Here is a 112,035-nt window from a genome sequence, read left to right as displayed (position 1 = left end):
TGGCTGACGCTACGCGACCCGCCACCTCCGTGCGTTTTCCAACAGCGCGAGCGTCTCTTCGACTCTGTGAAAACGTTGGTTAACAGTTGGCAAGGAGAAGAGGCGAAAATAAAATGCGAACCGGCGCGAGAGAGGAGGAGTGATCGATCGAGAAGGTGGAGCGAATAGGTGAGGCCGGAGGAAGAATCTATATAAAATACCGGAGGACACGGGTATAACAAGATGTTAAGCAGTCGGTCGCGGCGTTTTCGGGAGGTTCGGCTGCGAGGCGGGCGGGCTGTAAAAAAATTGGGACACACGGTCGTCGTCGACGCGAAGACGAAAGAAGAGAAGAAGAGAAGAGGAAGGTGGGTGCGGGTCCGTAGGAAGGGAGCCAGGAGGCACGGACCAGTTGATGGGGAGAAGCTTTTAGCCCGGCTAGATGGTGCCGAGATAACGGCGCGGCCAAGTGCAGAGTGCGCCGTTGCTCTGCCACTCGTTCCATAGTTGTGTGCACTTCCACACGTACAGGCGCACGCGCGCGCTCGCCTTCCTCCGCTATATTGCTCCGTTTTCAGCGCGGTTCGACACCGCGTCTGTTATAATTTTGACAATAACGCGCCCGAGTCTGCGTTATGCCTGGGACGCGACCGATTTCACTTTTGGCGGTAAATCGCCAAACCAGTCGCTGCGAACGTTCACGACCATCGATCCGCTCGATTAGAAGCCGTGCGTGTTATAGTGCCGGCTAGCGACGAACATAAATTTTTGGGAAGAACAGACGGAGAAATATCGACTGATATCGTAATATCTTCTTAACGCAATTCTTACGCTTGTATACAGTTATCCATACGTATTTCAAAGGGTATTTAACCACTTGCGCTACCAATAAACTCGCGGTTGCGCGTGCCGTCCGCTACAACATAACACGCTTCACCGCGTCTGCGAGTGCAATCTACTAAGCATTTTATTTATTAATAATCTATATAAGCTATATAGTGCAAATAGCATTTTATTTATTAATAATCTATTCTGAAATATTTCCAAGACTTCGATGACTCGAAGTCACACTGTGTGACACAGTGCACTCTGGAACTGTAGCACGACAAACGAACGATCCGACTGTTAGCCGACGTGCAGCGCGCGTCATTTTTATTTCTGCGACAAATGCCTATCGACGTGATATGCACGTCGCTGGCGATTTTGCAACAAAAGCATCCGGACGTACGTGGCACGTCTTTCTAACTCGCATACCTCTTACAGGGTATTTAAAGCGAGAAATTTTTACCTGAACTACCGTTACGACGATTTAAGCACCTATTTAAGCTTCTTACGTACCTTACCGTTCCAAGCCATTCATTTACGACTGTCCCTGCACTAATTACCAAGTACGTTGATGGAATAGATCGACCAGATATTGTATAACGAGTTCGAGCATTCCAGTTACTCTTTGTCTTGTATCTTTAAAATCATACGCTTTAACGATGTAGTAATCCTCGAAAGACATTCCCATGGAGACTATATAGAGTTTTTAACCGAGGTTAAAGCACAGTACTGGTGTAGAATTTATTATTTTAATGGACGCTAATCGAATGTCGGAATAACACCGAACGAATTTTAGAAACTACCGTAGGGCACGAAGGCAATATTTTTATTAAAATCTTGATAACAGGATCTCTTTTTGAAAAAAAAGGAAGAATGGGAAAGAAGGACAGAACTGCGCGTATTTAATTAAATTAAAAAGTTGTATTTATGGATCTAATATTACCAGGATATTCTAAGCCAGGATATTCGTTTCGGTCAGGTTATTTAATTCCGATTCCGAGGAAAATCGTGTCGATTGCGCTAAGAAACGATCAATAGAAACTAAGTTCAATTTATTTAACTGTCGTTAAAAAACATTTCAGTGATTCGATTAACCGGCACTAGACGTAGAATAAAGATAAATCAAGCGATTATAGTTGTTATCTGATATTTAAATCCAATAATTCTGATTATCAGCGTTTCCGACGTTATTCTTAACTACGAAATTAAGACACCGGCGAAAGCTTCATTACGGACAAATCTAGTCGATTCCATTAGCGGATATTAGCGATTGAATCTAACGGTAAATAATCAAAAACTGCGTATAAACTGACGGAAAATTTCGAACCAGGATGAATTCGGATTCTCCGATTACCACATTTTCGAACATCAAACGCTTCGATGAAACTACCACGATCGTATCAGCTACGTTAGTACGTAGAACGTAAATAAACGATACTGTGTGCCTTCCCGCGCCTTCCTAAAAATTCAAATTTCAAGCGTATGACGCTATCGAAGACAATGGCGATTCCTACGAACGTGTTAAACGTCGAACAGTTATTTAGTTATCGGATATACTTTCATACAATTAAATGTCGGTCTATCGTCGGAATAATCGAATCGGTCAATATCGAAGTTAGATTCGTCGTCATTTAGAAAATGGCTGCACATGTCACAAAGAACGCCGAGACTAATTATTTCGTAGTATCGACCCGACTTGAAGAACAGCCATTTCGATATAACGTGCAGAGTTGCATTGGCGATGGCACCGAAGTACACAATGGTCAAATGAAAGGAAGAAAAATGTTATTTGATATTTCCATCTGCGAGAGGATTGTTACGGTGTTTCCTTTCGTACGAAATTATTTTTACTCGAAAAGTTTCGTCCGTATTTTCATAGTGTCAGAAATTAACCTGCAGGTTACGTTTGTATCTTGAACCATTGCAAACCTCCAATTCTAAGACAAAGGCGACCACCCTTTTGTACATCGTTGTACCTTTGTATCAAGTTATAATAAACGGAGCTGTTTAATTACGATCCTAAGTCCTTCTAGCTCATCCCTATAATCGTCTTCGTTACGGCAACGACGTTCCTTCGATTTAACAGAATTGTTCGTTACATTGATACGACCATCGAAATTCCCAAAATCCATCGTATTGGCCACATTTTATTGCCAGAGGTATATCTTCGAGATTTACAACCATAGAGGACACGATCGACCGAAACCCTGAAAAAATCATCCGATTGACTGCGAGCTTGCAATTGTTCAAAGCGATGAGGATTGTGGCCAAACCATTGAAAGCGGAAGAAGACCCCCAGGGCAATAAGCGGCGATGCCTGCTACCACCACGGTAAATGTTTAAGTGCGCGTCGTTGCGCCTGGCGCCACGCTTTATGACGCGTATCCTGTTCTCGTGTTCGAGGCTCAGGTAGGTAGCCGGCGATCTTTTCCACACTGTGTGGCCAGGAAGTACCTTAAGCGCGCTGAACGTCAATCGTAAACGAGGCTACAAATTCTTCACTGTGTCGCTTTTTGCCGTGACCACGTGGGAACGAAAAGAGCTCCTTTGGGTTGACAATGAGCGCGGAGACGTCGTTGGCTCGATGATTCGGCCGGGACGACGAGCGACCAGCTACGATCGCAGGATTACAGTTTTCGCGATGGTCGTGGAAATGTTAGCTGTTAGAAATTGCATTGGATCTCGCGCAATCGCTCAACCGGCAGTACGCGCAACGAACGTTTGAAACTTCCAAAGAGGCATTCGCGCGATGACGATACGCTGGATCCTGACGCTCGTTTATAAGACAAATTTGCCTGCGAGTCGTAAGATTAATTTCGGTCGTTCTTTCGCCTACAACGATCCATAAGTCGGATGTACAGTCACGTAGGGAGGTTTACGAAGGAAAGGAGAAGGTTTTATCGGAATGGTAGGAAAATACTAGAAATATTATAAATCGTTGCAGCGTTGTTTGTTCAGCGGTAATAACAACCCTTCGTATCATCGACCGAAGCAAAACTGCTACGTTAAGGAATTCGCGTTTGAAAATTGGCAACTATCGAGATCACCTGAAAATAGCATTAATATCGCGAATGTTTCGTTATTGTAAACAAATATTTGCGATTCTCTCATATGGGAGAAGGCCTCGAACGATCAAACGAACGATCAAATATAGCAAATGAACACGGACAACTGTGAACGACGGAGAAGATAAATATCATGTTTCGATAATTATTAAATTTGTCCAACGATTAATGCTATTTGTCGCGACATTATTAACACCGCAAACTTCGGTGTTTGAACGAACCATGGAAAGGCCGTTGCCCGTTGATCGTAATCGTCGTATCGGTCCTTCCTTCTCCAAGATCCGTACAGCGATTACTCGAGTACGGTACATCTCCAAATCAAAACATTGCGGACACGGTTCGGGCCATTTTCGAATTTACAGCGCTACCTGACCTTACCTCGTTAGTAGTTTATCGGTAATTTTTCCACGGTACGCAACCCTCCTGCTCTTTGCTCTTTCTCGTGGCTGGCCGATCCTGTAGAATCCGACAGGAAAGATTTCCACGTTTGACACTCGATAATTCGCAAAAGGGCAGAGGCAAGCGTAACGTTAACGTAGCGAGTCAATAGATTCGGATTACCGGCGAAACGTGAAATTTCGAGGTTCGTCGAATCGCGAAACTTGGCCGATCAAGAGGAAAGTGAATTTTAACACGCACAGAGTCTCTTCGTACCGTTAATTTCAGATACGGTTTTTATCGTACACGAGTCGAGCCAAAGTATTTCTATATTTACATCGTGCCATCGACGGATAGAAGGACGAATGCACGCGTCAATCTTTAACGCGAGAGTAAACTGACGTTTAATTCTATGCGACGAAGAACCCATGAATTATTAATTGCGAGCAAAGAGAGTTCATTCGTCAAATTCAACGTTCCTCTTCGCGATCCATTTCCCTCTGGTTTGATACGCGCGCAGTTATGTCACGTAATTAATTGCATTGTAAAAATTATTATTCCACCGTGATTCAATCGCGATTTTATCAGCGAATTAAGCACACGTATTATAAATCCCATTTTCCATTGTTTTCGCCTCCGGTTAATTAAAAATTTAATAAACGTTACGTAAGAAGAAAATGGTATTGATCAACGCGATACGGAACGGAATATTAAAATTAAACGCGATTCATACGACTTTATCATAGGACGGAAAAGTATTTTCCTTTCGGAGATATTCCCTTCGATTAATAATCGTTACGATATTAAAGCGTTTCTGCCCCGTGGGCATTTCACGCATACCAACGAACAGAGACGAATGTTTCTTTCAACGCGACGAAAAGTCCAAAGGAAAGAAAACTCTGTTCTAAACTTCGAGTCAGCCTTTCGCCGTAACGTCACGCACTGTCGATTTCACGTGGATGTAACGCGACTAACTCAAAATTACAACCGCGTTACGTCCGAGAAAGTTGACGATATTTGGCTATCGACGCGCGAACATTCCGGGGTCCGCGTAATCCGCTGAAATCCATCGTTGACCGAATTAACAAGCGGAGCGGCCGAAATGATAGGACAGAACTGTTGGCGGCGGAGAACGGAGCAGCGGCGAGGGTGAGAAAAAAAAAAAGAAAAAGACGTCTGGGTATGGGGCCTTAGGGGCGGGAGGGCGGGAGGGCGGCGAGGGAAGGCAAGGCACAAAACCTACCACGGCTAAGGATTAAGGCTTTCTTCCGCGCTGAGGCGCCCGGAGCAACCGATTGACCTCCATATTCTCGGCTGCCTGAACCAGGAGCAGTTCTGAGCCGCTTAAGTAGGTAGGATTTGCTTTCCTGCAGCGACGAGTGCCTAGCTGAGCTGAGCTCTTTTACGCGAGCACAAGGCGCCACCTCGTGTTTTTTCCTGTTTTCTTGAGCGCGTAACCGCCGACGAGCCTGCTCGTTGCTAAACTTTGATTTATCCACTCGCGTTACCGCGTGCTCGCGGCAAGTTAAAAAATGGCACGATCGGAGTCGCGTCAACCGCAAGCGAAATTTCGTTGGAAAAAGGCGCGATCGCGCGTGACACGATCTCTCGATCGATGGATGGTTCGATGCGACGAGTAACGGCGAGGAAGGAAACGCTTGGAAATTAAAAGTCGCTTTATACGTGGCAAAGTTTCGATAAAGTCTGATTTTCGATTCTTCGAATATGCAGGTTTCCATTGATTTATGTCTCGAGAATGGTCGATCACGCCCATACGCTGTTACGCGTTTTCGAGATAATTTATTCATCGATCTACGTGTTTATGACTTTCGTAGGTTTATATTCGAACGGTTTATGCAAAGTTTATCTCTTGGCGGAATTGTAAAATACACGTAAAACACGGGGAATACATATTTATATTTTGTTCGCGATGATTTCGATATTTTTATATTGCCGGTATGGAAGTTGGCGTGTCAATAAATTGAAAAAGGAGAAAACCGATGAAAGATTCGACCAAATGCATCGAATTGCCCGCGTAATCGAATGAAGCATGAGCCCCAGAAGTTTAATTATTCGAACCGGCTGCCAATAAATTTCGTCAAATCGCGTCGTAATTTTACAGTCATGCGAGAAAATCGTGAAACTCGACGTTTATATATTATACATTCTCGTTCTTTATCTACAGGTCGGCCGTTCTAAAATGATCGAAAGCATGGAATCGCATTTTTTACGCGTAAAATCTAGAGACAAAAATATGTTAATTCGAACGTTTCCAAGGACTCTCGGAATTCGCATATTGATCATCTCGATACGTCTCTACGTCGAAGTAAAAATCCTCCCAACCTCTCTCGGATTCTGTACTTGCGTGTTACGAACCGCGTACGACCAATAAACACCGGGTAATTGTACAAAAATTGGCATCCAAGTTTTGCAATTATGCAGATGTAGATGTACAATTTTGCAGGACCGTGAAACGTAGGAGAGGACAAGGCGAGCGAAAGAGAAAGAGCAATCGAGAATCGAAGCGTTCGACGACTTATCAAGGCCCGCGACAAGCTGACATTTTTAACCCAAAGAATCGAACTTTCTTATTCTCGATCCAATGAGACTTTTACCGAGCTGCTCGTTACGTTTCTCTTGTTGAAACTGCGCCAAACGCGATATAATTTGGAGTACATTTGCTCGCTCGATGAAGGATAATTAACTACGATATCGGTAAGGAAATATAATTCCAGTTATATCGTGTTCGATCTCGTTTTAATCGGAAGGATCCTGTAAACGCTTTGGTAGAAATGTAATTTAACGAGAAAAGTAAAATATAAAGATTACTAATAAATTTCGCTTTTGATTTAGTACATTTTCTTTGTACCTTAATCGTTGTCTCATTTTTCTTTCCTTCTCCTTCTCCTTTCTGCGCGATTGTCCAGTGTTTTCCGATCGATCATCTCCACGCGTATTTGCATAGAAATTCCGCATATATTACGGACGAATAATATACAAATCGTTGGATCTGCGTACTAAAGGGGGACCGACGAGTGGACTGTCGAAAAATCGACATGGCAAAATGTTAGGCGCGTCCACGCGTATGATATCGCCTATGTATATATTTCATCGTAACAGTCGCCGCTTTTGGCGAGACTTTACTTGAAATCGACGATGCATCACGCACAGATCGCCTGGTTGAAAGTGATTCAAAGTGGAGATCGAACGTCATTCAGGCAAGCGTACCTTGACTCGGTAGATTTTCGAAGCAACAGCTTCGAGAACAACGATATAAATAAAATTACGCGGCAAGAATTTTTTAGAAACTCGGACGAGCGTTTGAAATATTTTCAAGCTTCCCCTGGGAATGTTCTTCCGAGGCTCGGTATGAAAATTAACTGCGCGCGACGTATCGCGATCTCGTTAGTTCGCGTCTAACTTTCAGAGAGTTCATCGCGATCTACGTAGTAGACGAGCGTACTCGTCTAACGCGTCCACGCGATCGACTGGCGTTGCAGGGAAATTTTCATCCGGCGTCCGTTCGAGCCGAGTTTCGTCTCGTTGGAACTTCTTCTCCGGCGCGAAACTTTCGCCGATGAAGCAACCCCGAGCGAAGAAGCGGCGCACAACAAGCTCGTCGGATTTTTCAACGCGGCGAAAATTACTGGATCGAAAGGGAGCTGGTGAAATGGCTGCTCCTCGAACGTTTCCAAGTTTATACGTACGAGGGACTGGTGAATTATTACGCAGGGTTCACATGGCTTCGACACTCGAAGCAGTTCGAAAGGGAACGACGAACAGAAGGGAAAGGAGAGAGAGAGAGAGAGAGAGACCGAAGCACAGAGCAAAGGGAGCATCTGCCCGGGATGCATTCGGCGCTGATAGCTTTGTCGGCTTCTCGCTCGTACACGCTCGTACGCGCTGAGCCGCTTAAGAGGCCTCCTCTTCGTCCTCTTCCTTCTTCGCCGGCGTTGCTACACGCCTCACAAAGCAGCATTGTATGTATATGGCTGAGTGGAATACGTATAAGTAGTTATAAATATACAGGGTGTAGGTGAACGAGTGGCCGCGAGTTTGAGAGGGAAGGGTGGGTTTTACGCGCTGAAATAATGCCAGCGGTATGGATAGGTTGTTTACGAGATGGATATTAATTATTGGCGGTGTCTGGAGGTAAATCGTGGACAGAGGGAGCAGCGACGCACGAAAGGGGGTTGTTTAGGTTTTTTAAAGGCGGTAGCGAGGGAAGCGGTCGAGGTTCGTTGCCTCGTGGCGGATTTGCTTTAGATAGCGAAGCTCGTGACGATGGAGAAACCAATGACGGAAAATTCGCACGGTAGCTTCGATACGTGTTTTAACCTAATTCGAATCTTATTCGAATCGATCGTTGAATTCCTTCTCGAACGAAAGTTTGCTGTCGGAGACGCGGTAAATCGTCGAGTCCATAGAAACTTGCTCCGCGTTCACGGTTAATCCGCGATCACTCCTCGTGGTTATTACTCGCGGTTTTCTACTCGAAACGATTTTCCAGCAAATTAAAGTTTTTACCGAATCGACGATACTCGAACGAAAAGACAGCCCTTCCGAGAGTCTTTTTGTTAATCCGTCACAGAGTATGCACGCTTTGTCCCTCGTAGAGTTTCTGGCAATTTTTTATCCTAAATAATATATCATTTGGTGGTATCTACGCGAGCAGAACAGCGAAATATCAGAACGTGTTCTACAGTTTCGTGAAATATACAGATAATGAGAATCGCGTTCGCGAATGGAAAATACGTATTTAGGCTGCGCCGTACTACGATGAATTCTCGTTCACGACACCGTGACAAAATCAGAGGAAAACGTAAATGAAAGGAGAAGGGAGAAAAGTGGGAGGTTCTCGACAATGGACAGACTAAACGTACCGAGATCCGTTCACGCCTCGGCGTACGGATTAGCCTGATGCACGTGATCGGTGAACCGCAGAAGATCGTCCTTTTTTCGAAGGGCAAATCACGCTTGGCCACTTCGAGGCTGCTCTTTTCTTTTTTTTTTTTTTTTTTTTTGCGTAACCGTCTTTCGAGCAGCTCTTGCGGTGGAATTTTTGTTCGAACGACGTGAACATCCGCGTCTAATATCTGCACAGTCGGATACGTATCTCCTAACGCAGAGCTTTCTTTTCTTGTTGGTATTGCAGCCATGCGAGGAAATTTAACTAGAAGTATGAAAAAATAAGGGAAGATGTATAATTCGTGCGTCACGCGTGTAAGGAAAGAGGAAGAAGAGGAAAAAGGTTGAAGAAGATTTGGACGTTTTCGAACGCGTCGACGTGGCGTCTCGTTCTGCTCGATGCATGGGAAATTATAACAATATAGACAAATTATAAAAATAACGTCACTTGGTTTCGATAGTTATCGATAGTAATATTTATCAGTTTTAAAATCAGGCGGTAAATCAATTTTCAACGGTAAGATAAAACATCAGCAGACAGCGATAAGAAAACGTGAACCGCGCGAATAGCAAATGGATACGAACTCGATAATTGAATTAATCATCGATCCGTGGTAGCGCGCGTCTTACCACAGAACGCGAATTTAAAGACTATACGATCGTCATCATAATTAATTAATTGCCGCGTTACATTCTGAACAATTATCGAAGCGCGTATAATTCAATTACGATTTTTAATGTAATTTTTGATTAATATCACGCTACGTGTACAAGGTGAGTTTCCTGACACGACGACTTAGGATCAGCCGTAAGTTATTCGAAAGTTGTAGGCAAAAATATTTCAAACAAAAGTTGCATGGTATCTAGGGACACATTTTCACTTCCTTGTTTCTTTAGCGAGATATTAGGGTCACCTTTGGTCTTTTAAATGTCCAACATTTTTTCTCAAATTCGGATAAATCGTCAAATTTTGCGTAAAAGAGCGTTACACAAAGTGGGACGTTAAAGTCGATGTCGAGGAAGATGCTACACGTTTTTAAGGCGTCACAGCATTACGATCTCCGGTAACAGTGAAAAATACGATACGACGAATGCTTATGGCCTTCCTAGTCGATTTCCGATTAGATAGGTCTGCGAAGCATGTAGTTGTAATAATTTACCCCTTACATACTATAAGTGTTAATGAGAAAATGATTGATACCAAAGCGTAAGACACGACGCGTTTATAAGTAGATACGCTATTATCGATTTATTTTCCTATTTTCCAGTGATTCAGCGTGTGTCGTTGGATCGTCTGGCTCGCGCAATAGAAAGCGAAACATCGTCCAAAGATACAACGTTCATTTTTCTCACTTGTCCATTTCAACTAACGAAAGAAATCGCGATTTCCACCGGTTTCGAATCTACCTGCTCTAGTTCAGGATATTTTCGCGAAAAAGCGCGTCGGTCCGCTCGCAGCATCCGGTCGGTTTGTTTTCGAATTCTCTTTATTTCGAATGTGTCGGTAAATCGATCGACCGATTAATCGCCGTGGAATCGGTTTAAACGATCAGCGAAATTCTGCAAATTGTAGCTTCGCGTGCAGTATATAGTTCTCGGAAACGTATTTCGATGTAGAAGATATCGTTAGAAAAATTAGTATTTAGTCTCAGAGCGAAGACAAGGCTGAGACAGGAGGCAGAGTAAGAATAGAAAGCTTGGGAAGCTACGATTCGCTCGCATTGCAAAGCATTTCATCGAGACGATGACAGGCAGGTAGGTTGAGAATGGAAGAGAATTTCACTCTGCGCGGCTGTAGAACATTCGACGTTGTTAATGACGCATCCTCTTTAATAACTCGGTCTATACGTAAACGATTGCACGTGATTAAGGCAAATCGAGTATCTGAAACGTCGTGGCACAAGCCGCGTGTACGAGTTCTATGACGTTCCAGAATCGAGCAAAGTGATCGTGCGTCTTAGGCATTCGAATAAAGGCAATATCACCTTGCGATATCTAATAAAAAATATAAAAATATGAAAATTAGGCGATATTTAACGAACAAGTACAACGCGAAGCGAAAGGTGTTCAACGTTTCGATAGAAGAGAACTACGTTCGTCGAATATTTCGTAGGACGAAGAAGCTCGAAGCGACGCGCACCGATCACCAAATTCGACAGCGTACGATCGAACGAAACACGAGCGACAAGGAAGACGGATGGAAAGCCGGGGCGTTCGAATAGCTCGGGGAAACAAAGGATTGAAAGCGCGCGGCGAATCGATAAAGCGGTAAGATATTCGCAATCGCGCGGCAAAGAAAACAAGAAAAAGAAAGAAACTCGTTTAAAAGCAAAAAGCTACGAAACCTTCGTCGGTACCGAGATCTTTCCGCGGGAAAGAGCGAGCGGTGCAAACGTCAAAGGAAAATTCAACGAGAAAAAGAAAAAAGAAAAACAGAAAACGAGCAGGCAGACGTATAAAAAAGGTAGCGAACGTAGACAGCGGTGGAAACTCGGCGATGATAACGGGTCTCGCGGACCCGTGGAAAGAACAACGAGTCTAGGATCGTAAAGTGAAAGAAAAAATCGCGAGATGGACGTACGCGGCAGAAACTGACGAAGTAAACGATGTTGCGCGAACAGCGGCGTAGCATCTTTTGGTGGCCGTTTGAGCGAGTATCGCGTAGAGAAGCGGGGAAGAAGCGAGTCGGGGAAGCGATCGGTCGGTCGCGAAGCTGGAGGACCGGCAGGCACGGCACGGCGCGGCGGCGGTGACGGTGGCGGCGGCGGTGGTGGCGGCGGTATCGGTGGCGGTGGTGGTCGACGTAGGAGAGCCAAGAGCGAGAGGACGGGAGAAAGAGGCGAGATAAAAGAAGAGGAGAGGGTAGGTACGAATCGATTAGGTCTGTCGGCCATTTTGTTGGCGGCTCGAGCCGGCCAAGTGTCCCACAGCTGCCCCCAGGAGGCGTGGAAGCGACAGAGTCGACTCCACCGGGAGAACGAATAGCTCGACGGCGGCGTGGAATCGAGGCTCGAATTCTCGCCAGCGGATAGGACGTGGATGAGCGGGTCGAGTGGTGGGACTGAAATCGGAGTGGGGTCGAAAAGGTCGACCTCGAAGGTGGGGGCATCGGCTGGTTAGGTTGGGTTCTATAGGAACCTAACCGGCAGTCAGTGCCTCCTAGGGCCCCGCGCCGTCAGTTTCGTTGGTGTTGCGTCGTGTAACGTGTCCTCTCTTTCTCTCTTTTTTCTCTCTCTCCTCCTTTTTCTTCCTCGAGCCCTCTCCCTCTCTCCTTTCCATCCCCTTTCCCTCGTGCGTATATACTTTTTATTTTTCTTTTTTTTTTTTGCTCGTCGTCACGATCAACGCCGTCATTGTCGGCCGCGAGTGATAAGGAAATAATAATTGCACGCACGTGCCACTTTCCACGTTTCTCGTCTCTGACGGATGCCGCGCATTCGGCACTTTCTGCCGGACCACGCTCGTCATTCTCATTAATGGGATAGCACAGCCGGTGTTCCGCTCCGGAAGACTTCTCCACGAGATCGACTAAACGGCACTTGGGATTCGGTCGAGCCGCAGGTCGACGAAGAACGATTCTTTACCGTGGCACGAGATCGACGGAGTGAAGAGTCTCGGGGTACCTGAACCGGTGATCTGCGTAGCGATATCGGTTGAGAAAGTTTCGCAGAGACAGAATGTTTACGTGACAGAATGTTTATGTGACTGAAGGACGTTCGAAGGATCGAAGATCGCAATAATCGTTAGACGATACCGCAAACGTCCAAGAAATTTATTGAGAGAAATAATTTGTGCCGATAACATCTGTGCTTCTTCGGTAGTAGCAATCGTTTTCGAGAAAATCGCGGACAAATATCGACCAGGGTAAGATGCAAAGGACGTCGTCGTTCGCCCGGAAGATCGCAAAATGGCGTGGGCTCCGGTGAGCTATCGCTGCGAATGCGAATCTTCTCGCTGAAACCGTACAAACGCGATTCGATTCGTTCGTTCCCGGGGACGAGTGGCTGTGAAAACGAAATTCCAGTGGCTGTAACGGAATTCGCGCGATAACCAACGTACGAGACACAGCGGGTAACGTGAAATTTCACGAATTCCACGAGCTACGGTTGTTCTGCGGCGAATAGTCGATAGCCGGTGGAAATTCTCGAGAATGAAATTACGAATATTTGTCGCGACTGACACGTGCAATTGCCAACCGGACGACGCTGCTGGATCGGTGAAAGCGGGCCAGAAGCGAAGGAAACTGAACTAAATCTTGTCACAACGCAGCCGATTCGTCCGAATACCTTGAACTCGAGCGCAGACTGGAAATATTCGTTCTTGAACGAATTCGTGTGTCATGCAACCAGCTAGTCGAATGTCGTAACTTTGTAAAAAAAAAAAAGAAAGAAGTGGTTTCCGGTTCGTTTCGTGAGTCAACGATTCCCTTGGTGGACGAACTTGATCGGGAAGGGAAAGAGAGTCGGTTCGAACGTCGAGGTCGAGACTTTAGTCAAATTCTGTATAGAAAAGTAAGTACGGCCGACGGTCGTACTTGGCACGAAGGCCTCAAGATTGCTCGAAAATCGTCGAGAGAGGTGCGCAGGGCAGGAAGAGCGATGGAAATCGGGGGTGCAGCGATGCAGAGGATGGCCGCTGCCGGAGGGCCCGGGCCTCTCAGCCTTCAGGGCCCTCCAAGGTCAGTGAAAATCTCACCCGTTAACATACAGGACGAGCCCGGTGACCTCACTTCTCAGAGTACGTATACCATCAAACGTATTTTTACGATTTGCTCGGGTTACGCCATACGTTCTTGCGATTTATTTACAATTGGTAGAAAAATGGAACAGCTTTGAAAATCCCATCTGTTCGATGTATTTAAATATCGTTGGTCAATGCGTGATGCGATATCACTGTAAATTTGTTATACAGATACATTTACACACAGGTTGCGCAATTTTTTACCTCAACAAGCTGTTTGAATGTTTTTACCTTTTATTTGCTCTTCGCTTCGCTTCGTCTTCGCGTGGTCGACTAATTAGGGGGAAAAAAGGAAAAGAAAAAGAAAAAGAAAAATCTAGGTAGTTTGAATAGTTCGTTGAAACGGGAGTTCTGAAATTATCCTTCGATCTACGTTAATATTTTAACCTTCGTCTTATTTTGAAAATCTGTAACAGCAAAATAACCGAGTCACGCTACAAAAATAAAGCGGCCAAACGATATTTTAGCACAACCAATGAAATTCAAAGACACGTTGGAACGATAACAAGGTGCATCAAACGCTAAATCGATCCTGATTTCTCTAATATTTACATAGATACGTAGCTTCGTTGAAACGACTAAAATGCATAGTAATAATCGTATCGTTGAAGTAACAGCTACGCGGTAATCAGAAACGTTCGCAACCATCGTCTGAAACTTTTTATAATAAATCCCTCGATGCTCGACGTTTCGAACATTTCGGATAAAATGTAACGGTAAACAAATAGTACAGACATATTATTCGTTTTTCCGGGCATTACGACGTGAAAATAATGCGTCGCATAACTGGAATTTGGTAACGAAGATCGGGTCAAAGATTTTCCCTTTGCATTCTCCTTGTACTTTTGCAAAATTCCAATAAAATGGAATTTACAAATTATTCGCGTGCAATGCTTACGACGAGCAAATTTGATAGAACTAGATCGTCACGATACGAACCTATTACCTGTCTTGCTTACGTTCTGGCTGCGAGTTTTCCATTCGAGAAAAGAAGAAACTTCGTATCGCCCTTTGATCGCGCTTAACGAATTATCAACGCGATACTGTTAAATTATTTCGCGAAATAACATTTCCCTGTCGCCGTTCCATGGCGTACATCGTCGTGGAAACGTTGCGATTCGTCCGGCAAAATAGCGACGGTTCGCTTTGCTAATAGCGTACATAGAAATTGTCAAAAAAGATGCGTACGGCTGAATCGAACGAAATACAACGCAACCGGCCGTCGCGTGGCGCGTCGCTCGAAACTTCGCTCTGCGACGAATTTCCTTCGATGCTCGTTCGGCGTCGATTAACTTTGTCCCGTGCTCGTCGATTCCGACGCGTTTCCTAGTTTCACGAGTATCGGTGCTTTCGAAAATTGAAAAGACGTTTGGAACATCGATTTTGCGTCTGGATAATCAGCGCGATAGTACGTTGGCTCGTTCACGTTGTCAATCGCTCGCAATGCCAACCCTCGAGTCTGATCGTTCACGGAAGAATTGTCAGCGATTTTGGAGGAGTATCGACGCGAGGAATGTTTCGGTATTCGGCAAGGAAACAGCGAAGGCTGGACTTGTCGGTGGTTGAACTTTAAATAGCAACGTCAGTGGTCGCCTTGCTAGCTACGGATTCGATGCCCTTTGCGATTAGCCGAAGTGTTGAAGCGGTCACCGCTTCTAGGGAAACTCTACGTCCGGTCTTTCTATTTTCCTCGAGCTCTGAAGCCATCGACAGCGTATAAACGATAGACTGGGACGAAGGCGAACCATAGACAGTAGACGTGTGACGATGGCTTCGGGGCTTTCAGTTATAGGGTAACACTGCTAGCGCGTGGATCGGCACCAGCTCAAATTATATTGCTACTTGTACTTACGCTTCTGTGTTAAAGTATATTTTCTACTTTACAATTTATCCGCGCGTTCCTCTGTTCATACATCTGATAACCTCGACAGGAAAAGTGCTGGAAACGAAGGTTTGCGCAAATACGAAAGAACGGGCGATGGTCTCGTCAGAAATTCCAAACGTTTCAAATCGTTGGAACGAGGGCGAGATATAGGACGCGAAAGTCGGAAGACCGTAAATTGCGTTGATCGCGGACGAATACGAAAAGAGGCGAAGAGAAATCGTGGCGAAGCGATCGGGATAGAAAGCGATCGAAAACCTGGAAGAATTATTTCGATTAAAATGCGTTTTATCGACGGTGATTGTCGTTGTACGAGGCGAAACGACGCGACGATCCGTTTATCCATGTATAGATAATATGGCGATATCGAATGAAACCGGGATCCATCAATTAGAATATTTTCCGGAAATTTTGATGCGAGTCGAGGCCAGGCATCGTTCAATCCGATTACCGGTTTCCCATGTTGCTATGTATAAAATATGCACCGACGCAAATTTGCTTGGCCCGGTGTTTTCTACGATTTCGCGTGGCTGTCATGTCCGCGTAATAGCCTTACGTGTTTGACAAAAACAATTTAGCGAAACGCGCGAAATAAAATGGGGATCCTGCTGAATAATTCGTATTTGCAAATTTTCAGCTTCGTGACATGTACGAAATTGAAACCGTGGATATTTCGTGCGTTGTAATTTTTAATAACGAAAAGTGGTACGGTAACGGGGGTTGTGAAATTTTATCGTTCCACCATTTGTAACTTAACGCGACAGCATGCGAATAACGGTTGAAAATAATGGCAGATTCGTTGCTCGGCCGAATATTTTTGCACGAACGTTACAAAGAGTTCCGATCGCTAATTTTGCTCACAATGGAACCTCTATTATGCGCACGTTTTAGCCATCCAACGATTGCCCTGCTTCGAGATTTTACTACTCGAGCGCGGTTTCTTCTCCGACATACCAACGATTATACTACACTTGCCGTTGAAAAATTCAGCCGCTGTGTCAACCGTGATCTTCGCGTCTAAAGCTTTCACAATGGTTCGTTGTTTTCTTATGGCCTTAAGATTTTCGCTCTTAGAAACGCTGTTAGTTCTCGAAGAATTCGGACAAAGTTTAAAAAAATTTGCGAACGCGTTGTTTCCCCGTGTTGCCCGGTAACGATACAAACGCGATAAAGTTTCTGTTAGAATAATATCCGAAAGAAATCTACATTGGAGAGATATCTCGTTAAAAAACGGAAGACACGCGTTACCGTACAGCGACGTAAAATCGTAGCGGTGACAGGAAAGATGAAAGAAGAAAAAAAGGAAAAAGAAAAAAGAAAATCAGATTCACGTTTAAACGATTCGGTTTAAGATGTGAAGGAGTTCATCGACGAAACTCGACCCCGTACGTACATCCTCCGATCAGATAATTCGCTAACACGATCTCATAGCCGCAGAATATTCAGTAGCAAACAACGATTCCACGATAACTTACTACCGTTTCGACGTTACGTCGTGTTACGCCAGCTTGTTTAACATGTATTTTCCGTGTTTCACCAAGGATTATAGATCTCGTACATCGATCGTAATTACCCTGGCGGAACGTTACATCCAGACGTTTATCTCGCGTAATGGCAGCGCTGTTGCATCGTTTATGAATAAGTCGATGGACGCTAATAAGTGCAACTTTTACTCCAATTTATCCAAGTGGAATAAACGCGCGTTTCCAACAAGATAGACGCTCCAAGACGTACGATATTTTCTTTCACGGGCACTTTTTTCCATTTTTTGGAGAAAAATAAATTCGACAACGCGAGAGACGCGAGTACGCGTCGGTGAACGATGCGCGAGGCGTGTCGCAAATTTTTCTTAACGGTGGACGCGTTCCAGCGGTCAGTTTTTCGAACATCTGTCCTCCTTAGTTTCGGTCTGAACGGCGAAAGATAAGAAACGTCGGATAATGCGAGATTGGCGCGCGCGATGCGGTGGAAAAGATGGGCGAAGAAACGTGGCTTTAAAGTAGAGGTAAAGGAGATCGGTTCGAGCGTTTGATTTCGAATAACTATTTAGAGCAGCCCGAAAGACCGCGGTCTTATTGTTAGTTCGAATTCCTTGAATTCACTTCATTTGTTTCTACTTAACTGCCGAATAGCCGGCCGCCGAATCGGTCCGCACGGGTGCAATCAGAAATAAACTCAAGCGAATCCGGTCTGTCACCTCGACCGATTTCGCTAGAGACGCGATTTTCAAAATGCTGGATTTTCCAGCTGCTCTAATCGCGCTTCGTCCGTTATAAATCTTTAAAGGAATTTTCTGGCCGCCAAAATTATAGACCAGCGGCTGTTAAAATTCCCAGTTTCTACGCTGGGAAGCGCTTGAAACGCGTATCGTGGAATGCCGAAGGAGAAGCGGCTGTCTGATTTAGACGTAACCTCTGGTGCGCTGCGAATAGTCGAAAAAGACGGTTGAACACACCGGTTGCGATGATTGCAAAGTGGTTATTATTAGGATGTATAAAGTAGCTGAATACTTATTTCCTGTTATTCTACTTTTCTTTATCGCTTGCAAGTAACAAATCGCTGGGAATTTTCGTTTCTTCGGCATTCTGCGGTACTACGAACAAGTAACGAACGACGTTTATAAGATATTCGTGGCATTTGGCAGGCGTGAACGAATATTAACTTTAAAACATATTTAAACAATATATTACAAGCGTACAAATTTATTGAATAAATACAAATCTCAAATCCGTGAACTTCCACTACTGTACAAACAAAGCACACATCAATAACGAAGAGTATATTTGATTTCCAGGATATTCATTTTCACCTAGCAACGATTAATACGACTACTTTTCGTACTACGATCGTCCCTTTCGTTAAATCGCCTGTGTCTCGTTGACAAAGCTCGTAAAGAAGTCTGAAAATTGTCCCATCGAATAGATGCCTAGCGTAACGCCAAGAGAAAGAAATCGACGATCAATTGTCACCGTACAGAACGCAACTTGCGTCAATTTTAATTAGCGGTTAATACATTTGCATGATTAGACCCTGAAAGTTACGCGGTATCAGCATTCCATGCATCGAAAACGACCACGACATTAATGCTGCGATTTCTCTCTCAATCTCTCTCTCTTCCTTTCTCTATCTCTCTACCATTCACCGACACGTATAACTTTACCTGACGTCGACTTTAAATATTTAAATATCCGTCTTTCTCTTCTACCTTTCTTGCTCTCTCTCTCTCTCTCTCCCTCTCTCTCTCGTTCTGTCGAGTTTCCATCCGATACCAAACACATAATACGTAGATTGATAAACGAAGGAATGACGAGAAATTTTATTTTTATAAGGTACATTGATCGTGAAGTAAAAGATTCGGTAAGGTATGCGTGCCGTAGTGAATGGCTCGAGTAATGCATATTCTAGAATCTAGAATGACAAGTATCATGTTGTACATTATCTGGTGTGAATAACACATCGATATATGTACAGCGCATAGTATCAATACTGAATAGCGCATACTACGCAATAATGTGTTATTATATATAGCATAGTGTATAAATAGTATATCTATTATCTTGCGTTCGATGCGAACATCATGCTATATTCTAATAGGTATTTCATAGATTTGCTATGTACTTTGCATTGTAAATAGCATACTATCGGTCAATATCGAATCTATGTGATGTAATATTACGTAGCTCGTAACATAAATAATGTACCGTCGTGGCATATTCCGTGTGAACGATGTACTATGTGCTATCAATTGGCATCAACGAACGATATATTGGCAATAACGATATATTACATATAATAGTACGCACCTATTTCCTATTATTCTACGTATATCACGATGATTATATACTATGTACATTTTTAGTTCATTTCTCATTATTATTTATTGTTTATCGTTTAGATACGCTAACGACGTAATTGTTATGAATATAAAAATTCGAAAAATACATATTCAATGGCGCGAGATTTGCAAGTCATAGTGGAAGAAAAATTATTTTAGTCGTTTCATTTTTGTTCACCGTAGAGAGATTTTTTTGCGCTAATCTGAAACGAGATTTAATTATCTTCGTTCATTGAATCGCCAATATTCGGAATGTCTATATATATATATATATATATATATATATATATATATATATAAAAGAAAGAACGTAGCTATACGGAAAAAGCGTAAAATTGTCGTTCCTTTGCATCGTTTCCTTTGTTCGAAACAGTCTTTCGTATAATTTACATCAACTGACGTTGCGACAAATTACCAATGACACAGCCTTCGCGTGACATTGTTAAAATAATCTTATACCTACTTATAACTTTGAAACAAACGTCACACACGTAAAATGTGAGGTTTTTCGAATAAATTTCCTACCTATATAGAATTTGGATATTTCCCAGTCGAAACATATTTCAGTTTCTTTCGCCTTTTCCAAGAAAGGTGATTCGACTATGCTTATATCTAGGCTGATGTAATTAGCTATAGTTAAGATTATTTCATGTTGTCGGTACAATTATACGCGCAACGTGTATAAACTGGAACTTTCGAAAAGAAAACTACAACGGAAAACATTATGATAGAATAGCATGGTTGGGAGAAACCGAGTTTTGAATTAACTACGAATAATTAACGGTATAAATACATAACGATTTCTAATTATAATACTAAACTAGTTTATATCGACGATAAGTACAGCAATACTGTAAACAAGCGTATCTATAAAGATTGAAATAGAGTCACGTGGGCCCGCTGCATGATACAATAACGATTACCACATAGTCGTTGCTATAAATATAAACTGATAATCAAAAAATGATCGTTTCCGTATTGTTACGCGCGTCGTCCAATGTATTTCGTCGAAATGTAAAGCCGCGATCCGAAGAAAGCGCGGCTCCACGCGTATCGTCTTAATCGAATAGTCGTGGAATGACAGAAAGGGTTTCTCGTCGTGTAACCTTCGAACGATATGATAGCGCTGCGACAGTCTTACGACGGAACTATATAATTCTGAATATAATTCTCTAAGACTACTTTTAAGACTACGTTATTTTTACGAGAGTGAATATAAACAGGCGACATTGGATGCGCGAAATTGACATTGCGTTTAAATTTGTCCACGCAAGAAGAAGTTCTCGTCTTCTAAATAAAGAAATCGCGGCCACCGCAGGCTGATGCTCGTTGTCGGACAAACCATTCCGAGTAATTCTCAGGAATCGCTTAAAAGACAATCGCGTATAAATCGTAGAAACGATGAAATCCGCGTGAAACGACGGATACTCCGATGGAAATGTTCATAGACGACCGCATGATTTACCGACGAAGGGCACCGTGCGTGTCACGGAGCGCGGCCGGTGCTTAGAAAAGGATAGACGAAGGTTTAGGAGGAAATCATCAGCCGATTAGAGTGCAGATGTTCTCGTACGGAGATTATAAGCCGTTTCCACCCTCTGCAACGTTCTGGCCCAGGGTCCTTGGTCGTACGGGGCCGGTCCAAAGGGAGGAATAGAAATAGCTGGATGGGGTGAGCTTGATTGAATTATCATGAGTGTTTGCGGAACGGCGGCCTGCAATTGAATTAGGCCCGGCTCTTTTTTCTATCGGCGTACGTAGACATCTATCAGTGTCTCTCTAGGAGCCCTTTTGCTTTTAATGTTAATCAATGCCTTCGCCTCGTTTCACCGGAACGACCGACGTCCCTCTGGCTCGCCGCTGTTCTCTAAATAGCGAACGACGCATCGACGAGTCGTACTTGCCACCCTTTGTCACTCTCTTTCTCGATACATATTTTATCCCACTTTTCTCTATTTTATCTTCTCGTATCTTTTTATACTTTAACTCTACGCTTCGTTTACACTTGTTAGCCACACTGTATACATATAGCTATCTGCGATACAGGGTGGGGCGATAATCGTAGTACAAGCGGACAAGGGGGTGATCATACGCGAACAAACAAATTGCAAATGTAGCTTTTCGCCTGACTCTTCGTGTCCGAGGAGATCGAGTCTGGAAATTTGTCAAGTATACTTCGAATCGTTAAATACTAGAGCCGAGTAAACGATCCACAGGAGGTTCTAAAGGAAAATAAGGTAAAGAACGCGAAATAAAATTTGTCCGTTTAAGGCTTCGTTCTCGTCTAATTGCCAGCTGGTCGTGTTTCACGTTTTTCGCTGATCTCCGAACGTGGTTCCAATCCCCGTCGATTATTTCCTCTTGTTCAGCCCGGAATTGGGCAAATTCAAGTACACTCGTCAAATCTTCAAGGTCGATTTTCTCAAAAACAAAGCGTCAAACGAACGAAATGTTGTGCCAAGCCGTTTCCTTATTTTTTTCACGCAGAGTCACCGCCTGGCCGATCGTAGTACGATCACCGCCCCGCTCTGTACAAAGTAACTCGTTTCGTCGTTCTCAACCTGCGAGTTTGTTAAACTCTGACGAATAAGCGCGTAGCTACGAAATCGCTGCGGATAAAAATGTTTCTTGGCCTGTTCGAAATTCTTGCTCTGAAAATCGTTGATCAGATCGACGTTCGTTTTACGACAGAAGGTACCTTCGTTTTATCGCACGTTGCGCGTAAAGTCCGTGAGAACAAATTACACAACATTAGTTTGCTCGAAACTATCGATAAAAAAAAAATTGTTAAGAAAGTGAGAAGTCGTTGTGAAAAGGAAATAAAAGACGCGTGTGACGGCGATCGTGACTCCCAGTGATACGTTGGAACATGTCTAACGTACGTTTGGCACGATGCCTTCTGTTAGAAGAGTCGATCGTGACGAGAAAGGAGAAAGGTGGATTTCGAAATGGAAAACGCTAATTCTCTGTTAAATAATTCTGCAAAATCTAAATACAACGAAGTTACGAGTACCGCGAAATAAAAGCAAGACGAGTAGAAATATTATCGTACGCTATGCTATTTTAACTTCTCCTTCGTTCGATGTTAGAAACGCTTACATCGAACCTGTTCAAATTTTCTACTTCGTTGACGCGATGATAAACCTTCGGGATAATCGAGTCTTTTTTCGACGTCATCGCGTCTATATCGAATTAAACCGTCTGCCAGAGCGATGAAATCTGGCGAACAACGCGATAATCTGTGTTCGTCGTGCGATTTCGAAATCCATTATTTTTCGTGGAAATCGGATTTCCTTCGTGCTAATTCGAGAAATCGGTTGCTCGGAGAAACGAAACAGAGATCTTTTTTCGCTCTGTGTACACATCAATTTCTATTATCTCGATACCGTAATTCTTTGTCAATGGAAAATGTACAATATCGATGGGAATAAAGAAATCAGGCAGAGTGTAACGAGAAAATAAAGAATATTTTTAATTCGTTCAAAATTCAGAAATACTCGCGCATCAGCGAGTAACGTTCGTTTTAATGAGATACATCAGCGTGTACGTATAAAATAGTTGATTTGCTTCGATGATCTAAGAATAATCTCCGAACGATTGATTAAGAACACTTACGATAAGATTTGAAGTAGAAAGAAACTGGCACCGTTTTACTGACAAATCTAAAACGAAATATAAGGGTATCGTATTATCTTTATATACACGTTCGATTTAACATTTAATTTGCTAGTACCGTCGTTGGCTGTAGCAGTTCTTTAGCGATAATTATATTCCTTTCGCGTTGTATTTTCCTGTCGCGTAAAATAGAAAATTCGTCTAATTAAAATCCCCCCCCTGCCGTTCGTAAATTAACAAATATTCGTTAGGAACAGAATATCGAGCAAAATAGTACGTCGTACGATACTTCCAAAGTTCAATCAATTACGTCAAATCGAGCGATGATTGGACATAAATGAGAAACCAGCCGAAACTTTGACTCTACCCAAAGTACGTACTTGTCTCTTAGAAAAAAAAAAAAAAAAAGAGAAAAAGAAAAAACAGAGAATTAATCGTGACGTCTGATCGGAGTCGAGGATGAGATTCTTGTCACTTATCGGACAGTCGGTCAATTCGTCAACCTGATAACAGCGATGTTATCGAGCGTCCGATACTGGAAATACTTTTTCCTTGGAAGCGGTGCGTCTTTGATCTGCCGAAAGCACCGATTTCTCCACGGCATTCGTAATACGCGAAGGATGTCTCCGATTATCGATAACTCTGTGTACAAAACGATTAGACATTACAAATCGAGAAATGTCGTTTTTTTCCATATCGGAGATTATGTGAACGAGCCAGCGATTTCATCGTTCTGTTATTCCGATAATCCCGGAATATACACACTTCCGTCAATAACCATATAATTTGGAAATATTAGGAAACATTAAGAAGGGTAAACGGTGCTCGTATGTGCAGCTTTTCGATTCTATCAAATTAATCGTCAGCGATAATCGTTCGTGAACGATCGCGTCAACTTCTTCTCTCGTCTCGATACGTCTCGTCTCGCGTACAACTTATACTTCATAGGTTTTTGCTCGATCTTTTCGAAACACGTGGCGCAACGTCGAATGACGATCTTTCCCAGCGAGAAGAAGCGAGAGGAAGAAGAAGCAAACGTGGCAGATCTTGCCGCTCGTTCTTCCCGGGTTTTTAGTAGAATCTCGGAAATTGTTCACTCGAAATTTCATCGAGTCGACTGCGAACGAAGGGAAGAAAAGCGAGCGTAAGTCATAGCCTCGTGTCTACGTGTGGTGTACGGGAAAGGGAAAGGAAATGAAACGGAAGGACGATGGTCCGTGCTCGTTAAAAGCAACTAATGACAGGACGAAATCGATTGCGTGTCGTAAACCCGGAGCCTGGCGCCGGCGTTCGGGCCCGGAAAGCTCGGTTTACAATGGCCGCAAAGAAGGTCGCGGCTGGCGGGAGTCTCGTCAGGCCTTCTGGACATCGTTCTCTCAAAAACAGGCAAATGGCCCGCCGATGACCATAAGCTGTAAAACCGTGTCGGGATACCGGTCGATGAGCCATCGTCAAGGTCTGCGCCTTGTCAGGATAGCTAATTTCGTAGGGAGAATTAGGAAGCCGACCCTTATACTCGTGGATACTACTGTGTAATCACGCGGAACGAGACGCGACCAACATTCGGCCACGAATGTCATTTGGTATCGCTGCCGAGCATGTAGCTCGGTAATTTGTTGGGTGCTTTCGACCGATCGAACAAGATGCCGGCTTCGGCAAATTTTCGCCCGCCCTCCCTCCGGCCTTTGAATAAATTTCTTCGCGCGTCTTTTCGCTATCTTCCTTCATCGAGCGACGAATGCTTCGCTTCGCCGGTTTGTACGTTTGCACGAAAACCGTCTCCTCTCTCCGAGGCTGCATTTTTTCACGAGACGGAACAAGTCTCGAAGTTGCTCCGAGCGGCCACAGAATGCAAATCATAACGGCAACTTTAAGAATATTCGAAAGGATATGTAGGTAAGTGGTACGTAGATGTCGTACGTAAGTAGGCGCGTACGTTAGTTTGGTAGTAGGTTTCCAAACATAGAGCGAGCATTCGGTTTACATACGGCTAACGTTTGATCCACGCTAGCGAACAATTTGATTTTTCAACGTTAAATCTAATCTTCTAATGGATTTGGACGCGGCGGGAAGATATTTATATTACCTTGGAAACTGAACTGTTCGTTGGTATTTTGATCTTCGCTACTTTCTTCCTCGAGTCTCGTTACCTTCGATGAATTATAACCGAAAGAACCTTTCGAACAGTCGTAATTTTCTTACTGCAAAAGTACGTAACCAAGCCGCGTTTAAAATCATCGTGATTTCGCCTGCTTGATTTTATGCGCCATAAAATACTTCGGAACTCGGATCATTAAAATATCATAATTTTATGAGGGATTACTATATCGTATTGGAATAAGATACATCTGTAGATACGCGCGACTCGTGATCGTTTCAGGAACAGAACGTAAGAACCTCCTTAATATCGGTGTTCAATAAAAATTACTTTATCAGTTTCTTTTGTTAATTTCTGTGGCCTATCTGCGGCTGCAAGTTATCCTACTCGTAAAAATTTGAAGGATACCCTTGGAGTCGATGTTTGCGCGATCAGTCGCATCGATTATGTTAACGTATCGCAAGATTTCGTTAAATTTTTGCCAAAAATTCGTAGGATCGGACAGATTGATGCCTGAATTTTTATTCCCGTCGACTCGAACCTTTCAAATAAAAACCATAAGAGAACTTTCCTGGATAGAAGTCGATTTTTCTAAAATAGTCCTATCGTTGCAAGATCGATGGAAGGAAACGAAAGGTGGAAAAATTGCCGCTCCTTCGTTCCGTTGGCTAACAAGTCAGGTGTACTATTATGCACTGTTAAAGTGCCGGCATAGGAGGAAGTGGAGGGGATAAAGTGCAGTCGGAACATGAAACGATTAGGATCGGTTCTCGAAAGGGTAGGAATCACGTCGGCGTCGGTCCACCCACGTCGCGCTTATAAATATTGACAAGAAAATTTGTACCGGTGTGTTTATTTCCCTTGTTCTTATTTTATGCGACGAGCGGCGAATAAAACGAGAGAAATACAATTCGAGAATTTCGCCTTTAACGTAATGTATTCCGCTGCAAATTGACTTGTTCAGAAATGTTCGACTCGATGTTCCGAATCACTCGGTAATTTATTTTCGGTACGTATATTACGCGCGGTAATTTCCTACATACGGGAAACGAGATTGTTAAAAAAAAAAAAAAAGACGGATTACCAAATTACGTGTATTCTAAGGATCTTGATACTCCGAGGCAAAACAACAACATGATTTAAATTATCCTCTACTCGTGCGCCGCTACATATCGATAAATGATCGACTGTCGGAAATCGTTTATCCGGGACAGAATCTAACTCTGGCGTACGAAAAATTTACGTGGCAGTTTTTCAAACTTTCACGCTTCGCCGTGCTTCCTCGTCTTGTCCCATTCGCCGAACGCACCAACGTAAAAAATTCACGCGTTTGCAGCGAAATCGCAGCGCAGCAACCATCGACGACAGCGCTCGTCACGCGATTCCACGAAATTTCCGTGGCGAAAGATAACGCAGGACGAATCGCATTAGTGGCTGCAGAAGGATCACGGAGAGGTAAAACTCGCGTCCCTCGGGGAGGATCCGTCGCGTAAATCGCAGAGTCGCAGCCGCAATGGCGTAAGGCCAGGCCAGGCGAACATTAACCGCGCGGTGTCTCGAACAAATCGAAGTACAGCCTCGAACTCAGATAACAGGGAATAATTTGGCAAGTCGACGCGTCAAAGTATAAATACGGGTTTTTCGTGCGGCCTTTCCGCGAGCAGGCGAGCGAACGAGCGAGCGAGCGAGCAGCCAGGCCAGATGGGAGCCGATTCGAGGAACCGAGTCACAGTCACACGAATTAGAACCTGCTCTCGGCCGACACCGGGGCGCCGGGTGGATGCAAAGGAATGCCAGTCGGACTGATAAAAGCCACCAACAACACCTACATAAATTTCGGTCCCGGGGATATCTAAGGACGACCTTTCGTTCATTTAAGCATACATCCTAAATTTAGTGGCGGCTACGGTGTGCCGTATTGGCCTCCTCGGATATGGGAGGCGCCTGGTTTGCGTGCAACAGCTCGTTGCTCCGTCGCGACGCCGCGTCCACGTTCCTTCGTGGACGTTATCGTTATCCCGACGCTGGCCAGCTTATTATTCCAGCGAATTGTTTCGAGTAAAGGTGACTCGCGGACACGGGAACACGCGATCACAGTTCCACGTTCGTTTTAAGCGATCTCGGACTACGTTTTTCGCGGCGAGGACTACGAGCGTCGATGACTTTTCTAAAAACCATCTTATCTTCCACTTTTCCATTGCGAAATGCGGTTTGCGGAATACGTTGACGCGTACGTTCGATCGCGATACGTAGGTGTATAACGAGACAGTTCAACGCCGACAAGGTGCAGGATGATTTTACGCCACTTCGATTAACCGTTCAATTATTCGCCCGTTATGCGTCGCTGGATACACCCGCTCAGTTTTCCAATCGCTTTTTATTACCAAAATCGGAACGTACCCTTCCTCCCGTTAATATTTCTCGTTAGTATTCGATCGGGATACGTTTGCCAGAATATACGATGAAACGTTGATCGATGGGAAGAGCGTCTCGCGATGCTCGAATCGGAAAACGGCATATTTAACGGTAAATCAAAAGAAGGTATTATCGTGGATGAAACTAGCTGTACAAGATAATCGAAGACACGATGCGTCTGAGAATCCGGTCTTATCGTTACTCCGGATAGTCGGTTTAAAAATGATATTGGACGAACGCATTTTACGCGCGCACGAGCACGATCACGAGCATATACGGTATCCGGAGCCGAGGCTGAAGGTATCCGGAGTCCGGACTCGCGACTTGTAAGGTGCATTCCCGATCCTGCTACGAAACCGGCCAGGCCGCACAAAAAAAGGGAAATAATTAGCGGAGGTGTTAATGAAATACCAAACGAACGCCGTGGGACACCGGGTCGGCGCCTCTGAACTGCCAACCAGACATCCTCGACACAGTCCACGGCGCCGCGCCGTTTTCTTTTCCTCGTCCTTCTGTAAAGCTGCAACCGCTACTCTCTAACGTATCTGCTTGTTCCTGGGCCCCCTCCCCGTCCTTCCTCCGCGTTTCCATCTTGCCCCGATGTACTTCTCATCCGACACTCTCAACCCTTCACGAATTTTTCGACTTTCGACGAGGAATGCCTTGTCCACCCGCTCGGAGATCTTCTTGTTACTTGGACGGAATCTCCAAACTGATTATCATAGATCTGTTTTCGAACCGATGCGGTGCTCCGCTCCGAGCACCGAACGTGTCGCTGTGTCGCGCTCACGGATATTTAAATAGCAACGTCGGTACATCTCGAATAAGAGGATACCGGCTGTTCGTATTGTGAAACTGAAAGTGACGACCCGACTTTAGAAAAGGGCATCCGTATTTCCAGTACTGGAAGCTGTCCGACCGTATTATGTAAATACGTACTTTAGTTATGATCATTACGCTATTGATATACTACGTGTATTTAGTTATCGTCGATGTTAGCTCTGTCTTCGATGTTGCGCGTGATTTAAGCGTGTCCTAAAAAAAAAAGTACCTTGTAAAATAAAAGAAGGTACCTTGTTCTTCCTCTGTAATACGGCCTTGGCCCTTTCGCGTGATAATCTACTTTCGTCGCACGGATGGTTCTTACGATTTTACACCGAATAGAACAGTCGACTGGTTCGTAATTTGTAACTCGTGGCTTGTGTTAAAATTTGCCCGTGTTAATGTTAATTTAATTCTTCGCTGTTCGTTCGAACCGTCGAGAGGAATTTCTCGAAAGGTCGTCGCAATGCTGGAACCGCGATAACGAATTTTGAGAAATTCGACGTTTAACGTACGTCGATTACCATAAAATTACGTAGTTGCCCGGAACGTATACATCAATGATACGTTACTTCCAAAATACACGATTCCCTGCAAGAGCTAACAAGCCGATTAAAATTAATGTATATGTATAGAATTGCGAAAAAGACGATGCCAGAGCCATGTGTCAAATGCACTATTCACCGGTTTAAATCAACCGCAAATGTATTCGTTTACCGAATTAAGTAGATAAATTAAGTAGATAAGCTGAATTATTCAAAGTTTTCTGCTTGTTACCGGGTTTATTCTAAACTTTCTACCAGTTTAAGGTAGGTATATCCAAAAGAATAGAAATTTCGTCTACTCTGGCACTTGTTCTTCAAAGACAATCGCCGATCGGAATAAGCAACTGCGCGACATTTTTCGCAAGTAAAAATTCGTTAAAACGATCGAAAGGTTATACCGGTCGGAATGAATGCAATATTCCGTGACAAATTCTATATATAAATTTGAAAGAAATTTGCAAGTTGAAACTGTGATAAATCGCTGTAATAACGAAACATATGTCGCGTTGCACGTATGAAATAAATCAAAATCTTCGTACGTTGTCGTGCGTTTCCTTTCGTTGCCGCGCTTGTTTAGGAAATAACGAAATCAATTTCCATTCTTTTCTGAAGATCAATTATTTCCAAACGATCTGTCCTCTCTTCCAAACAAAAGTACGCGCGTGTCCGTTATTCGAACAACGTCCCACGCTCGAGAAATTACATCGAACTTTATTGAGAAAGCATCGTGAATAGGGTGCATTATGACATTCGATGATCGGATTTCGAGTAGATACACCCAACGAAACATTTCTAGTCGTATTCTTTTTCTTTTGTTCTTTCACACCGAAACGCTGCCCCTAAGATACTTTGCCCTCTTCTTTCTTTTCCTTTTTCCCCCTCTATCTTTGCTGGCGTCACTCTTGTGTCCGGTCCTCTTATTCTATTTATGTGCCTTCTTATTTTCGTACCCCTCTTCACCGTCTTATCTACCTGTTCTAAATTCAGGATTTTTTATGCGGCTCCCATCGTCCTACCGTCAAGGGGTTATCCATCGTTCTACACGCGTACGCGGTTCTCGGAAGTACAGATTCTATAAAACAGAATGCGCCTGGATCGTGACTGGTTCGGACGTGCGTCGAAACCGTCGTTGTAAAGTTAAAATAACGAAACCGTGGACACGCAGATGCGCTGATTTATCATCGGTGCGAAGATGTCTCGAAAACTTAAAATAGATGATAGAAAGCGAGGGTTTATCGACTTTCACTAATGAAATATCGCTGTAGCGGCGGTGCTAGTCGGCAATAAAACTTGGTTAACACGTTAATGTGTCCATTAGACGAGTAGGAGAATCGGCTCGTAAGAAAGCTGATAAATAATTAAATAGAACGATTCAATTTCGTCGATGACTTTGACTATTTGCGCTTTGAACTTTCAACTTTCTACGTGATATACGTATGACTTATAAAAAGCTAAGGAACGACGGTTACTTTTAAACGGAGGGCATGTTATCGTTGAAATAATTGCAATAGTAAGATGAACGAGGTAAACAGAAATATACGAGGTAGCTGTGCGCGACCTTAAAGCTGACGATGATTCGCCACCCACATTCTACCAGTAGCAAGCTACTCTAAAATCCCAGCTTCTCTCGTCTTTGTCCTTTTTTTTCCCTTCTCCATCCTATCCCGCTTATCGTTATTATTTTTCTTTCGTCTCGCAGAACCCATTTTGCCGCCAATCAATCCGCTTTGATTTATAATACCTACATTGTGGTTTCGTAACGCCGCAGGAAGATACGCTTTCGAATACGGATAATTTAAAAATAATTTAGAAACGTAAAAATGTAATATCCTGTCTGGAGGTATAGGCGACTGTGTTAAAATAGATGTAAATGTGTAGAAAATCACGGAATGAGAGAGAAGAGGGAGAGAGAGAGAGAGAGAGAGAGAGAGAGAGAGAAATTATTATATCCTATAAACATGTCACCACGATTTGCAACCGATACGCATTATGCGTGTTATGACATTTGTAGCACAGTTCGATTTCTCTCGAGTCGACATCTAAATAAGAAATCGAGGGGAAGAATATTTTACGGCCAGACTCGACCCGGGTCTGCTACATTTGATTAAGCATTCGTTATCATCGCGTACGTTATAAACTTGTTCGAAATACGACATTGGCTTGCCCATAGACGAGTTTCGGTGCTGCGCTTTGCAGCACTTAATTGACAAGCTCTTTATTTACTTTCTTAACGAGTTGGTCGATAAGACTTGGAAAACACGCCAAAAGTTTCCGTCTTACTGGTTAAGTTTGCTGAAACATCGCAGAGATCGTCCGATTTGAATTTAAAGTCTTACCACAAGCCCGGTAGTGCGTGTATTGAGCGATACGCGCCGCGTGTTTTGTCGTTAAAGCTCGGATGACACGACGTTTCGTCGCTTTCGATTATCGATTTTGCTATCATCCGCCACGACACCGAGCGATCGCGCGTAATTAGCCGATTTCGTTGTACGTATTTCGAATTCTTCGCGATATCAACGACGAACAAACGCGAAGCAAAACGATCTTCGATACGGCCAGATCGTTCATTGATCATTAACTTCACGGTAACGAGCGTTTCTACGATCTTCGAATAAACTCGGGGCCAAGTCGCTCTGCAGGCAGCTGAGAATCACGAACGGCGTTCTATTATTTTCGTTACTAGACATTTTTGCTATCGGGCCTTTGCGTGCACGTACGTGAAACGTCTATCCGAGACTTTATCGTACCATTTACAAATTCTAATAAAGCTGATCGACATGCAGCGAAACAATTACGTATCGACGAGGAAAAATACAAAAAATCAGTGAAAAGAAAATTCGCCGCATCTGTCACTCGCGTGGAACATTAACGTAACGAGTAAATACCAGATATTATAGTAAATTCGTCATCGCAAGAAGCATCGTAAATCCGAACGTTCCATATTTATAAGAGACAGAGTGAAGGAGAGAGAGAGGGAGAGAGAGAGAGAGAGAGAGAGAAACATGTCGTCGTAGCGTTCGGTGCATCGGTGTATCGGTGCACGGCCAGTTCTCGAAGATACGAGCTGCTTGTCGTCTCTGGAAGCTAATGGGACGCCGCCGACACTCTCTTCTCTTTCGAATCTCTTTGATCCTGACCGAACTTGCCCTTGCCTCTACCTCCGCGACTCCTGTCCTCTTCCCGCTTCCCCTCGCCCCTGCTTGTTCCAGACTCCGCGTCCTGACCTTATCCGCAGCCTCCTCGGGATCTTCATGGTGGTCGCGAGTCTCATGCGTGTATACGCCGTTGTAAAGCCAAGATCCGGTAGAAATGATCGATTTTTGCCGAGTCTGGGAGTCAGCTCGTTTGTCAAATTACTTTGTACTTGGTGTGATTATCGCGACTCGCGAACCAGAAAGATAATTATACCTTTCGCGTGGCGCTGTTGCGTTGGATTTTCCCAACTTAACGAGGCTTAATGCGCCTTTTCGATTTGTTGCCAGATACGTTCGCTTGAATTTCGGGATGTGCCGAGATTAAAGTTAATTAAAAATTGATGGGAATAGATTGCAAGACGTGTTCGAGAAGACGCGCGATAAATCTTCGAATCAACGTAGAACGTAGGACGAAAGTAACGTCCGAAAGATTCCTGTCCAATTAACAGAACGCGCTGAACGTTGCTTAAAAAAATATATGTACATATTTAGTTGGCGTAATAACGGGAATGACATAGCTGGCATAAGAGTTTCGCATAGTACCGTATATTTACGTATATATTTTCACGGCCGGATTGCTCCTTTTCTCTCTCTCTCTCTCTCTCTCTCTTAAATCCTTATCCACGCACACGGTCGAAACGTTTCAGGGTGGCCGTAAATCTCAACCCTTTACCGCGTGCATTTACATCTGGCTGTACGCGCGTGGATAGAGCAAAAAGAGAGAAAGCTCATCTGTAAGCTTATCCGCGCTATCGTGTACGGTACGGATGTTCTTCTTATTTTCCAACCGGTTGGGAAACGTTCGCAGGGGCCCCGTGTTTTTACCGGTTTCGGAGTAAAATTTCGTCAAGTCGGAAGCCAAGTAAGACGCCTCGTTCTCGTCGTAAAACTCGCGGTATCGCCATCGTTCGCCATATTTTTTCTTCCTCTTTCTTAATCGTATACACGATTTTAACGATGATCGTTGTTGCTCCGCTCCATCTTCTTCCTCTTCCTCCGCTTCAAAACCACGTTCGAATACGTTGTTTTATTGAACAAGCAAGTTCGATGGGATTTCTGACCTTTCGCTTCTTTTTATAGAAACGGGAAACATGTACAACCGACGAAAACAGATTTTCGCAACAAGTTTCGACTTCGATATATATATATATATATCTATGTATAAAGAAGCGTATTTCTATCGCTCTACTTTTATACTCTGTTTTTTCTTTTCTTTTTCCCTTTTTTTTACTTTATATTCAAATACAGAGATACACGCGGAAAGCATCGAAGCGACTCCACCTAAATAAAATTTCGAATAAGTTCGTAAACGACAACTATATCTATATCGGGAATCGCATCTATTTACGCTTTTCTATTACTGTTTTGCATTTTCATCGGCCACTTAACATCTGCCACAAGCGCGCCAACAAACTGCTACGCGCGTAAACTTACGTTATAAGCGTCTAGTTATAGAAAGTACTTAGAGAGAAAGAAGAAGTAGCGTTTGCCGAAGCTTCGTACGAGCATTAAGGGCGCCGTTTATCAATTCGATAGGTCTCAGTTACTATTTCAACCTGCTATTGGGAGAAAGAGGTCATATCGTAGACCGCGAGTACGCTTTTTATCGTGTACACCGGTGCATGATAGATAGCACATTGTAGTTGCACTTATCAAACGATAACGTAAATTACAGCCTACGGTTAAGTTCATGTGGCACGGTGTTGACAAAAGCGAGCAGATTCATATAAACTTGTCGTCGCTTCTTCCATAAAAATAATGTTATTTGACTTGCAACGGTGAAACAGGGACCTATGCCTACGCTTGTACGTTTGCGGATATCTTCTAGTATAAATAAATTTCTATATCCTACGTACGACGTACTATCGTCTATGCTGCATCTAGTCGTACCGTATCAGACGACTATAACGTACAGAATATCGAAAATGAAACGGTATAGGAATCTGATAATATTCTAGAACACTGGAATATTATTATTCTTCGATTCAAAGGCGATATCGTGCGTCCTAGTCGTCGAGTCCGTCGTACCAAGTTTCAAGAAGAGATTTCATAATCGTCACGTTGTACAAGTAACCTTCTGGACTAAGCCTTTTTTCTAAGACCGTTTATGTATCGATTGTACGTACGATTGCATTTTGAAATCCATACGAAACGCGACTGTAATCGTATCTAATAAATTCTACGTATATCATCGTCTATGCGCGTGATAATTTTTCTTGTTCGTCTATAAGCTAAGCGCGAATTAATTAGCAGTTAATTTATCGCGACGATTATTATTCAGTCGTACTCCTCGTAAATACGCCTCTACATAATATTCGTTGTCATTCTTAATATTTACGGCTCCTTTGACAGTTCTTTGAAATGTTCTAGCATAATTCAGACATCGTATTGCAAGATAAAATATAGAACAGTGTATCATCGTGCACAGTACCGTGCAAAAGTTTCTAGATCGTGCGTCAAATGGAAACGTTTTGTTTTTACGAACGAATATAAACGGATTTATTGTTACGTTAATTAATCGTTAATTCTTCTCGATCGCCATTGTACGTTTATTTAGTTGACGTTATAAGATACCTAATATAGACAGTTATGATCGTCGTACAGTATCGCAGACGCGTTAATAGTTTGGCAACTCTTGGCTCGATATTTCTTACTTGACTGTAACTGTAATTTGTGTATACCGTTATTTTTAGTCGATTGCATAGCCTTGTTTCCTCTATCTACGACAAAGTAATAATTTCTTTTTCTTGTTCTTTTCCCCACTCGTGTTACGCATCGCACGTAACGTACAACATTTTCGTTCGCAATCCTCCAACGACTTAATAATTTCCAGAATAAAATATCGAGCGTGGATGATGAAAGCTCGTCGCAAAATACCTTCGTTACGATATTACGATCATCGTTGCGATCAAATCATCCAATTTCTATACACTACATATCGAAGAATTACTTACTCGCAGAAAAACCACCCCCGGTTTGGCAAACCGCGCAAGGATAAAAAATCAGGAAATAGAAAATCGGCGTGCAAGAAAATTGATAGTCGTTGATTAATCGAAACGTAAATGAAACGCGAGCGTCTCAAGAACGCAGAAACAGATAAGCGAATAAAAAAAGCGCGGCGTGGTGCGTCGCGTGGAAGAACAATATTGCGACAGGCGTCTGATTTCGGAGCGAGCGGAAAGCGTTGACGCGGAATGATGCATCGAAATTTATTATCGAAGCTGGATTCCACGATAATCGCGCGCCTCGTCTCTCGCGTTGAGTGCAAGAGACGAGACGCGACGAGACACGACGCGACGCGACGCGACGCAACACAGCGCAACACAATGAGAATAAGAAACGCGTTTCGCGTTTAGGTTAGGCTTCGCGGTTGAAAGGAAAGAAGCTGCGCGCCGACTCGATGGTTTCAGCCACGGAGATCTGGGCGGAGTTTCGAGCTACCGAGCTGAAAGTGCACCGCCCAGCTTCGTCCCCTGTTCGTCCTTCTGTGTTCACCATTCCCCTCTACGGTGATTCCCACCCTTGGCAGGATTTCTTTCGCGGTTCGCGTTCCTAGCGCGCAAACGCACCCCGGCACATAGCCACGAACTTCAGATAGATGCGCGCCACCAGTGGACCAGCCACCGTTGCACCGCGTCTACTTACGCCCGGTCCGTTCTTTTCCATCCTTTTCCCCTTTTCGTCCTCCCTCCTTGTCCATCATCGTCACTGGCATCCTTTTTCGATCCAACTCCATTCGTTCGAATCGCATAGCCAAATCTATACAAAGACAAAGAGAGAGGGAGAGAGAGAGAGAGCTTTTACGATGTTCGGATGTATCAACGTCGAAGGACGCGTTTCGCTGAATATTCGTAGACGAGGAGGAAGTGGATGTAAAAATTTCGTCAGTAGTAGAAGGTTAACGAAGGACGTATTTTCGATGTCAATTACGTACGAACGATTTCAATAATCTCAGAACGAAAGAAACGATATGAACGACGTTTAACGATCTCGGGTCTCCTTCCCACGAAGGATTTATTTTTATCGTGCCACCCGTTGTACAAGCGACTCGCGAGGGTAAATCAGATCTCTGGCAAACAATGGCCTTCTCTTCGTATTCTTTTGTTCCCGTCTGCGCGTTAAAACTTATCAATAGGCTTTCGGTGAAATCTCGACTTGCCCGCTTTTTGCACGCGTCTCACTCGCCGAAACAAAAGACGATGACTGTAATTTTCGCCGCACAAGTGTCTGCATTGGCGGCTGAAACGACGCCACGCCAGCCTACGTGTTTTCTGTGCCGCGACAATGCAACGAAAGTAGAGGAAGCCACTTGTCCGTGGACTCCTCGTTCGAAAGCACGCCTATTCAACGATGCAAGTTCGTTTACGAAATCGTTTCTATATCTCTACGATCGACAAGATTTCAACGTATTCGCGTGAGCTGTGCTTGCAAATACGCGATACGAACGATCCAATGCCAAGCACTTTTCTACTCAAACAGAAATACCCTTCGCGGCTTGAAGTAAGATCGATAATAATCTCCGATGATTCGACACCTTGAGAAACCTATTTTAATCGCGATAATTTTCCCATAGGATCCTGTACTATTTTCTCGCGAAATAAAGGAAAATGTACGAGTCCTGTTCCTTCGTAAGCAAGACGCGGCTAATAAGTCTCGGAAAGAATAAACGGTAGCTGTTACACTTAATAGACAGTGTGATCCGATTATCCTGTGATTGACTATTCGAAATTCCTTCGTGTTTTGACGACTTAACGTCGTTATTAGCAACGATCTTGTCGCTGATGTTTACATACCCGATAGACAACCTGTTATTATCGAGTTGGTGAACAAACGAAACGAGCATTAATTATCCGTTCAATCGACGTATAATCGTGCCTGATAGACAACAAGATTGCTGCTACCCGAGATCGATCGTATTCTTTTACCATTGCATTTAATATTTCGCAAGGAAACGAACGTGCTACTTGGACGAATACGATGTGACTGTCAGTGCTCGTGCGTTCGAAGCTTCGGTAAAGGATCCTATGTACCTTATTTGGTTTGAAATCTAATTCGATGATCGAAAATGGGAATAAGGTCAAGCGGAGAGTAATTTCGCTGCAAAATTAATTCCACGTTAAATGAGACCGTTCTCAGTATTTTACAACGTTACGTAATTATATACGCTGTTGAGTAAATATTTAATTACCGTTGAATTATTTGGCGAGAATAATTCCATTTAAACGCGCAAGAGGATTCATCCCGCACTTGTTCTCTCGAGTATTTGTAAAAATTAATCAACCAGTTGGAATATCGTTTTCTCAATTATGAAATGTTAATCGTACGCCGTCGTACGTCTTTCGATACACGCGTGGTAGTTGCCTAATTGCATACTGCAGGGAAGCTATGTGTTTGTAACGGAAGTAATTTGTTTTGCAGAGAGCACAAGTTCGCATTGCGTGGGATGCGGCGGTCGAATTCACGACCAATGGATCCTGCGAGTTGCACCAAATCTGGAATGGCACGCCGCCTGTTTAAAATGCGCGGAGTGCCAGCAATTTTTGGACGAGCACTGCACTTGCTTCGTACGAGATGGGAAAACTTATTGTAAACGCGATTATGTCAGGTAAGACGTTGCCTCGACTACGTCGTTGGTTATATCTTTGACACGCCGTTTTCGTTCTTTTCATTTTCCGCTCATCTTCCCGTAATCATCGACAAATATTACCTGTTTTTCCATACGATAAACGTTCTAACCGCCAGTGTTATTTGCTCTTATAACTCTAAGCTCTTCGGAGAATTTCGCATAATTGGACAGCGGAACAAAATTTTTACGATTAGGAGTGCGTTATTTTCGACTAAAACGAGATAGAGGAACTTGGAAACCGATGGCATTCTCTCGCGCCGTACTCGCCCGTGGCCATTCGCTCTTTCCGATGCGCGTTCGCGAACACCGAGATCGGGGAGAAATAAAAATAGAAAAAAAAAACGATGCAACAGGACGAGCGAAAAGAAGAAGAAGAAGAAGAAAAAAAAAAGAAAGAAAAGAGGAAAGTAAGAACTGACAAAACGTTTTTCTCCGGAGTATTTTTATCTAACATACACGAAGTAGAAACTACGGTCTGCATGCGAGGAAATGCATCCGTAACAAAAAGCGTGGTTCACACGTGGTTGCCTCGAATTTACGCAATTCAACGTAGTATTTCGTTTCACGACGAAACTCTCGATCCCAAGTTACGCTAAAAACGTATACAATGAAATTTCTGCCTTCAACGTAAGAGCCTAACGTACAGTACCTAAATGCGTCCTTGTTCCATTCGTCGCGTGACGTTCGTCGATCGTTCGAATTTCGGTTCACCCCGTTTTTTCTTTTTCTTTTTTTTTTTTTTAAGTTCGTTTCGCTGAACGATACTTTTGCAACTCTTTGATTTATTTATTATAGCGGAAAGTTAAACGTATCGAAGTTGCGAAACTCGGGAAAGTGGAAGAAGGCGCGGAGCGAGGGATGTAACTCAAAGTGAGAACGCGTTCGAATCGATTCGACGATGCTGGAAATCGGATGATACGACGTGCCGTTCTCAATGCAATTCGAAACGAATGGCGAGAAGAAAGACAGAAGTTTTTAAAACTCGCAGCATTGATCGACAGGAATTCCCCCCGCGAAGACGCGAACACGTAGCAAATATTTTTCTGGCACGGGGACAGGCGGTTTATTTGCATTGATCCATCGAACGTCGAAAAGCGTCCGAAACGAAGAAGAAGACTGGCATATCCGGTCGACGCGGATTTGCCAGGGCTGAGCGACACCGATGACGCCTGTTTGTTGTTTCTGTCGCCTCGTACGAAAAGTCGAAACAACCGTGGGGTAAAACGTTTCCTTCTGGGTGTTCTTCGACGCAGACGTCCTTGAGTAAATTTGGTTGTCGACGGATGGAAAGTAACGCGGCTTAAAATTACACGTTAAAAAAGTTTTGCCGTGATTCTGTCTGTTTCGGTGCTACAACCACGTTGTAACACAGTATCGACGAAACACGTGTTCGCGTTACCGATCTTTCGCGAAATAATCGCGATCAATTTTTCGCTAAAACGATTTCCTACGATTTTACGTTCTACGCAAAAATCACCGCTGTGATATCAATGGCGAGTAAATTATGGACGAAACTTGGTGATATAATTACTGGAACAACTGATAATTAACCAACCACGTAGCATCAGAATGGAATTATCTATCGCATGAAACTTTTTATTAATAAAATTCGACAATTTAGAAAGCACCGCTAATGAATGCAATTTAGTTCGTTCGGTTTCTCCGAACGAAGTGCTGCAGGCAAGCACAATTAGCTCGAAAACCGATAATTAACTGCTCGATCCGGCAGCCGAGTAAAATTTCGCGGAATTATACGCAGAAGTCGATGCAAATGGAGACAATAAATAAATTTGCCGGTAAATTTACCTAAAAAAAAAAGGTGATAATTTCAATTTTTATATTTAGCGGAATTAGTAGGATTTCAGATGTTTGGCGCGAGTTAGGATAAATCCTGCGATCTATTGTTACATCAGGTTTAATCCGGTTTTTAAAATCCTCCGTCTCTTAACACCAATTTGTATACCTGTTCTTTTTCGTTACTTTGATACTGATAATTATTCGCTCTATCATAATGTATTCCTTATTACCGATCCTCATTACTAACACCTAACAGCCGAAAGAAAAATAATTACCTAGGGGAACTTAGTTTCTCCTACCACTGACACGTCGCGGGCTTTCCACACACCTGTCGTTGATTCGTAATCGATTTTGTACATTTTTTTCCGTAATATTTTAGCCAAACGTGTCCAATACCAAAGTCAACACCGAAACTACGAGAAAAACGCGATCGGAAATGAAGTTGCGAAAGGATCGTTAACACAGAGAATTCGTTTCAGATTGTTCGGAACAAAGTGCGACAAGTGCAGTGAGTGCTTCAGCAAAGACGACTACGTAATGAGGGCAAGAAGCAAAATTTATCATATAAAGTGCTTCCGATGTTCAGCCTGCATGAGGCAGCTAGTTCCTGGCGATGAATTTGCCTTGAGACAGGATGGCCTCTTTTGTCGACACGATCACGACGTTCTCGAGGGTGGGAAACTCTGCTCGGGGCCTGGTGGTGTTCCTGGAAGCGAGAACAACAACAACGCGTCCCTTATGAATAATAATCATCATTTACACCCCAACGATGGCTCGATATCAGGTAAAGAAACTCTTTTGCCTCTTTCGTCAATTTCCATCTACGCGACGGGAATGCAGCACGTACGATGAAAATTATTTTCGCACCGAGTACCAACAACGAGCGATATTTGATCGCGAATAGGAGGAATCGGAACAGTAATCTTCGAAAATCATCCTATGATGTTAAAGGCGCTACTAACTTTGTAGCAAGAGCGAGAGATCGGGAATCTATGAACTACAATTTCACTGATGTTGACGCTTTCAAGTGCGATGACCACCAACGCGTTGTCGAGTGCAGGCCAAATATCGACGTCTTGATATTTTGTAGCACCGCGTTGATGTCACGCGGCAAACCGACCCTTCGCGTAAACTTTAAAAAGATGAAATTTTTAGCAAAAAAGAAAAAAAAACGCCAGTGACTGGCTAACTTTGGGAGTAAATTTATGCGGACAGCAAAGTGTTAATACTAATTATAAACGATACATTAAACACATTCGTATTACCATTATTAGCGACCTAAAGGATTAACCCGATGACAATGTTGCGCAAACGACAATTTGACGGGATAACGGTACCGTGACTTTTATCGCGTCGGCAAATGAGCGTAACCTATTTGCGGATTACATTGTCTGGACACGGGCTACCAGGGCACAAAGAGCAAATTTGCAAAAGGGACTTCGCTCGAGGGGAAGCTCAAAGGGCCCTTCTGATGCATCGCTGTTGTATTAGGATCACCGGTCATAATTAGGTGTTGATAATTGAAGCCTTTAAGACCCGAAAGGCTTGACCACTTCCCTCCTACGCGGCCGGATTACACAGGATTAGCGTTCCTCGAGCTAGTCCTAATATACGAGCACACACTGTCTGGAGATCGGTTGGATTAAAATATCTAATAAGGCTCGCGAGCAGATAGTAACTTAATTATATCGACGCTGTTTATTTCGTGCGACGTCCACGAATTCACAAATATAGTTTAACGAGATCTAACAGAATCGAAACGTGTCTAGGTGATTTAGCGACAGACGGATCGCTAGACGGAGGTATCTGGCGGCACGAAAATTGTCAAAACTGTTAGTCACAGCTAGCGGATGTTTGGAAAAAGGGTTGTATCTTCGAATCGAACAGATTGTTCTGCTTTCGATGTCGTTTCTAAACGGTTAGCAAATTCGTGAAGAAATTCATGGAGAAAAATCCGAAGATTTGCGACAGTCACATAGAGAAACGTCAGAAGTGGCGATGGCTTATTATTTATACATGGCCGCGTCTACTATTACTAATTCATTATTTACACGCAGCGGCGATAAATTATATTTGGACGAGGATTCTAACGACGTGGTACGAAGCTGGTTAATCGGTGATAATTGAAAATTGCGTAGTACGGGACACAGGGCGTAGCTGAAACGTTCACTTCTAATTCTCGCGTAAACAATTTCATGGAGGAGCGGCGCGAGCCGCGTATTTTCCATGATGTTTGTCACTTGGCTTCCTTATGGAAATGGTTGCGCCTAAACCGTCTTTTCCCGATGCACGAAGCCCACGGGCCACGCACCGGCGACGGCAGTGGTTTGACAACTCTTTACAGGGGAACCGAGGTGTCAAATGTAGCACCTCTCTGCCAACTACCGTGGCACATAACTACGCACGATCTCCTTCATTTCTTCTTTTTATTTATGGACGTTTATTCAACTCTTTTTTCCCCAACCTCTGTCCGGGAGTCGCTTCCTTTTTCCTTAGTTTTAATGGACGGACCATCTACGAATTCACGTACACCGCCGTTGGATATTGTTGCTCGTCTATCGTTACGATTTTATGCCTTCGAGAGAAACTGGGATTAGTATTTTTCTCAGTTGGGTTTCATCGTTTCATCGATGATCGAAGCTTGGAATTAATTAATAAACATAAACGTTTTCTACAAAGTATGACGTAAAATATTCTGGTTATCTATCGAAATATTTCTGACGACTGAAGAATCAACCAAGAACCGACCAATCTTCTTTTCGACGCGAGCAAGAGATTTCTCCTTCTTCGTAGCATATTCGGACAGTAAATTCTCGCATTAAACAAGCAACGCCGTGAACACCGCCATTACCCCTTGAACCGTTCGCGATTAGCAAACTATAATAAATGCCGCAAAGTGGTCGTTAATTATAATCAGTTTCATTCTTGCCGCCGATTTCTTCCAGCGTTTTCTCGTCCACGAGTACCTACTACTCTCCAATCATTTCGACTCTCTCTCTCTCTCTCTCTCTCTCTCTCTCTCTCTCTCACTCACTCATTCTTTCGGAAACGCGGTTCTGCCTTTGTGACCGCTTATTTGGTTAGGACGCAAAAATAGACGCAGGATTTCGTTTGCTCGGTTGCCTTTTCGTCTTACCGTCCGCAAACATTCGAAATTCGCTTTCGTGCGGCTACCAAATCCTTTCGAAGGACACCGCCAAGGAAACTGGATCCTTATCGCGGCACGAGTTACTTATTGCTCGTTAATTGGGAGTTAATGAAATTCAACGTTCGTCCCTCGTCCAGCCGTTTACATATGGGTTTCGCTGTTTGGTCGGCTAAAAAGTGTCCGAAAGGTTCGTGCTTCTTCTTCTTCTTCTTCTTCTCCTTCTGTTTCTTTCTCTTTCTTTTTCTTTCTGGCGAAGTCGCTGCGAAGGAGTCGTTTACTGATCGATGCGACTAACAAGCGAGCTGAGCCTGAAAAATCGAAAGCTCCTTCTTTTCCTTTTATATCCTTCGTCGGTTTGTGAAGAGGTTCGACATAAATATCGGACAATTTCTATTTGCTCGTCCGATGATAATGGATGAGATAAAGCATGTAGTACATGGATATGGGGTGTTGATGAATTTTCACTGCATAGAACATTAGTTTAAGGGTAGAACGAGATCTTGGGCTGTGCGTGCACGTGTTGCGAGAGCTCGGCTTTTCCTCGTTCTCAGTCAATTATTTTTTAACAGCTTCCAACAAAGGCGATGTCGATCGTCGATTATGCGAATCGATATCTCTCTTTCTTTCTGATAATTCTTTCGATATGTCAAAGGTATGTGGACGAAATCGTTCTGTATAGATACACAGTCGATTGCAGCGGACACTCTCGATTCGCATACGATTCTTATAAAATTTTCTCCAAATCGAAGCACAGTTTCATGTAAACTGCCCTCGATTCAAACAGCGTCGATGCTCGAAACTTTTCTCGATCGCAGTCGATCTTGCGAAAACGTTGCCGAAGACCTTTCCGATGTCTCTCGTCGGACCTGGTACCGATCACGGAATCGTCGCCAAAGTTTGCTCATCGACAATATTGTCTCTGGCCTCTCGGATAGTCAACAGGCATTCGTCTCAGCGTTCTCCATCCGCCATGCTGTACCACTATCCGGATCTCCCATTAGCTGGCGAAGAACGTTTTGCAGGACCGGTTAGGACGATAGTCGCAGCTGGACATTCTACTCTGCATTCTCCTGATTTAGTCGAGCTACTCTTCCCCGAGAGTTGGCTTTTTTCCAAACAACCGGCGAATCGTTTCGTGCAATAGCCAGTGGAAGCAAACAACGGAATCGCCATTCGTTTCGGCCTTTCCTTCCACTTCTTGAATTATTTCTCTCGTTATCGCGCTTCTGCCTCTTAGTATTTTATTCGACTATCGAAGACATTTTTTACGCCTCGATTCGATCTGCTAACGATACGTGAACGCGATTCCATTTATTCGTAACAACGGCGATAGAAAAATGTATCTATCTAAACGATACGAAAGTAGGTATATAATATATCATGTTATTTGCGTATGCGATAAAAATTTCGAAAATTGTGCTTGGTACAGTGACGGAAGCGAGAGAGAAGGAAAAAACGAAGCGAAACTGTGGTAGAAAAATAGAGGCTGGAAAAATCGAGGTGAGTAATCGTGACGTTGATTTGTTCGTAGATTCCGGGTCTGAAAGCGGGTCGCACAAAGCTGGCGTGGGTGGTACTCGAGGATCGGGCGGCCATAAAAGCGGCGGCGGTTCTGACGGCAAACCAACCAGAGTTCGCACCGTTCTAAACGAAAAGCAACTTCACACGCTGAGAACTTGCTACGCCGCGAATCCGCGGCCGGACGCGTTGATGAAGGAACAATTGGTAGAGATGACGGGACTGAGTCCGCGCGTGATAAGGGTATGGTTCCAGAACAAACGGTGCAAGGATAAGAAGAAGACGATCGCCATGAAACAACAGATGCAGGAAAAGGTTGGCATTCGAGTTTTGGCATTTCGCTATTATCGCTTTCGATAGAGACAAATGTTCAAAGCGCACCGATCCACTGTATCGTTTCTATTCGTTGTCGCATTTCAAGCCACGATTTAACGAACGAAGGTGTTCTATATTTCAGGATGGCCGTAAATTAGGCTTCGGTGGGATGCATGGAATTCCTATGGTGGCTAGCAGTCCCGTAAGACACGAGAGTTCCATAGGGATGACACCGCTAGAAGTTCAAGCTTATCAACCACCGTGGAAAGCCCTTTCAGACTTCGCCTTACACACCGATTTGGAGAGGCTAGATCCTAATACTCCTTCTTTTCATCATCTGGTGTCGCAGGTGATTATCGTAGACATATTTCAAATAAGAAAAAAAAATAAAAAAGATGAAAAAAGTACCTGGTATCGATCGTATCTTCTACGAACGTGAATAGCGTTTAGGAACGAATCGCATGTTCCTATATCGAAGCGAACATGTGCAGTAACGTGTTGCACGATGCGATATATCCATACGCGATTAATATAATTCATTTCAGATGCATGGTTACGATCTTCACAGCGGACCACCACAACTACCACCGCCAGGAATGCTTGGTGGACCGATGAACGATGGCGGAGGCGGCGGGGGTGGTGGTTCTTTGCCACCCCCCGGCCCACACCATCCCAGTAGCGGCGGCCCAGACATGGGGCAACACCCTGATAGCACGGATAGCTATGTAACTTACCTCGAAAGTGACAGTGACTCTCTTCATCACGATACAGGAAGTCCATAGTGTTGTGCAGTGTGGCCAGAACGAAAGTGTCCGCTTTCTTCGTGGTCTTCTTTCAATAAGTGCTTGAAGAGAATCGTAGTCTGCGAGAACAAATAGTACCATTACGGATGGCTGGAAACGAAACAAAGATTGCGTTATCAAATTGCGTGTGAAATGTTGTTTAATCGAAGGAAAAATCTTCCCTCGTGAGACGAATTGGTGTAAAAATTCGGTTTAACGACGTGCCAGGGTAATCTAGCCGTAGATTAACTGAATTCTTCGAGAAGGCTAACGTTAAAATTATTGATCGACCACGCGAGTGTCACGTTTTACGTGGAAAGTCTTGAATTAGAAGAATTCGGCAGAAATGTTACGTTCGATTAGTATGATTATTATTATCAATTGTTCTTCGAAATTACCGTTGATCGATTAAAAGGCAAATTTGAATTTGCACGCGTAAGGGTTAAGAAATATTGACGTTTTCGATAGAAAGAAACAAATTACAGGAACGATATGATTTGCAGAAACAGCGGAGCTTAATATAGCGGAACGATAGAGGACAGTTATTTAAATTGCTATTGTTGTGTCGACAGAAACAATTGAAAATTACTGTACGATCTATAAAAAAAAAAAAGAAATACGTAACTGAAAAACTCCGATTAATTTTTGGAGCGTATAAGCGAAATTGTTTGACGTAAGTATGTATTATTTTACCAGATCGTAGCTTCGTGCTCGATATTTCGTAATTAAACAGTTGTGTCGTGAACGAGAAAAATTCGATACATAATGAACGCATTCGTTCGCGAGAAATCTCAGGTAGGATATGTATAATGATTCATGAACGATATCGGCAAGCGGATTTGTCGATAGAATAATTGCTCGTTTGTTACGGAACGGTAATGATATTTAACGAAACAGGCGAAGAAAGTATGTAAAATACTGCGCCAATATTTTCAAATGAAATACAGCCGTGTAAAAAATCGATTTCTTCGCGAAACTGACAATGAGTAATCGAATAATAGCGAATTAAGGAGAAATTTTATCATGATTATTGTAATTTCTAGAGCATGCGAAAGGAGATTGCAATAAATGACGATCAAACTGATTGTATGTCGAGTTGATTTTACCATTGTATCGATGTCTTTAAACGAAATTCGCCCTTATGCACTGAAATTGTATTGAATTGATAAAATTGTGATCGACGAATTTCATGATGAATATGAAAAGTATATTTATTAATTATCGTTTAGGTACATAGGATTATTTAACTATTTAATAAATTAGAAAGGCGATTCGTTTGTTTATTCTTTATACAATTTCAGTGTATTGTTCATGGGCGGAGGGGTGCAATAAGTGTAATACATTCTCTTAGGTCAAGGTATCGCATTAACATCGAAAGATATTAATTGTTTTGAAATTGAATGAATCGATTAAAAGTGGTCGAAGGTGTATCCGAAACTCTGTTCTGCACCGAAGTACAGTAATTTCATTGAGGAATGATGATTCAATTGTCCGCGATAGCTTTTTTTCCGAATGTCATTTCAGCCAGTTCGAACGACCAAAGAATGCTTTTATCACGATAGAGAAACGAAAACGGAAAGGGAAGGACGAAGCAGTGCCATCAACAGAGTTGGACAAATTTGTAAATCGCCGTATATAAAAAGTAAGAATTGACGTGGGAGAATTTACACTGATAGATAAAATGTTTACTTCGATAGCTTTCTTCGTAATATAATCTTTCTTCTTTTGAATTGCAGTACATTTTTTACGACATAGGTTATCTTAAACAACAGAATAATTATTAAACATTAATTTCTGCGACGGTAAAACTAGGAGGAACCATTACAAATTCCTCGATCACAAATTTTACGTAACAAACAAAATAATATTTGTCGATCTACCTAACCAAATCGGCATATCGAAAAAGGAAGTTACTTTAAAATTTATTACATAATACCTTATTTATTGTGTACAACTTTTAAATCATACTTGAAAGAACTTCCAAAACTATCGGTGACAAACATTTATTCAAATAAAATGTGTTTTATCGGTTGCAAGAAATATGTATCTATACACTTACCTACGTGATTTACTGATCATCAACCATTTTTATTCCAACTCGTACAACTTGTCGTTGACACTATTTGCAACAATTAAAAATTTCCAAATACCACTTAAAGTTTATTTTTAATAATATCTATTGTATTATCTATTACAAAATAAGAAAACAGGTTATATCTTACTTTCCAACTCTGTTCCTTCGTCCGCATTGTTGTGAATACAGAAGTGAACGACTGTCTCACTGTAAATATAGTTGTGTCCACTACATATAAATTTGAATCATGATGTACCGCCAGGCGCAGCTAATTCATAATATTGATTACACGAATAGCCGAGTTATGTATAAAGGATTAAAAAAAAAAACATAAAAAATGCAAGTAACATTGACGATAGCGCATTACTCCCTGATTTATGTTGTAACAAGTCATATTGTAAACGCAGGTACATATGTACATTCGATTAATACCAAAGTGTGCGAAACTTCATGTGAACACGGAAACGCACTGAATTGTATTGTAAATATCGTCTCTAACCCTCCCCTTCCTCCTGATCCTAACCTCGTTGTCGCTAATTAGTGGTTCGTTTTAGTGGTGATTCGTTTAGATGTTTGTATAGAATCGTTCCATCACCGCTCCTCTCGTAATGTACATGTTTTGAAAGGGAGAACACCGTAGACCTAACATTTTCGTAATCTATTCGAATCGTCTTCGAATTTGTATAATATTTCTATACCGGCGCACACGTAATAAACTGTCCAATTAAATTATTCGTCTTCCAATTAATTCACAACCTTTTCTTCAATTTTTCTCTTTATATCTCGAAACAACTTGATTTTATAACATTCAAAACGTATAATAGAGATAACAATAAATACTTCCATTAGCAAGATATTTCGTAGCAATAAAAGACCATAATGTTGTCTCATATATTTTATTTAAATTATTAGGAATTTCTTGTACAATTAATTGTCGTCAAAAGTATTACAATAAATTTTGTTCAAGCTAATTATTCATTACAAATAACATTAATTATTCGTTATAAATATTGTATATATTAGATATTTAATGAAAAAAAAATATATAATTTATCATATTTAATATCAATTAAATTATATTATTGTTTTTAAGGAGTATTAATGAGCAAACACACGTATAACGTACATATGTTGTGTGATGTACCTTTAAACTTATTCATTACGCCTAATTGAAAGAAAATTTAGGAAGCTTAATCGAGGAAAAAATTGTTTTCTTGATCGAGTAAGACAAGAAACCAAGAAAATTGTTACTGTTATAGAGGAATTGCTATAAAACTTTAACATTGGTATAATAGACATCCATTGATTTTAGACGCAGAGTACATTGCAAAATGTATGACCTAAATAAATTCTAATGAAAACTGAAAAAAGAAAGAAGAAAAGAATTAATATATGATTTAAACTACCATACTATAATATACTGAACCAGGTATATACGTAGAAAACATAGTTACTCACACATAGAAAATAGTATTTCAAATCTTAAATTTTTATCATTTATCAATGAGATTAAGGCTCCTAAGTATTACGAAAAATAAATGCAACAATTGTATCGATAAATGAGATACAATTCGGGATTTAATCGACGTCAATGAAATTCAAGCCTATTGAGCAGATATAAGACAGTGTATAAAAAGTTACAGCAACGATTTTTCCAACTTTCATAACTAACATTCTAGGGATTTCACTTGGTGATTTATATTATATATAAATCACACAGATCTTGACTTATGACAACCCTTAAGTACTGCCTGAACATTCACATAATTGGTTAATTGTATCTTACACGTACAACAAGAACATACTAAATACATATAAATATTAAATAGTGTCTCACATAACTATGTATATATCCAACATGAATTGTGTGTATATATAATATATATGTATATATAATATTATCTAGTCTAACATTAAATAATAAAAACAATCTTGTACATTGATGTAATAATAAGCGTACAGTATGAGTGAGCTTACAATTATAGGAATGTATATCGCACGAAAGATGTGGAACAATTATTGTTCTGTGTCAGCTTCAATAAGAAAAGATTTTTATGGCATACTTTCCAGACAACTCTTGATATGCTGCCAAGCTTGCAATCCCTGTAATTATTTATAGAAACATTGATTCATCTGTACAAAAATAGGTAGTAAATTAGTTAAATAATAATATACAGAAATGTTACCTTTCTAGCAAGTTTAAATTGTAAAATGCAGTAAGCTGCCAAAATTTCTTTTAAATCTACCACCTTTTGGTGTTGAAATCTTTCAATGTCCATCATTGCTTTAATAGAGAAAGACCTAAAAACATTACATGTAAAATATAGAGAAATGTATTATACATAGTTTCATAGTATATATTTTATACGCTATAAGTATGTGAAAAATATTTGATTGAAATATATTACTTTAAATCTTCATCCACCCGCTTGACGGCTTCTTCGTGTTGTGCAATCCTCTGTTCTAATTGTAGCATTTTTAATTCACGAACTTCTTCTGTATCCACAGATACAAATAATCTTGACATTAAACCAGATTTACCTACAACAATAAACTGCATTAGCTTCAAAAATTCCCATATTTGTAAATTGAATGGTAATAGTACTTAGTATAATTTAAAACCTTGTATAATTTTTTCTTTTTGTTCAAATGCTGTGGTTAGAGCATCATGAGCTTCATCTTTGGTTAACTGTAAAGCTTCTCTTCGTTTGACAACTGCTTGTAACGCAGAAGCACCAAACAGCCATTCTTTCAACTGATCTGCTATTAGTTCCTCTTCCTCGAGGGTTGTATCTATTGTAGCTGCTAATGAATCCAAGTAGTGACCCGATTTCTAAGAAAACAGGCGCTGTAATGCAGTGCGCTTTGCAATATATATACTTGTAGCATAATTCAATTATGTTTTATCATATAGAAATTTCTCGCAGAAATTGGTAATTCTAATGTTTCTAAAGATATAAACGTTAAGGAATATTTATAATATATATAAAATTGAATACCTGTAGCCCATCACCCATTTCTCTTTCTATGGCACTCCATTCACTAAATACACGACCATAATTTGCATGTAATTTGTACAAACTGTGTTGTTTTTCTACAAGTCGCGCACGTACTCGAAGAACATTACATAAATTATTCTGAAATATTAAACGGATATGTACTACTATAAAAGTTTACTTTTTCTCAATGCTGAACATACCTGAAGTTCAATTCCATAGTTTTTGATTGTTTCAAATCGCTTATCTGGTTTCCTTAATCGCACTGCTACGCTCAGTGCCTTTAATTTTGATTCTACTAATTGCAAATAACCTATCATAAAACATTAATAATTACCACACTCATTATAAATGTATAAATAAATAATGATATAAATAGATAATAAGATATATACTTCTTTGACAGAATTTACCTGTTTCTTTAATGCTTTCCCTCCAGCCATCCTTTTGTTGCAAGAATCCCATAAAATGCTCATCACGGGACAATATAGGATGCGAGGCTACCCTCAATAGGAAATTCTTAGAAATAAATTTATTGTAAATATCAAATACATATTTTCAAATAAATAAGCAATGAATAAATATAAATAGTATACCTCAAGACCAACTCTTCGTCTATCAACAAAATCTGGATCGAATGTATCAGTGGTAACCTTTTGCCATGCATATAAAACTTTTTTTTCTGGTAATGGAGGCAGTACAATATATGGATAGGAAATTTCCAAATAAGCTCGGAGTAGTTCAAATTCTGTGTATCGGCGCCATAGAGAACTTACTTTGGTGAGTGCACCTTTAAAGCCTGGATCTGTAATTCTACAATAATATTTAATATACATGTATATATTTCATAGATGTTAAAGTAACTTTTGCAAAGAGAGACAATTTAAAATTAAATGTACACAAGCTTAAAACATTCTTATTTTAACTTCATTAGGTAAAGAATAATAGGTTCACTTACTTAGTCTCAATGAGGTAGACTGTATAAAACTCTCTTAAATTCAATGCTCCATTTGCACGCTTTTCGGTTTCAACTATAGAGATTTCCATATGATCGAGCAGTACATCCTAATATAGAATATAAATAATGAGTTTAAGGTATAAAAAGATACAACTGTTTTATTTTTTATATTATATAATTTATAAAAATAGATTTAAAGAAAAATGACAAGTACACATAAATAAATCTGAAGATTATATTTCTACATAGAATATTTGTTATTATAAAATAAATAAAACCTACGTAAATAATTATTAACAAATATTAATAACACAATTTATTTTTAATATTAAGTGTCAATATTAAATCATATTGAATTAATACAAGGAAAGCAAATGAACTATTTTATATTTATTAAGTTCCAAAATTAAAAGTGCAAAATTTTATAATTTGTATTATTATCATTAATTACTCAATAAAATAATATCTTGCAATAATATCTGAATTTAAATTGCTTGCATGCTAATTCAAGACATCATAGGTTTAAATATCCTTCATAAACGCGTATGCAGATACCGCCAACACTAGTATAGTGGTACTCAAACGGATAGTTCATGACCTACTTTGATACTTTTTCAAATAAATTAAGAAATCTGTATTTTCTATTGTAATAATACAAGTAATTTCTTTTAAGCAATCTAGTATCATTTAGTTTATACATATTATACGTTTAAATAATACAAATTTATAAAAATAACTTAAAGCTAATTTATACAACGAAGGTGCACTAGAAAATTTGACATATTAAAAAAATGTAGCATAAATTAAGCAATAGTAAAAACATAGATATAAGTTGTTAAAAGTAAAACTAAAAAATAATGTCACAATAAAAAAATAAGAGATTTAGAACAACAATAACAAAACATGAGAATCACTGAGCGTCACTTCGATTCTTTCGCAATATACATACATATTCTGTACAATTATCTAGTGCTTCTTTAACTTAAACAAATATAATTTCGCAGTAATTTAACTTTGTACAGATATTACGATAATCATAATACCTAGAAACCCGTTCAAGTAAGAACGCGTTTAAAAATTATAGCTTCGAACGACGTATTGATTTGGCGGACGAATTGAAATGGTCAACTATTCGAAGAGTTTCTTACCTCCTTTTGTGTCTCCATAGTAGTCATGTTTGCGTTTGACTCCCTCTGATAATTCCCGTTCTGAAACACTTCTTCCATGATTCTGTATCGGCCTAAAAATCTACGAAGCGGCAAAGGAACTTCGAAGCCTTTCACATCACGTCCACTTTCTCCATTACTGACAGTGTCACTTTATTCAATAGAGCGCTGTACGTTGCAGCAGGTTAAATTCCCTTTAAAACGTTCAATAACGACTCATTAATTCGTTTATGAAAATGTTTCGTTAGTTCCATTAACATATTTATTGTAATCTTAATAATTCATTCGTAGTATAAAGAATTCGTTTAAATATATTTACATCCTGCAGATAACAGCAACTCACGTAGTTTTCGATAGTGCTCTAGGGAATTTTAAGAAGTGCGTTAAAGCCGGAAGTTTTCGAAACAGATGCGTGCAGTTGATTGCAAATTGCGAGAGATGAAATAATTTGCGCATACACTATTTTAATGTCTATGTGCGCGTGCAAAATCATTTCTTCATAAATATTTTTTAGTAAATTCAGTAATTTTAATTTCTGGAGAAATCACAGAAACACAGTGAAGGTAATTAAATATAATAACTACTGAATATATGTTTGTTTATTTAATAGAATGAAACAACTTTTCTGAAATCGTACATACTATATATATTTATATCGCTGAGCAAACTGCGACGTGATGGCCATTCTTGTGTTGTGATCATAACAATGGGACGTGTTTAGTATTACTCCGCAGTACGTAGTACACATACTTATTCTTTCCTTTATGCTTATTCATCGTTTAAACGCACGTTAGTCTTAACTTCGTTTAATTAACGCTCGCGTTTTGTGCAATAATGTACTATAATCTATTTTTTTTCTTTTGATCTTTTTGATTGCCACATTTTAGCGGCAATTACCGGTAACCAGTAGTTCGTATAATGAGCTTCCGAAACGCAATTTAACCTTAATCATCGTTTCATCTTTAAATAATTTGTTCTTTTTATATATTTATTTTACATTTAAGATTTGGTCTCTTTTTGTGCAGATTATTGTTCGATCGCTGGGGAAACTTCGAAGCATTTGGGGGATGTCACAGACGATGAATCTGAAAGCTTTTCATGGACATTGGGTAACGTTCGATTTATTTTAACACAAGCAAACGTATTTATGCGTCAGCTTTTTTCTTTTCCTGGATAATTGGTAATATTTATTTAGTATTCTACAATTTATTTAGTACCTGAGATACACTTTTAACAAATAATGAGTAATATTAACGTAATTCTATTCAAACCACTTTCTATATTTTGGACGTGTTAAAATCTTCTTTGTATGAAAATAATTTTGTAATTATTTTTTATGTGATTAGAAGATCAAACTGACTGTTAGTAAAGTAAGTCTCTGATTTTAAAAATGTAGTTTTTCCAATTGCGCAGGACACTTATGACTGTTAATACTAAGATAATAAAAATGAAGAAAGTAAATTCAGAGGAAAACGAGCTATTACGATCTTTAAAATAGTAACAGCGAAGATTTATTACATAACAATATTGCTTCTTTTCCTTACATCGCCTCTGAATTTTACGATATTCAATAATTATTTTGTGAATTAACGACATTAATTGCGAGTTAATGTATTATCTAATGATCCACGGACGAGCGAGGTTATTAAATCTCGAGAATAACGGGTGTTCTAAAATTATGTTACGCCATGCAATCATGATGTTTATTAAAAACGTCACTTAGGCCATGCATTTGCTTGCGAAGTGTTTGGGTTACACGCATACGTATAAAATGATGAGGATACCTTATGCTACATGAGTGTAATTGTATTGTATTTACATATTTACATGATGAAAAATCATGCACCGAAAATTACAATCGATCAACGACCAGACACAGGGTGTGTATTTACAAGCGATTTTTTCAGCTATTATTAACTGATTACATTTTAATCATATACATTTTCGTCAGGCAATTTGCTTTGGCTTATTCTTCTGCGATTTTTTTCGTGGAAGGATGGTCACTAGTAATGCCGATACTGAAAAATTAAATTTGTGTGCAATGTACATATAAGAATATTATACCATGACATCGTTTTATTATTCATATACCAAAGGATTTAGGTGATTTTACCTAGAGAGGCAGAGCCAATCATAATGAAGGGACCCAAGCAGGACAAGTCAAACAGCACTGGAAATAGTAAATTGCCTATGACCGCCCCAATTCTGCCTACCATCATAGTTAGACTAACTGCCATAGTCCTGAAGAAAAGTATTAAATAATTGATAAGATACTTGAGACGTAGAATAAATAAATTGCTGCAAAATTATATATCTTTGTACCTTAAACACGTAGGGAAATTATCGACGATAACGTTTACGACACAGGCACCACCTATGCTCGACATGGCTACGAAAACTGAACACAAACCAAGAATACTGTTAGTGTCTTCAGCCCAGTAAAGCGAGCCGCAACAAGCAGCTGCTACAATGAAACAAGTTGCTGCAACAAATAGAAATTGGAAATTATTACGAAGATCAATACGTTTTCCTGTACGTTTCTGTACAAAATTTATGTTCAGCGTAGATATCTCACCTATAAGTTTCTTTTTTCCTACTACAGTAATGAGCGTGCCTGCCAAAGTGTATCCTATTACACCGGTAACCGCAATTACTATAGAATTAATGAATACTTTTGAGTTCAATTCCACCTGAAATAAAACACGCGTAAAAAATGATTTAAATCTTCAACGTATACAAACAAAAGCCAAAAGAGAGAGAATTAATAAATCCTTCGTAAGTACGCGTAACAAGCAACGATATACATTGTACAATCTTAATTTACACCATCGCAATGTAAAAAACAAAGAAATGTGTGTAAACAAGGAATGATTTATTGTATTTGTATGTAAATAACGTAATACCGGTACGCATGTGTGGGCAGCATTTAGAGTTTCGTTTACAAAACTCGTTGAGAAATTATGATTGGCTCCTTGTTGGCCTAACATGTAACAGAAGCGCGGCTGCGAGCTCGAATATTCGTATTTCGAATAGTCGTTCTTGAATTGTTCCATCATTGTGAATAATTGTGGCATCCATAGTCTAATCGAATTCGATCTATAAATTGAAATTTCCTCATTGGTCAACGTTCTTCGTTTCTCCTACGATTAAAGTCACTCACGAACGTTGACTCTTGAAATATATTCGACATGATATAAAGAATTCAAAGAGCCAGCGATAATGAAAATATATTTCAAGAAAGGTTCAGTTGATCCAACTAACCCTATCGTGGCACCCAGTTGGATCATGCCGATTGCGATCAGTTTGAAGACGTTTGGCGATAGAAAGAGTGGTTTGATCTGTTGCCAGCAGGAACGTAGCTTGTCCTTTATCTTACTGTTACTCGCCAGCTCAACGGAATGCTCGTCATTGATATCTTTTATCTGAAAACGAAGGTCATTTCGAATTGGACTTGGTATCAAAAATGAACGAATGAATGGTCACATTAATGTTATGCAAGGAGTGAGCATGAGTGGAAATATAACAAACGTAATTGGGTTGTATCGAAATGCAATTTACAATTTTTCGTGGAAAACACTGAAATATCGAACATCGCTTACTGGATATGTGTCTGGATCCTTGCCGGTGTTCACCGAGTATATCTTTCTGAAAACTTCAAGAGCCTCCTCTCTTCTGCCTTTCAACAAAAGAAAACGCGGGCTCTCGGGGAATGCGAAGATCGCTAAGCAGGCAAGAAACTCTGGCAACGAACAAATCGCCAAGAACACACGCCATGAACTGATCTTTAAGACCCCGGTCCAAACGTTAATGGTCCATTTTTGCGGTATGATTAACCAGGCGATGCCTGAAACCAAATATTTCCCCTGTTTTATGCGGATGAAAGTCAGGCAAAATAAGCAATGAAATTGAAGATCTATATTAAAGACATTAGAGAGTTTATCCCAGTCGACACATAGAATTTTCTTCTATCTTATAGACATTCAGTGTTGTCTATTCGTTAATTGCTCTTCCTTTCAGTATCAGTCGATACAGAGATCAGAAAAACATCGCTATATGAACGTATCGTAATTTTCCTTCAATGAATCGCTTCAGTGGTCAAAAGGAATAATTTTCAAAGCTATGTAAACACATTAGAAGGATATGAGAGCAGGATATCGCGATTAAAGGGTACTCACATGGTAGAGAAATATTTCCAAGCGAGAAAAACACCCCTAGCCACATATAGGTTCGAGATCGCTGCGCATCGTTGTGTACTTCTGCCAAATAAGACATCAGAGCGGCATACGGGCCGGACATGCTGCAAGCGTGAAAAGATTATCATCAAAATTTGATATTTTTTGAAAGAATCAATTTTAGCTGCCATATGCATCGCCAATGGTACAGTAGATTTGTAATTCTGCATTAAGCTATGTGTAGTTCGACATTTTGTTTTCATTCGTCAGTTCCACGATCAACGAACCGTGCAGTATGTTAACGCAAAGATAGATACGAATCGTAGCGATCGAAGTATTAATGTTTTCATTGCAATGATCGTTGCATCAACTTACATTACGCCATCGAGAAACTTGAACAAAATTAAAAGCCATGAAGTATGCGAGAAACAAGCCGCCAAACTCATGATTCCGGCGACTATGTAACCGTAGAACATTATCTTCTTACGACCAAACGTATCGGTCATAAATCCCCAGAAAAATGAGGTGCTGATCATACCTGAAACCAGCCAAATTTTCAACAATAGTTGGGAAGTTAGATTTCTCGGTTGGTTTTATGATACGCACTTTATCAATATGAATCATATTATGTTTATTCATTATATTCATAGTAATTTGAGCAGATAGGGAAAAAAGGAAAGAATTACGAAACTGACTTTCAAAGAATATACATAAGCATATATTTAAGAAATTATTCCCTATAGGAATGAAATGTATGTACGTGATCGATTAAATCCTAAAGTTACTTATTATGACGAAAGTAACGATTAATGTAATTCGATATAAATTTTGATACAATAAAAATGAATAATTTTCTTATTCGAAAATGAATCAGAAACGAAGGATGAAATTTCCCGAAATCGTTCTAAACAATAGCTATCAGAATTGTTCCAGAAATACAGATGCAGATATTATGCATTGTAAATCATATCGGTTATGTTTGATATAAACATTGATCTTTCCGTGGGACTTTCCGTTTTCATAAATTCTCATATCTCTTCCACCTGTTCCTATTGTTGTCATAATACCGAGTTCTTCGCAGTATACTGATATCAAGCTTCTCCGTTAGAGAGTTTTATTAAAGGTGATGTTGTGCGTGGCATTATCAACAAGTTTTTAATTAATACAATAAAGAAACGATAAGCTATCGAAAAGTTTACTTTCTCAGAATACTGTGTCTTATACCATTCGATTCCTTTTGTATAAATTATACAATCTTCCTTATCAGTTCCTTAGCAGTTACAAAACTGCTTCGATAATGAAATTTCCGGATAATAGAACAATCATTTTCCTGGATATGAAATTTTATTTATTCAAATGTAGTTTAAGATTAATCGATAGTTTCTTTAAGTATTTATGGATCCAATATCTTTTTACTTGCGTATAATCGTTTCAACGCAAGAAACCGCATAGAGTTACATTCTTTTTCCATTTCGAATCATCCAAGCCCTTTTTCGAACGTCACGAATGCTTCGGTACGGGAAGGAATCTCTTCTTTACCGTTTTTGTTTGTTCTTTCCATTTGCATAAAGTCGTCGTTATTATCGTTTTTATCGCAATGAAATCATTTCATTGCATCAGTATATTTACGGGTTTTCTACTGTTGTCAGCATCACTGGGATCGACGTGCTTTAGATCATGTTTTCGTTTTTCGACGTCTGTGACTGTGGTGGCTTCTCCAACGCCATGTACTTTTTCTAATTCTGTTGCACTTACATCTTTCGAGTTCTTTAATCACGTCGTTAGTTTCGTACCAAATTTTTATAATCAGAATTCACTCGATCGAATAAAGGAAATAGCACACTCTGCGTATGAACACTAATAAAATATGTACATATTTGAAACGGAAAATTCCGTCATTGGAAAATATTATGTTCGGATGTATAACAGAGATTAAAAATTAGAAACTCGTAAAGTATCTCTTCGTTTCTGATTCGAATCAATCATACGGTAAGCAATGCGGTAAACAGTTTAGACTTTTAATTCGCAATAATCTTAAACAGGTCATAAAATAATCCACTCTCTTTTTCTTAAAAAAAAATTCCCAATGTCTCAAACCCGATAAAGAGACCTTCTGAAAGTCTTGCTCTCTTACCTGGCAAACAATCGACAATCTAAATTACGTTACAGTAGAAATAAAGACGGAAGCAATTTTAAATTACGAGTCGAACGATCGCTCGCCGATCTCGAACGCGATTTCTCGTCGCTTGAAAATCGTCACTCGAGATCGTTGCCCACGCGAACCACGTAACCAATGCACGATGAAGTACAAGAGTGTGTCATTTAATTACCATGTCCGTACTCGTACAAATACATTCCCTAACGAGTCCATAGCGTACACCATGTGTGTTCTAACCAGAAACTCGAAGCCTACCAAATGCGCGCTTTGACTCTCTGTGTCTTAAGCTCAACCTGTAATTACAGTCGCGGTTACGTGATTACGCCAATAAATGAATATACCACCTGCGAACGTCATCGAGTTGAGTAGACCCTTGTCGAACATGGTGAGCCTCAAGTCGCACTCGGCCGATGGTAACACGTACGACATCGCCGATGACGAGAAAATACTGGAGAAACTAGCGGGCAACACGGCCAACAGCAACAAGTAGTTGAATTTTCCATAGCCTGTCGAATAATTTTGCGTGTACATGGAAGAGTTGCAGACGTAATTCGATCGACGAAAGATTCCAAGGAAAGCCATTCGATTGGATTCAATTCAAAGTCGGATTTTTATCTTCTTCTCCCTCTCTCTCTCTCTATATATATATATGATATTTCTGACTGTTTGGTTTTCTTTATCCTTAGAAAATATGCTAGTTTCGATGTGATCTTTGCATCGAGCAACATCGTTTTGTTCGTTTATTTCGTAGATGTTACGAAAGGAAAAGAAGATAAAAATTCTTTGAGAAGACGAAAGGCTCAAAGCTCTTAGGAATCTTTACGTTACTTAGGAATGTTTATTTCCTTGTTGTAATTCGTATAGTTGTTTCGGTAATTATATACGCGTATATGCATCGTTCAGGATTTAATAGTTTCGAAAGATAAAAGCAAAATAAGCTATCAGGTCGTCTGGAATTTTTACGCGTTTCTTTTCTTGAATTTTAAACGCGCAATGGCGATTGATGGAGCATAAGACGTTGTTTTAAGTGAGAGCGCGGAATAAAAACATCGATATATGCTTACCGGCATTAGTTATTGCTCGTTCGAAATCTGCGGGGCCAGACTCCTCAGACTTTACGTCTTCACCTATAGCAAAACACACAGTACACGATTATTGATCTTGTACAATAAGTTTTGTATATTATTGTGTTAACGTTGTAAAGCAGCAAAGTAACGTACATCGCAAATATTTGTAGCTAAACATTGAAAGCAAATCGAAGAATCGTTTAAGCACCATCATTCACGTAATACGTTTAACAAAATAAATTATTACTATTAACGATTGAAGTTAGTAACTGGACGATAAAAAAAAAAGGATTTCTTAGGATCGTGTTCTCTCTGTAAATGAACGTTTACAAACATAGACAATTTGACAATTTATAAATTTGACGTTAGTTACATTTTATGATATTTAATCAGTACTTAGTTACTTTAATTTCACGGTATTTGTCGTTGTTAAACACGATTTGTGTAAACGTTTACGTTACAGGCTAGCAATATATAATATCTATTATCACAATAATCGAGTTATCGTCAACGAACGACAGATTTTCACTAAAAATGTTTCACTCGCCACTTTGTTATAAATTACGATTTCAAGCGATCGGTATGAATCGTGAAAAGTATGACAAAAAGTATTTACGAACGTGATTAAAGTACGATAAAATGATATCATATAAAAGTGACATTTATTCAAATAAGAAAAGCAACTTGCAGCTGATAGCATTTAGTGAAATGTAAAATTGATCACTATAATACTGTAATACGTTTGACAATGACTAGATTTAATGGTGAGATGATGACCGAGAAAGTCTAACTGAAGAATTAGCAAATACGACAGTAATTCAAGTAGAATACATGTTTACACCGATGGTATAGCTCGTTAATTCCACGTATCTGTAGAAAAAATGTATAAACACATAGTGTTTGGAATTTTCCAAATTCTTGTATATTGTATTGAGCGTGTATTACACGTCCGCACGTACATAGATTCTATTTTTATATTCCTTATTCATTCGTCTCTTCTTTTATAATTTATTTCTTCTTTTATTTTTATTATCTCGCAAATATACGTTTATTATTATGTATCTGCTTTCGCACGATAATCGTGTGCGAAACTTTACTCTGGTCAGTTACTCGTCTAGTAAAATCAAAACATGTCGTACGATATTTTGGTATACGTTCTTTCTCATAATTAGGATATTGGGTGATAATCTTCGATGCAGCAATTTTTATGCACTATATCACGTTTAAAATATGTGGCGCGATAGTAAGTAGAGCTTATCAATCGAGAAAGGAACGAATAAATGTTTTCATTTAAAGGAATATATACATAGTCATGACACTTAACATCTTGTTTCACGGCATTGAATGGAAGAACAATGAACCATATTAATTACGTGAATAAGCAATTTTAATTATGATTGACATGCCCCTGAAAGCAGATATAAAAATGTAAAGATATAAAAATAATCTCGCGTCACGTGTATTAAAATATTAAAATATTACGAATTATTGTTAGAGACTTTTGTTTTCCACGCTGTCTACGAAACAATTATAATTTATTTGATATAATTCGAATTAAAAATTAATATCCGAATTAATATTCTCAAATCTAACGCGTTTCTCATATTCTGTGAAAGCGAGAGTACACGTGGTATAAAAATGAAAATATCGATTTAACACGTTCGTCGTGTTCGTCTCGAAAACAAATCGGCACGTATTTTTACGATACACGTGCGATACTGGGATACAGATTAATTATCAGGAAATTTCGAAAAATATTTTCGTAACGATTCGTCCAGGATACGTGTGTCGGTCTATCGCTTATGCTTGTTTATGAAAATTATTTGCTAACGTGTTACATTTACAATGAAAAACCGGTCGTTTGAACGAGCATTTCCCAAGTAGCAGTCGCAATAAGATATTTATTCCCATGTCGTCTTTCATGTCGACGGAGTCAAACAAACGTTGTTGGTAAACGATTAACCAGCAACTCGCTTTTCAATTTCATTTTTTAACGTCGTGTAATTAGACGCTATAAACATGCATCTGGTTGTCATGAAGCAAATATACATAGCTGCGTACAGTGCATTGGGAAACCGTAAATCTGTTAGGTGTATTCGATAATGAAGGAAAATTCCGTAATACCGCTAGGGGAAGTAGCGTCATGTTCTATGAAAATAAATATTAATAAACCTACTATCCTTCTATTGCTGGGGCATTTATCATATGCAAATGATTGTCACCTAGTTATCGGTATATACGTATATGTGCTGCTTCAGTTTCGTAATCGCAATGATTATTGTCAGGTAATCGATCAGATAATAATATTTGAATATTGTGATCACAGGTATGTACAGTGCGCTGCTGGAAAGAAGTTTCACGGTGCGACACAGAGGCAAGGGAGATATTGTTCACTATCGCTCACCGTCACGCGTTGTTATATCGTTTTATTTGCGTATATGACACTTTTCGCCAATACGTGTGCTTATCTTTATGATCGTGTCGAGTCTGTCAGAAATATCCAATCGGTGGCGCCGAATTCCTCCCGCCGAACTTTTCTCGAGCAGTGCACAGTATATTTTGAAGCGACACGACCGTCACGCTTTCGCAAAATATTACGTTAAACTCTAAACGATTAAACAATCTAATGAAAAATGTCAGCAAACGTGTAAATCAAATGCAAGATATTGCGATGAAACGACGTTTGAGCAACGTTTGGATAACATTGGCAGATACCAGTTCGTACACTTTCGGTTAAGTTTTTACATTATTTATATAATATTCGAATAAAATATCGATAGAGGAAAGAAATATAGCGAAAAAGAAAGAGAAACGGTGTTGGAGTAGAAGCACTTGAGATCATCGGACTTGTATGAGATCCCTCTACGAAATAGTATTTCCGATAATGCGTACAACGAATGAATGAAGTTTATGGTTATCCAATGCCATTGTGTTTTCGCAATCGTTTCTTTTTTTATTTTATTATACCATCGATAGTAAATTCCAGGATCGTGTGATTGCGTAAAGTAGTTACACGAGTTAATTGATAAGCGATAATCGAAACAGGTTTGAGAATCAATATGTATAAAAGTAAATATGTCATTGAATCGATTGGCTGATTGATCATTTGAAATTTAAATACGATCCGTCTACTTTTTTTAAATTACGATAATTACCACAATCTTGAGATAGCAATAACAAGATATTTACTCCTCATACTTCAATCCGTGATACGATCTTTGGTTTAAAAGCAACGCTTTGTGTGTTTATTCAGGCAGACGTTCCGAATCAAAAGCAACCAAAGCGAGAAAGTTACAGTTTTACGTGACTTTTGAAATAATTCGTGTCGCACGCAATACGTGATTTCTTCGCTTTTCAGTCTGGTTCATAACAAATGTGATAAACGGAAGGAAAAACATTATTCATGTGTTAATTCCTCGCTAACTTTTCTGTACAACGTTTACGACACCGTTCCCACATTTTCATATTTCCAAAATGAAATTCTTTTACTAGTTTTTCACTGACGCGTGAATTTGCGGCACGAGTTACGTCGCGGTCCTCGGCCGATTTTCCGCCCGATATGCAAAAAAGATTCGAGCTAAATAAAGATTCCTTGCACAAAAAATGGGAAAAATCATGCAATTTTTCAATCTGATGAATGGCAAGGGCGACGTTCGTGGATTCGTTTAATCGTCTGTTACGGTTAATTCGACATTTGAAAAGTCGCTGAACCAACGACAGCCGCATAGGTATGTGGCGCTGCGTTTATTTCAAATCGTTTGATCGACGAATATTAATTTTCGTAAACGTTAGGATTTTCGATTAAAACGCGATTGAAAATCTGCTATTGATAAAACGGCAAAAGAGAAAGAAAGTAGTAAAAATATCTCCTCCCACCAAAAAAGAAGAAAAAAAGAAACACAAACACAACTCCTTTACAAACTTACCGCTGTACTTCACCGACGGATTCATTAAATATCCTGTTGTCCTCCGTCTCCTGCGATTTTGTGTCTTGAGCCAATCAGTTAGCGAAACAGCTGTCAAAGGGGAGAACTCTCTTTCTCTCTTACACACACGCGCGGAATCGTCGCGGCGAACGACGATTTCTCTGTTCCTTTTTTCCTTACGAAAATAGAGGAAACGGAGGATAAAATGAAGAAAAAGGGAGGTAAGAAAAGAAAGGGAGGAAAAAACAAAGCGGAAAAATGGCGATGGTTGCGCGCTTCTAGCAACAGCAACGTGCACCGTGAAGAGACGGAGAAACTGAGCGTAATTTCAGCTGCACGCGCTGCACATGCCTGCCGCGAAACTACAATTCGCGCTAAAATCAGACAAACGCAAAAGCCACCTGCGACGTGTATGTAAATTCGACCCTGGTGGGGCGAAACAAGTTGTCGAAGCGAATCGTACGAGCGATAGACAAAAAAGATTCAATTCCACCCGCACTGTCACATCGGTCGATCCGCCATCGTCTTTCATCTTCTCAACATCTCTATTTTTCTTATTTCAAAACTGTCCACCGCCTGTATCCAGGATGCAGAGTATTTTTTCCCGTCTACTCCGTTCGTATCCAATTAGGACGTCGACTATCCTTATCCTATCCGATATTAACGCGATATTAAAAAACAATTACCAAAATAATACTAGCAGCGTCGATGCGAAAGCGATGCTCTTTGGCGCTCGACTTGTCCACACTGCCACGAATTGTAAGTGTAAATATGGTCTTCCAGAGGTCGTGGTAGTTTTTGATAACGTTATAGGAATTCAAGGGGGACGATGAACTGTTAAACGAAGTTCGAAGTTATACTTTGGTTCGTTGTGGGAAACCACTAAATGACTAAACGTAACGCGATAATTTTCTAATGAAAAACATTGTTTAGCAAAAATGAGCTGCATCGTCGAAAAGATTTTATACGATATAGAAGAACGTGATTGAAACAGAGCCGAATGATTCTCCACGATTGATACGGTTTTACCGCTTTATTCTTGCGCGCTTTTGCTTTAGACGCGTTAAAAATGCGATAGTTTCTTCCTTTTTTTTTCTTACCAAAAAGCGTCACATTTTTTTTAGCGCGGTTAGTCTAAAACGTCCTTTAGTTGTTAAATAGAGAGATTAACGACAACGTTACTTAACTTTACGAAATTAAAACAAAGTATATGAAAAAAGAAAGTTACGCAAATATCTATGTAATTAGCGTCGTCCTCATAGATAAACAACAGCATAACTTGATACTACGCTATCTGCAGTAAATTTAACAATTATCCAAGATAAATTTCTACGAAATGAGATAAGACAAAAATTTCAGATCAAAGGTTCCTTTCAGTTTCAACCTTCTTGCTTTATTTGTACGACATAAATCTTCGCATATGCATTCAGCATTGCACAAACATTGCAACAAAGTTATTCGATGATATCGAGGACTTATCAGTATCCTGGTATTAATCAAAGGACGATTGGACAAATCGTTCGTTTTCATCATAAAATTAAACTGCTTCACCGATAGCAACGTAATTATCCGTGCTTTCCAAATGATTCACGTAATAGCGAAACATCGTATTTCAGAAGTGTTCTACTAATTTTTGAAATTTCCGACAACAATGTCCCATGATCTACACGTTTAGACATCACGTCGGAATTGTTCGTCAGAATGCTATTTGTCATTCGAACTTATCAGGATAAACAATGATATACAGACGTATCACGTGCACTGTACGAACTAATTTGCCTCCTAATTCTTTGGGAACGTTTGGACAACGTTTCTTTAAATTCGCCAAGTGTTAATAATTAAAATCGCATTAGGGAAAATTCCGTCTCTTTGTTTGACGATCACTCTGCATCGTTTCTTTTTTCGCTGATACGGTCGTATATTTTGCATACACACTCCTAATCTTCTTACAAGTGAGGTTATTTACAACGAAGATGGAAAAAACCGAGGTGAATAATTAAACCGCTGCCGACATAAATTTTCCCATCAACTCAATTATTTGATTCATAACGTCAATGGTAAAACGCTAGCTAAACGTACGAAAGATCAACAATGTTCACCTGTATTTTTATTGAAATAATATTAACGATAATTAACGATACGGTTCAAAGCGTACAATTGGATCGTTGAGTCAAGATATTGCCGAATTTGTCAAGGCCTTTGTGTAGTAGCCTAAAAAGGAATATGTAAAAAGTTATCATCGAACGTGCATCCATCGTTACAAGGTCAAATCTTCATTTAGACCTTCACGAAGCTGCAGATATTCGTAAGGCCAGTGATTTACGAAATGGCGATAAATTCCAGGACAACTTGGACAGTTCTAATCAAGACTCGATCAGAGTATTGAAAATCTCTTCAAAAGTAATGGCCAAAACTATTAATTTGCATATAGAATGGTTTCGTGGCTTGACGCTCTTTCAACTTGTCATTGATTCAATTCTAGACGCAACAAATTAAATATAAGTTTATTAGTATACTCGTTAAAACGTAGCGATAATAAATAATAAATCATCTGAAATAAAATGCATATGCACGACAGGAAGAGGATGAGGTATTTTGATCTTCTCGTTCATCTCAACAGGCTAAGAACATATTGCCCGTGTCATTGTTCCAAGCAACTTCTTCTTGTACTTGCTACCGTCACGTGGCTTTAATTTCCGAGACACGTACAAAAACCTTCTGTTCGATTTAAAATAAAATCGTGTGAATTTCTAAATTTACGTACGTAACAATTACGATAAGTTGGTACAGATTCTGATTGAAAGTAACACACGTCGCGATGAATTGTACGAAGCGCAGTAAACCGATGAAATTTCATCGTGAAAAACTAACGTTTAAGTGTTGGAAGAACACATTTTACAAGAAAAATCGGAACTCGAAGCGTGTTAAAACAGAATATGGTTTAAAAATTGGAGTATTCCGTAACAGGTGATTCGGACGTGCACAGTAGACTTTGAACGGTCGAGTAAACAACTATTTATCGAGCCAGTTGCGAACAGATATGCCGAGACGTTATTTACTATTAGTATTGTGCGGAGGTGCGTTAAATCGGATACGACAGTAGTATCGCAATCTTGTAGATTTTACAGCCGTTTCAATTCCAAGGGTTGCAAACCGTATCTATGACACTAACTTTGTTGATCCGGACACACTACGGCGTACGCGCAGAATATAGAAAGTGTACGGCCAGGTACGAGATATTATAATATATTGGGTTGGCAACTAAGTGATTTTGTCATTAGGTGGTATTGACAATGTATTATAATGTTCCTCGTTATGGGACTCGTGCGTCACGTGTGGGATTAGGGTTGCCATTTATAGAATCACTGATCTAAGATAGAGTGCATTGGTACCTCGGACTTTACCATTTCAAACTCAGATACTTTTGACTATTTTTTACATCAGGTCCGATATCGCAAGATAAATTATACATTTTGTAAATTATAGCCGGATAGCACTGCGTTTGTATTTAACAGCTGAACGCGACACTTGAAAGTCACCCCTAGGAAAACAAGCGCGTTGCTATCCAGTGTATTAGTATAGTGCGCCTGACACGTGTCACATCACCGCGTGCAACGTACATATGGCATGATGACAAGGATGATTGGTGAGGCTACCGGTTTGGACAACGACCGAGTATCGGGAAATCCTGATCGCTACAGAAACTTCCCCCGGACACGTTAAAAACTATGACAAATCCAGAAAAATGCGAACGAATGGCAACCTGATATGGGATACGTAGCAGAGCTTTTATTCCGACGACAACATGATTTTGACGATGGTACGATGGCAAAAATATTTCCAATTTCTGATCCAAATTGTACATACGCGTTTGTAAAGTTTGACAGGTTTCTTCTGAATATTTCGGAAACTGAGGCCGAGCGGTGGTAACATGCATAGGGAAAAGTTGTTCAGAGCGACGACCAAGACAACATAGGTCATCGAAATTGGTGAGATCATACTTTTAAGTAATCGCAATATATAATAGTACACGGAGCATCCTATGCAACTTCAACAAATCGTAGTGTTAAAACGATAGAAGATAGAAACAAATTTGACGAGGAGAGATTTAATGATTTTGAGTGATGAAGTAAAAAAAAAAAAAAACGAAAATTCAATTCTTCAAAGATTAGTTCTTTTTAAAAAATTTCGTTTTCAAACACGCACTTGCATAGAGTAATAATTATTTTGCAAGCTGATGTAATAACAGTCGCTGCTTACTGCAAGGTCTAAGTTAATGACTAAGTTAACAAAAAACATGTAGTAAAAAATATACAATTAAAAAATGAATGGTACGTAAACGTAATGCAATGTTTCAAGACGATTCAGATCTGATTCTACGTATTTTCGGTCGTAAATTCAAGAAGCTAAGTGAGGCTAGCAACGAAATGCTCTTTCATTATTAAAATTGTACTGTGCGATCGAATGTTCGAAAAATAATACTTGCGTATAATTTCAGAAGATAATTTGTGGAAAAAGATTTGCCATCGTTCTGATAATGTAATATGATATTAATTGTTGTCGAAATGTATAAGTGAAATGAATGAAAAAAATTAATTTCCAATATAATACTTACGAACATATATTTACGATAAAGTCCGCTGCACATGGTACAATTTATTTTTTCTTATAATACGTACAATTGCAAGTGTCATTATTATTTTACTCGCAACTGTCTATGTATCCATTTCGTAACTAATGCATAATCAAACAATTAAATTATGTGACAGGTAATATAATTTGTAATTAATAATCCGCAATACGAGCAAATAATACGTTCGATTGTAAATGTCACGCCTCGGTGTTAATTAGTTGCTACTCTGTATATTTTATCTTGTTATATTTTAATATGATATTCCATGCGATAAAAATTCAAATAAAAATTCAGAACAAGAAACGAATAAAAATGACACTAATTTTCATGTAACGTGACATAATATCTAATCAGAAGCATCGGTCACGACGAATTTCTACGTTATTAATTATTCGTAATATTTAATTATAATAATTTAATAGAGTATCGATTATAGAATCAATTTTTACGAAAAATATTCGAAACATCGAATACAGACGATAACACTTCGATTCAGGATCTCGAGATTTCGGCCCCTTAATGCCCACTGTACTGCTATGCAGAGAGAATCAAATGGAACTCGTACGCCAGGGGAAGCGTTGCCAGTGCCGTTCCGAGTTCTGACATTCACGTATCTCTTACTTTATTTTCTAATTATAATTATTAACACTCGACCACATCGATCTAACATATGCATTTCATCTGTAAAAGGACGTTCAACGAAAGAGTATCGTACACGGTAACACAAACAAAATTTTGTACCTCGGCCGTGATGTAAATGTATTTAACGATACGATCGCACGCACATCTAAATAACGGTAATTAGAAAACCAAGATTTACAATGCTTTGACAGCCATATCGTACCAGAAAAATTTACGACCAGGAAAAATTGAATGAAAAATATGAAAAATTTGTCATTGTCGTATTTTATCCGATAGTCGCTTAATTTCGTTTAGTTGATATAATTGTACTTTCAAAATTAATTATGATCGACAAAATCAGAGGGTCCGTTGAGATTTGTCGAATCGAATCGAATTTCTTGTAGCATCGACATAATCTATTGCTGTCGTCGTAATTCAATTTTAATCTATTTGCATACTTATTTACTACGAGTTAATGATAAACTTTCATTATCTACACGTGGCGCTACTTCGATGATTTGATTTACATATGTAATTGAGAATGATTTGGTAAACGAAATCTCATGGCTCGCAGCATAACGAAGGACAAATATTTCGCTTAATGAATTAGAAACAGCATCCTATTTAGTACACGATAAAATATAAATAAATAATGATACATTTTTTAAAAATCTAAATTTTTAATTTTGAAATTTAAATAAAATAGATAAATCAATTTATTACAATTATTATTATTATTATAATTACAATCTGCATCGACAATACAAAATACAAAATTAACACGCCCCTCCCCTCCTTTGCCCCCTTTTTACATTCAGAAGATCCCAGCTTGCTTCGCATTATTCGCCATTAAACACTGTCACTTCGACACGTAAATAAATATACATATACATATATTTTCTGGTAATTTCTCAAAGATAAGCCAAGCACGTGCGCTTAATACGTACCCCCACTTTCGTCAGTATACTTTTCTCGAAGCTTCTTACAAAAGTACTTTTCACCTTTCTCACAAACAGTATCTATTTATTTACCGAAAACTGTTGAATTTTTTATTTCAAAGAAAACTAAAAATGTTATAAAATGCCAGTCAGACGGCTAATCATATTTAATAAACGTTGCATCGCGATTTATCCATTTCTAAGGTTACGAAAATGATCCTTAAATGAGAAAAGATAAGACTACGAGGCGATATTGCGTGCTTCGTGAGGCAACGTTTCTTCGAAATACGATAGAGAGTAAATACTCGAAAGAGCGAAATATTTATTAGAAAAATCGGACAATCGTAATTTTTTCGACAATTTTATTCGATCGATAAATTTATCAATAATCGTTTAAAACTATTCGAATCGTCTAAAAAATACTTTGACATCGTGATTCTTAATTATTATTTTCCGATAACGGTTGCTACTCTCGCTGATGATATTAAAAAATTTGCACAAGTGAAAATATGCATATTTTTCTTCTATCTGTGCTTCTCGCGTACGAATGCACGCGCAAGTATTGTATATACGTATGTATATTATCAGGCGCTAGTTGTCGTTTAAGCCGTCGAGCAAACCGGAGCTAGATATTAACTTCATTACCAGAAATAGATACTAAAGCGTTAATTACGTACTTTTATCTTAGAAATCGAATTTTTAACGCGTCGGCTGTCTTTTAACACGTCTCACTTTTCCTCGCCCCACGTGTCAGACTAGAGCAACACGCTGTTGAAAACACGATCGGAAGCCGTGATTGAAGAATCACACATACGTTCCTAGAAATATATTGAACTTTGTATATTTATTTCGAAAATATATCCATCTTTTTCCTAAAAAAAGACTGGACTAAAGTGACTATTTCTTTGAGTAGTTTACGTTGGTACATCAAATAGATGTTAACGTATGTAATGTGCTGGCACTATAAGGATTTGCTTCACAGGCGAACCGCCAAGTAGGTTGAACACAGTTCAATTTTAACTTACCATCGAATATCGAAAACAGCCAGGGAACCTCGTAGCTTCTGATCCAATAGTCTAGTGCGTTTGAGAATATACGATTCTAATCGTAGCTGAAAAACAACTGCCATTGATGAATTCTATCGAGCAAGAAGATAAATACGTAAATACATATACGTAATACGACGTCAACTGCGAATCGGGAAAACATTATTTTGTGTATTCAAGTTTTCGTTGTTCAAAATTGTTCGCCGAATAGATACATCAAATAAATTAGCTTTAATATCTGCAGCAGTAATAAAGAAAGAACTCGCATAGTCTATTAATATAACTTTGATTGTATTGTTGAAACAAAGTGTTTCAGTAACCTTGTTTATTTCTTTATATTGCGTATTAAACGTAGATAACAACTTCTTTTATTAATTTATCAGAAATGGTTAAAGACTCGTATGGATCATTAAAGCGAATGCTCTGTATAATTTTTCTCCGCATCTTGCCTTCTTCATTCTACAGAAACCGTAGGAAGCGGAATCAAGCTCTTATCTCGTCACACAATTTATTGTCCATCTCCCCTTTTATCAATAAACGATATATCAAAGAAACTATAAATCGTACGCAAGGGACTGATACGGTTCGATTGTCTCTTTCACGATTCGATATTCCGACGAACGTCGAACATAACCTAAAATATCGCTGTTATCGTGAACGTTCTTTTCTTTAATTACTGTTTTACGTCGCTTACAACTTATTAGCTACAACTTAAGATCAATTACGTAGGTACTGAATTAGTCTGTCAATTAGTTTGAATTCTTTTATGAACTCAAGTGGGCGTGAATGTTATCATTGCCCAGATTCTCTACAAGCGGGGGTTTCGATTAAAATTTGTCACGAAGAAGCTTATACTTAGAGCAGCGTACCATTAGACGATCTAATGTAATTGTAAAAGAGCGAGTCTCATTCTGTGCCCACCTCATATTATTCGTTCTCTATGGGATCCAGCTTTTGGCTGCCAGTTTTCGTTTTCATTTTATTTGCTGCGTCATATACGATTGATTGATCACAAAGGATATAACCTAACAAACACGAAGATGGTACCCCGCTGGGGGTAGCCACCCACACGATAATCAAACAGCTAAAAAATTTCACCAAATGTCCAAATTGGACAAATTGTGAATGTAAATTATTAAATATAAAAAAAAGAAAGAATATATCATTACTGCAAACTACCAACTATCAATTCGGACAGGCGTCTAACGACTGACTTTCCGTCACGATGATGCTGCATAGGAAAACTACGATGAGGTGTGTCTAAGGATACGAGATTATCGGATTCGTCAAGGAAAGCCTTGGTTCGGAAAATGAGGGACATGGACGTCGCTGTAAATTAGCATTTTGTGTCAATGGTTGGAAAAGGATGCCAACCGTCCTTCAGAGAAAGTTGCTAACGAGAAGTACCGTACATGAGAAAAACGGATTTCCAGTATCTTCCCGTAATGGGTGACGGGTATAGGGACTGTTAAGACAAAGACTATTTGTCCCTTTGGAGGACCTCAGCTAAATAAATCCTAAGATTTATAGCCGGTCCTTAGGTTAGCTGAAAATATTCCGTAAGAAGGTCTTTGTGTAGCGAGCTACGGGACAGAAACCGTTGGAAAGTTTACTGTCGAGTACCGCTACATTAACTAATTTTTTTAATTAATATAGTATCGCGGACATAAGGCCTAGGAGTTAGCGAGTGAACCACATACAATGTCGTGAGAGTCGAGGCGTTCTTAAACCATAAACAATGTCCCGAGAGCCGAGGCGCCGATGGGCACATCAATGTGTCGTCGGTTCTTCAAGCGTATAGTTTTGTAAGAAGGACCTACGTGGCCTTGGCCACGAGCGATCGCAGAACACGTGCGTGATGGGTCTACGGGAAGACAAAAAACATGCGGGAGCAGTCAGTTTTTGGTTGAGAAGTCGAGGAGTGTCAATCGAGAAGTCAGAGAGTGCGAGTTGCGTTGTCGACAGAGTATGGTCCGCGTGAGAGAGAACGTTGGATCCGTTGTGTCGAGAGTTGTCTAGATTGTAGCGTGTTATTGCGATTAGTTCATATTAAACTACCATCGTTTTTCTGTCTATATTTGTACAATCCATTCATTGTAAATAAATTACAAATATTAGGATATAGTAACAATATATTCCATTGACGATACTACATTAATTATTAGTATTTTATTTAGATTAGTAATTATTGGTTTATTCGGTTTGCCTCGCATGATCTCACTAGAGCGAGAGTTGTGTGACGATCCTCGAATTGATTTTCATTTATTCCACAGAACTTTAGAATGGATGGATTAGATGGATTTCTTATATCGTCTTATTATGTTTCTTGCTGTCGCTCTATATGTTTTGAATGTTATCAAGTTTCCCGATCATTTATGCCTCTTGTACCTAACAACAGTCCGTCTAAAGCGTTTTTAACTTCAGACTCGCGATCGTTGTTTTGCCAAGGTAATTTATAAAAATTATTTCGATTCGCATGGAGTTAGATTGTCTTGGGAATCGACTGGTCATCTGCTTTCCTTAACGCAGCGATAATTTCTTCGATTATATTATCAATTCGATGCCTATCAGCGTTAATACTTATATCTGGTGGAGGTAGATTCAGGTCGATTAATCGACTATGTTCACATCAATCTGCCAAGTCAAATTTTCGAGGAAAAAAATTCTCACGACTCGTGGATCCATTAGTTTGAATTGCAATAGGAAAACTATCGCTATCGTATAGTTCAGAGAATGCGATATATTCACAGTTGTATGCTATGATAGGACTGCATAAGGTTAAATCGATTGCACCAAAGGTCCCATTGGCTACATTGAAATACATTGGTTTAGAATCATTCGAAGTAACAATGTTGTCGCTGAGGATAATTTTTTCGAAAACTTTTATCCTCCGGTATCTGTCTTCCCAGAGCCTCACAAGGTGTCATAACTATATGAATTATCGGATGTAACAAAGAGTTTTGGTAAGTTGTCGATTAGCTGGTTTATTTCAAGCTCGTTTAATCGATAACTGTTAGGAATATGTACGTACTTGAATTGTTACTTGTTGGAGGTGATTTGCAATTTTTTAGTAATTAAGAAACTCTTAATTAACATAGCTGCATCTGCACAAACGATTTGAGTGTTACGATTAGTGACAAGTGAATTATAATTTTTGATTTGAATCGTCTGATGGTGAGTTTAAAGTTGGTTTCTTGCAAGCAAACTATATCCGACTGATACTTATTCAGCAAGACTCGTAGTTGAGGTAAATGGGGAAAAAAGTCATTTATACATTCCATTGTACGATAGTCGTTAGCGTAATTGATACCGTGATTAATAATTAATATGTAATAACTTAGATATAATGTATGACAGCAGAGATGATTCTTTAAGGCCAGATTCACATTCACAACGTGTTGATACCGAGGGTGGAGCAACATGATATATCACGTCAATCATTATCGTCAGACACTGAAAGTATTAGACAGTTTAATTCTATTTTCGATACCTTCGTTCCTTCAATACAGGGTAAGCCTCGATTAACATTTTAATTAGTACCGATATGTAATTAATGTCGTATGCCCTTCAGCTGCTTCAACTCCAAACGAATTTTCCAAAAAAGCGGTTAACTGAACGAGATCCATAAGAATATTTAATTAAAGATCGTTAATCTTGCTTTCTGCTCGTCTAATCATAACGCTGATATGGTTAATGGCATCTTTGGAAAGTTTCCCTACGTTTATTTACCTTTTTCATTGACAGTACTGTCTAATACCGCTCTTTGATAAGGCGGTGTTTGAATTTGTTTGCACTGGATTATCTGCAGGATTATTGAGAACAATTGACGTCTCCGTAGTTGTAGATATAATGTTCTTTTAATATGTACCTGTATTTGTAATCTCCGTTTGTTGGCAAGACTCTGGTTGAACTGCGATGCTAGAGGTGGAAGCATGGAAGGAAGCATTTGATGTTATCGGTATCGATGTTGTTCGACTCAACTGTTTGCACATTTTCGTTATTATTTTTGGTGATTTTACGAAGTCGTCAGACTGGCTGGCAACGTGTCCTTATTTTGCACGAGAAGCATTTAATTTCGTCGGTAGACGTGAAATTCCGTATTGGATATTATCGCGGATGATTGGAAAGGTTCAGGTATCTTCGCCTTGAGGAATATCTGTCTTCTGAAGCTCATAACCTGTACAAAACCGGCTTCGTGTATTCCCGCTGGAAGGAAGAACATGTCAGAAGATATTCTGATGTTGCGACTTGCAATAATATTTTCTACGTGGTCGTGCGATATGGAAGAGACACATTAGATAAGATAGTTGTTTGGAAAAGTTCGAGTAGAAGTCTGACTGCAGCAAACGTGTTATTGAGGGACTATGCAACTCTGCAGGCCTAAAGAAACAGGGTATAGGAGCCAGTCGAACAGTATCGACCGCTCTAAGCTTTTGCGTTATATCTTAGGCTACAGTCGGTAAAAATCAAAATTTAAAATATTTCCTTTCCCAATGCGTATGTTCTACCGCAAACTGCAATCTCGTCTTTTGATTTACCTCTGTTGGAGGAGGTTTCCTCCGCAGTTTCTTCCGCTGCAAATACTTTCACTCTGCCGGTCTCAGTCATTGCCCGTCGCCTGTACGCGGCTTCCCGGCGTAAACAAATCGACGGACAATAAAACAGGCCGTCTGTTTGTATAATACGAAGTAACAATCGCCTATCTTTCTCCTACTCCGCTTTAATTAAATGCCCTTGCTCGCCTGAAAGCACGCCGAACGACGCTGGCTCACGTTGTCTCAGAAAACTGGAAGACATTTGAACATTTATGATATTCGTTTTTATCGAGGCAATCTGGCTTGCAGTCATCGATAGCGACGAGTTCGATGCTGTTAAAACTCCAGATCGCCCACCGTACGTCTCCTTCGTCATGCAATTGTATGCACTGCGAGGTAAATGAATAACTTTTCGACTTCTATCGACAGCTTTAGCTATCATTGAGAGAGAGAGAGAGAGAGAGTAGCTTTCTTTTGAAGCTGTTAAGTATCTGTTAGTCTTTCTCCATTTTCTACAAACTGTGTATAATATCTCTCTAGGCTACATTGTAGATTTTCTTATTGCAGAATTTGTCACTTGCTCGCGTTCAAAGGAGAAACGAGAACACGCGATATTTGCTATTATTTTATCGGGCTATATCTAAGAATCAAGGGACGATAGTTACATGCTAGAATCAATGAAGTTATCATCATATTAATCCGTACCTAAATACGTATACAAATATTTTCTATACTCTCTCTATAGTGTTCCACGCTATTACAAACTTTACAGAGTGTGCTATTTTTTTTTATCGCGGACTGTATTCTAGCTTGCTCGAATTGCGCAGTGTTTTGACGCGATCTGTCGTCTTATTTTGTTGTGCTGTTCTTCTTTGTTGTTGTCGCTAATCGAAATCGAAGAGTCAAAGCAGATTTATTTACTTACATACTTATCCAACGTGTAGTTACAGATAGTGTATTAATTGCATCGCTGTAATTGACATTTCAATTAATTTGCTTCTTTGTTGATATACATCGAACGTATTGTACAAAAGGCCAATGTATTTCGTACGTGTATTGTATCCACTCGTCATGTGATTCTCATCTATGTACACATCATGGGCATATTTACGATTTTTTGTAACTGATATAAATCTAAGCTAGAAAACAAGACGCTATATATTTTTTATCCTGTGTTGATGTTTAGGAGAACTCTCTACGCCACAAGGAAACAATTCATTGTTTTCCTACTTTTCGAGGAATAACACGCGTATTTCAACAGAGAAGTACACACATACAAGGATATTATAATAAAAATGGCACAAAATGATATTTACAACATCCACGTCATTAAAATTCCAATCTTAAAACCGGCGCGTTAATTTCGTGGAACCGAAACATGTCGATAAAAGATACGATTAAATGTGGAATTAAAATACTGTTAATTCAAATTTTCAATTTCGTAACTGCGGTCTCTTCCTCGTGTATGCGATAGGCAAATAAATCAGACGTATTTTCCAGAATGACTAGCAAGTAGAAGAAATATAGGAATTATTTGCACACTTTCCTCCTTACGACCATGAAAACATCATTGTGCGAAATATTCGCCGATAAAAAATTATAAAAACGTCCTGCGTCCTATCAATATCACGTACGTAGTTTACATTCATACAGATACATTCTCACTATCTTATTGACTAGCGATCTTTTATCCCTGCAATTCGTACCACCGAGCAAACGAGCGAAAAAATAGTTGATGTTATTTCATGTTACATCGCCGAAAACGAGTCTCGAGATCCTGAAGCAAAGTTCAAGTTCACCGTCTCTCCCTCACTCACGAGCACCGGCTTAGCATGGTTCGAGTGGCAAGGGTTCGACTACCGTATGGAAATACGCAAACAGAAGACGAAGAGCCATGAACGTGGATGGTAAGGCGATCGTTGAATTCCTCGATGTACATGAACTTTCTACCCAGGGTGGAGATCGACCCGGAACGACCCCGCCACGACCCCGCCACGACCCCGCGACGATCACGCTAAAAGACGAGTAAGTACACGATCCAATAACCAATGAGAGTGTCAGGCAGAGGCCCCGCTATCTAGAATCACTTGTTGGCCGATAGAGCTCGTCTTCGTATATAGTTGCAGTTGAAAAGCGAGGATCAGCCAGAGGCGTACTAGAGGTGGCACGAATACGAGCTGCAGTCTAATAGAAACTAACTAAGGTGGCTGAAATCGGTAGCGCGGATGAACACGTCGTCCTGAACCAATCGCCAAGATCTTCATTACAAACCTCATCGTTATCGTACGACTGTGAGTAGCCTTTCTATAATTCATCCCTGAATTTTAACGCGATCGCCTTAGCACTTTTGCTCGGATTAGGTCGATTCATCATCGACTGGACCTTTCCCGCGCTTTTAAAAAATCTTCCCCCGGCGGTAAATCGAAATTATACAAACTTGGAGAAACTATCGTATATGGCGGTATTATCATCGTCGTCGTACTGTTTACTATCGCAAGTTTTACGCGAGAATACAAGATGACGATTTACGTCTCCTGTCACCTCTCGATCGGTCCATCGATGTGCGATTAAAATTTTGTCCCGATTTTCCCCGATTTCGTCCCGAGTGCTAGAAAAGTTTATTTGTGATCGATACGCTTTATATTTTATATTATATTTTATATATCTATGCAATGTTGAATCATGTATCCGCGTGTCTGCTCGTGACACACCTGTTGCTATATCGTACAAAAATATTTGTCATTCTTCGTTGGTTAAGATCATGTCGTAGGAAACACATTACCGGTTATAGAAAGCGCGACGAACTAAATTTTCGACCTTGCTTTAAGCGGCTTTTAGTGGGCAAATTTTTCGGTCGGTGAAAGCAGATTCCTCTTAAGTTGACAAGAAAGTCGTATGTCTGAGCGACAAAACCGTGCTAGACTATTCGTGGGCGGTAGCAGGAATGCGAATATCAATTTTGCAGTGACCGTCGAGTGACCTAGATTTAATAGTTATTTTTAAAGAAACAGTGAAGCAACGGTGAACGTTGATAACGGAATACGATACGTTACAGTTTCATTATGAATGACGATATATCTTATGTTCTCCTGTTCGGGAATAATGCAATTGATCACGCTTAAACAATTCTACGTCGCTATCGTCTTGTCCTTTACGATAAAGCATATTTATATAATATTATACGATCATTTTCGCGAGTGTAGTCCAATTTGTAAACCAAAATTTATAGACTATTTCTAAGCAAAGAAATTTTGTAACGTCGATTTAATCGAAGATCGTCTACATCGATTTAATATCAGAGTACGAACAATTACGAATAATACGTATATACGTATCTGAAAGTCAAGTAAAGTGTCAATACCGTAGATGGAAGACATGTCACAGATCAAATGAATCGTAATGGAAACTAGAACCATCGAACGGGACAAAAGCTTGTAAAGATGATTTCTAGTCACGTTTCTGTTTCTGTTACTTCGTTTTTATCGCGCGATGCTTAAAATATTAATGTTCGAATTATATCGTTAATTGTAATTACGTTTCGCTACTCGTAGAACCTTTTCAGAACTCGATGGAAGGATCACTTTCCTTCGATTGTTTCCTGTTTTGGGCTTCGGTGACCTCGAAAATGGAATTTTCACGCAATCACGTTGGAATATACGTCTTCGCATTCATTTCCAAATCAAATATTCCCGCTAAAAGCATTGTATTCGCTTTTATCGAACGAGCAGTATGGTGTATCAGTTCTATGCTGTAAATAATAGGTGACGCGTTCATGGCACTTTCTCGGTCGTCATCGCACATTGTTATGCAATAGTGAATAGAACGCTTCTCGATAAACGAGGGCAAACAACAGAATACATCACTGCCAGCGTCAATTCGTACTTTGAAAACATCGGAGTATTCTGATATTTTTACCAGTTTAACAACAAGACGGATCAATAAGACATAAACATAGTCTTCGTTTTCAACGATAATTGTTTATTGTTTTATGCGATAACGCTTCTATTAGAAATTAACAAGGTGATTCAGTTGGCCCAGAGATAATAGCGTTGATTATCTTGCAATAACAGTGGTAATTATATTCAATGAAATCAAATCAAAACAATGGCAAGAGCATACGTGTTAAAGTTATTACAATTATTATCTGCTCTCTTAATTTTGCCTGAAATAGTAAAACAGCGATGCTAATGCTTGTATAATATTCTTAAATAACAATTAAAGAGATTTGAACTTGTAGAAATTTTATCTGACTGCCCGTCGAAATTTTTATTTGAATAACGGATACATCGACGCACTGTAAAATTCTACATTTAGTCAAAGGTTTTCATTCTCTCATCAGAATAAATGATTATCGTTAAATTAACAATTAACCCGTTCCAGTTACTAAAAATAACGCGGTTGAAAATAAGGCCACGTAGACAGTGAACGTCGACATATACATCTAGCCTACGGTATTTGTTACAGAATGATTAAACAAATGTAATGCATGTAACATGTGCCTCAAAGTAACTCAATTCTTTGCAAACATCGTTCGATCGAAGAGAGTATAGTTCTCCATTTATGTCAATTAACTATTCGCTTAATAGGCATATTTCCCGTTATGTGTTCTTTGCGTAAGCAACAGTAATTGAGAAATTGATTGAGAAATTTTTATAACAGTTCCGTCACAATTTGATGATTCACGTTAAACGACATCGTAACGAATCCATTTAAATATATGACAAAGCTTAACTTTCGAGAAAGCTTTATCTTAAGCTTCGAAATAATGCTTATTTTTTTAATTGTCTCTTAAGAACGACGTTATTACCTAAATAATATATTTGTGTAAGAATGGACTAAGGTAGATTGGTCTTTCCTTGGGATCTCGTTTTGCGTTCGTTGCATTTTTCGTAATATCAATTGGAAACATACTTGTACTTTTTCATTTCTCAAACGATTTAATTTCACAAGATCTTACACCTCGCGCAATGGGCCAAAAATCGGAAAATACCAACGCGTTATGCGAAATGAATAGATCTCAACTATGACGAACGAACAATAATAAAACGACCTGAGCTATGTGTTTGTAATATTTGTCACGTGTCAGTTTTACAATGTACAAGCAGGAAATGTCTTGTGACAGTCATAAACCGCACTGATTAGCTAATCGCAACTATATTTCTTCAAGCTTCTTCTGAACTCGATCTAAAGTTCCTCTCTATGATACTGCTGTAATCTTTTGGCCTTGTTAAGTAGATACACGCAGTGCACTTTACATAACGTTTTTAAAAGTAAACGTCGATACAACTTCTCCGACATAAATGACTAAATATGCGCATATTATCGTCCTTTAGGAATAAATAGAACAGCGTGTAGAAATATGTCATCTTATAGAGATCTATAACACACGAGACAAATTAGGAGCTTATTTTCTATGTTATTTTTGCAGCTCAGCAAACTTTATTACAAGAGATGTATATATAATGATAAAATTTCAACGTCAAATTAATTACCAAAAAGTCAATTATATATATATATATATACTTCCTTAATGATCAGCTGATCGGTGACAACATTTTTTTTTAAATTTAATTTGTACTTTGCAATTTGTCCAGCTGGACATTTGGTAAATTTTTCTAACTTAGTTGCTAAATAGCACGTGGATGACTACCCCCAGCGTGATACCATCTTCGAGTTTGACTACGTGATAACTTTAACAAGAATGGCATTGTGAAAAGCTAGATTTAAACTCAGATACAGAAAAGGAATTCGTTAACCATGAGTCAGTCCTCGGTGTACTTGTGGTTATGATTATGTTACATTTGTAATATGTATTTAAATTTTAGTTATCTCAAGGTTCGTTAAAAATAGAACGCGCACGCTTTTTCAAATTATGTACATACTAAAAAATTACCTCAAATATAGTTTTATTTAAACAACCGTTATCAATCGTTCGATCTTTTTCGATAAAAGGAAGGCAGATTTGAAAATTTCGTTTGAGCGCACAAGAAATTCAGCGATGGATGCAGACAAGAAACGGTAAAGATGCCGGCCGGTCGAACGAGCACGTGATACGCGCGTGACGGATAACCATTCCGTACGATCTTCGTATGGTTCGTCTCCTCCCGTTCCCCTACCTTCCTAGGGAAACGGCCGAGTTTGCTATTCCGCTCCCCACTGTTTGCTTTTTACTGGCTTTCATGACGAGGTGGAAGAGCGAGCAATACAGGTAGGACAATCGTGATTCGTTTTCGTTCGAACTATCCTCTGCACTACAAGAATGGGAATTTCACCGAGGAATGCGAATTTTTCATTTAGTCAGGCGTTTCATTAGAATGTAGGCTATAGCGCGTAATACGGATATCTCTGTTTTGTTTTTTCTAAGCCTGTTGCTTGTAATTGACGCGCAGACTTAAGTTATTTACATAGAATGGTGCAATTAAACACTTCACGATGAGTTAACGCATGAAGAGTTCTATTTTCAAATACATAATAGATTATTGTCGCATCAAAGCGTATATTCTACAAATCTTACTCCCCCCAGAAAACAACTCTGACCCTGGAGTCCTGGAAAGAAATTTTGTTGATGTGGTTGTTATATTTAAATTGGGAGAGTTCTTAAGAAACTAGAATACCTTTTAAGCGAAGTTTGTCTTGAAATTAATAGACAACATTTGAGCTCTTTACAAGTTTAATACTCTAGTTAAAATGCGACCCTCAACTCTATCAAATAAGTCATGGTCCATGATGCTTTGCAGTTAGCGATGCGTTCGAACCGCTTCAAACTGTGTCAAGCAAACAACAAAACAAACAGTTATATCGATTTCTAAACACTTTTAGTTCGACAAGAATCCATAAACGCTGTTCTACGATTGACATTACCAAAGTTTAAATTGCAAGATTTCATTTCAAGCTACAATCATGTTTGCGTTAATACTATAGCACGAAGTTTCAATTTTACCATAATGCAAGACTTTAATCGTTGCTTAAAGTCATCGCTAGTACGATCGTTCGCGGTTTAACGTATCTAATTAATCCGTTTGAAAGCCTGCGAAACGAGAAATCGAATCGAACATTTATCGCCGCCTGTACAATGGTCTTTTATTGTTGGTACGCATGAACATAGACGCATACTGTAGTTCCATAGGGACAAGCGCATGCGCCCTGCAAGATGGCGTTCTGGGCGGGGAGAGGGGAGTAGCAGTATTCCACCGGGAGAGTCGAATTCGGGTAGTCGATCGTACAGGAAGCACACTCAATCTGTGAAAGTTTGTTGATTATTTATTTTTAAATTCAACGTTCCTCTGGTCGTTACTTGCCGATTCTCTTTCCTATCGATCGTTCCGAATAATTAGTCCAGTAATCGGTTGGTAAATAGTGGTGAAGAATTTTCGAGTCGCGTCCGAAAAACGTTTTATCGATCGCACGGAAGATTAGCTCTGTTGTTGTTGGCCAATTTTCCAGAAAGTTAAAATTGGCGTAGGGCTCCAGCAGCCCAACTACTCTATCTTCAAACGGAAAAATGGGCGTGGACGTGTTCACCTTCCTGTATGAAAACTTGCGAGTCGATCATTTCAAGAAGTCATATTTAGGTAAGTCATGATTAGCTGTAATGTCGCCATTAGCGTAGGCATTGAATTATGCAGAAATTGGGTGCAGCCATTAAAAAAAGAAATTCACACTGTAAGCGCGAAACTTCGTTACGTTCGTACGTAAAGTGTAGCACTTTTTCTAATTTTAATTTAATTTTTCAATGTAATTTTAGGAATATTTGTTTAACATAAACTCTACAGATAGCGCAAATTTGAATATGTGGAAAGTATATTACGAAAACAGCGTTGTCCCGGTTTGGAAAATATGACGTGATAAAACAGATAATTAAGGAAGTAGATAGATGCGAAACTGCAATTTTATGACGGTAGGTCGCGTAATCGTTAAAACCTTTTTTCGTATCGATTTAACAATAATGGCAAATGGATATGGATAGAAACGAGTATGTGTATCGTCTTCGTTGACTGACATAAACAGATGTTACGATATTTAACTTTATTTTAGGGATAGTGAACATTTAAAAGGTTGGTCAACATGTCGCAATCAAGAAAGTGTTACTAGTTACTAAGTGATAAGATATGTTGGTTAATTGTTGACAGATTTAACGTTTTTTTTTCTTTTTCTTTTACTTTTTCTTCTTAATTTGTACCACTCATATACGTATTACTACAGATCAGTTTGGAAGAATTACTTGAAAGAAGAAACGTTTGCATTTAACTCGAGATATTTATGTGGATTTGACATTTGATCGCTCCTACGTTAACAGACTTTCGTGTATTCAAACAACTCTGTTTAGAAGCGAGGAATTCTGAAACCTATACGACAAAGCTTAGTACCTTGCTACATCTGACACAACAGAATCAAAACAATACAATTCTAATCTTCTTAATAAACATGTTCGAATATACGTCTCAATTACGTACATCCTTCTTGTCACGTGTGAGTTTATATTCTCAATTATTTAGTTTTAGCTACGTTAAAATACATCTTCAGATTTAAAATTTGATTGTATTAATGTATTATTCTATCATTAAGTATTAATTGGTTGTATTTGACGTACTAATACAGCTTCATATCTTCGTGGATTTGATGATAATATACAAAAATCAGATATTTAGCAATAACGCGTGTACATGTTTACATAAAAAAATCTCGAGAACTTACACTGTAAATATTGATAAAGGAATACCTATATTATCAATAATATTTTATCAGTTGACGCTTGTTACTTTAATTTATTATTCGACATGGTAATTAAAATCTTAACTTTATATATAAGAAGTATCCTACTGGGATCAGAAATGGTCACAGATCGTGGAATATCAAGCTGCTGCATCTGCACTTGCTCCGAATTTCTAATCAATACTCTGACGTTAAACTTCCGATAAGGATGCTTTGACGTCGGAAACAGAAGGTTAAAAGTCTCGTTTAATAATATGAAAGGGCAAACATGCAAGTTTTAAACATAAAGTTCAATTTTAATCTTTGACTGAAGATTTAAAACACATAATATAAATTCTCAATGTTTTCGAAGAGTTTAGAATCATGAGAGTCGTTGAGAAACGTTGAAAAACCGAAACAGAATCAACCCGATAAGAATTTGTATACTTTTCCAATTTATTTTCGTTATATAAATTGTTTGAAGTGAAATTCGAGAAATGAAAGTTGATTTGATCATTTTTATGGAAAATTTCACGCCGATAAAGGAGATCACGTAATCCACATAGCTTTTTTCAGTTTTCAGTCATCGATTTTGACGTCGCTGTAATTTCCCTATTAATATTAATAGGCGTAGGATTAGACGCTAGGTCATTCGAACGGAAAATGTGCGAGATTTCTATTTCAGATATCGCTTTCACAGAAAGTAGACTTTCATTGAATACAAGTTAAAGAATTAAATTTAATTGGTAAATCTCTCAAGTGTACATATAATTTTCGAGATAAAATTGATTGCCACATATTCTTTGCATTCGCTGGATCTTAGCAGTTCTCTGTATTTCCACTGTTAATGGGTTATCGAAAAAGGAAGTGCCAAGAGGAATCTTAAAAGCGGTATAACTATCTCGCGAGTACACGCGAAAACGTTTTATAATATTCTCAAGGATAACTTTTAAAATATCAAATGACGATATTTTCAAAATGAAATAGTCTGGTTTTGCGAATGACGAAACGTAGGATATGATTTTATTCATTTACAGTTTGAGCATAAACTTCCGTCAAACTAGCTGCTGTTCTTATTCGATTACAAATATTCTTGACCAACGATTCCATAAATTTTTCAATTTTCTTAATTGAACGTCATTGCCGTAGCCTTTGTACCAAGAGTTCAATTGATAGATACACTCGTGATTCGTGACTGTATTTATTTCAGTTCCAATTGATTTAACACCCTCTTATTTATAACCGCGCTCGTCTCATAGACGCATTGATCTGCTAACACAGTCCTTAATCCCTATTCTTAATTTCAGTGACAGCCCAACGATAATAGTACGATCGTCATATATTCCGCGACTTTCGAAAACGAACATTTTTTTTAAATAAATATCACACGTTTTTCTCCCATATTAGATTATCTATGTATAATTATTAAAATACACGTATAATGTATACGAGAGTAACTTTACAAAACGATTTATTTTTCACGAAACGAATATCACAATCTATTAATTCTGTATAAGAAGAGTATAATAAGATCGAAATAAGAAATATTAATTTATTATTTAGTATCGGTTGTTAACCATCGTATCGTACGTATAATAAATACTAGGTTTTATAAGGAAATAATAGGCACACAACATATTTTGTTTTATAATACTTTTGGGACTTATATTATTTGGAAACTTTTGGGACACCCTAATACATCGATTTGTATAGCGAGTATCCATTCCTCTACTTACATGTTGTTCCCTTGTGTAAATATCGGTACCGCGCAGGACGGAAAGGCCACAGTGAAAGCAGTGGAAAAGTACTGGGTTGATGGTAGGGTACCATAAACTTGTCATATACAGTTTAAGGGTTTGGAGGGTAGCTTACAGGTAAAAGAAAGACAGTCTTGGACAGAGGTAGAAAAATACAGAAATTACGATTCAGTTTTGTCCCTAATTTGGTTCAATTCGACCGAAAAGTTCCTGGATTTATAATATCGTCTACTTTTTGCATCTATAAATGCGTCGGTGAATTTTGCATCGAATGCAAACATCTTTTCAAACAAATATGTATGTATTTTTAAGTATGGGAAATTAAGGAAATCGTGAGAGAAGTGAATTGATTTGTGATAGTTGAACGAAGAACAATGCTAAAATTTTTGCACGAGTCTGAAGTATGTATTTCTATTGAAAAAGTTTCTAGGAATTTACGTTGCGACGAAATAAATTTAATACAGGACGCCAGAGGTTAACGATCATCCGACCACGATGAATAATCATCCATTTGTTATAAACCAACGATTTATTGCCAGTATCTGCCGAGAGTATACAAATTCTTGTTTCTAACGGGACACAAAGAAATTTCTAACTGAAAGAATGAGTAGTCACAGCTTGCGCTTAACGGTATTTTCGTGCAAATTTAAAGCATACTAACAAACATTTACGAGCAAACTTTTGATTTCGTGCCATGTTGAAAGATAACTTGTGGAAGTTGTAATTTTTCACGACTTTGTTTTCAAGCAAAAACCGATAAACCATTAGGTTTATAAAAACTCGAGTTCCTCAGCTAAGCTCGAACTCGAGAACTCTCAATAACAGGGACCACGTGAAAGCCGCTCTGAATTTCACGAAGCAAGAAAGATGCGATGATCGATACTTTACTTACGTACCCAACATCGATCGATGACACGCGAGAATATTCTCAATTATTAAGGATTCGAATCGTTTTTCGAAGACGTTATATCATACGGAACACGTGTTTCCACATGCCCGTTTAGTAAACAGAAAATCATGCGACGAAGAATCGGCCAGCGATAACCTGGAACGGCTGGAACACGCTTACGAGTTGGCATGCAACGAGAAACGAGCGGTGGGGAAACCGAACGAGCACGTGTTCATCGAGTGATAGAAGTCTTTTTCTTCGACCGAATAAGGTGACCCTATCCTGATAGTGGGGTCTGGCGAATGAACGAGCGAGCGAGTAAACACATACACACTTACACGGCCAAGTCGTAAAATCAAGAGAATGACTAACGCTAGCGAAACGAAGACGGAAAATTCATGTTGTACCGTAATGTATGTACGAGGGAGAAAGGAATAGAAAAATCTAGAGATTGTAGTTAAACAAAGATGAAAATATGCAACGTGCAGATAGATGAGCGCAGGTACAGCAGTGGTGGGAGTTGATCATCGCTTGTATGTACCGTGCGTAAGAGAGAAATCGAAATACACGAGGGAACGAGTGGAAGCATGATAAAATGTGGAAGGTTGTGTCATTGTACGTGTGCCGTCTGCGCGCACGCATGTGTATGAGAAGGGAGAAAGAGAGAGGGAGAGAGAGCGAGAGAGGGATTAAGGAAGGATGAAAAGAGATTTATGCACGGTTTTGTATACAAGATAGATGTTGCGAAGATCGCTAAGGTAACGAAAGATAGTAGGATCACAGAATTTTTCTTAGGAAAAAAAGAGGCGTATAAAGACGTATAGAGACGTATAAACGTGTGCGGGATACCAACGGAGGTGAGAGTAGGACAGTCCAAATGCATGGAACGCAGATTGAAAAAAGCAAAAAAGTCAGATAAGCTGCTGAGTGTAAGAGGAGGGTGCCATGAATTTGTCGTGAAGGTACATGCGCAGTTACATAACGCGCAAACAATCCTGCATTATCTATCGCACAAAACATTAAACGGGATATAATTATGTATTTATAACTAATAGCATCGTAGAGCATGAGAAGATTTTTGATTTATAATTTATACTATTTTTAGGAGCACAAACTTGCATAGTGCAGTTATCTTATCGGTGTGTGCACACCTTAATGCACGCGCTTGAACGAGCAAACAAGAGAGAAATGTGCGCCTGTACGAGCGAATGAAACGGAAATAGTATGAGCTTGTTGCGAGAGTATAGAACGTTTCGTGAAGGAAAAAAGGACAAAATTCCCATAAATTGTGAACTTCGGAGCAAAACAAGCGTTTAACTAGATGCGTTACTTTCGACAGATAAAAGAGCTTCAGATTAGTCCACTGTAAGAAACGTTCTCGTGTAGTCCAACGTATAGAAACTCTGAAGGAGCGAGAGAGAGAGAGAGAGAGAGACGTTCGTACGGAGTATGAATGAGAAAGATGGAACACTGTGAGAGTGTGTAAGATTCTGAATGTGGTAAGCGGACACAAGAGAGGGGGGAACATAGAAAAGAGAGAGACGATAGAGAGAATTCTGCAGTCTGCAGCGCGGTGTCGTGCTCGCGTTCAGTTTCCTTCGCTAACTTGGATACCGTTGAATCTTCGGTTCATCTTCAGCAGCTAGTTTTCGTGAACGCAGCGCGTCCGCAAATATTTTTTTCACTCGTGTTAGTTATCAGAGGTGAACGCACCTGTACGAGCAGCTTTCAACGAGAATCTATCGTAGAAAGTTTACGAACGAAATCGCTCTAATTCGTTGAACTTGACATTTTGTCGAAAGAGAAATATTTTCAATTCGTCGAGTAATTAATCGGATTCGTGTTGGCACGAGAATTACCAAAGATTCGCGTTTAATGTGTGGAACGTATCGTTTCTAACTCGAACACAGCTGTCCCGCTTTTGCGTGTTGAAAATGTTCCTCGTTGTGCCGGCCGACAACAATCGTTGGGCCTATACGATGCATGGATTGGAGAAGCCCATGGATCACGTGTCCGGTAATGTTGTGTTACTCACATTTTTGATATCCGACGATCATAAACGATTCTTATTAGCCGATATACATACATATCGTGTATTGTACTAGATGTAAGAAATTTTTATAGCTCTTAGTGGTTCTTTCGCGGCCTTTAATGCAAAAACGAACGAAAATTGTAAATAATATTTTAGGTACTATCGGTGAAAGATACATGTATGTACATAGCAAGGTCATAAAATTAACCGGGCTTGGAAGTACAATATAGATACATACACCGCTTTTGAACGCCGAAACAGAAATTTCCGCAGATCTAAAAGGAGATACTGATGGCCAAAGCGCATAGATCTTAGCTGCAGCTAAATCAATCGATGTTCTTACTTAAAGCTTTAAATTATAACCTGAGCATGCTTCTTGCGTGAAGAAATTCAGACAGGTATAACCAGTGTAGATAATTCTTCCGGTTTGAGACATAGTTGTTTGCAATATGACATTTATATAGAATATAATTACTTATTTTCTAGGGAATTGCACTCTTTCATCTCGTGCTTACGTTATTTTAACAGTCACTGCCATCATATTATTGTATGCAAGTCACCAAAATGATATATTGGTAAATATCAGTATGACTTACGTTATTATAACAAGGAAAAATGGAATATCAATTTATCTAGAATATGTCAAATACGTATTAAGACGTAAGCCTGCTGGATGAAAATGAATAGTAATATTGATTGCTCTTATCAGCAGTGTTATCTAGGTCAAGCTGCAAATTTTTAAGACACTCGATTGTTTATCAATGTTATGGCTGTAGGATTTTAACGTAATACGAAATATGACGTAGAATGTAAGATCTTTGACTCGTATGACTCACTGGCAGGAAAATATTGTGACTAATTACGCAATAAAATTGAAATTTTTTGCTTAATTCAGTATGAGATATAACACATTCTATTACGATCATTTGACTATCTGCCTTAAAATTATCTAATTATTGAACTGTTTTAAAAGTAGTTAACTATTTAACCATCTTTTTAATTATCTGTTTAACTAGTTTAAACGTGATAAAAACAGTGACATGTTATTATTAAACGGCCGAGAAGTGAATTGCCGTGTTATTTTCAGAGAGTGAAAATAATTTTGGAGAAAAATAAAATACGTAGCAAGAAATTTATTGATGTACACTATTGGATAACAGAAAAATGTGGTAAAAGAAATGCGGAGTAGTAACGAAGCAGTAACAGAGACAAAATGTTTTAAATATTAATTTTACAACGTAAGGACCATATAAATTAATAAAATGTTGAATGAAGAATATGTGCAGTCTGTCATTATTATATATACACATGTGCAAGAATATAATTTGAAATATGAAAAAAGTATATAGGAGAAGATATTTAAACAAAAAATTTCGTAATACACCTGACGTTCATTTTGCATTAGTAAATATGTATCTAAGCAATTTCAATGCGATATATAAACATACAATGAAAAGAATATCTTAACAGGTGGTTATATCTTATCACGTTACTTATGACTTGTTTTTATTCGACTAGATATGTATTCTTCCATTGCCTTTTTTTAGAAATTTTCAATGATTCTGAAAATTAATTTCTCTTAATGTTAATATTGAACATCTAGTCAGCGTAATTATTCGTTCGAACCTTTCAATTTACTACTTTAAATTATCTTGCGTATTTCCCTGTTGATATCATTAAAATGTGAGATCTATTCCAACCGTAATCTACTTCATAGAATCGTTTGTTTTACTTGATCTTTTTCTCAAGCTTTAGACATCTTTTGTACTTGGATAATACGTAGTTCTTATCTGTATAGGAATAAGAAGTGCTCTCTTCAGAAGAACAAATATCTTTAGATTATATAGAAATCTAAATACACGTACAATACAATTCACACAAGGTAAACTTACAATATCTTTTTCAATGGGTGATTATAGTAATTTTAGATAATAAAAGATGTGAAAAATCCGCTACGAATATTTCAAGCGAGTGAAGATAATTTTTATTACGTTTACGTCGAACGAATCGTCGAGTTCTACAACGCAGTGTTGCTTAAAGTAATTACATGATTGAGGCTTTACGTGACACGAATAATTTCAAGACATTTTAATATCAAGTAGGCATTACATTTGTTTGTCCGTTTATACTTGCAACTTCGAATTTTCAGTATGTTCTATATGTTTAATAGTGACCGAATTACAAGCTTTTTGTATTATAAAAGAAGGAAAACGAATAAGTAAAGAGAATATGATGGATGGTTCGGTTCAGTAATTTGCATGCAAGAAAAATATTTGTGCCAGTTGTTCAATATTCATTACGCCGGATACGTCGTAGAATACGCTGGATTCGATGTGTTGAGCAATACAAACGGATTATCTCAAATGCGTTATACAATACCATCTCAGGAATTAATTTGAATTACTTAATAACAAAACAGTAACTATATGCATAGAGCATAATGCAATTATTCTCAGGTATTTCCAATATTTATTCGCTGTAACACGAGGTGCTATGACGTAACGAGACTGGATTTTAAAACGTTTGACGGGAAACAGGCGTGGAGATCGCGTTCTACTGGAACACGAGGCATCTCGCAAGTTATAAATATCTGGTAAAATTTTCTTAAAGGTCGTGGTAATCGATGAAAAGAACGAAAGGTGAGTCTGCATAATCGTATCTGGCTGTGAATCGAAACGCGGAGGTACAGGGTGGCTCGATTCCAAACAGCACTTCCGAGTTCGACTCTATTTTCGTTCTCGCGAGGGCGAGAGTGGCGATCAGGGTGCGTAGTCTCAAATGAATCATCCTGTACTATGACCATACTAAATTTAAATCCGTCTACTTTCGTTCAAAAGTTATTTTAATGATAAGGATATATTTAGAGGGTTTTTTATTTTGAGGTTGATTTATTTTGTTTAGAGGGTGAGATAGGAGAAAAGGAAGGGAACATGTACCCATGAGATCCTTCCTTCAATGAGTTTACATTGGCACGAACAGGAAAATAGAGGCGATTAGATAATAATTTGGATATATACGTATGACGGAGATACTTTTTTTGAAACTTTGACATTTTAATTACGTTTTACCAAATGATGATAGTAGCGAGAAAGAAGATCGTTGATTTCAGGTTTTTCACTGCTCTTTCATCTGGATTATGGTATTTACGCTAAACTATTTTTGGAATTCTATCTTAAAGAAACAGATAGATCGTTCATTCTGGAAAACGCTGAATTTACGCCTATTTGTAACGCTGTTCCAGTAAAAGATTGCTATTTCCTGAAATAGAAGCAAGATTGAATCGGTACCAGTTATATGTAACGCTTAAAATTCATACCCGATGTACGTATCTTAGTTTATTTTGGCTTAGAAATAGGATTTGGTTCGCATTTCTTCGTACCCATTTATCACAATCATATATTTTTCCTATGTCTAACGTGCGGTGGAATAAGAAAATAGAATTTGTAACGTAGCTCATTCATAGTCACGAAAGTTCAATATTTGTCTTCTTGCTTCGGAGAAAATTTACTTGTATCTATCCATTGTTTATGAAAGACTCGAGGCGTTTAGACGTTCGCAGAAGAAGATGTTTAACCTTTATTCTACATTTTTTTACACCTTCTTCGTACACGGAACGTGTTATTTCAATCTTACCAGCTGTGGCTGTCCTAGAAAAAGTAGTTGTTGCTATACAAGAGTAGTCAGAGCCAGACGTTAGAACCGTGAAGTATAAAGTGAAAGTGAAAACCGTACAAGTTGTCTACGCAAATGCGTGAATTAGCATCCGTGTGATCTGAATAAGAAGACAAAAATCAACTAGATACATACCTATGAAGGTAATCCATTATGTCAATATCGTTTTCTATCAATGTTTTACGAAAAACGATACATTTTGTATATTTCTTTTTATTTTTATAGTCCTTCAAATTTTTCCGTGTTATCGCTACAACTATAACAAACAGATACGTTTCATCGGTGCGTGTTATTGATTATTCGATCGATGCTTATTGTGTGCAATTTATAATCCATAATAATACAGCTGTCGCACCTAACATCGAGTAATATACGTATGTATTAGAATGGTAAATTCCGCTCTGATTTTATAATGGTTAATTCCATTCTAGGATAATTGATATCTTGATGATAGCAGCGATATCGGTAAATTGAAAAATAACACTTTGTTCCAGTATATCATAAAAGATATAGTACAAGTACTGTTGTATTGTTTAGGGATTATTAAATACAGATCGACATAAAAGTATTTACTTCGAAGATATGAAATAAAAAATACATTGGATAATTGGTTTAGCGTTAAACTTCAACACGATCTTTCGTATTTCAAACATTATACGTAAAATATAATTTATTGTCACGCACGCGTTGCACGGTCAAAAATCGAAGGGAATAATTTTACATTTTTATTCCTTTTGAGATGTTTCTTCGTCTTTCTCAAGATCGGTGTGCGGTTGTAGAACTTTTCCTGTTTTTTTAAGATATACGTAAATATTAGGAGGAAAATCTCGAAAGCGAGCAATCATTTAAAGTATCTATAAATTACTGTAATTATTTCAGAAGTCCTGCCACCTCGCCGACTTTGATGATTCCTGAATATGTCGTAGAAATCAACATTTTCAACGACTCTCCACATATACATGAAAATATTTTTGATATCTTTACTTTGATGCGCGTTGAGTGCCGTTTAGGGTTTCGATTAGGCTTATGTATATACCGGCATGATTATATTACGTGTTTACAACGCCATGAGTTTTACAGTCTCGCGTTTCAATCTGTAAACACAGAATGAGCGAAGAGAGAAGATTTTTAGTTACGCATAATAGATATTCGAGCGGAGTAAAAAGTTGAAGCTAAACCTAAATCAATAGAGGTCATCGAGCTTCTTCGTTTCACTTGAAATTACTGGATGGAAATTACATGAAAACTTTTTTAACTGCTAGCCAGCATAATGATCTATATCGGATTAAGTTTGGGTTAGGTACGAGCCAACATTAACTACGCATTTCCTTCTTATCTGCCTTTCACAAATTGAAACTTGAGATATGTAAATTCATCGCGACCCAGGCGTATAATATGTATGTGTAATTATGTCCGTTGATAAGTCTAACCCAAAGTCTAAGCGACATCCAACGCGCATCAAGGTCACAACGCAAAAATATTTTCATGTATATCTCGAACACTAAGGCTGGGCGGGGAATTATATGTGCGGGGAAAAATTGTCGAGAATGTCGATCTTTAGAACATATTAGAAAACCATCAAATCGGTGAGGTGATAATACTTGTAAATAATTGGCAAATATTCTACCTACCTACATGTGTGATACTGTACGACTACATTCGTACACTTATCGTTTTAACGATTTTGTATATGCATATTATGCTAATCACGTAGCCACTCGTGAATGAATCATTGATCGGTAATGTTATCAATGTCATCATCCCAGCGCGGTTCTATTGTAGTCGCAATTATAACAATTTGGAAGCGTTATAATCGTAACACGCTGCTCGGACTCTATTTTCGTTCGAGTTGGATCTCCCGTAGATTACGAAATTGCAGGAAGCTAAATGAAAAAATGGGAAATAATAGGATGTGTAATGACTTGAAGCTATGAAAATATATTAGCAAAATACGAGACGCAAATAGAATAAAGGCGCCACAGATTTGCGATTGTTTCGTGTGTATGTCGATTATGAAGCGTCATTAAAGTCAAGGAAGTATCAAGAACGCAGAAACTGTGCAATTAGGAATCGGACTGCGTAGTCTTGGAAATAACATGGCATGAAAAATGCTCCACTGGAAAATAAACGCAGTATTTATCTCACGAATCTCGAACCTACACTTTCCTAATAAACGTGTAATCAAACACATAAATCTTACACGTCGATCTTCCCTCTATGGTATAAATAGAAAAGAAAAGAATGTTCCGATGGTAGTTGTACGAAAACAAGCCGCCTAGACAGTCGATGCATCGATTTTACGTGAACGGTAAAGCGAACAAAATTGAAAATAGGGGTAGCGGTGTGCGTGTCTCGTTCTTTCCTTTGAAAATTACTGCTAGTGGAAATAGCGAACGTTTCAACGAGTTTGACGAACTTAAATAAATTAGAAGACTTTGATGTCTTAGGAAATCTGTATGTTTCGAAGTAACCGGTCGTTTTATGCAATTATTTATGGTTTCATCAGGAAGGTGTTTGCACGGCTCATTTCAAAAGTCGTAAGTAACATTTCGAGAATTACTACCGTTTTTTGTTTATATTTTCTTGTAAGCGAAAACTGTATGTACATCGTCGTGGCGACGATAAGAAATCTGATAATGATTTGTTTTTCTCTTTAATTTTTTAAACCTGTTTATACATTTACGAGTAAGTCCTAGCAATTAGATGGAATAACAGTAGACGCAAGGTAATCTTAAATAAAACGGATTTACAATTTAATTTATTTAATCGATAGGGTCTTGAAACGTTTCAATTCGACAGTCAGACAGACCGAACCTCGAGGTTTCGTTGGTAAATAATAGCTTTCAGTCCTCTGAGTTGTAAACTTGCGACTAGTTGAGCCACAGAATTGGTAGCATATCGAGATTATTTTGTTCGTGTCACCTATTTTGCTTGATATTTACAGTATATTTGATATTCAAGTTTTGACGTCTAACTTCTGTCTCTTATCGTATGTTATAGAGAAAAAAAAGACGTTCATTGGAGCTGATAACAAGTGGAAATTAATATACAAAACAACATTCTATAATTGTGTCGACAGCTTCGAGTTTCACTTCGTGCTTACGTGTTTACGCAGAATTAAGTGGCGTACATCTTTTGATAACCTTACTATCAATGACGTCAATGCCCCTTCAATCTTTATTTCCTTATCTTAAACAAAAAAAGAAAAAAAAAAAGAAAAGACGAAGTAAATAATTTTTAAAACTCTAGTTATTAATATATTTTGCGAATTCAATTTATTTTTGACAACATCGGTCGCTTTATATCGCGCAAAAATATCTGCGCGCAATCTCGACATGCGATTGTCAAGCTGAAGGTATACGTTCAACCGAATCACGTTTACCAAATATAGAAGAACTGGACAGTGACAATCTCATAAGAACGGCAATTTGCCAGAGCCGTTTCAACCAATCGATCAATTAATCTCTTCAACGAACCTTAAGCCATTAAGCTATTCCAATAAACGAGATTTATTTCTCTAAATGTAAACACTCTGTTGCACGAAATTACTCGACTGACCATTTTACATATACATGATCGTAATGACCACACACATGATCGTAAATACGATCGTGTATGCGTTGAATCATCGGTCAAGAAGTTTTTGTAGCAAATAAACGACGAAAGTTCATTTGGTTCTGTGCAGCTGGAGGACTAATGGCGGGTTCCGTGGCTACCTTGGCGATCCTCTGGGTCTCTCTGCAAACCATGGGATTCCTTGGGAATTCGCACGCGATCGGTGCCTATAAATTGCCGATGTCTGTGCAGAACTACCTTGCCAGTTACACAGGTAGGTCGTCCATAGCTTTTTTCTACCTTTTGTTCTTCTCGTCGACGAAGAAAATTTTGATCCTTTGATCGAGTAGCCCAATACCTTCGGTGGTGAATTTTGTCCTCGATTATCGCCAACGTCGAGCAATACGACTATACTTAGCCCACCTAAGCCCATAGGCGAATGTCTTGTAAATATATTTTAAAATTGATCAATGCTGTTGTGAATTGCATTTTTGAAACATTATCGAAACATAAGTACACAGTCGTATTTAATAATTTTACAGCCATTACTGTTTGATCAAATATTTCATTTTTAGGTAAGATCAATTATTACAGACAAATGTTTAGTTCAACGTACATTAAATTCAATACTCAAACATTTTTAACCATTGTCTTCATAATTTTTCTTATATAAAACTACTTATGGTGTTTTAATACGCTTTTTATTGGTTTTAATGAACTTTCTTTTTAAAATAAATTCGTAAGCATTTTAACAAATAACGATTCTATCCTTCTTCTCTGTTTCTAAACGAATATATAATGAACACAATAATCACGATAAATTATATCCGTGTTTTACAGTTTGAGATTCCATCGAGTCTATACATAAAAGCTACGTCAGGAGATCAATTTATATGTGTTTTACAGTCTATACACCTGAATCGTGTACTTTGGAAAACTATTTGGAAAACCTTTGAAAAATTCAAGATTACTCGATTTCGCTATTCCAATCTTTTTTATGCAATATAATATTTTATCAACAAAGAATTGTTTCTGTAACATTCGTATCTTCTACATTAGATCTCTTCACGATTACAAAAAAGAAGATACATGATCGTGCCACACGTAAATATTATCAGAACATAAACAGCCTCTCTAACGATTACACCTACGTAGTTTATTATATTTGCAAAATTCTGCAGAAAAGGAAAAAATACACGAGAAATATATAATGTACTTTTCCTCCTTGTATGTCTTCGATAAGAAATTCGTTGAAAATCTTGCACTTTAAATTAAAGCTTCGACCCGTTAAGTCGCGACCAACACAGTTGAATTGACTGAACCCATTTCACCGACGTTTTTAAAGGTATCCTTTCAGGTTTGCCGATGTCGAACGACCCTTACGAGGGCGGCGTCGTAGACACAGGTCGTTTCCATAATCGACGTTACCCTCACATTGACGAGGCGGTCTTGAACAACTCGATCACTTTCGCGCAAAGCTTGATCGATCGTATGAGCACCCTCGAAAGGAATATCGCGAATGCTGGCGTCGAATTGATGGCTCACACGCCGGCTGGAAAACAATTCCTTGATTCATATCCTTCCGAGGATGCTTTCGAGAGAGGCCTCGACGCCATTGTGGCGATGAAAGCTTCGTCCTATCTCCTTCATCAGAACTGTCGCAGGTAACATACACCTCTTAGGTCAAAACTCCTTTCCATTGACTGTTACGACTCTGCAGGATGTTTCATTACTGGTGAAAGTCCACTTGTGCACGAATTCAGCGTTGAAAAATGTTTGAAACGTTTCCTCTAAATAAATCACGTCTTTGCTTTTGTTCAGTGTCTATCGACCAGTCGACGCTGTTGCCGGTTTCAAACGTAAGATCCGACGAGTCGATCTTCCGCAGATTTTTCGAACGAGGCTCGAGTCAAGTGATTGCGCACGACGTTTAGCTGCGGCTGAAATTTCATATCGCTGTTTCAATCTCTGAAACTTTTACTTAAACATCGGTTTTTTCAAACACGCGAAACTTATTGTTTGCCTTCAGCCGTTACATCCGCTGCTCGTTACTTTTCAACGCTGAACCTTTCGTTAAAGTGGATTTCGTTCGTAAAGAATCACTGTATTTGCTATATTATCTGAAAAAAAGGAGGAAATTGTGCAAAAGGAAGACTATTTTTAGAAGGAAAATGGTTTCGTGCTGTTTGAACACTTGGTATACACATATGGTATACATGGTTTATTGAATATTGAATTTTACTCTGCTATCTATGTACGGTAATTGTTTGCATTTCGTTTCATTGAATACACGCCCATTATCTGGGATGCAAAGTAAACATAACATATTCTATACACCATAGTCTGAGATCGGAATAACTCCAGTGGGATAACTTAAAATAACTTTTCATTTTACGTAGTCCGAGTAAATAAATAACATTGTATCTTCGTATATCGTATTTTTACATCGTAATACGATCAAATCGAGTATTACTATGGTAATTTGTATTACTATAGAAACGGTGCAATACCAAGTGGTGTAAAAGCTAAAGATACGAATTCTCCTTAGTACAATCGAAGAATTTAGATTCAGATATCTCGCTACAATTTTTCTATTGAAAATTACTAACAAAATACTGGTAAATTTGTATCGTTTATTGCTTGGTCTTCTAACGAAAGTTCTCATTGTATTTGAAATTAAACTATTAATTCGAGTCTTATTTTATTTCGATACTCTGCTTGCAACGTTGGATTAATAAGAATGCCTTTTTGCACAATGAAAAGATCATTTGGAAAGTCGCTTACTATCGAGATATCAGAAGATGGTTTTGAACGAAGAAACCAATGATATTTACACTATGCTTTGAAACCATCTTCTGAACTCCCAACGGCAGTCCATTCTTCATCTTTAAAGAGAATTGGAATAGCTATGACTGCAAATACTTTTTAATTCGAATATCAGCAGAACATTCACTTTTCTCTCAATTTTTCGTGGACTTTTAATCTTATTATTGTAAATTCACCTAGCATCACTGTTCTTTATACGATGTATATTGATCTGAACATTGATTTTAAGAAAATGCAGGTGCAATTTTGTCCTTAAACATATTTTCTTTGGATGCAACGAACGAGAGGAAATTTCTTTGCGATTCAAGAAAAATATGGAAACGGGAGTTACCAACAAAAATTTATCTCTATCTTTATTCCATGTAATATTGTTTCAAGTAAATCTCTATGTACTTGAACATCACATTAACGGGAGAATTCGAGCAGCGGGTTAAGTTCCTTGACATTTTTACAATCAACATTATTAGTTTGCAAGAAAATTGTCACACGCTATATCGATTAAGATATTCGATGTACTCTGATATAAAGTTTAAAACTTATTCTCGCCGAGTGAATCCAATTCTTGAGTGAAGAACTATCTTTAATGTAATTTACACGTCTTTACCCCTTTGTGATCCAAATTGCATTTCAACTTTTATCTCAATTGTCTGATTAATTTACGACACGTAAGGATTAAGGGTTCGCTTTCTATGTTAAATTATAATTAAAATCGAACGGAATAGAGCAACGAGGTCGGCTCGACGTAGGATCGCAAAGGGTTAATGTATTACGTATCATTATAATATTAAGCTCGCAAAAATTCGTCTGAATATTATCACCTCAACATACCTCTGAAGTACGAAATCTTCGATAGAACGTTGTCTGTCTCATTACAAAGATTAATAATGGTAATACCTTAAGCATTCTATAAATTATAGATGATAATATCTGGTTTAATAGCATGTTATTATGACGGATAGTAAACAAGTCCGTGTCCACATTCTACTACCGCGTACTTAATATATTTATAAGAAACAACTGGCGTTTGTTACAGATTTGGTTTGGAGAAAGATGATTGCGCTCGTTACATATCGACGCTGTCGCTTCAGGGGACTCCGTTGGACTCAGCTTGTCCGACGTTGCGACACCCGATTTGCGATCTCACGGCCAAGTACCGAAGCATCGACGGTGCTTGCAACAACGTCGAAAATCCAAGCTGGGGTAGTGCGATGACCGCGTACACCAGAATTCTCTTCCCCCAATATTTTGATGGTAAGGATTTTTCCTACCATGTGACTATCGATAGAGAAAGAAAAAAAAAAAAAATAGAAGGACTTGTCTATCATATTTCGTTATATATAGTCCCCCCCATTTTGTGCGATGAAAAGTCGCGAGAATTTCGTACGATCGCGATCGCCGCTACGTTCGAATTGTTACGTCGGCCCTCTTTGAATCGTCGGTTTTTCGATTGGCTCTCACGATTTCGGTTATTAGCGCGAGACGCGTCCTTTTCTCTTGTCTTTAACATTCGCACGCTGCTCGGGCTTTCGAACGGACGAGATAAACGGAAATAGACAAAAGAACAGTTCGAGATATATTTTGGCTTCACCATACCGCGTTTCGTGGCCTCTCGTCGTTATTTGTGTGGAATAATAATGGTACAATTATTTGCAGCCTCTGGTCGCTTGGCGCTTCCTTGTTCTCCTCCCACGTATCCGTCCTGATTCCTCTGTCGTCTATCTATGTGATCGTTTCTTCTCGTTGCCGGTTTTCTCGTGGTAGATTCTTCGAGAGACGATCTCATTTTGTATCTGGTATGCGTCGAAACGGCCGACGATCCAAGAATACTTTCGACCACGTTTTCCAATTGTACGCGATGCGCAGTCGCTCCCATTAAACTTACCAACGAAACGGAATAGTATTTGTCTGCATAAATGCGAGATGCAGTTAGCCAATTATACATATTATATAAGCTGGACGCGCATCTTGCGACGTGGGATGTGTCGTTTTCATCTTTTGTGTTTGCGAAATGTGGCATCTTTCGTGTTGCGGAATGTGTCACTTTCATCTGTTGCGTCGTGGGATGTATCGCTCCCCGTGCACGTGTCGCATATCTGTGATCATCTTTACGAACGTCCAGAGAAGACGAAACTGTGCAATTTGGCTGTAACGCTGGAACGTGTACAGGGTGTCCTAGAAATGTTTTATTTATATCTTTATTTCTGTCTGCCTATCGACTTGACTTTACCTTTCGAACGTTAACAAATTGTACGATACTGCAAGGAAGCAGTAAAAGACTATGCGCGAACCCTTTCGCTCAAAGCAATTTCTGTCAAACTGTTTTCTGCAAATGCGTTCGGAAACCGAATATTTTACGGACAAAAGTCGCTGTGTTGGTAGAATTCGCGAAGAAAATTATACATTGGATTAACGAAGCTTTCAACGACTGATCCTTTTATTCGTATATCGTAGACAAAAAATGTACGAAAACTTATAGTTTTGGCTGTTGCGTTTGAGTATAGTTTCTTTCACGCGTGCACAATTGTAATATTCTCCAGGCGCAACTATGTACGTACGTAGCTGGAAAAATTTAGCAAAAATTATTTTAAACTCATTCAGCTTCTGTCTGAAACATTTGCCGTATCGTTAACGATATCTATATATCTAAGGGAGGTACGTTGTACGCGTATTTCGTCGTGCTGTTAGAAGAAGAAGAGTAGTCAAAACTTGAGATAAAGTCGGAGCGTGACTTCATATTCCTGGAACGCATTAATGTACGTACAAAGCGTACGAGAATTTCTAAAGAATTCCTTTTTCCAAAGGTCTACGTTTTTGTGGTATTCGTTACAATACTGAATATTTCATGTAGCGCGGTAAACTTCGAACATGGTAAACCTATGTCTCTCGTAATTTTCCCTATTTTCGATCGGAGCACGGTAGTATAAACGTCTAATAAAATCGTACGAAGAGGAACGGTGATACGATAAATTCTCGAGGCTTACCAAGAAGAAACGAGAGACGTACGTAGTGTAGAACACGCGAAGTACACCTTGTACATCTCGCTTCGCTGTACTCGAACCTTCGCTGTTACGCGTTTCTGCGGAATAATTCAAGGACGTTGCTCTTATATTTCCATATAAGTAATTTTGATTAATTTTACGACGATAATTCTAGGACACCTTGGACATTACACCGGACTTCCTTGCATAATTCTTAGGGCGAATAAAAAATTCCGCCGCAATTAATCGAATTTCAATCGACCACAGGACTGTCAACTATACCTCGGTTTCAAACAGGCTTCTTGCATAATTGCTCGCTTTTTAGACAAGACACGTTACATTTACCAAGGATACACGTAGAATGGTATCATCGCATCTCATGTTCGTTGCATTCTCAAAACTCTTCCTTTCATTCGTCGGCCGTTGATGTGGAGCAAAGTCGAAAAATTGGTAAACCGTGTGTGATGAAACGAAGGAAAACGGGCGACCGTTTCCTGTTGACGACTGGAAATCGTTACAGATTGCGTGGTGATGCACGCGAGTTACCAGCCTCGACCTACTAACCCACCTAGTCCTCACAATGACACCTTGCACAATTATATACGATCACAAACAACGAAACAGGAGAATCATACACGCATACATATTTATCACACAGATGACAGACGCAAAGCAAAGCTTAAAGAATCTATATATTGTATCTCATTTGTGTATATGTAAATATGAAAACGAACACACTCTCTGATCCCTGGGCGCTAATGGATGGAAAACAGAAAAAAAAAAAACGTTCGTCGATTGGCTTAACAAATTATATTCTGTGATTTGCATTACAGTTGTTGTGCGATAAGGCACATAGAGCATAAAATGCCTGAGTGTAGCAGTGAATAATACTGCCTACAATAGGGTGCCCCGGTCGGGAGATTCTATCCAGCAGTAGAATGTGTATGTAATCTAATTCGGATATACCTAATAATGTATCATATTTATTATTGTAACACTAGTTCAAATATTTTCTGTTGATTGCGGTATACGGGTCTCGTTAAAGGTGTCCGAGACAAGCGAATGAGAATTGGGAGTCATTCGCGGTTCTAGGATCTTGCGATAGGCTGAAACGTAGTATATTGAACGTATTGTTAACGATCTTAGTATTTATCAAAGTTTTTATCTAAAGACGTAAAGAATATGGACACGATGTTGTATCGCACATCAAAGAGCTAAGAGATACGCGATATACAGTATGCACGATAGGACGTTGAGACGATCGCTCCCAGTTTGATTTTCTCACTTGGGCACCTTCATCAGCCTATCACCTAGATAAGTCACTTGATTCCTTCTGCGAGCGTTCTCGACGTGATCGTTTTAAGAACAGTAAAGAAGCAAAACTAAAGAATCAGTAGTCGTAATCAGAGAATCGAATGTGAGCCGGTTTTTCATTTTTAATTCGTTCTCAGCGCGCGTGTTTTCGTCGATAACGCATCAGAACGTCATGTCGAGCAAAATAAGTAGAAGACAAGTATTTTGTACTGCTGCTCTGCAGCGCGAGAGCTGCCGCATCTTAGTAGATCCAGGGATCAATCAGAGCTGGGACGCGAGTGATAACGAAAACGAAGAAAAACAACGAACATTCTGGTGAAACGGTTCGCGTTTGAAAAGCAATTATCGTTGAATAGATCGATAGACAGAAGACTCCATGATGTCATCTACTGATTGATCTCTGACGAATTGGTCGCAAGTTGAGGCAGGTTTTATAGGCGCGGTTAGGCTTGGGATTCTCGTATGCAGGGATTTGAAAGCTCGATTTCGGTATACAGAATCAGGCATTGTTAAATCAGTCGCGAATTGTCTCTCGCTCTCGCGCTGTACGAACACTATTTTCACATGCATAGGCGAAGCTCACATGCAAAACCTTGTCGAAATCGGAGTAATCGTAATGTCTCGATTCCAACTATTTCATCGTTTCGGCTTCGTTGTTCGTCGTCCGATACTGTTCGTACGGAAACGAGCAAATTTGTACGATATCGGTGCCGGTTGATAGATTTGAACATCATTTTTGCGAAACTTAACCGTGGTATTACTCCGATTTGACGACATATCGCGAGAATAAACGCGAGGCTAATGCTTCATTTGGCGACCAGGAATTCAAGAACCGAGACGCATGGGACAAATGAGAAAGCCGCTGCCAGGTGCCAGAAGCGTAAGCGTGGCTTTATCGACACCCAATGATCAATCGGATGTCAGCAGAACGTTGACGGTCGTCCAATGGGCGCAATTTATCGCGAATGATATTTCGCATACTCCAATGCGTAAGATGGGTAAGTGTTTCAGCGATATTTAACACGAAGAATATTTTTATTACGATAGAAATGATAAAATTCGAGAGACGATGAAAGAAGATTTCCAAGATTTTAATAATATTTCCTTCGTACACAAGTAATTTTAAGAGCATGAAGACCTAAGATCTAGCTTCAACCTCTATAAGATTAGGAAATCGAAAAAAAAATTACAAAGCAGTGTACCTCGTGTCAACGAGACTAACATAAGATCACCGCACTGGAAACACCGCGTAATACGTATTATATGTTAATATCCATTGTATTATGTTCTATTAGTCTTAAAATTGCAACCTATTCTCAGTTATGGTAAATTTGTAACTCTCAGACTGAACGCGTGTATTCTCTATAACTGTAACTAAAATATTCGTTTGAGTTCTCACCTGATTTACCGTTATTTACAGTATCGTCGGGAAAACCGATCTCATGCTGTCGATCAGACGGGAATGCCTTGTCTCCTCGATACATGCATCCTGATTGTTCTGCGATTATGGTACCTGATCGAGATCCCGTCTATGGCCAACATTACGTACGATGCATGAATTACGTACGATCGTTGCCGGTCCTCAAGTCGGACTGTACTTTCGGGCCTATTGAACAGGTAAATTAACTTTTCCATTAAACGCTGTATAGAAATCGTTAACGTTAGAACGTACCAGATACAACAGTGTGATTTTCAATGATAGATGAATCAAGCGAGTCACTTCTTGGATGGTTCCACGATCTATGGTTCTACGTTGAAGAAATCTCGCGAGCTTCGTGAGTTCGAAGGAGGTCGGTTGCGCGTTCACAGGGGCAACGACCACGATTTCTTGCCAATTGCTGAAAACTCTTCAGAATGCAAGGATGGGTGTTACGATTCTGGTAATTATTCGTACTTTGTATTTGATTTGCGATAGAAAATAATAACGAATCGTTCGTACAATCAGTATCGATCATGTCACGAAACTAAATATTTTGCAAAGTATTTCTACTACTAAAATACTTCTTCGTTATAGGTGATAATCGTGTAAATACGCATCCACAACTGGCTGCAATACACACTATCTGGCACCGCGAACACAACAGAATCGCCAGAAAGCTCGCCGAGCTGAATCCTCACTGGTCAGACGAGACGCTGTATCAGGAAGCCAGGCGTATAGTAATTGCTGAAATTCAGCATATCACGTACAAAGAGTGGCTGCCGATATTACTGGGCAAGAGATACACTCGGGCGATTGGTCTCGCCATTGGAAATAGCTACAGCCGTAACTACAACTCCGAGGATGAGCCAGCAGTCAGTAACGAAGTCGCGACAGCAGCTCTGCGTTTTATGAATTCCTTATTGCAAGGAAAGATAAGGTGAGTCGATATTGTATTTTAAAATGAATCGGAATGAATGATGCTGATTAAATTATTCAGATCCATGAATCCAAGAACAAAATATTATGCTTCGGTTAAGAAATTTGTTACGTCCGGTGGCTCTCCACACAAATCATATCTCATACCGCGACCAAGATGACTGCCAGATTGCGGACCCTCAATAATCTTAAGGACTTTATCATAAATCTTCGCATTTTTATAGTTAAGGTTCTTCGGACCACACAAGTATCCTTCAAGTTGAAGTATTCGTTAGATTTATTGTCCATTCCGAGAAAACACGGGAAAACGGTTTTCCTATGTACAATACCACCCACGGGCGACCTTTGATTGGGGGCGACCAGCATCCATTCTTACTGACCAGCCTTTTTCGTATTCGACTAGAAGCAATGACAGTTGCCCTCACTTTCCGATCCAAAATTGCCATCAATTCGATGGTCCCCTACGCTAGACACACCAGCCATCGATAGCTTTCCTCCGCGACAACATCGTCACCATCTCTTGTCTGGTTTTCCGTTCATTGATAAGTCATCAGATTGACTTACTATTTATACTTCGCCGAGAATACATCTCCACGCACCACGCGTAACTACTTATACCTACAAAATTGTTGGAATTAAGTGCATATTTGAATTTATTAACTAAGCGTTATCGTCAGTTCAACCACCTCTATTATCCTAACTGAAATAGGGCATCGAGCAATTCGTGGCGTCGATTATCAAACCGTAGCGGGAATTTACGACTCTCGTTGGCGCGTTTCTTCGCGAACGGTCGAACATCATTAGTTATTCTAATGTAGCGGGATCTACATCCTACTCGTTAAGCGATTATATTGTTTATTGCACAGATACGTAGATACAGGAAAATAGCGAATACCAGAAAACGTAGCTAGTTAACGATAAGGAACTAGTTGGAGATAAAAGGATCATTAAATACTTAATGCAGTAATATTTTATCAGAGTCAAGACATAACAAGCACGTTAACGGTTTTATTTACGGTTTTACGTTACAGCTTGACAGACAATAAACGTCAGATCAATAAAACAGTTTCATTGGCGGAATATTTTTATAAACCAAATATAATTGAGTCGCATGAAATATTCGATGGTTTACTGCGTGGTATGGCTACTCAGACCAGTCAGAAGATGGATATCAGCATAATTGAAGACGTGAGTATGCCTTCTTCCTCTAGTCTAGTCGATCTAACCATCGGTTTTAAAACAATAAAAAATAAACTATCCAAGGCCGAAAATTTAATGTACAAAACGAAGTCGATAAGAACAAATTATTCGTGTTTTGTAGGTAACAAGCAAACTGTTCGCTACAAATCAGGACAGCCTAGGTTTGGATGCTATCAGCTTGGATATTCAGCGTGGCCGTGATCACGGTTTACCCGGATATAATCATTACCGCAAATATTGCGGTCTTCCAGCTGCGAAGAGCTTCGATGATTTCCTAGATTACATTCCAATGGAGGTAAATATGCCAACAAAATTTTTACGCTTCACATATATTCGTTAACTTAATGAAATTTTTCTAAATATAAAATCTTTTGGCAAAAGAAGAAGAAAAAAGAAGAAATATTTCAACTTCTAAATTACTCGAACTTTTTAAATATTTGTTGTTTATTCTGTTAACAGATGACGAAGAAATTGCGTACAATTTACGCCCATCCAGATGACGTTGATCTTATCATTGGTGGTATGGCTGAGAGACCAACGGAGGACGGGCTATTAGGTCTTACTTTCCGTTGTTTGATCTCCGAACAATTTTCCAGAACTCGTCGCACCGACAGATATTTCTACGATTCTGCAAATCAGCCACAACCTTTCACAGTCGGTAAGAAATCATTTTTCTGAAATCATCGTTAACGCTTAATATAATTATAAAAGGATAAATTTTAAGCGCGCTGAAATTTGTATTACAGAACAATTGGCAGAAATACGCAATATAACATTAGCAAGAATATTCTGCGACAATGGTAATAACATCACAGAAATGCAACCGAATATATTCCTCCGACCACAAGCAGGGTAAGTTAATATACAATTATTTTACTAAGTATATTTTACGAGTTTAGGATAATGTCATAAAAGAATAACAAATTGTCAAAGTCTGGAGTTTAGCTCGTGCAACGCCCGACAAACAAGTAATATAATATGCATTTTTTACATTTTTCATCAGAAACGAGTTGAGATCCTGTACGATGTTTGAAGCGATCCCCAGCGTGGACTTATTTGCCTGGGCAGAAAGAGCCAAGGCTTATCGTTGAACTTTCCCTCTTAATTGGCTGGTCACATTGCCGCATCGATTTGCCCGGATCGCGGGACGGGCGTAATATAGAGGTCACAAGAGAATACCGGCGACTGACTCGATCCTAATCTCGATGTGATGTTGTCAACGCGATCGGGAAAAAGAAAAAGAGGCAGAGAGTTTTTGCTGAAGAGCTGCGTGTATCAGTGCGGTCGAACATCGAACAACGGGCACGATGAAGGGATATAAGACAATTTAGTAGCATGCACACTACGCGAAAAATTGATTAAACAAATAAACAATACTGTAAATCAAGATGCATCAAATAGACGTGACTAGTCGATTAAGTGGGCACGCTACGGAGGCTGTGCTATGATATGTGAAGTCGATCGAGAGGAAAGAATAATAGAAAAACAACTGCCGTTCGATAGTGGGGAATTTCAGATTTCAGATAGACATTTCAATCTTACGGCAAGACGTTTTAGAATAATTTAGGAATAACGTGGGACGAAGTTTATCTATCATTACACGAGAATGCACGCGCGTAAAAACCTAGAAGTCGTAGATACGCTAACCTTGTTAATCCTACGCTTACAAGTATGTTTGTTTCTCAGCGACGGATATTCACAGATCATGCTGCTCGCAGTGACGTATTTGATTCCCTTTTTAGTGGCTTGAAGCTAATAATTATGTTAGGATTCCTATGCTAAACCAAATTTAAGAAAGTGTAACCTGGCTAGATCGACGTTTGTTAACCTAGTAGGAAATTAATATTTATGTCTAGAGATCCTTTGGCTAATCTGTCAAAATATATTCATTTAGACGGCGATTATTGACCTTGTATGCACCAATCGAAATACGCACACTGCAATGGCCAGTCCAAAACAGCGTTTCAAAACTTGCATGGTAAGCGAGTCCCGTTGGATCCGATTGTTTTTCACGTATTTTAGAAAACGCAAGAATCTTTCAGAACTGGAGTGCTTGATGGGCATCCGAATATTCGGGACAAGCGAAAATTTTTATTCCAGTCTTTGCACGTTAGCAAATGTATTTTATATAATTCTAATAATCATTTATCGATCTTTTTGACAAGCTGATAGTGTTCTAGGTCCCGATGCATATAGTGCCATTAGCGTCATGGTAAACCGCTCCTGGCTATTCGATGAGTTCGTGCTTTATTTGTTGATTCTTTGCAATTTGTCCATCTTTATGATAAAAAAGTAAAAAAGCCAGGAATTCGGTTTTTATATCGTTCTTTTTTTTCGCATGTTTTCACACGCAAACGCCACAGATGAAGTTTATTTTTGTAAGTCAGAGCGGCATGATATCTTGAATATTCTATGAGATATGCAAATGAATGTATGAGCGAGTTTTTCTGTTTACCAAACTCGAATCCACTGCGATTTGACGTTCTATTTTTTAAATGATCTGGCGTTAAGAAGTCCAAGTCGATTTGCAATCACAAAATAGTTCAAAGTCTGAATATATACTTCGAGGCCGCATTTTTTTATTATGAGGTAATGTTTCTACTTTACATATATACTCTTATTTTAACGTATATATTATTCAAGGTAATTAATCTTAATACAATCATGGAAATTATTGGAAAATAAAAACGAATATTCTTTCTTCGTTTTATCACGTTATCGAAGATAATTTATTTATTAGCAATTTTTTGAATTAGACTTTTAATTAGAATATTGATTAAATTCGACTATCAATTAACTAGTAACAACTGATGCTAGTTTATTAAAAATAAGATAATTTCCATATTGTTCGGTTACATCATAAAAAAAACTCCCAGCTCTCAAAGAATCATACTTTTTGGTAAGTTCATATATTTGATAGCAAAGCATTATTTCATTTTTAAACATTGTACGATGTTTAGTTATTCATGCATGCAGTGACGGATTTAAGTCTTTGGGGGCCTGAAGCTAGCAATCGTTTCGGAACCCTTGAGCTAAATTAGATTTTTAAAGGTGTTTCCTGGCTAAAGTGATGTTTGTTAAATCAATAGGAAATTAATATTCAGATTATTAGATACGCTTTGACTAATCTATCATGTGATGTGAATTGTATCATGTGGTGAGTTGTATTAATTTCATATGTAATAATTAAAATACTCCTATGGTAAGAGAGTCCCGTTCGATTCAATTGTTTCTAGAAAACGTAGGAATATTTTAGAACTCGAGTAAAAATACGATTCGACAAATATCGTTTTAGCCAAGCTAGAATTTGTATCGCAGTCTAATTGCATAGTAACAAATGCACTTCATGTAATTCTATTCGTTTACTACTTTTTCTGATAAGGACTCTTGGTGCCCATATAGCATTCCGGGGGCCAACGTTCAATGTTATCAGCGTTAAGGTTAATTTGCCTCTGCATACGCTTCAAACTTTTAACGAACAAACTCTCTAAAAATAAAAGTATAACGTGATACTACGTAGATGCAGTAACACGATAGAATATTAAGGGAATGACGTAGAGCAAATCGAATATATCAAGTAAAACACGCCAATAATTTCAAATTAATCGAATCGTCGCACTCATCTACATAGGAAGGAAGGGAAAGACGATATCGTAATACGATAAGAGCAAGTTTAATTGGATTGATTAAAATACGGAAAGATGAGAATTAGAACGAGCAATAAGTCCTGGCAGAATAATCGATGTTATAACAGACGAACCTAGTACTCTTCTACCAGATGTATTGGATGAAGTAGTGTTTCAGGGGTTTTAACGTGTTTATGATAGGACCGAAGCGGAACAAAAGTACAGAAAATGCGAGATCGTTTCGTAATTACAAAAGAATAGCAATACACCTGGTGCACAATGTCTTTCTAACTATGTAGTGCGAGGTTTTTACTCATATCGTGAAATAAGATTTAGAATATTGTATAATACATTTTAATGAAATATATCGTGTAATCAAACTTTTTAAGTAATATATTACTATAATATATTAGCTAAAGTTTAATTACATCCTTTTTTTCCGCACGATAATTCTCATGGCTGTATCGTTTTTAAATTGACAGATTCATCGTTTACAAATCTTGGTTTAAAGCATTGGTCGATGAGTTTGAATTATTCTAGAGTCTTTCGCTCAAGCCGATAACACCGGTACTGTTGAATATCGATTATGTTATATGAGACGATTATACGCATAGCTCTTGATATTTACAACGATCGCCTGCCATTTCGAATCTGTCGCGCGTTCTTCGAATTTGCTCGCAACTTGTTTTTCTCCTGATCATGCTTATTGTTACCGAAAATGAATTTTAATGGAACTCTGCTCAGCGTTTACGTTGATTTGCATGACTGTAACGACTGAAGTACTTTTAGGAGTATACGGAGTATGACTGATTAGTTTTTAAGAAGAGAATAATATTGTTGAACGTTTCGTACGTAATTAGAATTAATTGTACTTACGGAATTCAATACGATTCAAAGTTTGGATTGATTAAGAACGGGATTAATCGTATTGCAAATTTCGAAAATAAAAGATCTTATCCTAATGTGTCGGTATTTTTATATTTCGTTATTACTTGCATTCTCCCTGTATACTTTTTTACATAATTCTCGTGTTCGTATGTTTCATGCATCAGCAGAATGGATATTTTTCCACAGATGTATACTTACATATACGTACAATATATATATTTAGTAATACACGTACAGGTATATACCCATTGAGAAATATAACTCATGGAATAATCATTACTCTCGTACAAAGGATACCACTATTTTTGAAAGCGACAGAATATATATTACGATTGAATATACATATTGTAATATACATAGATTGGAATATATCGAGATACGAGTCACGGAAAACCATTACCCTTGAGCAAGAGATACCACTATTTTGTTAAAACAACGGAATATATATTACGTTGGAAATTCGACATTAAAAAT

At 39.0% G+C, this 112,035-nt stretch overlaps 4 protein-coding genes and 2 long non-coding RNA genes across 19 annotated transcripts; 3 read left to right on the top strand and 3 right to left on the bottom strand.

Moving 5' to 3' along the window:
- Window positions 1-12,320: 12,320 nt before the first annotated feature.
- Window positions 12,321-47,712, top strand: LOC122570122 (insulin gene enhancer protein ISL-1). Its single transcript, XM_043732039.1, has 6 exons — window positions 12,321-13,892; window positions 37,720-37,906; window positions 40,204-40,508; window positions 44,404-44,705; window positions 44,848-45,054; window positions 45,251-47,712. The coding sequence occupies exons 1-6, from the start codon at window positions 13,754-13,756 to the stop codon at window positions 45,485-45,487; spliced, it is 1,377 nt and encodes a 458-aa protein (XP_043587974.1). The 5' UTR covers window positions 12,321-13,753; the 3' UTR covers window positions 45,488-47,712.
- LOC122570123 lies at window positions 45,521-48,368 on the bottom strand. Its single transcript, XR_006317704.1, has 3 exons — window positions 47,710-48,368; window positions 47,547-47,606; window positions 45,521-45,598 (listed from the first exon to the last, which is right to left on the bottom strand). It is a non-coding gene; the product is annotated as an uncharacterized LOC122570123 (long non-coding RNA).
- Window positions 48,369-48,546: 178 nt separating this feature from the next.
- Window positions 48,547-53,238, bottom strand: LOC122570144 (sorting nexin-4-like). Of its 4 annotated transcripts, none has more exons than XR_006317730.1 (12): window positions 53,001-53,238; window positions 52,664-52,875; window positions 51,516-51,622; window positions 51,154-51,370; window positions 50,971-51,076; window positions 50,761-50,870; window positions 50,561-50,698; window positions 50,184-50,394; window positions 49,970-50,102; window positions 49,748-49,862; window positions 49,020-49,664; window positions 48,547-48,922 (listed from the first exon to the last, which is right to left on the bottom strand). XR_006317730.1 is itself a non-coding variant. In XM_043732083.1 (11 exons), the coding sequence occupies exons 2-11, from the start codon at window positions 52,739-52,741 to the stop codon at window positions 49,614-49,616; spliced, it is 1,266 nt and encodes a 421-aa protein (XP_043588018.1). In that variant the 5' UTR covers window positions 52,742-52,875; window positions 53,001-53,238; the 3' UTR covers window positions 48,547-49,613. The 4 variants fall into 4 exon arrangements, 2 of the variants coding, with proteins under 2 accessions (XP_043588018.1, XP_043588019.1); XR_006317731.1 differs by having other exon boundaries at window positions 48,549-48,922; window positions 49,539-49,664; XM_043732083.1 differs by having other exon boundaries at window positions 48,547-49,664.
- Window positions 53,239-53,437: 199 nt separating this feature from the next.
- Window positions 53,438-111,635, top strand: LOC122570140 (peroxidase-like). Of its 9 annotated transcripts, XM_043732073.1 has the most exons (15): window positions 88,670-89,130; window positions 89,303-89,544; window positions 89,633-89,721; window positions 96,504-96,647; window positions 97,719-98,037; window positions 100,233-100,450; window positions 104,313-104,489; window positions 104,912-105,108; window positions 105,194-105,371; window positions 105,506-105,848; window positions 106,879-107,035; window positions 107,169-107,342; window positions 107,507-107,705; window positions 107,794-107,899; window positions 108,051-111,635. In XM_043732073.1, exons 4-15 carry the CDS (start codon window positions 96,515-96,517, stop codon window positions 108,136-108,138), a joined length of 2,289 nt encoding a protein of 762 aa, XP_043588008.1. In that variant the 5' UTR covers window positions 88,670-89,130; window positions 89,303-89,544; window positions 89,633-89,721; window positions 96,504-96,514; the 3' UTR covers window positions 108,139-111,635. The 9 variants fall into 9 exon arrangements, with proteins under 9 accessions (XP_043588002.1, XP_043588001.1, XP_043588007.1 ...); XM_043732067.1 differs by lacking the exons at window positions 88,670-89,130; window positions 89,303-89,544; window positions 89,633-89,721 and adding exons at window positions 53,438-53,470; window positions 53,707-53,790 and having other exon boundaries at window positions 97,731-98,037; XM_043732066.1 differs by lacking the exons at window positions 88,670-89,130; window positions 89,303-89,544; window positions 89,633-89,721 and adding exons at window positions 53,438-53,470; window positions 53,707-53,790.
- On the bottom strand, window positions 54,467-73,272 carry LOC122570143 (synaptic vesicle glycoprotein 2B-like). Of its 3 annotated transcripts, XM_043732080.1 has the most exons (13): window positions 71,222-73,272; window positions 70,874-71,014; window positions 60,076-60,138; window positions 59,356-59,517; window positions 57,229-57,391; window positions 56,857-56,978; window positions 56,281-56,525; window positions 55,943-56,103; window positions 55,585-55,777; window positions 55,257-55,371; window positions 55,004-55,163; window positions 54,795-54,922; window positions 54,467-54,699 (listed from the first exon to the last, which is right to left on the bottom strand). In XM_043732080.1, the coding sequence occupies exons 4-13, from the start codon at window positions 59,438-59,440 to the stop codon at window positions 54,629-54,631; spliced, it is 1,443 nt and encodes a 480-aa protein (XP_043588015.1). In that variant the 5' UTR covers window positions 59,441-59,517; window positions 60,076-60,138; window positions 70,874-71,014; window positions 71,222-73,272; the 3' UTR covers window positions 54,467-54,628. The 3 variants fall into 3 exon arrangements, with proteins under 3 accessions (XP_043588015.1, XP_043588014.1, XP_043588016.1); XM_043732079.1 differs by lacking the exons at window positions 70,874-71,014; window positions 71,222-73,272 and adding an exon at window positions 64,005-64,366; XM_043732081.1 differs by lacking the exons at window positions 60,076-60,138; window positions 70,874-71,014; window positions 71,222-73,272 and having other exon boundaries at window positions 59,184-59,517.
- On the top strand, window positions 64,563-69,977 carry LOC122570147. The gene is made up of 2 exons (XR_006317732.1): window positions 64,563-67,824; window positions 67,884-69,977. It is a non-coding gene; the product is annotated as an uncharacterized LOC122570147 (long non-coding RNA).
- Window positions 111,636-112,035: the final 400 nt, after the last annotated feature.

Source organism: Bombus pyrosoma, linkage group LG8 (assembly GCF_014825855.1).
Source record: "Bombus pyrosoma isolate SC7728 linkage group LG8, ASM1482585v1, whole genome shotgun sequence".
In the NCBI taxonomy this organism is placed as follows: domain Eukaryota; kingdom Metazoa; phylum Arthropoda; class Insecta; order Hymenoptera; family Apidae; genus Bombus; species Bombus pyrosoma.
Note: the sequence above shows the minus strand (reverse complement) of the source record. Positions and strands in the feature narration are given on the sequence as shown.

Coding starts and splice junctions, on each gene's coding strand:
- LOC122570122 (XM_043732039.1), top strand. CDS start 13,754: ATGGAAATCGGGGGTGCAGCGATGCAGAGGATGGCCGCTGCCGGAGGG. Junction 37,907..40,203: donor TGTAAACGCGATTATGTCAG/GTAAGACGTTGC, acceptor AATTCGTTTCAG/ATTGTTCGGAACAAAGTGCG. Junction 45,055..45,250: donor TTCATCATCTGGTGTCGCAG/GTGATTATCGTA, acceptor AATTCATTTCAG/ATGCATGGTTACGATCTTCA.
- LOC122570144 (XM_043732083.1), bottom strand. CDS start 52,741: ATGGAAGAAGTGTTTCAGAACGGGAATTATCAGAGGGAGTCAAACGCA. Junction 51,371..51,515: donor GTCTACCTCATTGAGACTAA/GTAAGTGAACCT, acceptor ATATTATTGTAG/AATTACAGATCCAGGCTTTA. Junction 50,871..50,970: donor GGAAAGCATTAAAGAAACAG/GTAAATTCTGTC, acceptor GTTTTATGATAG/GTTATTTGCAATTAGTAGAA.
- LOC122570140 (XM_043732066.1), top strand. CDS start 53,446: ATGCTTATTCATCGTTTAAACGCAC. Junction 96,648..97,718: donor CTACCTTGCCAGTTACACAG/GTAGGTCGTCCA, acceptor ACGTTTTTAAAG/GTATCCTTTCAGGTTTGCCG. Junction 107,036..107,168: donor ATATCAGCATAATTGAAGAC/GTGAGTATGCCT, acceptor CGTGTTTTGTAG/GTAACAAGCAAACTGTTCGC.
- LOC122570143 (XM_043732079.1), bottom strand. CDS start 64,029: ATGAATCCGTCGGTGAAGTACAGCG. Junction 59,518..60,075: donor ACGAGCAATAACTAATGCCG/GTAAGCATATAT, acceptor ATTATTCGACAG/GCTATGGAAAATTCAACTAC. Junction 56,104..56,280: donor AGGATCCAGACACATATCCA/GTAAGCGATGTT, acceptor CTTCGTTTTCAG/ATAAAAGATATCAATGACGA.